The sequence below is a fragment of the Sebastes fasciatus genome, chromosome 20 (assembly GCF_043250625.1).
Source record: "Sebastes fasciatus isolate fSebFas1 chromosome 20, fSebFas1.pri, whole genome shotgun sequence".
NCBI classification, from domain to species: Eukaryota; Metazoa; Chordata; class Actinopteri; order Perciformes; family Sebastidae; genus Sebastes; species Sebastes fasciatus.
In genome coordinates, this window is record NC_133814.1 from 1947870 (window position 1) to 2060000 (window position 112131).

General features: G+C 42.5%; 4 protein-coding genes across 13 annotated transcripts; 2 read left to right on the forward strand and 2 right to left on the reverse strand.

The window, feature by feature from the left end:
* The first annotated feature begins 1277 nt into the window (after positions 1-1277).
* On the forward strand, positions 1278-22223 carry bsk146 (brain specific kinase 146). Its single transcript, XM_074619857.1, has 5 exons — positions 1278-1639; positions 14470-14729; positions 14845-15047; positions 16385-16576; positions 16663-22223. Exons 2-5 carry the CDS (start codon positions 14558-14560, stop codon positions 17443-17445), a joined length of 1350 nt encoding a protein of 449 aa, XP_074475958.1. The 5' UTR covers positions 1278-1639; positions 14470-14557; the 3' UTR covers positions 17446-22223.
* Positions 22224-23588: 1365 nt separating this feature from the next.
* LOC141758426 (uncharacterized) lies at positions 23589-35011 on the reverse strand. Of its 6 annotated transcripts, none has more exons than XM_074619840.1 (6): positions 34681-35011; positions 29954-32685; positions 28635-28728; positions 28177-28229; positions 27984-28055; positions 23589-26011 (listed from the first exon to the last, which is right to left on the reverse strand). In XM_074619840.1, exons 2-5 carry the CDS (start codon positions 32678-32680, stop codon positions 28008-28010), a joined length of 2922 nt encoding a protein of 973 aa, XP_074475941.1. In that variant the 5' UTR covers positions 32681-32685; positions 34681-35011; the 3' UTR covers positions 23589-26011; positions 27984-28007. The 6 variants fall into 6 exon arrangements, with proteins under 6 accessions (XP_074475941.1, XP_074475944.1, XP_074475943.1 ...); XM_074619843.1 differs by having other exon boundaries at positions 28177-28226; positions 34681-35006; XM_074619842.1 differs by lacking the exon at positions 34681-35011 and adding an exon at positions 34451-34671.
* A 4308-nt stretch (positions 35012-39319) lies between these two features.
* On the reverse strand, positions 39320-89934 carry LOC141758423 (myosin phosphatase Rho interacting protein). Of its 4 annotated transcripts, XM_074619829.1 has the most exons (25): positions 88901-89934; positions 82153-82230; positions 81789-81854; positions 73661-73812; positions 73495-73579; positions 73215-73386; positions 71311-71749; positions 67186-67312; positions 64676-64780; positions 61668-61724; positions 59982-60050; positions 59798-59887; positions 57738-57847; positions 55575-56142; positions 54417-54551; positions 50038-52626; positions 45572-45719; positions 45281-45398; positions 44464-44623; positions 44234-44347; positions 43935-44021; positions 43637-43799; positions 42516-42601; positions 42064-42139; positions 39320-40298 (listed from the first exon to the last, which is right to left on the reverse strand). In XM_074619829.1, exons 1-24 carry the CDS (start codon positions 89021-89023, stop codon positions 42107-42109), a joined length of 5874 nt encoding a protein of 1957 aa, XP_074475930.1. In that variant the 5' UTR covers positions 89024-89934; the 3' UTR covers positions 39320-40298; positions 42064-42106. The 4 variants fall into 4 exon arrangements, with proteins under 4 accessions (XP_074475930.1, XP_074475929.1, XP_074475931.1 ...); XM_074619828.1 differs by lacking the exon at positions 42064-42139; XM_074619830.1 differs by lacking the exon at positions 42064-42139 and having other exon boundaries at positions 52567-52626; positions 88901-89918.
* A 1771-nt stretch (positions 89935-91705) lies between these two features.
* Positions 91706-101133, forward strand: dhrs7cb (dehydrogenase/reductase (SDR family) member 7Cb). Of its 2 annotated transcripts, none has more exons than XM_074619860.1 (7): positions 91706-91983; positions 95003-95159; positions 96830-96942; positions 98871-99081; positions 99188-99280; positions 99780-99950; positions 100432-101133. In XM_074619860.1, exons 2-7 carry the CDS (start codon positions 95006-95008, stop codon positions 100638-100640), a joined length of 951 nt encoding a protein of 316 aa, XP_074475961.1. In that variant the 5' UTR covers positions 91706-91983; positions 95003-95005; the 3' UTR covers positions 100641-101133. The 2 variants fall into 2 exon arrangements, with proteins under 2 accessions (XP_074475961.1, XP_074475962.1); XM_074619861.1 differs by having other exon boundaries at positions 91706-91952.
* Positions 101134-112131: the final 10998 nt, after the last annotated feature.

A 112131-nucleotide genomic window follows, 5' to 3' on the forward strand; every position in this document is an offset into this window, starting at 1 on the left:
AGTGCAGCATCTTACGATGCATTTCATAGGACTAGTAAAACATAATGTCCTAATAGAGAATAATGAACATCATCAAGTAAGACGAGATCTCTGTTCACTTGCTGCAGTGTTGTGGAGCACAGATCTGTTAGAGCTACAGACACTGAGCCAAAGGCATGAGACAGAACAGAGATGACTACCAGCTGATATTTGTTTTTGTTTTTTTCCAAGAAACACATTTATATTAGATGTGGGACTCCTCTCCTCACACTGCATAGATGCCTCCTCTGTATTGGACTTATGAGGCATTCATGTGCGGCTTGTAGACTCCAACTTCAGAGCTCTTAAGGCAGCAGCGGGTAGAAATGGAGCAAATGTGATTAAAAAAAGTTATTTTTATAAAACGTTATATCATGTTCCTCCGGTGTCCTCCGGTGCTCCTAATGGCATCTGCAAGATTTCACAGACCGGAAGAAACAAGCAGTCAGAGCTGATCAGGAGTCTGTCGTCCAGCTGCCGTCTCTGAGAGCCGGCTGTCAATCACTCGCGAACTCCGACCAAACGGTCAAACTAGGCAGCGCTGATCAAATATGAATCAATATTCTGTTACTGTAATGTCTATTTCACTCCTCAGATGTTCTCAGAATCATCTTGTAGTGTACTGTTTAGCTGTAAAATGAGAAAGTTTGTGACCCAGCAGCCGGGCCGATCAGCGCTGCCTAGTTTGACCATTTGATCGGAGTTGATGAGTTATTGACAGCTGCTCAGAGACGGCAGACTCCAGATCAGCTCTGACAGCTTGTTTTCCTCCGGTCTGTGAAATCTTGCAGATGCCGTTTGGAGCACCAGAGGACACCGGAGGACACCAAAGAACTTGATTTTTTTTTTATTATCTATCTCATGCACTACTGTCAGGAACGTTTTATAAAAACAAAAAAATTCTCATATTTGCTCCATTTCTACCCACTGCAGCTTTTAACATAATTTTGTAGTTTTCAGTATTATGAAAACAAAAATGAGGAATTTCAAATGTTGTTTTCACTTTGTCAGCAGACATCTAGTCACAGTCACTGAAAGTTGCGTGATTGTGGTTGATAATGGAGGAAGAGAAGAACTACACCGGTTTAACGTTTAATGAACTGAACCAACCTGCCTGCCTTTGAAATTTCCGACTGCTCCTGAATGCAGCATAGTCTGTACAGAGACAGCGAGCAGCGGCGGCTCCCGGAGGAGCAGCGCTGCGATAGGCTGAGCGGAGAGGAGGGGGGCGGGCTTTTCTCCCTCCTCCTCCTCTCCTCTCCTCGCTACTGGCGCTCCTCTACTCTGCTCTCCTCCTCCCCTCCTCCCTTTCTACCCTCTCCTCCTCCTCCCCTCCTCCTCTCCTCTCCTCTCCTCTGCTGCCTCCCCTCCTCTCCTCCTCCTCTCCTCCCATCCTAGAGGACAGAGCGATGCGGAGACAATAGGACGCAGAGCCGGAGGAGTGTGCAGGATGCTCGGCGCCACATCCACCGTCAACCGGCTGCACAGAGGCTTCTCACAGCACACCGACATCAGGCGGCTCACCTGGCCGTAGTATGCCCTCAGATCCTCCACCAGCAGCAGCAGCAGTCTGGACCGACGGGGCGGAATCCACAGCCTCCCTATGGGAACCAACTGAAGGGTGAGTGGCGGAAGAAACCCGGTAATAAGCCCGGTACCGACGCTTCATCTCTCCTCACCTGCACCCAGACTAACCCGCATCTGACTCACTAGATGAGCAGCAGCTACCAGCCCATAATAACCTCTGTGCACTATACTGGGTTTCCTTCTATTCAGTTCATGGTCGATTAGGCCTTTTCTGTGCACGAACATCCACTGAAAACAATGCTGTGCTCCTCAACGGTGTGTGTGTGTGTGTGTGTGTGTGTGTGTGTGTGTGTGTGTGTGCGTGTGTGTGTGTTATCCCATTTATCTTCAGCAAACAACACAAATGCTGCATTTAGATTAGATTTAGAACATGAGTGGAATTTATGTTGTTGATCACATCACAACCCCCCCATCCGCCCTACCCCCCACCATGCATCCTGTGTTTTGGGGTCAGCCAGGTACCTGCAGTGTGTGTGTGTGTGTGTGTGTGTGTGTGTGTGTGTGTGTGTGTGTGTGTGTGTGTGTGCCTGCCTGTCACTCAGCTCTGAGCTGTGTTACACTAAAGTGATTTTCCTCAGAGTCAGAGTCAGAGCAGTCTGAGGACACACTGCAGGTGGGACGTGAACCAACATGACGTAGCCCCACAGAGAGCTGGAGCTGCATGTCTGGAGAATAATAAGAGTCCATGATGTTTACATCCTCCGTCCACATGCATGCTTTCAGTGCTTGCTGGGACCAAAGCGCAGTGGGTTTTTTGTGCCTCCTTAATGACAATTAAGGGTTGTGACAAAGTGTCTGCACCCATTATGTTGCATTATTGTTACTACAGTATAGGGCTGTGTGTTGGCAACAATCTGGCGATACGTATCACGATACAGGGGTTACAATTCAATACATTGCGATATATTGTGATTTTTTTTCCATCTAATTTTCGGAACACTCTCATAGTATAAAGAACACACCAACATATGCATACAATCTTTTTGATGCAATCAGAACAGTGGGATCTGCATTTTCATTTATCACAGTCTGTAACATCCAACATCATAGCACTACTTTCAGAGGGCACATCTCTTTGCAAATGAAGTAAAGTATAGACTAAACTGTAAACTGTTCATTCAAAATCAATACAGTGTTTTGGAGAATCGATAAAGCATCACAACATATATTGCGATACTCGATATTAATGTAGGAATTAACCACCTCGTAATTCATTCTTTCATTTTAAATTCTAATTCTAATTTAGATGAATCATCTATTGCTTATACATCTGAGTCACTGCATGTATGTGTGTGTGTGTGTGTGTGTGTGTGTGTGTGTGTGTGTGTGTGTGTGTGTGTGTGTTAAGCCCGAGACACAGCTGATCAAAGTGGGTTTAAGCTCCTTGATGGCACACAAAAGCAGACACACGTACACACACACGCCAGATCCTCTCCAGCATGATGAGTCAGAGATCACAATGTAGGCCACATATAGACGGTCCAGTGCTCAGCGGTCCTCGCCAGCGGGCGTCTTGCTGGTAGCGGTGATAACGTCAGCCGGGAGGAGGATGGGAGATGTCCTGATGTTGCTTATATGAGCAGATGATGTTTGACGTCGGAGAAGAGATGCACGTGTTCCACTTTTATAGCATTTATACATGACACCGAAGTCTTCATACGAGTAAAAGAAAACCTTCAATAATTCATTCACTGTGTTATTTGGAGCTTGCTGGAGGTCAGAAGAACTTTGTAGATGCTCAACATAATGTGGTTATATTATCATGATACATATAGGCCTGCTACTGGATGATTGAGCAGCCCTACTGGTAGAGAGTTTGATATGTTGTGACCTTTGTTTGCTTTCTTGCTGAGAGCTAGATGAGAACAGCACTCTGTCTGCAAGATATGAAGCTAGAACCCGGAGGCCATTAGCGTAGCTTAGCACAAAGACTGAAAGCAGGGTGAAACAGCTAGCCTGGCTGTGTCCAAACATGGATGACGAACTAGGAAGAGAACTGGATCCAGCTTCGGAGGCTCCCGTTCATTCCTATGAGAGTGTCTCAGTGGAGCATGAAGCCAAAATGTGCTCGACAGCCGAGTGATAAAGTACGCGGATCATCCAGTGATCTTCCTCATCCGTTGGGCCCATAGAGCAGGAGCAGTAGCGTTTCCTTTAACTTAACTTAACTTAACTTAAGCCCTCGCGCTCCAGTCTCGGTCTGGGTCTCATTCACATGGACGGAGGAAGGGAAATAACTCTGGATTCAGCTATTAGTGCATTTTACAACTTTTAGAACCTAATGATTTAAATTATGACTATTAGAGTGTTCATACTGTTCATACTTTAGTTGATTCACCTCAAAAAAAAATTACCCGCTGAGTTACAGACGTCTTTCCCAATGGAAGTCTATGGAGAAAAGTCTTTTTGGGCCCGATGGCATCACGTCACGGACACGGAAGTTGTAGTACCGCCGTTTGGCCACTACGAAAATTTGCTTCAAAGCCCGGCGCTCTTCCTGAGGGCTCGTATCTAAAGGGAAAAAATCCACCCACTAACACCTCTAAATCTCACTCATTAACAGACTGTCGGACTAGGCACGCAAAGTGCATTATTATCATACTGTCGGTGGTTTTGTTTCGGTGCTTTGCACGGAGCCGACGCCCATCTGCACGCTCTCCTCCCTGGCTCGCTGAAGCTCTGTACCTGCTGTTGCCTAGCAAAGGCAGCGGCACCGGTACAATAACCTTATATTTTGATGTTAATAAAATTTACCAGAATTCACATATATGTTGGATATTACTACTGACATTCCTGTAATATTACATCACAACGTCTGCTGTATCAGCCGTGTGTTTACTACGTGTTATTTGCATATGGGGCGGGGAAGTGAGATCGGATCACAAGTGGTCACTGGAGACGCATTCTAATGCCAGGTGTGAACAGGGCCTTTTGGGGGAGATATGCACTAGAACTATTTCTTGGCCGCACTTGGTGACTTCTTGGGGTCACTGCTGCTGGTTGCCTGGCAACCTCACGCTAAAGACAAGACTTCAAGAAGTCAAATTTAAAGATGAAGAAAAGTACAGATATGCTGTAACACTAACTCTCTTCATTCACCTACACATGCTAGAAACACTGCTAAGCGAATCTTTAAATACTGTATATAATATAATAGCTTAAAGGGCTCCGGTGATTTCGTACCACGCTTAGTTGGGGGACTGAAGAGTGTCGATCACACTGCTAACCTTGTCGTCAAATTAGCTTTGTAAATGAAACCAGATACAAACAGCTGAGCTCGATTCAACCAGTGTTCAGATTTGATTTCATTTACATGTGACCGCCAGCAATGGAGGCTTCTGTCATTTTAATCATTTGTTTGTTGTCACTTCTGTAGTTCTTATCACCAAGAAAAGAACTACAATTCAGAAACACAACTAGGAGGCTGATGCAAGAGTGTTTTTGGACTTATGGTGCCTTCAAATGAAACTCGTGAGCTCGTGTTTACAACATGGGAAGTCATGTACTCGATATGTTTGGCGTTCAAGTGGTTAAGTCGTGAAGAACACCGCTGCTAAGCAACGGCAATATTAACGTTACTGTCGGTGTCTAGAAACCACAGAGGCTAGCAGTTTAGCAAGCTAGCTAGCGGGTAACATAATGCAGGAAATGCAAAGACATAATGACAGAGGAGAAAGATGAGGCTGTCGGGAATATCAACATTTTCCACAGACATTTTATAAAATTACCAAGAAAAACAATATACGACTAAAAATACAATATATTCACTTATTATGCACCGAAAAATGAACTTCCATGAGTTACCTGTAATTCTGGTGTAAATGATAGCATGTGAATACCCTAGTATAGATTATATTAATATTGGTTATATTAGTACCCAGTAGGTCAAAACCCTCGATTGCATATTTCCCATACTGCGACTTGATATAATCTTTCGTCAGACTTTTTTGTTAGAGTTTCTCAGACTCCATCCTTCAGCTTGTAACGCACGTTTGTCCATTACAAATTTGTAGTCTCCAAGTCCAAGATGAGATAACTCTGATGACATCATCATGACATCATAAGGGGTTATTTTCCAGAGCCACAGATTACATTATGCGACTGTTGGTGGAGTGCCCCTTTAAAGCCAGAATGTGGGATTGTCGACTAGTTAATGAGAAGGGTTGGAATGTGGTTTTAGGCCATAAAAGATTTCTAATTAAAATAAGGTCAGAGGTCAGAGGTCAGGGGTCAGTTACAGAGGGAGGAAGTATGAATAATTATTTTTCTGACCTTTAGACTGAGCTGTAAATGTGGTCAAAAAATCTGCTACACTGGGTATTTCAGTTGCTATTATATCAGTAGGTGCTGTTGGCTGGTGGTATTGATATTGGCCAACACACACACACACACTTGCTGGTACTTTGCTACTCAACAGTCCTTGTCATTGTGTGTCGCTCTCCCTCTCTTTCCTCTCTCATTATTTCCTCTCCAATACACCGCTCCCTGTCAATGCACGCTCACACTCACAAACACGTTGCTTTCTGTGTGCGTGCAGCAGTCACTTACTTCTGGTCATGCCAGCTTTTTGTAAACAGAATCCTATGCGGGAATCCAATTTAATGGCCTGTGTTGCAGTTGCTCCTCACACGGGAAACAGGAATGTGTTTGTCGGCGGCTCGTGTATCAGGAAAACTGAAAGGTCATTGAAAAAAAGGATGAAGACGGCGTTGGCTCTAATTGTTCAGGGGGCAGCATTGCTGCATCGGCGGGGGTGGACGCGGTGGGTTGTGTTCATCGTCTTGGCTCGGGCGATCGGCTCTGCCCGCCGGTTGCATAAGCAGTCTGGGATTTAGTCGGCTGCGGCCCCCTGGTCGCCGCTGTGTTTCCGCAGAGTATTAAACCTGGTGGCACAGTGTTGAGAGAGGAGGAGGAGGAGGAGGAGGAAGGGAGGGCTGGATGTGTGCTCACTTGAAAGGAACATTGTGTATTTTGTGTCTGTTTCCAGTATTTAAAAAGCCTGTGTAGAAAGACTGTACAGGTGCAGTCCCGAAGAGGAAAGTAGGATTTTGTAAAAAACGGTTGGTTTAAAGCCACACACATCTTTAGACAGATTTTGTTTTATAATTACGAGGGTTTGCAACCAACAATTATTTTCACCATCAGTTAATCTATTGATTGATTTTTTGGATTAATCAGTGATATTTGTTAAAATGTCAAGGACTAGGGGGAAATCTCCGTCACAATAGACCATAGCACAAGTTAACATCTTCAAAATGCTTGTGTGTGTCCACAACCCAGAAATATTCAGTTAACAATGCCGACTAAAAGTCGTTTCTCACCAGTGCAATGTCAAAATCTGCATGCAAATTTTCCACATGATAACTATGCACAACAATTCAGGTGCAAGTTATTGTTGCTGTGACAAGATTTGTGCCTCGCATGCAGCGATGTACCAGCTGCAGTGTATGAGGACAACAGACAACGGAGTCTCCAGTTCACCCGTAAAGGGAGCGTAGCCTATGCTGCGTTCACTGTCTCCAGTTTACTGTCCGGGAGCGTTAATTTAGGAGGTAGCCACTTTCCCAGTAAAAGTGTCCACCGCACATTTAGTTTAGTTTAGCATGTTGTCAGCTCGGAGCCCGGAGTAACGATAGTGATTGCACTACAAACAGTGTGTGTGTTTGTGCTACGTTAGCAGCTGCTAGCATTGCCGGTGGCTCCGTGCTCGCTGTACTCACACATACGCTCTGTCAGCGCGGCGTAACTTCAGCGAGTTTCCGACAGTTGTCGGTGGCGTTCTAGCTGTGAACGTAGCTGTAGCAGACAGTGTGTGTACAGTTTATTTGTCGTGAATAAATGCTACGAGGCTACAATTCCTCCGCTCAAGTGAGCTATAGACGGAAGCTAACTTCCTGTATCTGTTACTCCGGTTCCGCCTCTTAAGGTGGACCAGCTTTTCTCCTTCAAGTGACCAGTTTTTCTCAGCTTTTGAATTAATTATTAACATTTCTTTTAACCGTTTTAACCGATAGCGTTATTCGGTTAAAATGCTTAATGTCGGTTAACGGTTAAACGGTTAATTAAGGACATCCCTAGTGTTGCATTTTCATCAATGAGGCCCATTGAGTTTCCTCCTAAATAGTGCCAGTGTCCACTCCACACAACTAAAACCTCTCCAGACAGAATGTTTAAGGGGCTAACGTTATAACTACACAATACATAAACTAATCAGACAAATCAGACACCAAATTTGATGCTAACATTAGCGAGTGCATTTCAGCGACATTACCATCTTTATCATATCCCAGCTTCTGGTTGATCTCAAGCCATATATTGTCCTTTATTTGGTTGTTGAGGTAGTCGTCGCGGTGATTAACTCTTCAAAATCTGATGGCTGCTCTTCTGTCTTTCAGAGGTTGTAGCGGGCTCAGTTTTTAAGCTAGAGTTTAGATACTGGTATCATATGAAACTAGAAAATCTAAGGAATCCATTGGTAACCATGCCATACTAGCTTGTCGGGAAGAGCACGAAAATAATACTCCAAAGTTACGGTAAATTTTGGCCAAGAAAAACTGGCATGGCCATTTTCAAAGGTGTCCCCTTGACCTCTGACCTCCAGATATGTGAATGAAAATGGGTTCTATGGGTACCCACGAGTCTCCCCTTTACAGACATAACGTTCTTGGATGCAGTGACACAAAATGGAGTGGTTTTTGAAACTAAAAAGTGTTTTTGGAAACAACCCTGCACCAGTAAAAGCTCCACAGCAGCATGTGGTGAGGAAATATGACCCTGAATATGTTGGGTTCATAATGTCAGGCAGTGATGGCTGAGGGTAAGCTGAATATTTATGTGGGTCATTACACCTGACAGTGGCATAACACATATTTATAGCCCAGTCTGTCATTTATTTGGGAAGGTGGGCCTCGGAAATTGTTCATAAATCAGAAGTGGGCCTCAAGTTACAAAAGGTTGAGAGCCCGTGGTAGGCTATAGGACACAACCAAACGTTACTTTTGACAACAATGTCTAGAAGAACCTGAGCAATTCTCAGCTGTCTAACATTAGCCTGACATGGTGAATCAAGTAACATCAGCCAAGTTAAAACTGCTTAGCTAACGTTAGCTAACGTTAGCTAACAACGTTAGTAGGCTGAGACACTGTCTCTCGTCCCACAGAATAAATTAACTTAATCAACTAACTGTGGCATCATTGTGGAATATTAGTTGCTCTAACTAGGGCAACCTAATGACCACAAAGTAAACATCATTCGGTCGCCATCACAAACAGAACACAAACAAAGAGTCTGCTAACAGAGCTAACTGGTGACGCTCAGCCGAATGCGTCGTGGTTGCTCGTAGCTGTGTTCTTGTAAAAGCCTTCAATTTGACTTTAATCAATTTTAAATACATACTCATCTGTGTTTATTAGCTATGACAACCAATTATGTAAGTTATGAGCAACAGGACGCTTTCAGCCTAAAGTCACCAGTTAATACTGTTAGCAGGCAGTAGCTAGCAGTTAGCAGACACTTTCCCAGTAAAAGTCTCCACCGCACATTTAGTTTAGTTTAGCAGGTTGTCAGCTGTGTGTCTGCCCGGCATAACTTTAGCGAGTGTCCAACAAACAGTGTGTGTGTTTGTGCTACGTTAGCAGCTCTAGCATTGCCGGAGGCTTCGTGTTCGCCGCCGCACACGTAGTCTACGTAACTTTAGTGAGTTTCCAACAGACCACGTGTGTGTGTTGGCGGTGAGTGTGAGGTTGTTGGTGGTGTTCTAGTTGTGAACGTAGGTGTAGCAGTGTGTGTACACCTTATTTGTCGGTGAATAAATGCTACCAAACTACAACTACAAATGCTACCAAACTACAAGCTCAGCTTTTTAATTCATTATTAATATTTCTTTTGACCGTTTTAACCGATAGTGTTAATCGGTTAAAATGCTTAATGTCGGTTAACGGTCAAACGGTTAATTATTGACACCCCTAATCTGAGTTCTTCATCCTCCACTGTATGCTACCATTAGTTTATTGAAGTATTAAAAGGGTTTTCTTTGATGTAAATGTATTTCATATTATAAATCATGCTACATAGGTTAACTTCTTACCCTTCCTTCTCTTTTGGAGAAATACCTAAAGATTGATTTTTTTTTTCCACCTGGACCTGTAAGCTCTGCCATTTTTTTCCTCTAAAAAAAGAGAGTTTTCATTTAGAAGAATATTGTTTTACATGTATTCGTGTGAAGGTGCAATATAAATAAAAATGTGATATAAAGGGTAAATGGATTGTTTACAATGAGTACATCCCAATTATTTTATCTGTCAAATTTTACACCCTGCAAAGGTCCAATCATTGGCTCTGCAGTTGTTTCTACCAAGGATGTGAAATGCTTGTGAAATACAGCTAGTTGTGCATTGAGCTACTTCTATTGTTGACACTGAGCCTATGTGACGCAGCACACACACACACACACACACAGAGAGAGAGAGTGGGATGGCAGACTTCCTCTCCACATGGAGAGCCGACATTTGTCCTGACCTGATGACTCATTCAGCTACGAGTCTAATCCTGCTTCTATATAAATACAGATGCAGATCTCTTTGTGGTAAACACACACACACACACACACACTCACTCACACAGGCTGACACACGTGGATGTTCATCTGACCGGCCAACACAGAGCTGAGAGCATAAAGACAGGTAGGAGAGAGTGTGTGTGATGTCTGTTCTAGACATTAGGTCAAGCATCTGGTCTGAATGCTAAAAAGTTAATAATGTAGCATCTCTTAAATATTAGCTTATAAATATACATTATTATACGGCTGTGTTGAATACTCGATTCTGATTGGTCAATCACGGCGTTCTGCGGTCTGTAATTTCTGTATAACAGACCGTTGCTATGTTTAACAGACCATTTGTATGTACAACAGACCGTTGCTATGTATAACAGACCGTTGCTATGTATAACAGACCGTTTCTATGTATAACAGGCCGTTTCTATGTATAACAGGCCGTTTCTATGGCGCAGCTCTGATGTCGGACTGTAAAATACCGTTTTTATGTCAAAATATTGATTTCTTCAGTAAGTAGCCATGTAATAAGTGGAATAATGTACAGTTAGCGGGTAATTGTTGTGAAAGAATCTCCTTCAGGGTGATGAGAGACCCCTCCGCGAAGTGCAGCATCAGTCAGTTACTTAGTAAGGGATAATGTACAGCGAGCCGATCATCATTGTGAAATAAACCCAGATAGAAGGGGATTCTTACACAACAATTACCCGCTAGCTGTACATTATCCCGCTTATTACACGGCTACTTACTGAAGAAATCAATATTCTGACACAAAAGCGGTCCGCCAGATTTCTGTACATTTGTGATGTCACAAATCTACAATATTTAGACAATTTCACAGTTTTAAACGTAAACATTCTAAATGTGTCCCGGTTTATTTCCTGTTGCAGTGTATGTGAATTTCCCTCGGGATTAATAAAGTTACTATTTATCTATGTGAATGACATCAGCTGGCAGGAAGTAAACATGGACCCAAGCTGTTTCCCAGCAACACAATTCATTGCAATTCCTTTGAAATGCACTAAAACGGATTGTTTCAGACTCAGCGTGAATACAGATAGACAGTATGAGAAAAATAATGTGTTGTTTGAACATTAAAGCATGTAAACATGTTCTAGTAGAAACCCAAAATACAAGTGTGAACCTGAAAATGAGCATTACATGTCCCCTTTAAAATAAGTTTTTCTTCACCTGAATTCAACGCATTTACAATCGCAACATAATATTATTACGTGATATAATTTAAGTAAGGGATAATGTACAGCAAGCCGGTCATAGTTGTGAAAGAATCCCCAACAGGGAGATGATGCTCCGACACGAAGCGGAGTGGTCTCTCATCGCCCTGAAGGGGATTCTTTCACAACAATGACCCACTAGCTGTACATAATCCCGCTTATTACACGGCTACTTACTGAAGAAATCAATATTTTGACACAAAAATGGTCCTCCAGAGTCTGACATCAGAGCTGTGCCCATAGAAACGGTCTGTTATACATAGCAACGATCCGTTATACAGAAATTACAGACCGCAGAACGCCGTGATTGACCAATCAGAATCGAGTATTCAACACAGCCGTGTAATAAACGTCAATATCGCAGTCGATCATGTTTATTTAATTGTGGGAAGCCAAAATCGTGATCGTGTTTGATATTGGATTACTTGTGCAGCCCTAGTGTGTACCTAAACATGCTGACTGAAGACGTGGTCGCAGGATATTTGTCATCCGCGCAGAGTAACATAAAAATTTAAATTCTTGTGACACGACTACCCTGAAAGCTAAGACAACAAACTTGATCATGATGTCCAACAAGATATCCAGGATTCCTCTGCAGAACCAACACACACACACACACACACACACACACACACACACACACACACACACAGTGTCACACATGTATATCCTGCAGTGCCACAGTAAGCACTTCTGATCCTGGACAGAAACAAATGGCCTTCTCTGTTTACAACTCCCCGCCCTCCCTGCTGCGCATGTGTGCGTGCACATAAGTGTGTGTGTGTTTATCGCATGTATCCTAGAGAGAGAGGTACAGTACATCCTCTCTGCGCTGCCATCTATCACCCAAACTGACTCATCCCTCCTCGCCTGCTGGTGTCAACTGCTCTTCCAGTCCGCTTCACACAAAAAATATGACACTCCCACAGAGGAACACAGAGGCCTGTGGAGGGGAGGACAAGGTACTTGCATTAGAGTGTTGGTGACTTAACGTGATGAAGCAGGTTATGACAGCCGCTCAGCCCATATAAGAATGTTATTTTCTGCATCCTTGATGGTGGAAAGACATTTAACTCTTTGAAGAATATCCGATAAATGTAATGTGTGCATAGATTGACATGGATATGTGTCAATGATAAAGAAGGTGCTGTAAATAAATACAGCGTGGACAGCAGCCCGAGTGTTACTGGTTCTCCTGTGAGTGACGGGAAGGCAGATTCACAAGTGTCTGCTCAGGGATGGAGAGAGGCTGCTTTCCAGAACTTCAGGTTATGTAATGTGTGTGTGCGTGTGTGCATGTGTGCATGTGCAAACTCCTGTATTTCATCCACATGTGCTTGGATCAACAGAGTGAGGGTCAGGACTTGCCAGGTATCGCTGCTCAGGAAGAAAAAAAAGAAAAGCAATCACTAAGAATAATCACACTGCAGCAAGGAATGGATCTGCTAGAAAGGACTGGTATTGGCTCTGTGTGTGTGTGTTTGTGTGTGTGCGTGTGTGTGTGACTCAGCTCACAGCTCAGCTCTAGCATTGCCCTTGGCGAGTAGCATTTAGAATTACTTAAGCCTTCACTGCAGATAATTATCATTTTCAGTGACGATCAGGCTGCAGATCAGAGCAGCAGATCTGTGAGTTGCATCATGGAAGGCTTGTTGTCCGTCGCCGACCTTCAAAACCAGCAGAAATCTCACAAACACACACTCCTATTTATATCCCAGCACACCTATAAGTTGTGTGTTTGATGGAGCTGCCTGCCCTCCACACTCTGGACACAATGAATGGGACTAACAAGGCCAAACAGGGCATCGTGTAAACACACCTGTAATCTCATTTTAATTAATTTTTTTTTAATTCTTGTTATTCCTCTTTTTTCAAACATAGCATAACAAACATAACACCGGTGCCATAATACAAAAAAATTATATCTTACATTTAACATTTAATAATATGTACATACATATACACATCGCTTCTCACTGCCACACAGAAACCAGTCCAGCCTTCCTCCCACCCAGAGAAAAAAATAAATGATAAAAAAATAATTATTTAATTAATTATTTAAAATTTAAGCTAATAAATACTACAATAATATAATTCATGGTAGTAAAAAAGAAACCTTAAATACATTTATTAATTAATTAAATGTATTTTTTTTAAAAACAGCACATAGAAAATAAGAATTAGTAATTAAAATACCATAAAATCATTTTAATTCTTAAAAGAAAAGACATTTTGATCCTGTTAGTGACGCCAAATATGTAGCTGAAAAATCGGACTCAGGAGAGAGAAGTTGATGGAGATGCAAAATACCCTTTATTTGCATAAAAGATCTGAGCCTTGCGTCTCTGCTGTCAACACAAGAACTGATTTGTATTTTCGAGCACATCAGTATATCAAACATAACACACACCCTTGATTGAGGTAATGATTAATCCCCTTCTGAAAGCTTTTTCCCTTAATTCCCTGATCTGGCCTGTTCTGGTCTAATACAAATAGAAACAAGATACCTCAGTATCAAAGTCTAATGTCATGCTGACTGTTCCTGCACTTTCCCGAGGTCAGGTCACTATCACCGTCAGAATGATTCGACATTAACCCTTCTATGACAACAACTGTAGTTATATATGTGTAGCTTTACAATGATTAACATAGGCCTGTAGCAGCCTTACTGCCTGTAGCAGTTTTCCACCACACATGTCAAATGTCCAGTCTATTTCACACATTTACATCACATCAATACATTTAATTATGTTCATTTATTTAGTAGCATTTTATTTATCTTTTTACATTTTGCAACCTTTATGATATAATAATAATATAATGATGATTATTTATAATTATATGTGTAATTATAATGTGATTTTTATTAGGCATATTTATTGTTTTTACAGCATTGTTGTAGGTTTATTGCATATTAATTACATGAAGGTATATATAAATATTTTAATCTATTATAAAATATTCTAATTCACTACAATTATAAAACAACAACAATAATACTAATAAATATAAGAATAAAAATGAGCTTCATACGTCAAGTTAAAAATGTGTGTCCTCCTCTCTCATTTTCTGTACAGCGACACCAGCTGTTAGCTGCTCCTGTCCCACCTGAGCGTCCGTTCCCCAGTGTTTCCTCACGGTCCGTCCCCTAAAGCAGAACCTAGCATGAGTTCCTCTCCGCTGGTGTCTCGAGCCAACATGGACATCCTGGACGAGCTGCAGCTGATCGCAGCCCAGAACCTGGAGAGGCTGGAGGTCAACAAGTACTACGAGGTGATCAGGGAGCTGGGCAAGGGCACCTACGGCAAGGTGGACCTGGTCATCCACAAGATCAGAGGTGAGGGGACACCAACACACACGTACACACAAACAATATCCTGCTGCTCTAAAATTGCAAAAAAAACAAACTCAAAAGACCATGTGGTTATTTTTTTTCCATTTCGCCCCATAAGGTACAAAAATGGCCCTGAAGTTCCTGAAGAAGAAGACGACCAAGCTGAAGTCGTTCCTGCGGGAGTACAGCATCTCCCTCTACCTGTCTCCCTGTCCTTTCATCATCAACATGTTCGGCATCGCCTTCGAGACGGACGACTACTACGTGTTTGCACAGGAGTATGCTCTGGCAGGGGACCTCTTCGATATCATTCCTCCACAGGTGCTCCATCTTAGTTTTTATTTATTCTGGTTATTGCCTCTTTGCATCATTGATTTTCATTCTTTTAGTAAAAATATCCATCTCGACAAGTTCTTCAGAAGTTCAAACACAGCTGGGTGTTAGATCATCAGATCAGTGAGGAAGTCAGCCAGTACAGTGATGCATATTTTACTGTTGTATATACCGTATGTATTAGGGGTGGGAAAAAAAAATCGATTTACCTACTATATGTATCGCAATTCTTTTTTTTTACGATTTTGAAATAGATTTTTTTAATGCCAGAATCGATATATTTGCTTCATCTGAGTCTATGTGGAGGTGGAAGGAAGTTACTGCTTTTATTGTTGTAGTCTGAGTAACGTGACCTCATATCCATTCCGTATCCGTCAACCAAAACAAACCGCAGAAAGTATAAAACGTTGGCGGGTCGTCGTGGATACGAACTGCACCCTCACATGTTAAATCCAGCGTGGTAAACACTACACATCCAGTAAAGGATGGAAACACTTTGGGTTCCACACATTGACAGAAAAAGCAGAGCTAGACAGAGCAGAGCTAAAGCTGCATGCTAACTCTGTCACGGACAGGAAACGTTATCGTATCGCGGTAACGTGCGGTCGAGCCGGCCGTCGCTCTGGTCTCCGTGGTCAAATGGGCCGATGCTACAACTGTAGAGCACCCATATACTGACATTTATGTTAAATCCATTGAAACGGCCCCGATGGAGCTGATCATGGATGGATAAAGAGAAAGGAGCTGACAGGAGAGCTAGAGACCACCTTGGAGAAGTTAGAGGAGGTAGACACGTGGGACTACGTCTGTTTTTCAAAATAAGGTGTTAACAAAGGGAACTGTATCTACAAAATACATATATGGAAATAAGATTGATTGGATTATATTCACCAGAAGTATAAAACATTACATGTCCCTTATAAATTAAAAAGAAAATACCACTAATCTGTGAGGGAAATGTCTTTATTCTTTGATTTTTGGGTTGCTGGAAAAAAATGTAATAAAAATTTCCTGGCAATGATCCTGATATATTTGACTTCAGGACATCTCTGACTACACACATGCTGAAAATCAAACATTCTTACTGGATTAATTTAGAGATTTTCCAAAATAAAAGTCCCTAGAAGTGTCTGATTCAGCTTCTTCCCCATGGTCTAGTGTTAAAAAAGTTGACAAAAATCACAATAAATCGTGATATCGAATCGCAATACTTAAAAATCGCAAAACATATACAAGTATTGTGATAGTATTGAATCAGGAGAGAGGTGAATCGTCCCAGCCCTAGTATGTATTGTGTGTTACATTCTGATTGTCCGTTCTTCCAGGTTGGTCTTCCAGAGGCGGTGGCAAAGCGCTGTGTGCACCAAGTAGCCATCGCTCTAGACTACCTGCACTGTAAGAAGCTGGTCCACCGGGACATCAAGCCTGAAAACATCCTCATTTTTGACCGAGAGTGCCGCAAGGTCAAGCTGTCTGATTTCGGCATGACCCGCCGAGCTGGCTCGCCTGTGAAAAGAGTGAGTACCATTTCAGTCTGTGACCTCTAAAGTTCTTGTCTCGTGTCGACCACGGCGTTGACCCGTTGAGTTCCCCCCCCCCGCAGGTGAGCGGGACCATACCCTACACGGCCCCGGAGCTCTGCGACGTGTCCCGCCACGAGGGTTTCTGCGTGGACTACAGCACTGACGTCTGGGCCTTCGGCGTGCTGCTCTTCTGCATGCTGACCGGCAACTTCCCCTGGGAGAAGGCGCTGCCCTCCGACTCCTTCTACCAGGAGTTCATCCGCTGGCAGAGGAGGAGGACGAACACGGTGCCGTCCCAGTGGAGGCGCTTCACCGAGCAGGCCCTCCGCATGTTCCGCCGGCTGCTCTCTGTGGAGCAGGACCGCCGCTGCTCCGTTAAAGAGGTCTTCGGGTACTTCAGCCACTCCTGGATGCTGGACGCAGAGAACAACAACAACAACGGCAACGGTAACGTTAACGGCGGAGGCGGTGGAGAGAGGGTTGGCGGCGGAGGAGGAGGAGGAGGCGGTGGAGGTGGAGGAGGAGGAGGAGGGGTGCGGGGAGAGGTGGACGGCACTATCTCGTCATCTTCATCCGGGGAAGAAGACGAGGAGCTCCTTGTGGAGAGGATGAAGCAGCAGACTTTATCTCCTCTCTCCCCGCTGTCCCCTCTCTCTCCCATGTCTCCGGTGGCGGTGGAGAGGGGGAGCGGCGGCGGCGGGGCTAAGGGCGGGATGATGGAACCGAACGGCGGACACCATTTCGTGTCCGTCTCCACCAACAGCTCCGTGTCGTCCACCAACAGTTACGATCGAATGCCGCGAGAGAACAGTTCACCCGGTGGCCGCATGCTGGTGGCCACGCCCATCGAAATCTGCGTCTGAGAGCGTCAGAACATTGTCACAGACTCGCTGGTACACACTTTTATACCTCTCATCCAACCACGTAGATGTGCATGCATGGAAAAAGAAGACAATGAGTACTAACACGTATCCTGTTCTAAACATCTTTGGAGAGGAAGAGCACACAGAAGTCTTAACAGAGAGTATTCGTAGAATGAATACATTCCTCATACGGTCTGGAGTTCAAAGACTCCGTGAGAAGCCCCCATTTACACTTTGAGTTCAATGACCTGCAAATTTCATGAAACCCAGAGGAAAAGTGAAAAATTGCTTCCGTTAGAGATTCTGTCACTAAAAACCATCCGAAAGACCAAAATGTATTTCTTAAAGCAATACTTCCAGCAAAAAAAAAGCAAATGGAGACACAGAAGTGTCGGAGTGCTGTGTGATCTCTTCAGGACGGGACCGCGGTACGCCACGGGACAGAGGATTTGTATTTTTGAAGAAGACTAAAACAGTTCATGAAATACCTTGTAAGCTAAAAACGAGCGTGCGGCGGTTTTAAATGTTTCACGTGTAACAAAAATGTGAAAGTGTGAGCGTGTGTTGTCGTGTGTATTACTGTGTGTTTGAATCCAGAAGAGGTGGATTGATTTTGCTTTGAGAATTTTATTATTTATTTGAATCTAAAAACAATTTTTTCTATTGTTTTTTTTGTAAAGCAGCTTTCTTTGTTTTTCGTTTGTTGTGTTTCGGTGTTCCATTCGGTTGGCTGCTGTACATATCCGTATGAGGTTTGGCCAAAGGTTCTCAGACAGAATATAAAACCGTGTTCATGAGTGACAGACTAGACTGAGAGAAGGGTTATGATGTCTCTGTTCTTCATGTCAAACATATCTACTTCACTGTTGGAAGACGATTTTCTACTCACTCTCCAAGTTCTGTTTGTATAGCTTCTCTTTTCTTTTGAAACGTTTCGCAAAAAAAAGTTCAGTTTGTATTGCTCATGTTTTCTCCGAAACCTTTAGCAAAAATGTTATTGTCTGAAAAGAAAAGAGAAATGTTCACTTTAGCATTTTCAATTCAATCTGATGATGGAAAAAAAAAAAAGATGTTAAAGAGTCACCTTTTATAAATTGCATGAGGAGTAGCTCAAACTTACCTTTACGAAGAATTTGAACCGGCTTTACAAAAAAAAAAAATACGGGAAAAAAAGGATAAAAAGAAATGTAAAATGTTGTGATGTGGAATTTTTCGCCGTAGCACAATTTCTTGCATTATGTCCCTGAGTGAATATTGCCGTCATGATCTCCTGAGACATCCTAGGGCTAAAAAATCTGTTGAATTAGTTTCTATTCAGTGTGTTGTATTTGTATTGCTATTAATGCCGTGTACTCATCTCACCACCATCGGGAACAGAAAAAAAAGCAAAGCATGACGACATAGAGCGAGAGGCTTGAATTTAAACCACCGGTAGGGAATTCAATAATGTCATTTTTGCGTCTAAATTGCCACCTTTAGTGGCGTAGATGGGGTTTTTTCTACCAAATTAAAATGAACAGAGAAAAATCCATTCCTTTCTTTGACTCAATATAAATAATTTGAAGGAAAAAAAATGGCTCATGCATAGGAATGGACGTTTTGTGTGTTGCTTTCCAGACATAAATCTGCATGAACTTGTATGTGCTAAAGCTCTGTTGTGAAAACCTGCTCAGTGTTTCTCCTGTCACAAGCTGTAGTACTCCGTAGATGTAGGATAGCTGTGAACAACATGTTTCTTTATCTGGTGAGGGTCAGTAGCCTCGGCTCGGATCCGCCTGACCGAGGATCAGCTAAACTCGGTTCGAGCCGTTTGGATCGTGTTCATCGAAGCTGCTCCCGGATCAGCGAGCGAGTATGCAAATTACTACATCTTGTGACAATCTCTGACCTCATTGGCAGCCTTCTGACTCAGAACAAAGGACAGTCCTGATACGGACACTGTAGCCGTGCTGTTTCCTATAGCAGGCTTCTCTCCATCGGCGAGCTGCGAGCTGCGCCGCCTCCGCAGCGTTAACTGTGTGAGCCCCAGCACAGCACATTCACTGGGGCGGGGACGGGGTGGTATCACATGACTATATGAAGACGAGATTACACACGCCTGTACATTACCTCATCATGTCATTCTTTCTCTCCCAGAATCTACAGTGGACCTACAGTGTGTCAAACGTCCATCCTAATAAATGATTTAGTCTCATTATAGAGAGGCAAAGTCCCGCCCCTTCCTGTGGACCACCATGGTACCTTATTTCAGACAAAATATGAACGGTAGTCAACGGAGAGAGATAAATATTTTTTTGATCTACTCCGTGAATCACACAGATGATGTTTGGATGACATGGTAGCTTCAGAGAGAGAGACGTCACTACCACACTTAAGGGTGTGTCGTCTTTCTAATGATGTATTTCACAGTCTGATAACGACAAACGGAGACGTTCTTGACTTACAAAATGATGTTTTGAATTGACAACAACATAGGCCCTATGTGTGATTCATGGAGAAATTCAAAAGGGATGAAAATAATATTCATCTCTCTCCGTTGACTACCGTTCATATTTTTTCTGAAATAAGGTCCCATGGTGGTCCGCCGGAAGGGGCGGGACTTAGCTTCTCTATAAGTCAAGTGAAAATGTGCCAGTGGCTGGGCTAAGGGCTGGCTGGTGAAGGCCTTTAGGGCTGACACTTTTTGAAAAAAATAAATGAGAATTAACATGGAATTTGTTCAGATTCTATGGAACACAACCCACATAGTTTAATCATAACAATACGCTGACATTGTGTTCTTTTTCTGTGCCTCCACTACTTGAGTGAGCGTCAACAACAACAACAACATTTGACTTCAGATTAGTTGTCGTGGTAATAATGCTAACACGAGCATCTGTGTTCTCGGCAGTAAACAGCTTCACCTTTATCTACCAGGTTTTCCATCTGTGGTGTCATTTCCAAAATGCTTCCACACATTACTTCTCATGGTTATCTGTTCAGCACCGCTTCTCGTTTCCTCCATGTTGTGTTAGCAAAGACAACAACGACTGTGTAGTTAACTGATACAGAGTATATCAGAGTCACAGTGTATTTTGACATTCGTGTTCATACACAGAGAATTTTGAATTCAGTCAAATCATCAAAGATTGAATATTAATTTTCTTTATCGTGTTCAAAAGGTAGTTCAAATTTCAGATAAAAAATGACAGCCCTAGTGGCCAGAATAGAGATCAAAACCTGGCCACCCCATTGGCCATCACCTTCCCTCAGATAGCTAACCAACTGCTTCACATGTTGTGCAGGAGTTACTGTATATTAAAGGTGCCCTGTGGAGTTTTCATGAAAACAAACATGATGTGGTACAGTGCTGCTTTTCTTGTTGTGTTAGTGCCACTAATTGTCAGCTTAAAAACCGATGACAGGAAGTGTGTTGTGCTACTCGCGTTTGTGCACCAATTGTGCATCCTTTACGCACTTTGCTCATAGGCTACTACCCTTACCAAAAAGAAGTTTATTCAAGTGTGCTATTAGTGTACTTCTTTAAAACTTAAAATAAGAGTATACTTATACTTTTTATGTACTTATCAGAAATATACTTAACAAAAGTATACTTAAGTATCAAACTGACAAGTATACAGAAAAGTCTAAGTATACTTGGCTTATACTTGTACTTAATCTTTTCATCAAGTTAGTTAGTAAGTGAGTTACTTAACTCGTAGTTTACTGAGTATACTTTAAAGTGTACTTTCATAAAATATAAAGTTGGCTACAAATATATACAAGTATACTTGCAGTATAAAAAGTATTAAACTAGTAGTCTAGAAGAGAGTATACTTTAAAGTGCACCTTCATGAAGTAAAAAGTGGGCCACAAGTATAAAACTAGTATACTATCGGTACAATACTTACACTTAATGTATACTTTTATAAACTAAAAAGTGGGCCAATTTAGTCCAATATTAAAGCAGTACACTTACAAGTATACTACTAGTACATTGATATTAGTATACTTACTACATTAAGTATACTTGGAAAATATATACTTGAACTTTATTTAAGTATACTTCATAAATAAACTTGAAGTGTACTGCTCTTTGGTAAAGGTAGTCCAAAAACTCCACAGGTACCTTTAACTTGACAGAGTTGCGTATGCTCTGTATTTCAGTGTGTTCTGAAATCCTTACTTACTTTTATACTTCACGCTTTTGGCTGGTTTCATCATTACTTCGGCCCACTAGAGTAGAGGGCTCATTTTAGTCCAATTTCGGTCACGAGCAAACATCTTCTACCATCAGCTAAACGGTTTAGAGCAGCCCGTTAAAACAGAAGATAAAGACAGGGATTTGTGTGTAAAAGTGATTTCATCTGTTCGGCTCCACCACTGAAATAACAATAAGACAACAGCATGTTAGAGTGGATATTTAGTGGTTTGTTAGGATCAGGTCCAGTATCCGCTGCAGCTGAGGACACCTGACCCGGGAGGAAGGATGAGTCAAACCGAACTAGACATTAAAGGGAACCACGAGTCACTTTCCCTTTTCTTCTCTGCGACAAGGCTGAATGGGTCGCTGCTGCCTCCTCAGCTCATCCATAACGTAATAATGTGTTGTTGTGACGGAGTTCCAGTGTCTTTCTGTACAGTGACTTATTTCAAAAGCATCATGATTTTGGTGGAGTTTTAGTGAGTAGACACACAGCACTAGAACTCGTATCCGGTTCTGTCTTTGCAATACAACTGTCTTCCTGTAAACTGAGATTTAGTCAATAAAATGAGAATTCTTGTTGGAGTGATCTTTGGATTTTAATTCATCTTGATTTATTAAACCAAATCACGGAATTCAATAAAAATGTCTCATATCTGATCCTCTTAATCTTCCGGTGAGCTAAATGCCGCCCCGTCACTACTGTCATCTTTATATTACAATCCCAGCCCTTCCCTACACCCCATCTTACACAGTTTAACAAAAAAGGGGCATTATTTTCTATGTCAGTTTTATGTTGTCAGCTCGTTGTTTTCTGTCATTATTGATATCCGTCCGTTTACATGTGTCCATGTCCACTCTTGAACGCTTTTTGTTGTCTACTTATACCCTATATGCTTATTTTATTTTTTTTAAGTAATATGGTTTGACTAAGATTATGATTATTATCACTTTTCTTTTCCTTCATTGGCTATTAATAAAAAAAAAAAAAATGAAAAAGTGAATTTAGACCTCCAAAAAACCCCCAGAAAAGATTAATTTTAAAGCAGCAGTAGTCAGTATATTTTTGGCATCATTGGCTAAAAATCCCATAATAACCTTTCAGCATATTGTAATTCAAGTGTTCTGAGAGAACACTAGACTTCTGCTCCTCCTCATGGCTCTGTTTACAGGCTTTAAAAAATCTATTCTGTGACGGGAGACTTTGACCAATCACAGGTCATTTCAGAGAGAGAGAGTGTTCCTATTGGCTGTGCTCCGGCTGGTGGGCGGTGCTTGGTATTTCCCCAATAGATCTCAACATGGCTGCCGGGTCACAAACTTTCTCATTTTACAGCTAAACAGTACACTATAAGATGATTCTGAGAACATGTGAGGAGAGAAATAGACATTACAGTAACAGAATATTGATTCATATTTGATCAGCGCTGCCTAGTTTGACCGTTTGGTCGGAGTTAGCGAGTGATTGACAGCTGGCTCTCATAGAAGGCACCTGGACGGCAGAATCCAGATCAGCTCTTACTGCTTGTTTTCCTCCGATCTGTGAAATCTTGCAGATACCGTTAGGAGCACCGGAGGACACTGGAGGAACATGATTTTCCAGATTACCTGTCTCATGCACTACTGTCAGGATATAGTGAACGTTTCATAAAAATAATATATTAATTATATTGCTCCATTTCTACCCACTGCAGCTAATAAAAATACTTATAGAGCCACTTTAAATATAATTACTAGTATAATAGTTTTAATAAACTGTTGAATTATTTCATAATTTATTGGTTCATATATGTATATGCATTACTATTCATATTTTAAGTTTTTCCATTTTGCCTTATTCAGTCATTTCTATTCAACATTAAACAATATTATCAGAAAATCTATTTAAAAATATTTTCATCAAATGAAGAAAATTGCCACCAGTCACCCAAAAACACAAATCTATCACAGAAAACCACAATGTTGAACAAAATATTTATTTTTGACAATTACATGACCTCTGATGCTCCGAGAGGTGGGCAAGACGGTACAAAAAGAAACCATAAAATAAAGACCATGAAAAAAGTGACATGAGTTGGCAGTCCTAGTCCCCATGTTAAACCTAAAAACACCATAGCACAGACACACACACACACATGGAGGAGGAGGAGGAGGAGGAGGAGGAGGAGGAGGAGGAGGAGGAGGAGGCGTTGGAATGTGATGAGTAGTGTGTACCAAGACAGACAAGTTTGCATCTGATATGATCACATCCTGCTACATGTATCGGTCCTCCAGTCAATGCAGGGTTAACACAACAAGCTCAAAAAACTGAAAACAAAAATCACAAAATGAAATGTAAATCATTAGAATATCTGAGATCCAGCCCTGAGATTAACAGACTTTTTATTATTAAAACCAAACATTTTGTAAGAATAAAACATATTCCAAAATCTGTATTTGGTACAATGCGAACAAGGGCCTTTAATTGATAACTATAGCAGAGAAAAATTAAATACACAAAACATAAGCATGGCACAAATGAAATAGGCCTGGTGCTCCGGGATAAGGAGTTTTGTGTGTGTGTTGTGTCCTGCTGCTGCTGCTGGTGAGACACCAAGCAGAGCCGACCCAGTGTGGACATCCGTTAACACGGAGCCGTGGAGCTCACACTCTGGTCTCAGGCAGCACAACGCTGCCCCTGATGGCGCTATGCAGAAGAACACAGAGACATTACACCAACACTGACCACATAGAGACTTCTCTCCAAAACAAACAGGCCGGCTGACAGACCAAAGCCCTGACCTCAGCACCTGATTCAACAAGTACTCATACTAATCTCATACACGGTTAACACAAGTCCCACAGAGACTCGGTATGTACCTGCGTGGTGGAAAGGATTCATTAGGAATCGGCCTACCGTGCCCCCCCAGGTATCAAGAACAATGAAGTCCGCAGCAGAAAAAGTTGCATGCAAGCTGCCTTCAGTCATCAAGATATCCAAAGAAAGGTGATGTACATCCACTGATTTGTCATAGCTAGTGAGAAAACTGTATATACCTCTTGTACATCAGATAAGGCTTTTTTCAGAAAGATTCTGATGGAAATTCACCGTTTAGGCCCAAGTCAAGAAAAGAAAAATCGCAGAAGAACACGATCAGGAATCTTTCCTGAATCATTTCTATTCAAATTGAGATTAATAATAGAAACCAAAGATTCTCAATGTCAGCATAGAAATCTGCAAACACACATCCTTTGTAAACTTGAGTGACCCAGGTGAAGCCGAGTGTTCTTTTGCTGAAGGTACACTCAAAGCAATGTGAATACTGCGCTGCAAAATTCAGAAAATGTAATCTTTTTTTTTGCAGCTCCAGGGAGAAATCCAAGTAAACAGCAGATGACTCGCATTTAAAAAGGAATCCCTTTACTTCTTCATTTATTATCTCCTTACAGGACTCCAAAGAAATCGCCTTGAAATTCCATTAAGATAGCAACTGATTTACGGGCACGTTTAAATTCTCCGAGCCTAAAGTGGGAGGCCAAAGTGCTTTAAACCAAATCAAAATCACAAGGTCTCATCCTCACGGCTGGATGACCTGTGAACCTCAGAGAGCTGCACGGGTGAATCTGAAGGAAGGAAGGTAATACTGCAGCCGGAGCAGAAGACCAGACATGTTCAGTGTCACTCCAAAGTGCTTTCTGCAAAAAACCCTCACATGGGGAGAATACATTCGAACACACACGGTTCAGTCCTCTAGATAACATCAACTGGGCCCAACAGTTAGTGCAAGCGTTGTTCGGGTGGATTAGAGACTTGCCTTTTGCGAGGTGTTCTGTTTCTTATGGAACCCTGTTGTGTTGACAGCATCCAGTCAGGTTGTTCTGGGACAGATCTCCTTGACTGGCTTCATATCTCAACATTGATTACTAATAACTTAAAAACACACAATCAAACCTCTCTGATAACTGCTAAAGAAGCCAATAAGGAAACTCCGGGAATAAATAAACCAAATATAATCTAATATTTTACAAAATCTTTAAAAAATTAAATATCTTTGATTGTTATTCATATTTAATCCAGGAACAAAACAAATCCATATAAATAACTACAGAGTGAAAACACGAATGATAAATTCAGCATATTACTTTGTGTCCCCAGTCTGAGGGTGTTGTTGGCGTCCGTTGTCTCGAGTACCGTCAGACTGGACCGAGCGAGGTTTCGGCGACCGGGCGCCTCCGGCCACACAGCGTCAGGGGCGTCGGGGGTTAACAGTGCAGTTGAAGAGCAGAGGGTGAAGTTAAGGTTTACGGGTGCTAGCTGTCAGTCAGAAGAACCCTGGTCCACAGTTGCCATGGTTACCAGCAGAAGGGGAAGGAGAGCCCCTGCAGAATGTTGCATGTGAATGTCTGGATGAATAAAAAGAAAAAAACATATTTCAAAGTGATGAATTCATCTGAACACATTTCTTCTTGTTCTGGAGGAGAAAGCGCTGCCTCGGCTCGAATACTTGCTGATTAAAAAAATAAAAAGACACTATGGCACATATTTATTTCTGTAATGACCAGCTGCAGTCACCGCAACCATCGGCAAACAGAATAAAGAGACAGAGGCTGCGGTCGAAAAGTAAAAAAATGACGTCCTAATGTCTTTTCTTAACCGCTTATCCTTGACCTTGATGGAAAACATCATGAGGTCAAGGAAAGATGAGAAGGAGGATTCAGAAGGAGTTAGGAAAAGACAACCGTGGTGTTCAGAGAATCCGACTGCTCTTTCACTAGACTCCGTAATTATGATGCGACGGCAGGTGTAAGTGATGCGGGTCTGCTGTGGTGAAACTACAATGTTCTGAAGATGGACTACAAAAGGCGCTGCTCCCCCTGTGCGTTGTTAAATAGCTTTCAGTGACAGACTGCTTCACCTGCACCCTGCTATGACAGGGCCTATAGCAATTTAGCATTGCACTTCCATAAAGTTCAAAAGCATGGTCAAACTGAAGCAGCTGAGGCTGAGAAATCCTGACTTTGAGTCTCTACTAGGGCTGGGACGATTTACCTGTCTCCCGATTCAACTCTATCACGATACTTGGGTGCCGATTCGATATGTATTGCGATTTTTAAGAATTGTGTTTGATATTACAATTTATTGCGATTTTTCTTAACACTAGACCATGGGAAAAAGTTGAATCATACACTTCTAGGGACTTTTATCTTGGAAAATATCTAAATGAATCCAGTAAAAATGGTTGATTTTCAGCATGTATGTATAATTAACCGTTTAACCGTTAACCGACATTAAGCATTTTAACCGATTAACGCCATCGGTTAAAAGAAAAGTTAATAATTAACTCAAAAGCTGAGCGGCTCAGAGGAGCGGCTCGTCACTTTAAGGAGAAAAGCTGGTCCACCTTAACAGCCCACCTTAAGAGGCGGAGCCGGAGTTACAGGATACAGGAAGTCGGCTCTGGTCTCTGGCTCGCTTGAGCGGAGGAGTTGTAGTTTTGTAGCATTTATTCACCAACAAACTGTACACACACTGCTACACCTACGTTCACAACTAGAACGCCACCAACAACCTCACACTCACCACCAACACACACACATACGGTCTGTTGGAAACTCGCTAAAGTTCCGTAGACGTAGTTACGCTAAAGTTACGTAGACTACGTGTGGCGGCGGCGAGCACGAAGCCTCCGGCAATGCTAGAGCTGCTAACGTAGCACAAATACACACACTGTTTGTTGGACACTCGTTAAAGTTACGCCGGACAGACACACAGCTGACAACCTGATAAACTAAACTAAATGTGTGGTGGAGACTTTTACTGGGAAAGTGGCTGCATCTTGACACTACACGCAGCATCGTAGCTGCTAAGTTAACGCTCCCGGACGGTGAACTGGGGACTTCCGTCAACCAATATCTGTTGTTCTCTTACAGCTGGTACGAGGCACTAATCTTGTCGGTTAACGGTTAATAATCGGTTAACGAGGGACGGTCATCGCTTAAGAATTTTTTTCAAAATGAGCATCCCTACGTCACATTATTCAGTCTATAACTATAAAAGCGGTAACTTCCTTCTACCTCCACATAGACTTGAATGAAGCAAATATACTGATTCTGGCATTTAAAAAAAACAATCTAAAAAAAAAAAATTGCGATACATAGGTGAATCGATTTTTTTCCAGCCCCTAGCTCCTAGTACGGGTTGAGCTCCAAAAATCTCCAACACTTCTCATAACACAACTCATCAGTATCTTTTATTAGACCCTCATGCCTCCAATGTCTACTTGACACTGCTTTGGAGACCGATTCATTTTCTTGAACTTAACACAACTTCCTCTGAGGCTGCCGAGGACATGGACATGAGCAGGTATTTACTAACCTTATGAGGTTTCTGCTAACTTTGTCAACTGTCATCCCATCGGTTCCCTGGAGGGGCTTTGAATGTCTTGTTCTGAGGATGGATGAGGAATCACAAAATATTTAGCTGACAATACAGTCACACGTGAGATCTTTCAAACAGCAGACAGCTAGGTGTAGAATAGCAGAAACACACTAGTGCAGTTATTTCTCACCTTGTGCCTTTTACACTTCATGGAAAAATTGTCTTCGATGAGTACACAGTCTGCTAGAACAAGGAGAGAACAGGAGTTAAAGATGCCACACGGATTCATCCGAACGGTTCAACCGCCCACACGTGCAGGTTCAGGCCTGGAGGAAGTGATAACAGCCAGACGCACTTCACAAAAGAGCCATTTACAAGCCAATACACATTAACTCACACAGTCGTGGGTGTATTCAACATACTATTCTAACAATGTTACAATACAAGAATCTAAACCTGGACAAATAAAACCAGAACCAACAGCATGGCTAGATGCCACTTGAAATACATTGGGTGAAGTGACCCTTTAAGATTAAATACATAACCAGTGAAAAATAGCACACTGTACCTGTAAACCTGCACATGGATAAGTAATGTACTTTGTTCCCGTGTGATGTGTGGAGACGGAGGGCAGAGAGCAGCACTAACCTGACTCCAGAGCACACCTGTAGTGGTACTTGTTGGGACAGACTTTGAAGAAGCAGCCCAGTGTAGCTCCCAGGTCTCTGCACGCCGAACACATCTAAACACAGCAGATAATAAAAAAGGATTGAACCCCTGATCTATGATCTATGCTGAGTTTGCTCTAGAAAAGCAGCACACTAGGGAAGCTCACTTCAAGATCTTTCTGTGAACTTCAAACCTAAAGGCTGTATCTATATAGCAATCAGGCAACTCTCTGGCCTTGAAGTTAGATAATTCAACTCATGAATGTTTAAGAATCAGAGGAGCCATGGACACCTTATTAACATATTAGCATTTCTTCAAAGTCCTTATTGATCATTATTGCATAGAAATGTCTTACATTCATCATTATGATGAAAACATGAGACAAACATGTTAGAATGGACAAAAAAAATTATATTAGATCTGACAATGTCGGCAGAAACTACAGAACTGGTACATGATGCAGAGAGCTGCTCTGGAGCAGCGGTGTCATCGCAGACCTCAGTTTTTAAAGAGCAGTGGCCTGTAATACGAAGCAGGATTTGGGGTTAGTGAGGTAACTTCAGGGTTCCTATGACAGTGGTCGCCATGGTTACGTATCTGCCCTGGAGCAGGTTATGTTTGAAATAAAAGATCAACTCTTATAAAAGCTACCGGATCAGATATCGGGCCGATACTGACTCAAATAGCTGGAACGGGTATCGGTGATTTATTCAGTTCAGTCCAGCCTGATGTTACCTTACACATAACAGAATGACCTCAGTCACTTCCACTCAGGGAGGCATACAGCTTATAAATTAAACACTGTTATCAGATCGGTACTCCGTATCGGCTGAAGCTCAGGTATCGCTATCGGTATCGGGACTGAAAAAGTCAGATCGGTGCATCTCTATCACTATTATGAGCACGTGGTAACAACAAAAATTGGCCAGTGCACACGTGTCATGAATCTGACAGTAATTTTACATGTGCACTTAATTGTGCGCAATGTAAGAACATTTCTGTGAATGAGGCCCAAATGAATGTCTCCATGTTGTCTGTCTGCATGAATAATTTCCAATATTTTTCCTAACTGACATAATTGTCAATTACATATGCTTACTCATGCTTTGATTTGATAACACATCCAAACTATTAGTATTCTAGAGGCCTACAAAACCAGTAAGTAAACAGACGGACTATTAATGCATCATCATCCTTGATGTTTTGTTCATTATCAGCTCCATCATATCACTCACATCTCCATGTGGAGTTGTGTAACAACATATTGATATTATGGGTTAAAGATGGGTGCAGTTTACCGTCTCCTGGGCCACCTTGACAGCCTCCTCCAGTCCGTAGACTTTGCCCTTCACGAGGAACACGCCGGTGGACCAGATGCCGCAGTCTTCGTGGAGCCAGTATTCACAGGGCTCCAGAGGCAGCACGGGGGGGCTGTACCAGTCCTCCACATCAGCAGAGGCGCCGTCAAACCGAGCCCGCTTAGCTGCAGGGCGGCCAGTACCGTCAGCTGTCCACCGGTGGCTCTCCAGGAGGCCCTTCTGCTTCAGCGGAGCTCCTGGCCTGAGGGGCCACGCTGCGGGTGCAACGGCACCCTTCCTCCCCCTGCCTCTGACACTGCAGGACGAAGAGTCAGAGTCGCTGTATTCCTCCCCGTTCTCTTTGAGATGCGACATGCTGGCTGGTCTTTTGGTGCTCGGCTGGTACCCTTCGGGGTAATAGGGACCGTGGAGGTCCCCCAAGTCCATGGCGTTGGCCGCCTGTCCACACAGGCAGCAGACGAGAGCTCGCTGGTGCTGGCTGTGCATGGACGCCCGGCCCAGCTGCAGACAGGAAGTGCTGGGTACAACTGCAGAATTGAAGCCACAGTGGTGAGGCTGCTGGCCCTTCTTGTGTTGCGTCCTCACCTCCTCGGGGTAGTTGACTACAGTACACAGTGATGACGAGGACTGCTGTCGTTCCATGCGGATGAACGGAGAGAAACTGTCTAACCTAATGTCCCTTTTCTCCACCTTGAAGTTGACGTACTTCAACCTGATCTCGGGCTCCTTGGGGGCGAACATGGAGGAGGACAGGCTCCATTTGTGTTTCCTTTGCCTCCTCTTGGCGGTAGCAGCCCCCTTCGTCTTGGCGGTAGCAGCCCCCTTCGTCTTGGTGGTAGCAGCTCCCTTCGTCTTGGCAGGTGTTTTGCTACCTGTAGCCTTGCCTTTTCCTCGGCTTTTCTTTGGAGATTTTGATGATGATGATGATGGTGGTGGTGGTGGTGGTGGTGGTGGTGGTGGCGGGGAACATCTTGCCATATGAATTTCCACTGAGAGGTCGGGGTGAGAAAGATGCTCTGGCTCCTTTGAGTTTTTGTTCTGAGGTCGTGACTGTGATGAGGGTTTCCTCTTTGACTTCACAGGGCTAGTCTGTGCCGAGCATGCAGGCTGTGTAACATCCTCTGGCTCCTTCTTTGACTTCTTGTGCACAGAAGACGGAGGACTTTTTGGAGGTGTGCTGCTATTAGACTTTTTAGTATTATTGATTGCAGAATCAGAGGTAGAGTCTTTGTAACGGTGAGTGTTCATGTTATTAGTTTTACCCCTTTTCATTGCTTTTTGTCTCCTTGTTTTCACTGAGAGGGGCGCTTTCGCTCTGCTTTTCCTTTTTCCTCCCGACAGGGTGGCATTCCTCTTAGGACTGGCTAACTTAGCTGTCGTCTGGGAAGCTGTTGCTTTCTTATTGGTTCGTATGCATCCCGACACTTTATACCTACTTGAATTTATGTTCATAACTATAGCCTCCAACCGCATCCCTCTGCCGGATCGCGCTGGCAGTTTCTTTCTCTGTGGTGCCTTAGCATTTCCGTTCATGTGAGGGATGATGGTTTTGGGTTTGTTTTCTGAAACATCTGACACACAAACATCATCCGTCAAGTCGATCAGAGGCTCCAGCACAGCCTTCCGTCTGTGGACAGGCTGCTTATTTTCTGCGGTTGAATCTAACCTCGTGGTGCTATCGCTGATGCCAGAGCCCGGCTGAATGGCCCCCTCTGTCGTCAGGCTGTCCCACACGACCTCATCGGTTGCCTCTAGATACGAGTTGTCGCCGCTGGGTGAGCTGGAGGCCTGAGGCAGGATGAACACATCTTCCACATTGTCCAGTGAGGTAGCGGAGGGGGAGACGGGGTCCTCCAGAGGACTGATGTACTCCCTGCTTAGTGAACACAGGTCTCTAGCAGCCGGGCTGTCCAGAACGGCCGCTGGGTCCGGTTTCTTAGACATGACAAAGAGCACCTCGGATCCGCCCCTCTCCTCATCCTCCCCCGTGACCGGGGTGAGTGACTCCGGTGAGGATTCAGCACATACTCCTGAACTACAACAGCTATCACCCTGTCCATTTTCCAAACCCCCACACTTTCCTAGAGAAAGGACGTGTTCCTCTGCGCCTTTTACATCCATATCCCCGTTGCTGGAAATGACTCCACCATTGAACTCCTGAGGCTCCTGCATTAGACATACTCCCCCATCACTCTCTGGTCCCACCTGAGCCTGAGACAATGACTGAAAGAGGTCCGTCTGATAGCCGAGGTCCATGGGCCCATCAACCTGCTCCAAGTAATGCTGGTTCAGTGCATAGGCGGTCTCCCCGAGCCCTTTATCTGAGTCACAAGGAGGGTGGAGGGACAACTTGCTAATAGGTGGCACACCATACAGAGGCCGAGACAGGGAGTCGTGAGCAGAGAAGACGTGAGACCTGCTCACGTAGGACAGGGTGACTGTAGTGTGGGAGAAGGCGTTGTCTGGTTGAACCGGATCCCCTGATTGGAGAGTGGCGTCTGAGGAGCCCGTCTCTGAGAAGGGTAATTCGGGGTCCCCGGTCCCAGAGTTTGGGTACCAGCCGGGGCTCTTGACCATCCGCAAGGCATCGAGGGACGGGCTGTTGAGGACCTCGCTTTTCCTGGTCAGGTTGATCATAGAGGGGACGCTGGAGGTGGACAGGTCTTGAGGCTGGAGATCATCTACGTTCCCAGGTGGCTGCTCCATAACAACTGCAACGGATGGAGAGGAGAACAGAAAGTGGTGCAGCTTATAAGAATGAGTTCTGTCTGAGAGGAAGCATTACATTTAAAGGGACTGTTTGTAACTTGTTACACGTATAAATCATTGCGGGTCAGTATCCCATGCGCGCTTGGCTGTGGCTACACTGTTCAGACTCAGACTCCCACATAAACTAGTATCTAGTATCTGTATCTAGTGAAGCCCGTCTGTTAAACAGTGTTGGCCGCGGTCCGAGGACGCGGGGGAGACCGTATCTTTGGTCTCCAGGGCCGGAGTCTCTGCTGTACTCTGCTCCTCTGCCGGCCTTCACTCGTTCTCACTCGCACTCTCGCTCCACCTCTCACGTGCATGCGCGCACACTCCACACTGCAGAAGAGTTAGTTTAGCTCTGAGAATATCTAGTGAATGTACAGTGGACGTTTGTGCAGAAATAACTGCTGCAGCTCCTCCAGACCAACAGAGGTTTCCCGTGTCTTGTGAAGTGACGGGGCTCCGCAGAGAGAAACGTTATCGTCTCCGACCAAAACTCCGGTGTCTCCCCTGTTCCCTCCGGCCGCGGTCGGGAGGCTGAGGCAGGAAAAGCCAACACTAGGATCAGCATTGATTCATGGAGAGACCTTCGTCTGGTCAGCTAACATTACTGCCAAGCAGCTGAAATATAGAGTGATATTGTGGTTTTAGCTGACGTGTGTCGCCTCACTGTGTTGAGTGATGCTCGTTCATGTCTATGTAGAGCGAGCACAAGCGCGAGCAACAGGACGCTGACTTTAGTTGACTTAACAGCCACAGGTGTCGCTGTTAACAAGACATTTCTGATTCTTACAAACAGTCCCTTTAACGATATTTTTAACATTAGTGAGCACTCTTTTCTAAGAACTCAAGGTCATAGTTTAACTACTTTTGACCACTAAGCTACGTCAACTTGAGTCATCACTTTGTTGCTGTGTCATTCAACTTGATTTAACTAAAGTCACAACATTAACTAGCTAACTGACGGGTTCTTGTTGGAGAACAAAGCATAACTCACAATTTACATGTTGGCTCATTTCCAACTTACAATAATGTTTGAATATTCCTGATATCAAGTTGTTCTGTTCAGTAGATAAGGTTAATGTCTCTCCAGACAGCAGGAGACCGGCTGACTCTTCTTTACCACCAACGTTGACAGCTCAGGGCTGCTAACAGAGTTAGCTTAGCCTAGCCACAGCTAACGTTAGCCAAGGCCTATAGAAGGAGGCTGGGTCACGGGTCTTGGAGACCGGGGTATGACGCATGCGCAATGTAACTGAAGCTGCGGTCGTGCGTTGTGATTGGCTCAATTTCCGCGAGTGCAGACCAGATTTTACTGCGCATGTGTCATACCCCCCAGATATGACGCGTTGATGACGCGTGACCCAGCCTCCTTCTATAGGCCTTGACGTTAGCTAGGCCCGGCTTAGCTCCGGGAACACTCCCGTACGCAGAACTCCATCAAATATCCGGCAGCTTTAAGTGATTTTCATTAAAGGCAGAAAGTCCTGCAGCCACACAACGTGACTTTACAGCTCCTGCTGGTCGATAGAGACCTCTCTTGAGTTCGGCAACGTCTACTCCTCCATGGAACTCATTATTACCACAGCAGGTCAACTTTTACAGCTCAGTGGTCCACATTGTTCTCCCGCTAGACGTTGAGACTCCCAGGAACTTTGTTGGTCAAACCAGTTTTAAAATGTTAAATGTGGTTTCAAAGGGAGTTCTTTGCTGTATCACACTCACGCCGAATTGAAGAGTGGGTCTCGGCGGTTCAAAGAAGTGTGAACTGCTTTCTTCTACATTTAAAAACTCAACGAGGAGTAAAGTATTGTTAAATTGCGGATCACTTTAGTGGAGTTTGGCGACACGCTCTCTCCGTTTCCGAGAACGGAACGCATCAGGGGCAAGGCCCGGTGGATGAGACAAAGACAGAGCGGAGTAATGCTGCTGCTGCGCTGCGGAGCACAACTTACCCGGACAGGAGAGATCGCTTTAAACACGTCCAGTTAAGAGTCGGTCCCAGCCTGCATCTCTCTGAACAACTCCTCTAACGTTACTATAACTAACCTACTAACACTACAGAGACTCACAGCTCCACATTAGATAAAGATCCTCACTCTCCAGGATCACTCTAACGTCCCTCTGAGAGCAGCTCTGTCAAGTTGTTTAGAGCCTAATCTCAAACTTCCGGATGCCCCCTTCATAATAAAACGATTAGGGATGCGTTTCGCTGTTTTTCCTTCTTTTATTTGAAATAATACGCATACAAAAGTATAATTACACCATATATCAAAGTGGTGGAAATTACTTAACTTAATTCCTCTAAATGTTAGTAGGAGGGCAGCCTGTAGTTCTGTTCCCCTTTGACCCAGCCTGTAGTTCTGGTTCCCTTTGACCCAGCCTGTAGTTCTGGTTCCCTTTGACCCAGCCTGTTGTTCTGTTCCCCTTTGACCCAGCCTGTAGTTCTGGTTCCCCTTTGACCCAGCCTGTAGTTCTGGTTCCCTTTGACCCAGCCTATTGTTCTGTTCCCCTTTGACCCAGCCTGTAGTTCTGGTTCCCTTTGACCCATCCTGTTGTTCTGTTCCCCTTTGACCCAGCCTGTAGTTCTGTTCCCCTTTGACACAGCCTGTAGTTCTGGTTCCCTTTGACCTAGCCTGTTGTTCTGGTTCCCTTTGACCCAGCCTGTAGTTCTGGTTCCCTTTGACCCAGCCTCTTGTTCTGTTCCCCTTTGACCCATCCTGTTATTCTGGTTCCCTTTGACCCAGCCTGTAGTTCTGGTTCCCTTTGACCCAGCCTGTTGTTCTGTTCCCCTTTGACCCAGCCTGTAGTTCTGGTTCCCTTTGACCCAGCCTGTTGTTCTGTTCCCCTTTGACCCAGCCTGTAGTTCTGGTTCCCTTTGACCCAGCCTGTTGCTCTGTTCTCCTTTGACCCAGCCTGTAGTTCTGGTTCCCTTTGACCCAGCCTGTTGCTCTGTTCTCCTTTGACCCAGCCTGTAGTTCTGGTTCCCTTTGACCCAGCCTGTAGTTCTGTTCCCCTTTGACCCAGCCTGTAGTTCTGGTTCCCTTTGACCCAGCCTGTTGCTCTGTTCTCCTTTGACCCAGCCTGTAGTTCTGGTTCCCTTTGACCCAGCCTGTAGTTCTGGTTCCCTTTGACCCAGCCTGTTGCTCTGTTCTCCTTTGACCCAGCCTGTAGTTCTGGTTCCCTTTGACCCAGCCTGTTGCTCTGTTCTCCTTTGACCCAGCCTGTAGTTCTGGTTCCCTTTGACCCAGCCTGTTGTTCTGTTCCCCTTTGACCCAGCCTGTAGTTCTGGTTCCCTTTAACCCAGCCTGTTGTTCTGGTTCCCTTTGACCCAGCCTGTAGTTCTGGTTCCCTTTGACCCATCCTGTAGTTCTGTTCCCCTTCGACCCAGCCTGTTGTTCTTTTTCCCTTTGACCCAGCCTGTAGTTCTGGTTCCCTTTTGACCCAGCCTGTAGTTCTGTTCCCCTTTGACCCAGCCGGTTGCATGTAGTGCATGTATAGTGTCACCAGGTCGGCCAACCCTGGATTTTTCCTTTTTTTAATAATAATTAGTAGTTAATAGTTAGTTATAATAGTTATTGGGTTACTGTTTAACTCTGGGTGACTTGATAAGTCAAACCAGGAGCAGAGAGGCATTATGTAGGATCTGTTCCACTTCAGTTTATTGACCCTAATATTTGGTGTCTAGTTTATAAATTAAAAAAATCTATATATTTGAATAATTTGCAAACATTTGCTGTTGTCGAATGTTTCACATGACCCTCTGAAGCCAAGTACTTTCATTTTTTTTTTTTTAAACTGACTTTATTTGATATTCTGGTAGTGGTGGTGCAATCCATCCATCCATCCATTCATTATCTGTAAGCGCTTATCCTATTCAGGGTCACTGGGGTGCTGGAGCCGATCCCAGCTGACATTGGGTGAAGGCGGGGGGGGGGGGGGGGGGGGGGGCGGGGGTGGGGAGGGGGGGTACACCCTGGACAGGTCTCCAGACTATCACAGGGCTGACACATAGAGACAGACAACCATTCACACTCACATTCACACCTACGGGACATTGAGAGTCAACAATGAACCTATCCTGCATGTCTTTGGACTGTGGGAGGTAACCTGAGAACCCGGAGTAAACCCACGCTAACACGGGGAGAACATGCAATATTCACACAGAAGGACCCCAAGGTTCGGGTTTGAACCTGTGACCCTCTTACTGTGAGGCACCACCGTGCAGCCCAATCAAAGATCAATGATAGTCTGATTTTACGCATGATCCATGATGATGAAGACGCAGGCAAATATAAATGCATGGCAAAAAATAGCATATTGTCAATATTTAGGAGAAAATTTCACAATCCTGTTTTCAGGGGAGCTCAAGTGTTATCAAGAGGAGCCAGTAAGCTCCCCCTGGCTCTCCTGTAGGCCGCGCCCTGACAGTAATGCCACTTTCTAGAAGAAAGTTGAATTATTGCAGAACATTTCAGAATGAAATTCACATTGTGCAGTTGAAGTTCTCATTCTAACACGAGTGTGTGTTGTTGCAGCGCGCTGAGCCGATCGCCCTGCGAGACCACGACTACTGCGGAGGAAGGAGGAGAATCTCTGCACGCCTGGCAGAGAGAGCAGGGCGTGTCCACGCTGCAAAGACGACCGGGTCGGACATTTGATTTTCATAAATGAAGCATGAAATTCTCCTTGGGAAGTTTGACAAAACAATCTCAACTCAAGGTGAACTTACAAGCTTTTCCCAATGCTATACGACCTGGTCCTCATCAGCTGAACTTTGCTCAGTTGTCATGTAGATGGATCTGTTGAGACATAAGCTCAGTAACCGTCAGAAGACCATGTATGGTTAAAAGCTCTGGAAAAAGCAAGGCCTTGCATCAAGATTGTTTTATCAAACTACAATTTCCAAAGAGGTTGAGAATGAACCTGTCAGCCGACGTAGACGGGCAGTCCTGACAGCTCTATGGATGAAACCTGACAGCTACTGCGAGATATCATGTACGTGCGCAGTATGTGACCTCTTTCATTTAAATGTGACTCTCTATCAAAGGTTTAGAGCACAACCAACGCTAGTAACTGTCATTTCACATAAATGGTAAGAGACACTAACAGTTCTGTACAGGATGATGATTCATCTTTCAACTGTTATTTGAAACACTCCCTTGTAAATACACGTGTGGTTGATTGCAACACTGTGTGCAGGCAGAGACAGGAAAGTGTGCCAGAAACACCAGTGCGTTAATAAATCATTAAAGCTGAGTGCTGTTCTACTCATCATTTCTGTTATCTGTTCTGTGTAGCAGTTTAATGAAAAACTGAATTGTCATGATTTTACTTCTTACGCTTTTTATTTTGTTTGTACGAATCTTCAACCTGACCAAATACATTTTTTATTTTGTTTGTACGAATCTTCAACCTTTTTTTGTCCTTTAAACTTTCAGTTGAAACACGATCAAAATCTGAACTGAGAGAAGAAAACGTTGTTTATACGTCTGTCATTTCTACGCAGGATCATGGGCGATCCAGACCGATTTTACCGTCTTTCAGAGGCTCGAGCAGGTTCAGTTTTAGAGCTAGAGAGAAGATCATCATACGAAACTAGAAAACCTAAAGAATCCACTGGTACCATGCCATGTCCTGGTAGCTTGTCGGGAAGGAGGCTAAATAACGCTCCAAAGTTAGGCTACATTTTGACGAGGAGAAATTAGCATGGTCATTTTCAAAGGGGTCCCTTGACCTCTGACCTCAAGACATGTGAACGAAAATGGGTTCTATGGGTACCCACGAGTCTCAAATTTACAGAAATGCCCACTTTATGATAATCACATGATGTTTTTTTCATTCAGTATAAATGTGTTATTTCCACCTATTCAAAAATGGTGTATTTGAATATTTCTGCATACTGGGGTCCCTAAACAGTCTTGAATACCATAAATTGGGTATCACTGTAAAGCTGAGACTCTTGTGAATCCAATGAGCCCAACTGTATTCATGTGTGATGATGTTAGTCCCCATAGGAGACATTTCATTGACCTCACTGTATAAAATGACCTGTGGTGACCTCTAGGATAATCACAGCCACAAACTAAAAATTAAATTCTTGCACAAATCTAAAAATTTAAAAAGGTTTTGATCCCAAATCACAGCATGGCTTTTTTATTTTGGAGGAACTATTGATATTTTTTATTAATTCTTCAGTTGTAAAAAAATGGTTAAATTTAGCACGAAATCTGTGTAACAAATGGTATCAACCCAAAAATTGCTGCAACAACTTATGAGACATAATAGAGCATGGGGATGGCCATTATATACTTCTATCATAATGTTATAAACCCTTATACACTTTCACTATTAGTTTTAATTAATTCATGTTTATTTCTGACTAGAAGTTGACACAGTGCTGAGCTGCATCTCAGACTAATCTCCAGGTTCCAGCTTTCAGATGATGTACACCACTTCTATGTGACATCTACTGTTGACCTGCTATCTCCCCCTAAACACCCCCTGGGACTCCCTAAAGAAGACTAAAACGGGTCTACTGTTGGTCTCAGAGGGTTAAAACAAAAAAAAATGTCAAAACAATCACACAACAAAAAGGGTGCAAAAATATTTATTGCTAATAAACCTGTAGTCAGTTGGTGTATATTTGCCTTATATTTACAATAATAGAGTACAGAGGGATGGGAATGTGAAAGAAAAATCCCAACCATTTAAATAAATACAAAGGGACTGCCACTGAACAAGACTACAAACATAACCAACTCCAACAACTCCTCTACAGCTGGACCAATGATTGTAGTGAGAAAAAAAAAAAACTCTATATAAATTTTCATATATATATATTTAAATTATAGTCAGTGAATCCCATCCATATGCATTCAGCTGTCACCTTTCCAAAGGGTATATCTCAGACTGATCCAGAGAACATCCACAATGTTAATTTAGAAGTCGGGCGATGAAGCAACATGGTGGGTGTTTTGTTTCCTAATGCAGACGTTGATCCGTAGCTTGTTTACTGAGCAACACTTCCATCTGTGCTGGAATGATGATGGAGCGGTGGAGCGTTAACGTGCAGACCTGAACGCCACACTCATTCCTATTGGTTTTATGCAAGTATTACTCATCAATACGTAGTTGTGTTTAGCCTTCGAACATCACATTTATGCCTTTGGCTAGCAACAGTCTAGGGAGTTAAAACAGTAGCTTACACAGTCATAGTTTTAGTGTACGTATACATGACAGATGCTCAATTAAAAACAGTATTTACAGTAAGACATGGCAGCAAAAAAAAAATACAAAAAAATGTCACAGTTAACTGAAGTGCATGGAATGCAAAATCTAGACATGAAATTCAAACTTCATACCATGTTTTTTTTTTTTAATAATATATGATCTGTGTTTTGTGACCAGTGTGTAGTGTAACTAAATAAGTAATCACAGAGCTAAAATATAGTGGGCTTTCTAAACATGCAGCAAGGTAGGCAGACACGATGCGTCGCTGTCAGAACTCCTTAGTGTCTTTATTGTCAAACAGGTGGAGTCTCTGCTCAGCCGTCAGCCCTTCCTTTAGACTCTGGAGGGACGAAGAGAGAAGAAACACACGTTAATAATGACTGAGATACAACTTGTTCTGGTCACATGTTCCTGAGCAGGCAGTGTTTCCCTTGTCAGTGTAAACCTTCCGTCACCCAGTGATTACACCTCACACAAACACCACCATTACAGTTGCTTGCAAACCCTTCTGTGATATGGAGCCCCGAAAACTCTTGCAACAGTGGCCAAGTACGGGATGATGTACAGCAAGCCGGTCATTGCTGTGAACTAAACCCTGACAGGATGATGCCACACGGTGGACCCCGATGCGTTTATTTCACAACAATGAGCTGCTAGCTGTACATTATCCCGGTTATTACACGGCTACTTTGAAACAAAAACGGTCCGACAGAGTCCGACATCAGAACTGCGCCCATAGCAATGGTTTGTTGCCCATAGCAACGGTCTGTTATACATAGCAACGGTCAGTTATAAAGAAATAACAGACCGTAGAACGCCGCGATTGACCAATCAGAATCAAGCATTCAACAAAGCTGTGTATTGAGTAAGGGATAATGTACCCCTTCAGGGTGATGCAAGACCCCTCTGCTCCGTGTCAGGGTGTTGCATCACCCTGTCGGGATTTATTTCACAACAATGACCCGCTAGCTGTACATTATCCCGCTTATTACACAGCTACTTACTTAAAAAATCAATAATTTGACACAAAAACGGTCCTCCAGAGTCCGACATCAGAACCGCGCCCATAGCAACAGTCTGCTATACATAGCAATGGTCTGTTATACATAGCAACGATCTGTTATAAAGAAATAACAGACCATAGAATGCCTTGATTGAACAATCAGAATTGAGTATTCAACAAAGCTGTGTAATAAGCGGGATAATGTACAGCGAGCCGGTCATTGTTGTGAAATAAACCCCGACAGGGCGATGCCGCACCGACCCTGAAGGGGTTTATTTCACAACAATGACCCGCTAGCTGTACATTATCCTGCTTATTACTTACTGATATCAATAATTTGACACAAAAACGGTTCTCCAGAGTCCGACATCAGAAGTGCGCCCATAGCAACGGCCTGTTATACATAGCAACGGTCTGTTATAAAGAAATAACAGACCACAGAGCGCTGTGGTTGACCAATCAGAATCGAGTATTCAACAAAGCTGTGTAATAAATCATTTTAGCCGCCAAGCTAATACTAACAAGGCTAGTTAGCTAACACTAAATAGTATAATGTATAATGACTAAAACATGATTGTCTTTTTAAGTGCATGTCTTTGGCTTCCTTGTGTCATCACTGACATTTCTCATAATGTCAAACTAAACTAAAACTAGCAGATAGCTTTGTTAGTGTTAGCTTGCTGGCTAAAACATTTTAGCTACTGTTCCAAGAGTGATGCTACAGCGGTACAGAGTATCTGAATGACTAGCATCACCTGCACTCTAGTTATAAGACAAAGGTTAGCTGTAGCTGGTGCTCTGTGTTTTACCTACCAGTGTTTGTTTTGCTGATTGTTGTTGGTTTTGGAGCTCCATAGTAATCAACTCATTCACAAAATACATGAGCACTAATGTCAAAGGACACACGGATTAGTAATTACTGTGTTAAAAACCCAGTGATCTCTCAGACACAGTGTTTGTTCTTCACCATCACGTGTCTGTGAGGTGGAATATTTGTGCGTATTAATGTCAAGTGATGATTTGGGATCTACTGAGTGCTTCAGAGGTGGAGGACAAGAGGATGTGCTTGAAACCATCCATTTGTGCGTCTGCTTTGGTTTACCTAAAAGGAGAAGGGGAGGGAGCCTACACGTCCTCAGCAGTCCCTAACTGTCCCAGGGCATGTCTCGACTCACAGACTGAGGACAGAAGGGGGGAAAACACACCGGCAAGTGTGTGTTAGACTACTGTAGTATTTCATTTGTATCACCGCATTTTTGATGGAGTCACAGAACAGATGAAACAAACGCAGCCCCAGCAGGAACACCACCAATTCTGACACAACAGTGGGGATGCAATGCTGCATGCAACGCTGCAGGCGACCAGTAGATGGCAGTAAGTCATCTGAAACTGCTTCAAAAGCCTCTGATTGGAGACCTCTAAAGTCAAAACAGCAGCTCTGAATCTATTGCTTGCTTAAGGAATATGACACAATGGATGATACAGATCCACGGCCCACAGTGGGATGAAGGATTGGTTTCACTCGTCATTTGGCTACTTAACAGGAAAACCCACCTTTGACCTCAAGGTGCGCTCGGAGCGTTTGGCTGCAGCAGCTGCCATCTTGAGGATGTCAGGGTTGCTTTTGGACTTCATGATATCTAGGAGGGAAGACGTGTCAGAGTTTAAATAAAGGGAAATGACAGAAAGGGGTCGAGTCCTCAGGTGAACTGAATGCTGAGTTAGTTGATCCACAACGGGCCTCATGCAGGAAGCACTACGTTCATTCTTAACTGGCACATATGAGTGAATTTAGAGAGCTGGTCAAATTCACCAGTTATCTCTCAGGCCGTGTTGTCACCCCATCATGCCAGGACGCATTAACTGTCAAATCTGTACGCTCCGAGATCAGATCTTGCTCGCATTGGGATCTGATCAGCCAGACCACATGCCGAGGTGGCATCGAGTTCTGCTATCAGTGAGGTTGTACAGCATGTGGACACAATCCAGATCATTTATCAAACGTAGGTCTTGCATCATAATAATCGAATCTTGTAAAGTTATGAATTTATTCTCGTAATATTACGACTTTTTTCTTGTTAAGTTATGACTTTATTCTCGAAATCTCAGATGTTTTTTCTCTCAATGTGGCCCTAATACTCTGTAGTACATTTGCTCTTTGGCCCTCACTGCATTAAACTTATATACTATATACTTAGACTATAAACTGTTTTTTTTTCTTTTGATAGTAAAGGTTGCTGACCACTGGTCTAGGAGAACCACACCTTCCAGCACCCTATAGAGCTTAAGAGGTTAAAGGAAACTGTGTTTATCACCAAATTAGCGGAGCTTTGTTAGCGGCTATTCTTCAATAAAACAAGTCTCCTAATATTGCAGGGAGGAAGAGTATGCAGCAAAAATAACAGGGGACTTTTATTGTAAAGAATATATAAGAAATGAAATGTGTTAATCCACCGTTTTACAGCCGCTCCTTTGACTACGAAATATAACCGATCACTGTCCGATCAGGCAGGTTGTGGAGTTCTGTGTAACCACAGCCTTAAGACACAAACTTAGACGCATTCTGAATTCTTTCTGTACACACCGGTCAAACCAGGTGTTTACAGAAAGTCTGCCTTTCAAAAAGTTCAAAGCTGTTCTTGCACGAGGCCCGCTGTGTTTCTATTTGTTCGTACCGTATCCTCCTCGCTCCACTTCCTCCAGCGACGGCTCCCCGAGTGCCTCGTGAGCCAGCTGCAGCTGGTCTCTGAGCCGGCCCAGATCCCGCTCCGCTTTGGCCTTGACGATGCTCAGCTCTGTGTAGATGTCCTTGTACTTATCCGTGGAATACTTCTTGTCCTGAAAACACATTGTTTGGCATTTCAGATGAAAGGAATTCACGTTGTCTCTCAGCTAGGAATTCATAGATGCCCCCTGTTAAAAGGGCTTTCCATGTTGCTATCTTAACAGAAATAAAAAACAAAACCACTGTACTCTTTGGGCAGATTGGAGTTCGTCTTTCAGGGAGTTGATTTCCTGCTTCAGGTACTGGACCTCGGACTCCTTCACCCTCAGCATCACCTGGAAAAAAAGAGGAGATAAAAAGATGATTAGTGAAGAAGGCTACACGACTTTGCGAGAAGCTGCCTCAGGAGCATCAGCTGCTATTTAAAAGCTCGCTAGTACAGACTTGATATTACAACATATACGTATATATATATATATATATATACAGGATTTTATGCACATTTTATTGCTTTGTTTGAAGTGATTTTTTTTGGCTTGAACCTTACTTCTAACTCATAGAGCTCTTTTCCCAGTATTGTGTGGTTTGAGTCTCCCGCTCCGTCCTCAGACGTCATGGAGCGCATCTTGGTGATCTCTGCTGCCAGACGGTTGTTCAGCTCCTAAAAAAGCCACAGCAGTTGAGCAGAAATGCTTTCATGCACCCTTAAAAGAGTGTCCCCTGAGGACATCCTTGTACACAGGTGTGTTGTGTGTACTACAGTGTGTGTGTCTGCACCTGGTTGTGTGCGTTGAGCTCCTGGTTCTCTCTCTGACATTGCCTGAGGGCCTGCCTCTCGGCCTCCAGCGCCTGTGCCAGGTGGGCGTTTTCCAGGCACTTCTGGGAATACTGCTCCGACAACACCTCGATCTCCCGCGTGAACGAACACAGCTCCTCCCTAAAACATAACACAACACCACACTGAGAGGATATCTAATGGCACCGGTTTGGGTTGAGGAGTTAAAGAGTGTAAATGCAGCTAGATGTTCAGGCTCTGGTTCAGTTACCCAGTCGGTCTTTACTGTCCTGACAGAACAGAGTTTGTCATGGTGGGATGAGGGTCATAAAAACACTGGAGGTGTGTAATTCCATGTTCAGCAGCTTTGGGATCAGTCACTGAGCCAGTACACAGACCATAAAAACAGCTTAATGAACTTCTGTTTGATTTACTGTCACCCCCCCTCCCCCTCCGTCATATACCACATACCCCAGTGAAATGTCCGGAAGGTATGGAGGTATGAACAAACAGAAGCCTAACCCACGTGTCACCAAAGTTCAATGTTACAGCAGGTGAGCTTGAACACAGAGTACCTCGACACGTCCCAGCAAGTCATTAGCAGCTGCAATATCTGACACTTTATCAGTACTCACATCATATGAAACCTTCTTTAATCAAGCACAGTCCAAACGGTATTAAAAAGCACATAAAGAACATTTGCAATGTCAGCTGGGATCGGCTCCGGCTGGATGGATGGATATATATGATCAGAGGTCTTTGATCAACATCAGCCTGGTTCTAAAGATCATATATGCATATATACTATGGACAACTTACTCATGCTGTCTGCGAATCTCCTCTATGTCTGCGTTTTCTGTGTTGCTGTTGGCCTTGCGAGCCTTGTCCAGCTCCTTCTCCAGCTCTGTCCGGTGGGCGTTTTTCATCGCTTCAATTGCTAAAATAACAGACAAAAAAGCTTTAATAAGTACGTACAACATTCATAATTTGTTCTATAACTATATTATTACTAAGGTAGGGTAGGCAAATATAAAAAATAAATGACCACAACAGCAGCTCTGTGCTTTCTTCTGTGAGGTCAAAGGTTATTTGATTCAGGATGTTATTTACCAGAGATGGTGGCTGCCGTCTCCTCTGCCAGCAGTCGCTCCTTCTCCTCATGCAGGTTCTCCAGCTCTCTCTGGTGTTTCCTCTGCAGCTCGTCTATCACCCTCTGATGGGAGTCTTCCATGGCAGCGAAGCCCCTCTCACAGGTGGCCTATGAGACAGGAGAACATGGTGCAACAGTGAGTTCACGGGCCATCTGGGCATGGACCTAAAAGGTTCTCTTGACCATGTAACAGGGTAAAAAAAACCTGGACCCTACAATATATAAACCAGTGCACATCATCGTCATTCATTTCCAGCAAATAACTTGCAAGCTACAGCCTGTTAGCCACGAGCATGTTGAGCCTGTGTGAGTACAAAAAAGGGTTAAGAGGAATGACAGGATACACAATACACTGAAGGAATGAATAGACAATGAGAGAAGAGGGTGGAACAAAATAGACGCTGCCATTTCCTCCCCACAGGAAAACATCCACCGATCATGCTTATAAAATCTTTATTCCAAACTGAGCTTGTGTTGTTGAATAGTGGCTGTAGTCTGCAGCTAATCCTAATCTGCCTATGGGCCAAATCTCTGATGGAATGCAGGGTTAAGCTGAATCTAATACAATCATGAATAGCTGGGCATCTGAGACATTGCAGTTAGCATCGGGTATTTTTGCGGCCAGCTTGCCAAACTAGCCCCGTCGGGTGGAATGGAGAAAAAGGAGAGAGGAGAGTAATCCTCATTAACACACTTTTAGAAAAAAAGCCATTACACTGCTATTATAACTAGAGTGAACGTTTCCACAAGAAGGGATTTCAATGGCCTTTCCCACTAGCCCGACTAAAAGCCTCATCCTGCTTCCGGCCTCTATTCACTGCCACTAATCTGAGGGCTCAGTTGATGGCCGTGCCCTGGCCCGCGACCCTGTTTCTGCCTCACTCTAGCTCCGGCCAAACCGGAGAAATGGAGGTCCGGTGTGTTTTCACAGGGATGATAAAACCCCCAGAGAGAGCTCAGAGCCAGGAACCTGCTGGGAGAGGCTGAACCGTCTCCCCCACAGAGCAAATGTAAACTTCCTGCTCTGACATCAGACCACGCACAAGCTTTATTTAGAAGCATGTCAGGCTATGTATCTTGTGTGTAAATATATCCTGGGTCATGGCGGGGGCATGGACTCGCTACTCAGACACTGCAGGGTATTTAGTTACAGTAGACACAAGATGACTATCTGATCACATTATTAACACTCCAGCACAAGTAAAACTCACTAAGTCAAACCTTTTAAGGTGTCACAAAGTTACCACTTAGTTACCACCAAATTGACAACTGAAAATTAGCCTCCACTGCTCCGAGTCAATAATCACCGCGTCTAAACTTTTTAACTTTGTTATTTCTTGGATTGGATTCGTAGATACCTTCCAACCAGGATTCAGATATTTTCACTATTCCACTACAATCCCATCAGCATCTATGAGATTAACAACACTGAGTTGCCGTAGACAGATCACACGCGTTTGCGCACTGTGACGCTCGGAAAAACAACACAGAACCGTGGCCGCTAGTGGACGAGGAGTAGTTTGGACCGAAGAAGAAACTACTAAACTTCTCCAGATATGGAACAAAGAACACGTCAACAGCAACTGTCTACAACGCACAGAAACGCTGAGGTGTTCCTCCAATATTCAGTTCATATGAAAGCGAGGGGCTTCGTTAGGACCGCACCGCCGCGTCAAAGTAAAAACACTACGTCAAAAGTACTTTATCACACGCTTTTACAGATTCATGTCTTTGGTATGAACCAATGGGATTGGGGCAGAGAGCCACAGGGTGAGGAAGTGAGAAAGTAGTGAGACTAACACACTGGAGGACTAAGGCCGTGGTTACACTCGTCTTTTCAATGCGATTTTTGTGATCAGATGTGCCGAGGTCGGAACTCAGCTGTGTGCGCATTCATGTGTTCACACTGGACGCTTCAATGCAACCTGCCTGGTCAGTTATATTCCGTGGACAAAGGAGCGGTGACAGTGACATTTTCCCCCGTTATTTCATTATTTAAAAGCTTTTATTTTGAAGAAGCAAAATCAGGAAATGTTGGGTTTTCATCAGCAGTAACTAGTAAGGACTCAGAGAGCGGGTCTCAGCTGTGCTCCCGTCCGTGTGGGGGGGGAGATGATGCAAGACCTACCTACGTTTGATAAATTATCCCTCACTGAGATCAGAACTCAATGCGAGCCAGGCCACCTGCATGTGGCATGATCGGATGGCAAAAGTCACATTGAAATGTAACCACGGCCTAACACATTATTTCTTTTGGTCTTTTTCATGGGATTTGTTGACAGTAATAAAAATATAGAATAACACCGGCCTTATCCTTTAAATGCACAAAATAAGCTAATAATAAACTATTTTATACTTAAGTCGAATCTGACCACATCTTAAAGGGTTGGTTCACACAAATCCTAAAACACATTACTTATATATCCCTTGCAGTGTCTAGCCAAGCAGATGCAGTTTTAGTTGGATTTGCTGGGGTTTTGAGACACAATCAAAGCATTAAGATACTACATTTACAAAACCTCAACAGCAACAAGCTATTCCAGAGACAATGTTACTATGAATAGTATTAATAAGGAATAATGTTTTACCAAAGATAAGAGTGCTGTAAAGTGTCCATAGCCATGTCTGTGGATTATCATGTGCAGGGTCTGAAATTAACTTTTTTCACTTCCTGTCACTGTAGCAGGCAAGTATGTTTTTTGTCTGCCACTCAGAAATGTTATCTGTCACTTCTGAAATCTCTACACTAAATGAAGGAATAACATTTTAGAGCTGAAGTCATTCAATGTTCGATATATTTTACTTTATTTACATTGGGGTTATAATTTACCTTCGCCCAATACTAATTTTTACTGAAGAGAGCTTGAATGCATCATAATGTAACACAATGGAACCTCTGTTAACGTGAACCTTGAAGCTTGATCTCTGTTATTTAGCCAATCATCAGGTAACGCTACTAACTGTCCTCCTGCTGATTTCAACACGGATTTGTAGTTCACAGTGTCGCATTACCAGGGAAAAAATAGGGTGTGTCCCCTCAGGTTTACTAGCGCCATGGTTTTGTGCGTTTTTTTTCTCTCCACCGTGGTTCCGGTCCCAAACAAACTGAAACATGGCGTATGCCATTGCGTAATTATGCACGTGTAACTGTTGGAAAGTATCAATACAGAGGAATCGATAGTCACAGAGGCATGAGGAACCAAAGAATCAGACAACTAGGAACCGGTTCTCAACAGGAACCAATTCTCATCCATTGCTTTTTCCCCTTCTACCCTGCATTTGGCGGGTGCTAATTTCAGACCCTGATCATGTGTAACACTGACACGGTTTATAGAGAAAGATATTTCTGTTGAGCTTTTATTAAACGTATTTTTGGGCTGCTTTGACAACAGATTTCCTTTCACCTCCATTGTGTTGGGGAAACCCCCCACAGATAAAACCCAAACTAGCTGCTTGGCCAGATACCATTAGGGGTAAGAGAGAAAATATGTATTTCAGTCAGTTGGGTGAACTGACCATTTATCACGACAAGAAGTACGAAAGCCTACACTTGAAGGTTTATTCATGTCCTTCATGTGACTAGTGGTTTTACAAAATAGAGTCATGGTCTGCTTACTAGCTTTTTCCAGAGCTTTCAACCACATTTCAATGTCTCCACCAGCAGTTGTTGGCTCAGTTATCACGGAGATGTCCCGTATAAGTTGCATACTTGGGTCACGTAATCACAACTGAGCCAACAACTCAATTTGCTGCTGAAGACCATGAGATGCAGTTGAGAGCTATAGAAAAAGCTAGTAAGTAGACCTTGAATTAAAACTACATAGTCAAATCATTTAAATGTTATGTCATCAACTGTTATTCAGAGAAAGTATGGAGTAAGATTAAACTGTTAGTAGAGACGGCCAAAGGAAAAGAGATCCAAACCGTACAAATGAAGCTCGTAGGCAAAATAACTTGAAATGATAATTCTAAATATTCAAAAGTTCAGAAATATTTGCCCTTCAAAATGTAAATAGCAAGGTCAAACGGTTAGATTAATAAGCACATTGAACTACAACCAGAGGAACTCATTTCAGAGGATGATATGATGGGGTAGTGTAAAACAATCTGATGGCTTCTGTTGATTCTTTTTTTTTCTCTAATCAAATGTTCCAGTTACTCAAAGTTCTACAAGTGATGAGACTTCAACAAAATGGGTTCCTCAGTACACGACTACTGCGGCGTCAATGATCACATAAACCTAGAGAAGGGTTAGTTTTCATGCAACACAGAAGAAAAGTGGTTTACAGAACAAAGATGCGAGAGTAGGGTGAGCAGGGTTAGGAAGGGGAGCGGGGGATGGGGAAGGAAGGGAGGATCTGGGAATGCCACAAAGGAACACAAGGAATCACAGATGGAGGACAGCAAGGACAAGGAGCGCTTCCACCTTCAGGTTTTCCAGGTCTTTCTCGTATTTCTTCCGTAGAGTCGTAATGTCTCCCTTCTCTTCGCGCCGTCTCATCTCTTGGGTCATGACCGACACCTGGGTGACCAGCTCTTGAATGCGCTCCTTCAGGGTGGATGTTTGGTCCGAGGCGTGGTGCGGCGGTCTGTCCTCATCTGTCCAGTTCTTTTCTGGGTTTGCCGGACTCATCATGCTTCTCAGCTCTTCCATTTCCCAGTCAAACCTCTCCGTGAGGTTTGTCCTCTCCGTCTCGTGCTTCTTCCGCAGGTTCTCCATGCAGTCTGTCAGCGAGTCGATCTCTTTCACATTTTCTTCCGAACGGACGCGGAGTGTCTCGCCGGCCATAGCGATTTCCTGCCTCAACTTTTCTGCTTCCTGCTCGTAGCTGTCTTTGACCTCTCGTAGTTCCTTCTTATGCCTGGCTATCATGTCATGAAGCTCAATGTAGTTGTCCGATGAGTCTATGGGCTCTCCTTCGATCTGGATCAAAGTCGGTGGCCCTGCGGTGGTTTTAAAAGAAGCCTCAGATAGTTGACTCTGAAGATCTGCCAGTTTGGACTCGAGATCTCTGATGACTTCTCTCAATTTAGGACAATTTGGACAATCCGAGCAACCAATCTGAACATTTGTCTGCTTTAATTCTTTCTCATGTTGGACTTTCAGCCTAGCGATCACATAAGACATGTGGGCTTCTTTAAGGGCGTCAAACAGATGTTCAGATGACTGTTTCGGTTCTCGACCAAAATCAAAGCTTGTTAGAGACAAAGACACGAGCTGGTCGTCTTTGGCTAATTTCACACCGGATGCAATCTGCTTCAAAACACTTGACTTTGCCTCCAAGGTCTCTGTTAACTCTTTAAGAACCAGGGCATGTGTTTCATTATCAAGCCATCTGTACATGGCTGCAAAATCTAGCTCCGCCACTACCTCGCTCTCAACTTCTGCTTGTGGACAAATCCTCCTAATTAAGAGCATCAAGCGCCTCTGTGCCATCATCTGTTGTGCCACGCCTCTTTCACAGCTGTCAGTGTTTTCCTCTGGTTTGATTTCAAATGAACCCAACAGCTGGCTCCAGAACTCTCCCTCTATGACCAACCTCATGTCTTTCTGACTCACACACAGTGGCTCTTCTTTCGAAAAACCGAATAAAGTGCTTTTTAAATCACTGAGCATTTTCTCTACATTAACATCTACCTTTGCTAACATCTCTAAAACCATATTAATCGCCTCAGACTTCTTCTCAATCTCTCCTACTACTTGCTTTATAAGTCCTTTATCATCGACCTGCTTCTCTCCTGCCTCAACACACTCGCCGAGTGTCTTTTCAACTCTACCGGTCTTCTCTCGTAGCGTTCTTATTTTGTTTTCTGCCTCTCTTAGCTTCTCTCTACTGACTTTCTCAGATTCCTGTTTTAGTGTGATTAGTTCACTGTTCCTGGCTTCAAGCTCCAAACAGCGCTGCTCTGTAGACTGAAGGTTTGCCTCCATCTCAAACAACTTTGCTTGTGAGGCTTCGAGGAGCTCTTTGAGTTGCTCTTCCTCTGGGTGTAACTCCTCGTCCTCACAATCTGTGTGAAAGCCTAGACCTTTCAGCCTGGCGTCTTTCAACTGCAGCTTCTTCTCAGTGTCTTTTAGGGTGCTGCCGAGCTCCTCCAAGGTAATCAGAGCTTCATGGAGCCTCAAGGATTTCTCATTCAACTCCCTCTCGTAAAACTCCCTGTCTATAGCGTTTGCCTGGTTTTCAGCCAGTTCGGCCTTCAGTCTTTTCAGCTCTTCCGTGACCAGATGATGCTGTTTGCCGCCCTGCTGGCCGATCAGCTCGACTTTCAGTCTGTCTATTTCCCTGTCAGCCTCGGTCAGTTGGTTCACTATCTCCTGACACCGTTGTTTCAATGCCCCGTTTTCACTAGTCAAAAGTTCAACCCTCTGAGAGAGCATCCCATTCGTCATCTCATTTGTCTTCGAATGGTTTTCAAGTTCTGAGAGGGGGCCATAGGGGCTTTTTAGGCTTTCAAAACTTTGCTTCTGAACCTTACCCACTAAATCCTCCATGGTTAGAAGGCGGGCTTCGTATTCACGGATGCTTTCTCCTGCCCTGGCCAAACTCATTTTTAATGTTTCATTTTCTATCTCCTGCTGGTACTTCCAGGTCTCCAAGAGCTTCTGAAGTTCATATTTCTCTGCTGTCTCTTGATTGCAACTATGGAATCTCAACACTTTTGCCAGCTCCTTTAAGGACAGAGGTTTACCAGCTATCAAGTCCTCTAGTTCTTGAATTGCCTCTGTACTGTCCTGGAACAAGAAGCTAACTGTTTTTTGGACAAGTTCAGGGGGAGGGTCTTCCAGAGTGGCTAGTTTTGGGGGTTCAGAAAAGCAAGGTTCCTTGATGGGGAGGTGAGAAAGCGAGAGGCCAAGCTGTGCCTGCATATTGCGCTTTTTCAGCTCTTGCAGCTTCAGGAGCTCTTTCGTCTCCTGGTACTTCTTTGTTAAACTCTGTGCTTGAGAACTAACCAGTTCGGGCCTCTTCGTCTGGGGCGTCACATCAGCCTCCAGACCCAAAGGGTGCTCCGGCTTGGAAAAGGGGACCAGACAGTTGGTTAACACACAGCAGGGGAGACACAAAGCTTGCTAAAAAAAAATCAGCGTTAACTACCAATTATTTCCCTCATTCAAAAAGTGACATTACAAAAAAAAAAGATTTCCCACATAATCCCAAATGATGTAAATTAACAGTGATTCAAAACAAAATCAAAACTGCGTTAGATTTTAATGGTGTAAATTCAAAGCAAAGGAAAGAGATTAAATGGCCAGGGTTAGTTCTTCTCAACAGAGCATGCACATTAAAAGGTTAAAAGTTACTTAATGTGTTAAGTAATGCAATATTAGTTTCAGCTTAGAAGGTTTACTCAAGGATGGAAGGCATACCAGCTCCTACAAACACATTTCTGAGGTTCTCAGGTCCAAGCTCATGTCTCGCACCAAAGCAATTCTTTTCTGAGAGGAGATGAATAGTATTATCTGACTAAAATCTAATGTTCCAATATATTTTCAAACTTTCTTCAACTTTCACTGCAAGTTACTTAAGTGTTCTATTTCTCAAACAAAAAGCAAGACAACAATAGCATACATTATAATCTAAAAAAATCAATCAACTGAATCATCTATAAAAGTAATCCTTCAGCCTCGAAACCATCCATACGTCGACACATAAGCACAGCAATTCCTCAAACATCACACATTTATGCCATCACATAGCTTCGGTATGTACAATAATATGTGTTAACAGATCAACAAATGGCGGGTCTGTATAGCAGTTAATAGAAGATGAGAATCTGACGTCCATGCAAATAATTAAAAAACAAGCCGAGAGGTTATTATTCATACACGTCGAGCCAAATATTCTAGCAAGTAAAGCTACTGTACCAGTGACCATGGAGGTTAGCATCACTCTAAATCCACATTTAAAAAAATTAAGTGATCAACTATTTTTAGCCAAGTACAAAGAATAAGGCTATAATTAAATATTAACAAGAATATCTGAAATTGAGATGATCCATCAGTAGTTTAAAAATATATAAAATAAGAACCTAAAATAGAAAAACATTAAAATTTCAATGGATAATAAAAAAAAGATGAAATTTTAAATGGAAATACACAATACTAGTTTTTTTTTCTCTTCATCATGGCTTTCCCTCCATACCCCATTTGCACTTTTCCATTTTAATTTCCGTAATTTGAACTGAATGCACAGAAGCGGGCATGGTTGTCACATGACAATATGTGTGTTTCTATCCACCAGTTTTAAGCACATTTTGATTTTGAATTGAAAAACAGGGTGGAAAAAAAGTTTTTTTAGGCTTGGCTGGGGTGCAAAAGTTGGTCTATAAATAAAACCAAAAAACAGTGCAATGGAAACATTATTCCTAACAGTTGAGTTAAAAAATATCTCTTTCTCGTTTAGAGTGAAATAATCCTCAGAAAGTCACATCATCCACCACAAAACTTGAGTTCTGTGTTCCAAAATCAACGCAATACTGAAGTAAACGCTAGCATGAGTTCAGATACAGTAGAGACCTATAACACAGAGATAGATGAACTAGTAGAAGCCAATGTAGTAATAAGATCTCAATGTTTTTTCCAACATGCAATGAACTCATGCAGAGGCACATGTCTGGAGCCATGTTGTTGCTTTGATGTCAGTTTGTTTGATGGTTTTCTTACAATAAAATACAACATGCAAAGAATGTTACACAAAATGGAAGAGAAAAACACTGCTCAACTGAGAAAATACACATGACATGTACAACAGGATCTCCCATCATACAGTGCAATGCAGTTGCACACAGAGACTGATGACTCACCGGAGAGATGTACCCTGTCCGGATGTCCTGCTCTTCCAGAGCTGTCCTCAGCTGGAGCTCCAGCTCCTGCTTGTGCTTGTTTGAGTCGAGGAGCTGCTGGTGACAGCTCTCCAGCTGGGCCTTCAGGACCTCTATCTGCAGGAGCAGCAGGGGGGTGGGGGGGGGTTAGCAATGGCCTGAACAATTCATAGTTTTCATATAAAAAACAACTCACCATAAACCTGCAGTAGGCAGAATATTTTTGGCATCATTGTGCAAAAATCCCATAATAAACTTTCAGCATATTGTAATTCAAGTGTTCTGAGAGAAAACTAGACTTCTGCTCCTCCTCATGGCTCTGTTTTCAGGCTTCAAAACATCTAGCCCGTGACGGGAGACTTTGACCAATCACAGGTCATTTCAGAGAGAGAGAGAGCGTTCCTATTGGCTGTGCTCCGGCTGGTGGACGGTGCTTGGTATTTCCTCAACTGATCTCAACATGGCTACCGGGTCACAACCTTTCTCATTTTAAAGCTAAACATTACACTACAAGATGATTCTGAGAACATCTGAGGAGAGAAATAGTCATTACAGTAACAGAATATTGATTCATATTTGATCAGCGCTGCCTAGATTGACCGTTTGGTCGGAGTTCGCGAGTGATTGACAGCCGGCTCTCATAGACGGCAGCTGGACGGCAGACTCCAGATCGGCTCTGATTGGTTGTCCTCCGGAGGACACAGAGGAACATGATTTTTTTCAGATTACCTGTCTCATGCACTACTGTCAGGATATAGTGACCGTTTTATAAAAATAACTTGTTTTAATCACATTTGCTCCATTTCTACCCGCTGCTGCTTTAATTGGTGTTCATTCTGTGAGTTGGTGAAACAATAAAAGTGAAACTCTTGGCTGTTTCCTGGTTAATATGCTCTCTGCATGATAATGTTTTTGTATTTCGCTAAAGATAGACAGCTGACGGACAGTATGAAGCTACATGACCCAATTTAAAAACTGGAACCAACCTAATGTGCCACCGTGATAAAGGAAATGTAGCCAAATGTTATATGGGAGAATAATGAGAATCAATTTCATTTTTGTTTTTCATATTTTGCTACCCTGGTTTGCAACTTGTGTGAATTCAGTTAAGTTGATATTCACTGAACAGACTAAACATACCCCTTGCTTGTAATTGTCCAGCAGCTGGTCCAGCTCAACCGTCTCTCTGGATTTCCCTGTGGTGGGCAGAGGCACCCTCCTCTCCTCCCGTATGGGTGTCTTCTCCACTTGTTGCCAGTGTTGTTCGATCACCTCCTCCACCCTCTGCTGCTTCTCCAAAGACGGGGGACCTAATGAATCCGTCTGTCCGACTCCATCTCCACTCTCATAGTCTGTCCTCCCTCCTTCTTTCGTGGATGTTTGCTCCGCCGATGAGCTGGTCGCAGACTCGTATCTCTTCCGCCTCTCCTCTCTCCTCCGACTGCGCTCCAGCTCTCCCAGGTCCGCCTGGAGGCTCTCGGCCTCTTGAGCCCGCTGCTGAGCCAGAGCCTGAGCGATGGGTCTGAACTCTGCCCAGTCGAAGGTCTTAGAGCGGCCTTCTCTTCTGCGTTCACGTGCCCGGCTTTTTACGACACCCTGAGTGGATTCTCTATCCACGGACGAGGTCTCGGAGGAGGGAGAGTCCTGGGTGACATCTGGCCGAACCAGACCCTCCAAAGCAGAGAAGGAGCCATGGTCCTCAGTTGAGCTGAAAGACAGTAAAAAAGACAAGCAAGTAAGTTTTAGCTTCAAAATGCTCATTGTCCATGTCCCAAAAGATGCTCTCGACATCTCAGACTCCCAAAGTCCACTGGATGCGGCTGTGTTGCAGTCGCCGGAGACAATCTGCTGCCATTCTGTCCTTTGGTTAATGTCCACTGTTGGCATTTTTCCACTCCACTATCGTCACCGTGTCTATTTTTGCGAGAGCAACTTGTGTCTCTAAAGCATGAAATTTACTTTTGAATGCATACAACGCCTATAAATGATAATCGTTTGACGACTGAACATTTTAGTATTCAATGATACCTTCATTAGTTATTGATTTTATCTTTACGTACACATATTAAAAAAGGTTTTTAGTGGCCGGGCAGCTAAGCTGCTGGTCCCTCTTGTTTTTGTCAATATTCTTCTTCTTCTTCCTCCTAGAAAATCTGCCTTCCCATGCATGAAAATAAACCAAACTTTGCACATAGCTCCAGTCCTATGCTAAACTTCCTCAGCTGGCTTTGTGGGCCAATAGTCCTGATGGTGGCGCTACAGCAAACGCCTAAAGGTCAAAACTTTGAAAATTCATAACAAATCAGTTGTACGTGCTACCACCAAAATGTAGCCCAAGTGTGCAGGAATGTTCAGATGCTTCAACCTGGCAGGAATTATGAATCCATCACTCACTGTAAAACTTATTAAACCTATCTCCTCCTACATTTTTTGCTCAATCGACACCAAACTTGCTGCATCTTCAGACTGTCCTCCACAAATGATCCAGACAGAATTTTGAATTATCACAAATTGAGCTCAAAGTTCATCAAAACATTTTAGTGTAAACAGTACTGCTACTGCAAATTCTAGCTAAATAAAGCTCCAATATTCAAGAAAATAAATAAAAAAATGTTTAGGTGATGGTAGATGTAGGGCAATACATTTCAGAATTTTATCGCAAAAACTGTATTTTTGACTGCATTTTGAATTCTCTCCTCATGTGAACCATTGCAGTGAATGGAAATCAAGCAATTTCAAACATCAGTTTGTCACTTATGGAGCAATCAATCTTAATTAAAATAAATGACTGACTAATATCTCTATGTTGTCTACATGAAGGGCGCAAATTCTCAGAATTTTATCTCAAAAACAGAATTTTTGACACTAGTTTGAAATCTGCCTTTACATGCAACCCTGGCGACTGCCTCAGTCATAGTGTGATGTCATAGTGTGAAGTGGTAGTTTCCTCCGGGCAGTAAGCTCACCAAGATAGTGACATGTTCTTGGTGTCTGAGGTTGTGAGTTTGAGACCCGATCGAGGCAGAATGAACATGCTAACGCCTTAAAGGATTAATGATGATGGACTGTCCTGGTACTTGAAAAAAAACTAAAAATGTTGGAAAAACTATACAATACTGAGTACAGACTGCTTGAAGATGTAACGGAGCTGCGATACCGGATGCGGAGCCATAACGCAACATGACTCTACAGCATCCCGTGGCCTCCCCGGGGGGGTTAATCATCTTTCCAACTTAAATCAGAGGCTGAATTATCAATATGGTTGAAAAATGTGTGCAGTAGAGCTGACACAGTTGTACTCACCTTGCCACATCAGGGGCAGTGGAGGGTCTGACGTTCTTCATGACTGCCTGGATCCAGTTCCTGCGTATACCTGCCGTCATGGCCGACAGAGTGTGCACTCCCTCCTGGGTCTAAACATTTAGAAGCACCATGAAATATACACTGTGACTGTTGATTACACAGTGGTACTATACAGTACGTAATGTGATACAACTAACCTGCATTCAATAATTATTCATTTGAAAAGTTCTGTTTTTGTTTAGACTAAGGGTTGGGTGGTCATATGACAGTGTATGAGATTATATACATTTGTCTGCCATCAGAGATTTATACTGTGGTAGCTATCCGTTCACCGTTATATTTTTGGATGTATTAAACTAAAAAAAACACGCATGAAATTTGACCTCTGCATTTAACCCATCCTAAGCAGTTTAGGAGCAGCGGGCTTTATGTGGGGCTCAGTGTCTCGCTCAAGGACACTTTGACATGCGGACAGGAGGAGACGGGGATTGAACCGCCAACCTTATGATTAAATGATGACCCGTTCTCCCCCCTAAGCCATAGCCACCCCATTTATTTTGCAATTGTGGAACGGCTTTATTCGATTTTTGGATTAATATGGTGATATACTGTCCGGTGTTTCATTCCTATCTGGTTATTTTATCCATATATGGTTTATACACAGAACTTCCTGAACATTTACTACATTATGACATATGTCTGGCCCTGGAAGTCGGTAGATTTACAAACATCCAGGAAGACAACAGGTTGTGCGAAGTATGCGAGTTAGGAGAAGTTGAAAATCAATCACATTTCCTTTTGTATTGTCCATACTATGATGAGTTACAAACTTCTATTTTAGATGAAATGTCTGCTTAGAGTGTTTGTGTTTTGGTGCTCGGATGATGACAAAATGGAACGGCTATTTCATTTTTAATGTTTATAAGTTGGCTACTTTTGTTTCTCAAGCTTGGAAAAAAAGTCAGGGTGTTTTATTTGTCTGGTATTATTTGTAATTTATACTGCTACTATGACGTAATAATAATAAAATCAACTCTAAAATCAAATCAATGATACAAAATGACATATGCAGATATGAGATATGTCCACCCCTTTCTTAGACATTTTGACTCAGAGTAGGAAAAGCAGGCGAAATTGATAAAGTCAACGATGGCTTGGTTCCATTATGTGTCCCAGTAAGCTATTTCAGTGAGCTAGCATGCACAATATTACACATTAATGTTATTAAATACACTTGGGCTTTTCCTACCGTGACATGTCAAAATGTCTGCTGTGAAAAGGCTCTATTGAGTCACAGTACAACGTGTAAACGATATTCTAAAAAGGTCAGGGCTATGTGGGAGGAAGACTAAACATTTTTCCTGTGCTGATATAAATGACTGAAAAGGTGAACATTCATTAAGGGGGCTCCGATCAATCGGTCACCGATCGTCATCAGCCGTTCTAAATAGTTTGATCGGTGGTCTCTATAAAGGCCGACCAAAAGAGCCAATCAGATGACGCATCGTTTGTAATTGAAACATTTTCAATACTCATTTGCCTGCTTTCACGTCTGCTCTTTACTTCGCTCTGAGATCAACACAGCTGGACACAAAAACATTCACAAACACACATGGACGGCACTGCGAAGTTCCCTGGCTGGCTCGCTATCTCTCGCCGTCTATCAGATCTATTTTTTCCGCAAGCGAATTTAGAAAGAAAACACACTGATAATCTATAAAAAAACTAAAAGATATAGGCCAAAAAGACATGTTATATATGATATAATTTAGCCTATCTGAATCTGATAAATTATGCAATATGCGTCCCATCCTTGCAAACCCTTCTGATTTTCCTGCCCCACGAGAGCGAGAGAGACGAGCAGACACACACACTGGTCATGATGTCCGGTGAAAAGAATTCCCTCTAAGCACAATTTGAATTGTAGTCTATTAAAATAGACCCGTGACCGGTATCGGAGATCAGAACGGCCGATTCTGCTTCCCAAAACTCCTGATGGGAACACCCTTAACATTCATAGCAAAAACATTTGTCCTTTATGAGAAGGCGAAGCCTCTTACATGTATTTGGAAACCATAGTTGCGTTGAGCCTGGTATTCAGTTACATTGTAGCAAGTAGACAGGTCAATCTCCCCATCCAGGTCAGAGGCCTGAGGGAACACAAATATGAGACAAACATGAAATAGAACAAAGAACTATCCAATATATAAAAATACACAATAACATCAAAAATAATAAGCTCACCTCCTCTGCAATGGAATCCTTGTAGTATTTCAGGCTGTGATCCGTCAAGACAAACCAGTATTTCTTCCACTACAACATGGACAGGAGAAATAGACTTCTTTAAAGCAGCCACATACATCCACAGAGCATGTTACGGTAATAATAGAAGTAATCACATATTAAACGTCCCGTCAGTCAATAACACCTGTGCTACGACGGCACAGAGGTTGCCTCTCTTTATATCATATAAAGATGGATTTTGGAATCCTTCAGGCTCCACCCTGGTCTTTTAAGTCCATTGAAGATACAACATCAAAGTGTGACCACACTTCTGTAAAGGCCATAGAAGGCTGAGTGCTGTATGTGCACAGTTCAGATGCTGTTTGAAGGGGCATGTGACTCCTTTTCTGATGATCATTGTCAAAAAGAAACTTCATCAAAATGCCAACGTTATACCTTTATCTAATGCACTGTGTCAATATGTCTGGATGATTTGTAGCTAGATACGTTCTTTCAATTTAGGTTTTACTTATGATGTGTTTTTTTTACTCAAACAGCTTTTACTTAAGAGACCCACATAGTTTTAGTCTTTTTTAGGGGGTTACAGGGGGTGTTTAGGGGGAGATAGCAGGTCAACAGTAGATGTCACATAGAAGGGGTGTACATCATCTGAAAGCTGGAACCTAAAGATTAATTTGAGACGCAGCTCAGCACTGTGTGTCAAGTTGTTCTAGTCATAAATCAGAAATAAACATGAATTAATTAAAATAAATTGCGAAAGTGTATAAGGGCTAAGAACATTATGATAGAAGTATATGATGGCCATCCCCATGCTCTATTATGTCTCATAAGTTTTGTTGGTTGATAACATTTGTTAAACAGATTTGGTGCTAAATTTAACCACTTTTATCACTGGAGAATTGATAAAAAATGATCAATAATCCCTCCAAAATACCACATTAAGACATCAAGACCTTGAGGAACACCATAGAAAAAGACATGCTGTGATTTGGGATCAAAAACTTTTGAAAATTGGAGATTTCTGCAAGAATTGCATTTTTCAGCGATTGGATGGCAAGCACTTCTATTGTGTAAACTGCTCAGAAACCCCCTTATTGTCAATGTAGCTAGGAAAGCCATCCATCCTCTGAATGCTCTAGGTCTCTAGTTTGGTCCATCCATCCTCTGAATGCTCTAGGTCTCTAGTTTGGTCCATCCATCCTCTGAATGCTCTAGGTCTCTAGTTTGATCATCCATCCTCTGAATGCTCTAGGTCTCTAGTTTGATCCATCCATCCTCTGAATGCTCTAGGTCTCTAGTTTGTGGCTGTAAAGTTTCATGAGGCTGTGATTATCCTAGAGGTCACCACAGGTCATTTTTCCTCACCAAAATCTAGTCCAACTTTGGAGTGTTATTTATCCTCCTTCCTGACAAGCTACCATGACCTGGTTGGTACTGATGCATTTCTCAGGTTTTCTAGTTTCATGCGATACCTTAACTCCAGCTCTAAAACTGAGCCCAATACAGCCTCTGAAAGGCAGCAAAGTCGGTCCGGATTGCCGATGATTCTGCGGGTCTCGGAGGGTTAATCATCAACAATCAAAAATAATGATTTATTTTACTGTATCTGGCATTTTGTTTCTTTATTTTTTCTATTTTATTATTACTTTTTTACAGACAAAGGCAGATTAACAGTTCATTAAGTACCTGGCCTTGCTCATCCAGCTTCACCATCCAACCTTTCTTGAAGTTCAGTAAATCCGGCTAGAAAAAGAAAAGAAAAGATGTTAAAAACCTGAAAACATCTGTCTGTAATAGTGCAGAAAAAAACTGTTGCAACATGCAAAATGTAATTTTGCCATGTCATCTTTCTTTTAGAAAGTGTTGCAGTAGATTACCACCACTTGTAAAATATAGCAAGATAAAGCAGACTACAAATTCATCCAGAAAGTAGCCTCAAACAATTCCTAAATTACACTGGCAATATGTCAAATTCAAGTACAAAAATACATCTTTAAGAGCAGCAAAAACACATGCTCACTCAGTCAGTCAGCTGAGGGTAGAAGTTGACCCTACCAATGGATCAAGGACAAATTTAGAAGATGTGACATTGTCTAAATGTGGTCCACTGGCCAGGGGCAACTTCTGCCAGATTTGCCGGTCTGTGCTACTCCAGCTGAGGATGCAGATGCTCAATACTGTTGTGGTCTGCTGTGATTCCACACAGTGGAAGAAACACACACATGTGAGTGGTGACCTCAGGAAGCAGTGGTAAGTTGTGATATACACTGTCACACACAGACACAGACACAGACACAGACACAGACACAGACACAGACACAGACACAGACACACACACACACACACCTGTCTCGCTTCGGAGGTGGCTGACAGAAATATAATAACACACATGACACAGAATGGGTGCAATGAATACACGCAGCGGGCAAAATCTGCACACAGAGGGAGCGAAATGAGGAATATAACCTGGAGAGAAGAGGGGGAGGAAGGGGCTGCACTGCCCCCTGCAGCATGGAGGTTTGGCCTACAACATCCACACCCTCACACCCCGGCCAAAGAAATGTTAGGAAGATCTCACAATGCTGCATTACATATAGCTGTGTGTATCATAAATGCTCCACTTCCCTCTTTAGCAATGTCCCCAGTAAAACTGGGAAAAATAAATCCTTTCCTGAGCAAAGCTCGGCTGCAAAGCTGTGGGGACGACCACAAAGATCTTTCTCAATTTTTAATTCCCCTAACTCTGTTACCTAACCGAATCAGCCCCAATAACAACCCAGTGACCTCTCTCTCCACACAGCTGAAGACCTGGCACTGATGCTGACCCTGGATCCTACAGCTTAGAACAGGAGAGGCTTTGTCTGCGAGACCAGAGACACACTGAAACACCGTGGCCTTCAGGAGGAATTCCAATAATCAAGTGTTGCTTCATATCAAAACAATCAGAACAAATTTGAACCCAACCGTTATCATCAGCTGTATCAGCTACATCTCTCTGTACCTAACAATCTCCTCAGCAAGTGCACTCGTTTGTTTTTTAGCTCATATGCAGGCTCTCTAGATTTCGAGAATAAAGTCATAATATTACGAGAATAAAGTCATAATATTACGAGAATAAAGTCCTAGTATAACGAGAATAAAGTCCTAATATTACGAGAATAAAGTCATAGGTTTACGAGAAAAAAGTCGTAATATGAGAATAAAGTCATAGGTTTACGAGAAAAAAAGTCGTAATATTGCGAGAATAAAGTCATAGGTTTACGAGAAAAAAGTTGTAATATTATGAGAATAAAGTCAGAAGTTTAGAAGAAACAAATTTGTAGTATTATGAGAATAAAGTCAGAAGTTTACGAGAAAAAAAGTTAGTAAAGTAACATAAAGTTATGAATTTATTCTCGTAATATTACAACTTTTTTTTCTCGTAAAGTTCTGACTTTATTCTCGTATTATGACTTTTTCCCCATAATATTATGACTTTATTCTCAAAATCTCAGATTGTTTTTCCCCATCAATGTGGCCCTATTACCCCGTCGTACAGTCAATTTACTGTTTGAAAAAAAAAAAAAGATCTTCAATTTTAATAACCAATTCACCTTAAAAATGCCAAACATTACCTAATTACCTAGCGGCCCATAACATGCTTAATGAAGTGTTTACATTCAAGGTGGGAGAGCCTGACCACATACAGTACATACAAAAACCCTTGGGTAGGCATCAACGTCTGATTCTGGTTTTATTGGATTGATTGTGTGTAACACAAGTGTAACTTGCCCAAGGCAGCTTCCACGAGTCCTGCCATTTATAAACAACCATAACACAATCTACTGGTTCAGTCAAGCCCACTGTGGTTACCATGAGAAGTCATTTCCTTTATAAAAATATTTGGATGACTCGTGTTTATGCATTGATGTTGCGTCTCTGACGCACCCTGTTATTCCCTGATAATCAGAGGCACTGGATTCATTTCAGAAGTGGGGGTCTGGGGGCAAAAGTGTTTGTTTGTTTGTTTGTTTGTTTGTTTGTTTGTTTGTTTGTTTGTTTGTTTGTTTGTGTGTGTGTGTGTGTGTGTGTGAGGGTTGAAAATGACCTTTTTTGTCCACTTGCATCTGTGGCTGGTGGATTTCAAAATCCACAAGCCACTCAATAGACTACCATTGTTTTTGTTGGCTGGTGAGTGAAGCAAATCTAGCAGCCAATTGCATGTGACACTGTACGTTTAATAACAAGAGACAATTTTACCGCTAGTTTCTTCTCTGCTTCGATCGCCAACAGCTGTCTGCTCTGAGCACATCCACCGTCACTCTCTCTCCCTGTCGCTCAACCACACACTCCCTACACATACATTGTGCAAACTTACCCTTAAACCAACGACGTAATATGGAAACATGTGGATTGCACTCAGACCCTTCACACAATAGCAGGCCTACTGCCAGCATCAAAGCTTGGCGTGGTATTTTTACAAGTTGTTTTCTTCAGCTACTCTCGTTCGCAATGCGGAACAGGGATGTAAATTGGGGGCGGGGGGTCCAGTGTCCTGTGTGTGGGACCCACTCAAATGACCACATTGAAAACCTGTCAACATCACTGTATGCATAATAACCTTTGGCAGTCAGAAGATGCTGTAGAGACGGACTCCTGGACCTCTTGATGAGGTTGTTTTAGAAAAGCGAGAGAGAGAAAGCTAAAACACTCACCGTCATGACCGACTCAGTGGTCCTTCTGTCCAGGGACTTGGCTCTCCTCAGAGGCGGCAGGGCGGAGGGGAAATCCAGACCCTGACCCACGTCATGCCTCTGCTCCTAAACAACACACACATGCACGTTTTTTTCTGCATTGTTTTTATACCTGTGTTTGGTTAATTAACTCAAACTTGAATAGACAAAAAGAAGTCTGTTTGGGTGGCCGTTAGGGCTGTGTATTGGCAAGAATCTGGTGATATGATACGTATCATGATACAGGAGTTACGATTCTATATATTGCGATACTGTAAGCTAGGCGATATATTGCGATTTAAAAAAAAATAACATCCAACATCATAGCAATACTTTGGGAGGACACATACACCGAGAGGGAGCATATATCTTTGCAAATGAAATAAAGTATTGACGGAGTTAATCTTTGCATTTAAACTATTAATAAAAAATCTATAGTATTTTTGAGAATTGATACAGTATCACAAAACATAATATCGCAATATTCTATATTTTCTTACACCCCTAGTTGGCATTAATCAATCACTGTGGACAATTGTCATGACAACCATTCCTTCTTTATCAAACCCACATTTTGTGAGAATCTGCACCGAACCAAAGAGAATGAAAACAAAAAGCACACTGATAGCATGAGGCTAAACATACCAACCCTAAATCTGTGTGCTTGAAAGCAACAGTAAGATTAACTGATGTGTGTGCACCCGAGTGTTTCACAGTGTGCGACTGTGACTCTGTGGAGCAGTGTGTCGGAGCTCCTAAAGCTTGGTTTTGAAGTGGTTCTAGCCGAGCACAGAGGGCCGGGGTGGGAAAGGGAAGCGTAATCACCAGGGGAATCCCACCACAGAATGGAAACTGGAAATGAATACAGCACACGCTGCTGACCTCTGACCTACAACCAAAACAAAGACCGGACAGGGAAGAGGGAGAGATGGAGGGAAGAGGGCGAGGGTGAAGGGAAAAGATAGAGCAGGAGGGGGGGATGCTGGGACATTGAAGAAAAAAAAACTAAAAAACTAAAAAAACACACTGCTAGGTCCGATGCTGAGCCCACATCTGTTCTGCCATGTGATGTTGTTTAAAAACACTGTTTACAAGTCTTACCGTATCTCTTATAAACTGCTGCACAATGTTGGCTAGGGCTGGGACAATTCACCTATATCCTGATTCAATACCATCCCGACACTCGGGTGCCGGATTCAATATGTATTGCAATTTTTAAGTATTGCGATTTAATGTTACGATTTATTGCGATTTATGTTAACTATTTTAATACTAGATCATGGGGAAAAGTTTAATCAGACACTTCTAGGGACTTTTACTTTGGAAAATCTCTAAATTAATCCAGTAAAAATGATTTTCAGCATGTATGTAGTCAGAGATGTCCTGAAGTCAAATATATCAGTCATTGTCAGGAATTATTTATAATAAATATTATATAATTTCCCTCACAAAAAAGTGGTATTGTCTTTTTAATTCATAAGGGACATGTAATGTTTTATACTTCTGATGAATATAATCCAATCAATCTTATTTCCATAGATGTATTTTGTATCTGCATTTCCCTTTGTTAACACCTTATTTTGAAAAGCGGACGTAGTCCCTCGTGTTTACTTCCTCTAACTTCTCCAAGGTGGTCTCTAGCTCTCCCGTCAGCTCCATTCTCTTTATCCATCCATGGTCAGCTCCATCGGGGCCGTTTGAATGCAGAGAACAGAAATGTCAGTATATGGGTGCTCTACAGTTGTAGCGTCGGCCCATTTGACCACGGAGATGAGAGCGACGGCCGGCTCGACCGCACGTTACCGCGATACGATAACATTTCCTGTCCGTGACAGAGTTAGCATGCAGCTTTAGCCGTGATGTCTAGCTTTGGGTTTAACATGTGAGGGTGCAGGCCGTATCCAAGCCGACCCTCCGCCGTTTTCTACTTCGTCGTTTCGGCTCGCTGCGGTTTGTTTTGGTTTGACAGACACGGAACGGATATGACGTCACGTTGCTCAGACTACAAAAATAAAAGCGGTAACTTCCTTCTACCTCCGTATAGACTCAAATGAAGCAAACATATCGATTCTTGCATTAAAAAATCAATTTCAAAATCGTAATAGAAAAAATCGCGATACATAGGTGACTTGATTTTTTTTCTCCCATCCCTAACATTGGCGCTAGGTAGAAGAAGAACCAAAACTTTGGTTCCAAGTCTATCCCAAAATTCTGAGAACTAGTAATAACGTTAGCTGTTAGCAGCCGGTAAGCAGCACAGTCCTGCTTGGCTAAATAACAGAGCTAACAGCTAGCATACGGAGGTTGCACTGAGTTCAATTATAATGAGTATTAAGCGAAGGTAAATTATAATATAATCATGATGTCTCAAATGTAATCTTGTAAAATGTTGTTTTTTGGAGAGAAACTGGCAGATCATCAGAATGCAAATGGTAATAAAAGAGTGTATGTTGAAGTAGATGAGATTTATTGTTTTACTGAGCGGTGTTTACCTCTCTGTGGAAGCGTCGGTGCTCACTTCGGCCCTGTCTGGCTCCACTCCTGCCCGACTCTTCCACCTCCATTTTCTCTGGATTCTCCAGCTCCAAGGCCTCCAACTTCTCAATAACACCAGAGCGACTGCAAATCAACCCACAGACACACACACACAGCTGAGTTAAATGAATAACAACCCATGTAGTATTTCCTATATATTATCTATTTATTATTCTTCATTTTTTTCCAAGCACTGAAGGTACTGAAAGGCACTAAGATATGCCGTCAGACAAAATATCTTCAGCCCCTTTTTTAACCAAACAGTCCCAGGAACAAACCAGAAACTAAAAGTCCCCTTTCCTGTTTATGCTTCCACTGCATCTGAAGAACTGCTAAGATTAGGCAAATCAGACTGATGATGGATGGAAGCATTTGAGATGAAATGTTCCCACTTGAGGGAGCAACAACACAGTCATCGTGTTGCTCTTTGTATTTTCTGTGACTGATGTTTGAGTGGATTTATTTAGATCCAAAAAAACAGCCTACGCTCACTGGTGTCCATCTGTGACCTGATACGGTACAATGCCGACTCTACACGTTCCCACACAGGCCTTTTGTTAAATGACAGAGGAATCTGCATTACAGAGAGGAAGAGGGTGAGAGGCAGTGGGAAATATTATATTACACTTTAGCCTAAATGTTGCCCTTATTTGGGGACTCTTGTGCCAAAGCCGCAGTCCTTAAAAGGGAATGAAGGAGAGGAGAGGAGGACATGGACAGTGTGAAGACAAACCCCCGCTGTATGATTTTTGTCTAAAGCACTGGTTCCCAACCTGGGGGTCCTGACCCCAACAAGGGGGTCACCAAAGCCTAACAGGGGGTCGCGAGGCCTTCTTTATTTTAAGGGTTTTAAAGCTTCAGTAGGCAGAATAGTTTTGGCATCATTGGGCAAAAATCCCATAATAACCTTTCAGCATATTGTAATTCAAGTGTTCTGAGAGAAAACTAGACTTCTGCTCCTCCTCATGGCTCTGTTTTCAGACTTTAGAACATCTAGCCCGTGACGGCAGACTTTCACCAATCACAGGTCATTTCAGAGAGAGAGCGCTCCTATTGGCTGTGCTCCGGCTGGTGGGCGGTGCTTGGTATTTCCTAAACAGATCTCAACATGGCTGCCGGGTCACAAACTTTCTCATTTTACAGCTAAACAGTACACTACAAGATGATTCTGAAAACATCTGAGGAGAGAAATAGACATTACAGTAACAGAATATTGATTCATATTTGATCAGCGCTGTCTAGTTTGACCGTTTGATTTGAGTTCACGAGTGATTGACAGCTGTCTCTCATAGACGGCAGCTGGACGACAGACTCCAGATCAGCTCTTACTGCTTGTTTTCCTCCGGTCTGTGAAATCTTGCAGATGCCATTAGGACACCGGAGGACACGGAGGAACATGTTTTTTTTCACATTACCTGTCTCATGCATTACTGTCAGGATATAGTGACCGTTTTATAAAAATATTTTTTTTGTATTTCATATTTGCTGCATTTCTACCCACTGCTGCTTTAGGTGTGAGTTTTTTTTTTAAATATATACTATATATATATATATAATATTGGCCTATCAGCATGTCATTCATTTCTGTGAATAAAACTAAATGAAATGGAATTTTTTAAAGTTTGGATTGTTATTAAAGATATAAACTCTATAAAATCTCACAGGATCAGGACACAGTGAAGACCTGAACACAAGCTATAATCACAGAGCCTTCCCTCTCTGCTCAACAGCCTCATCCTGCATTCAAAAAATACACAATCAAAAACAAGAGCTAATAAGTATCAGGGAGAAAAAAACAGTGAAATTGACGTAAAAGAAGCCTATAGTAAGTTTGTATGTATGATTGGTAAAATTGAATATAATTAGGGCTGTCAAAGTTAACGCAATAACGTGATAATAACTAAAAAAAAATTTTAACGCCACTAATTTCTTTAACGCATCGATATTTTGGAAGTTATAGCGGGTTCAACTTTAAAGCTAGAGTGAAGATCCTGGCTTCATATGAAACCTAATGCGGCTAAATAACGCTCCAAACCTGCACTACATTTTTGGCGAAGAAAAACTGTCATGGCCATTTTCAAAGGGGTCCCTTGACCTCTGACCTCCAGATATGTGAATGTAAATGGGTTCTATGGGTACCCACGAGTCTCCCCTTTGCAGACATGCCCACTTTATGATAATCACATGCAGTTTGGGGCAAGTCATAGTCAAGTCAGCACACTGACACACTGACAGCTGTTGTTGCCTGTTGGGCTGCAGTTTGACATGTTATGATTTGAGCATATTTAATATGCTAAATGCAGTACCTGTGAGGGATTCTGGACAATATCTGTCATTTTTTTGTGTTGTTAATTGATTTACAATAATAAATATATAAATACATTTGTATAAAGCAGCATATTTGTCCACTCCCATGTTGATAAGAGTTTTAAAAACTTGACAAATCTCCCTTTAAGGTACATTTTGAACAGATAAAACATGTGCAATTCATTTGCGATTAATCGACTGACAGCCCTAGCTTTTATAAATAAGTATTTATAAAAACTAGGGCTGTCAGTCGATTAATCGATAAAATTAAATAATATTTTGGTGAAATAATCATGTGACCTGTTTTGACCAAACCTTGGTTTGTCTGAAATGTTGCCGTCTCTGGCGGGTGTCAGACCTGTGACCTCTTCGCGAACACCACCAGTGGCTGAGAGGCAGATTACTGAATGGAAAGTTCAGAGGCTGTGTGTTTATACAGTCTAAGCTTACAATTAGAACAGTTAGTGCTGATAAAAAAAGACAAAAAAACTGACAGGGAGGGAGGATTATTAAGTAACAGCTTTTCTCAGAAACACACAGAAGAGGGGGATTCAAAAGGCATCACAAATCTCAGTATGTCCTGCCTTTTCTCCTCCCTCACACTAAAACCACCGCAGTTGTGAGAGTGGCTGTAGTATGTGTGTGTGTGTGTGCGTCTGTGCCTTTAACAGGATAAACAAGAGGCTCAAGTATTAGACTAGACGATGTGTCTGAAGTATGGAGCTGAGATTCTAAGAAAGGAATCCACTAACCTGGTTCATCAGGTTAATTTAGAGGCTGATTAAATACTTCACCTATCAACAAGGACAACAAGGTGTTATCAGGCTAAGTAGAACAGTACCTCTACAGTTGGACCTGTGTGTTAATGTGTCGTTCTGGTTCCACTCAAAGCCCACGATCAGGCATGGGTGGGTCTATGACACACAGCAGAGCTTCATCTCAAGTGTTTTCACTTATTCACTGTAGTTTTGGTGAACCAGACATCAACTGGACGGACACAACAGACAGAAGCAACTTGTACGAGAGCCCGACCGATGCAGGCTTTTTGGGATTCTTGGCATCTGCAAGATTTCACAGACCGGAGGAAAACAACCAATCAGAGCTGATCTGGAGTCTGCCGTCCAGCTGCGGTCTATGAGAGCCGAACTCCGATGAAACGGTCAAACTAGGCAGAGCTGATCAAATATGAATCAATATTCTGTTACTGTAATGTCTATTTCTCTCCTCACATGTTCTCAGAATCATCTTGTAGTGCACTGTTTAGCTGTAAAATTAGAAAGTTTGTGACCCGGCAGCCATGTTGGGAACAGTTGAGGAAATACCAAGCACCGCCCACCAGCCGGAGAACAGCCAATAGGAACGCTCTCTCTCTCTGAAATGACCTGTGATTGGTCAAAGTCTCCCATCACAGGCTAAATGTTCTAAATTCTGAAAACAGAGCCATGAGGAGGAGCAGAAGTCTAGTTTTCTCTCAGAACACTTGAATTACAATATGCTGAAAGGTTATTATGGACGTTTTGCCCAATGATGCCAAAAAATACTGCCTACTGAAGCTTTAACTTTTACTTTTGACATTTGATAAGCTTAGTTCAATAATGACCCGCAGAACATTTGGTAGCAATCGGACCTATGCTTGAGGAGGAGATGTCTTTGTTTCTTTTAAGTCAGAAAGTTGGGAACCACTGAGATAAAGAAAGACGAGTTAAGATAAGGCTGTAAAAGGGACATTTAAGGGCTCTGTTATGGATGAACACTGTTCAGAAGCTGACACTCACCTCCTCTCGGGGCTGAGGACAGCGTCCCTCTCCTGCCTGTCGGGGCTCCTAAACCGGCTCCTCTTCTCAGCCTTCCTGGCCTCTGCCTCCAGCTTTCGGGACCGCGGCGTGTCGTGGTGGCTGTAGGGGTGGCCGCCCCTCTGGTTGGCCGGGTGGCTATCGGTGCTGGTCACGGTGCTGCCGCTGGCGTCCGAGTCCAGAGAGCTGACCGAACCGCTGATGTGGGAGCCGTTAGAGAGCAGGGAGCTGCCGGAGGGGAAGGGGTCGCTGGGGGCCGGGGAGAGGCATCGCGGGACGCCTCCCAGGCTGGAGCATGAGCCTGTCGGGGAGAGCAGGTCGCCGGGGGGCTGGGGAGCAGAGCCGTGCAGCGCCAGGCTGCCTCGGTCCACCTCGTCGCCATTCACTGAGCCGGCGTCAGAGCCCTGTGGTGCACAGTCACCTAGACAAGAGAAACAGAAGATGTCACAGAACCTCTTAACCCTCTGAGACCCTCTGAGACTCTGAGACGACTGTCATGCCACCATGTCGGGAACGAGGCTAAATAACACTCCAAAGGTGGGCTAAATTTTGGCGAGGAAAGGGGTTTCAAAGGGGTCCCTTGACCTCTGACCTCCACATATGTGAATGTAAATGGGTTCTATGGGTACCCACTTTATGATAATCACATGACGTTTTTTTCTTGCAGTATAAATGTGTTATTCTCTCCTATTCTAAAATTGTGTATTTGAATATTTCTGCATACTGGGGTCCCTAAACAGTCCTGAGTTCCATAAATTGGGTATCACTGTAAAGCTGAGACTCTTGTGGATCCAATGAGCCCAACTGTATTCATGATGATGTTAGTCCCCATAGGAGACATTTCATTGTAGTGAAACCATTATTTTGAAACTTGACCTCACTGTATAAAATGACCTGTGGTGACCTCTAGGATAATCACAGCCTCATGAAACTTTACAGCCACAAACTAGAGACCTAGAGCATTCAGAGGATGGATGGATCAAACTAGAAACCTAGAGCATTCAGAGGATGGATGGATCAAACTAGAGACCTAGAGCATTCAGAGGATGGATGGATCAAACTAGAGACCTAGAGCATTCAGAGGATGGATGGATCAAACTAGAGACCTAGAGCATTCAGAGGATGGATGGATCAAACTAGAGACCTAGAGCATTCAGAGGATGGATGACTTCCCTAGCTAGATTGACAATAAGGGGGTTTCTGAGCAGTTTCCAGTGCTCGCCAACCAATCGCCGAGAAATCTCCAAATGTCAAAAGTTTTTGATCCCAAATCACAGCATTGCTTTTCCTATGGTGTTCCTCAAGGTCTTGGTGTCTTAATGTGGTATTCTGGAGGGATTATTGATCATTTTTATCAATTCTCCAGTGGTAAAAAATGGTTCAACTTAGCACCAAATCTGTGTAACAATTTATGAGACATAATAGAGCATGGGATGATCATCATATACTTCTATCATAATGTTCAAAGCCCTTATACACTTTTACAATTCATTTCAAATAATGAATTGATTAGTTCATGTTTATTTCTGATTTATGTCTAGAACAACCTGACACACAGTGTCATCTCAGATTAACCTTCAGGTTCAGATGATGTACACCACTTCTATGTGACATCTACTGTTGACCTGCTATCTCCCCCTAAACACCCCCTGTACCTCCCTAAAAAAGACAAACGGGTCTATTGTGGGTCTCAGAGGGTTAACACTTTCAGAACTAAAAATCTTGAACTTTACTTTATGTTTACATTCTCTTCACTGTAATAACTTTTTTTTACCCCTAACACCTCAAGAACATTCACAACATTTGTTCCACTTTTTTATTAATTTCATGTGTATGAAGTATAAAGTGCTTTATAAACACTATACAAAGATGTTATTCCTCCTTACCTGCGGGGGGCAGCGGTGATCCTGGAGGCAGGTCAGCGGGGGCCCAGACAGCAGCCCCCTCAGCCTCTCTCTGGTTCAGCTCCTCCTGCCAGATAATGGAGCTGGAGTCTGGAACCTTCTCCGCCTCTGGGATACCAGTGCCGGTCACTGCTACCTTGGCTGGACCTGGCTCCTGAACGTGATGAACACATGAAACAGTTAAAAACAATGAGACAACTAAAGTGGAATAAGACATCAAGCTGTGGCGAGTACCCTTTGTGTACTGTGTAAGCAGCATTACCTGGGAGGTCGTAGGCTCCACCTTGCGCTTCTTCTTCTGGTTCTGTTTGTTGGTTCGGGGATATATCACCAGCTGTTCACTCCACCTGGACACAGAGGAGAGTGACATTTGTGTGTGCACATCCTATCCTACCCAACACATCAGCAGACACGTCAAGACGACTAACCCGTTGATGATCTCTTTATTTTCTCCTCTGATGAAGTACTCCTGGTCTGGAGTGATGATGCACAGGGAGTTCTTCTGACCCGTCTTGGGCTCGGCGTCTATGACATCCGTACAGAGGTTCATGTTCACTGTGCCTTGAGGCAGCGTGCTTGGCTAGAGGAGACACAACATGACACATTAGCCAGTGTATTAGCTTATGCTATTTAACCTTTGCATTAAATGAAAACTGGACTGCTGGAGCAGACGACTGAATATAGCAAAGTGCTTGAGTGACTAGTGGTTTGTTTCCATCTATGTCCATCCCCTGGTTTGTTTCCATAAGGCTGACTGCCCGACTAAACACTGATATCACTGGTGTCACATTTCAAATAGTTCAAAACTCAAACAGAGAAGATCTGAAGGAAAATATGCCTCAGTGCTGCAGTGTTTCACAGCCGTGGCTCAGCAGGTTCATACTAAGGGCCCTATTTAAACCATCTATAGCGCATGGTCTAAAGTTAGGGCGAGTCCAACTCCACTTTTAGAATAATAATTTGTGCGCAAGTAAAGCGGAAGGATCAAAGGGGTTGTGTTTAGTCTCTTAATTATTAAAAGGTGTGTTTTGGGTGTAACATGAATTAAACCAATCAGAGTGTCATCTCCCATTCCCTTTAAAAGCCAGGTGCGCCTGCACATCGGCACATTGCTGTTTAAATGGCGGATTCAGCAAATTGGAGAAGCAAGCAGTTTTCTGCTGAGGAAACAGATCTGCTCGTGCGCCAAGTGAAAGCATGTGGTCCTTGGCCGGTGGACCTTCTGCCTCTGACGTTTCCCATCCACAACTCCATTTGACTGCATATGAGCAAATGCACCAGTAGCTAGTGGTGCGCGGTATACCGATACTTGAAAGGTATCGCAATACATCTGCCTCAAACCGCCACCGTTTAGCGGGAGAAGGCCCGCAAACTTTGAAGTAACCTACAACTACGCGCAGCGCGGACAGAGGCATGTGTGCACCGTCCACACAAGGCGTAAAAACAGCACTAGTGGACTCATCATGACACATTTGTTTTTTCACAGAAAAAACGTTTGGGGGAAGGCTCCGAGTGTGTGACAGAGGAAATGTGCTGCTTATAATCTAAGCCGCGGGGCGTCTCTGTCACTGGCGGTGATCTCTCTGGTCACGCTAGTGACTGGAGGAGCGCTGACTGCGCTCTGCCGATTGAGATAGGGTTGTAAGATAGGGCCTTATGTCTCTTTCAGTCCCTCATTCCTCATCTGCCTCTTGTTTTAAGAGGCAGGTTTCTGGGCACATCGGGCCTGTACTGTATGGACATTCCGTTGTTATCACCAGATCGCCATGGTAACTAGGCAAATCCTTTCAGTTGAAGGACACACCGGGTGAAAAGGGGAGATGACAGCAATGGGATGGCGGACTAAAGCTGCTTTGTCCGTGTGATCAGTGAAGACCGTAGAGCTGTGTCTGCTCTGTAAACCAGCTACTGCACCACGACACGGAAACATTTCAATACCTTGGTAGTAAAAAATCTATTCAACAATACACTGATGTAAGTTTCCTGTATGTTCTGTCTGACAGGATAATAAATGTATGGTCATTTGAAGCCGATAATGTATTGTCTCGTTAACATCAGAGCGAAGAAATCCCCTAAACTTCCTCTCCAGCCTTCTCTCGTCTGCTCTGAATCCTGCAGGCTCTGTTATCAGGCTTTTGCTGCTACAGATGTAAAACAGGTGCTGGGTCCTTTTCCAGCTCCTTTTAAGGCCACTGAGCAGAACACAGATCCAGCTTTATTAAGATCTGCCTGTAAACCCCCGAGGGCTGCCAAATATGGCAATAACATTGCGTCGCACTTTAGAACTCCGATGCCGTGGAAGAATTTCTTCCACTATAAAGAAACAACATCATGTTTGAGAATAAGTAGCAGTGTGGTCCAACATGGTAACATCAGTACTGGAGTGACATTTTCTTAGATGAGAATGGTGTAACATGCAGAACTTTAAGGGTGGAGAAAAGATGAGACTATAAAGAGAATATTATGCGCCTTTCGAAATTGTAACCATTTAACCAATAGCATTTATCGGTCAAAATTCTTATTGTCGGTTAATGGTTAAATGGTTTATTATTAACATCCCTAATCGTTTAACTGAGAAAATGATCTGCAGATAACGACAATAATCATTAGTTGCAGCCCTAACTGAAACAGCTAGCAGCTAACCTAGCTCTTCAATCCATCGGTGACACTTATATCGTCGTATGAACCCGAAGTGCCTACCTCAACCAAACCGTTCTCAGGCCACCTGTGACTAGTGGTTACCGGTAATCCTGAACTTTATCCAGCCATATCGCTGAAGATCTTGCCGTTCTGTGGGTTTAATGGTTTGTCATTGGTTGTCATTCTACCATGAAGGCAAGAGGGTGAAGTTTGACCCTGAAGTGACCATGCTCCTTTTGTTTGTTTTTAGGTAATAAAAAAAACATGTCTGTGATTGTCTGACATCTGATCTAATCAGCTTGAACACACCTTGGAAATCTTCAAGACTCATGAAATCAGATTTCTGCAAAATTTTGGGATGTTTAGCACTAGGGATGTCAATAATTAACCGTTTAACCGTTAACCGACATTAAGCATTTTAACCGATTAACGCTATCGGTTAAAACGGTTAAAAGAAATGTTAATAATTAACTCAAAAGCTGAGCGGCTCAGAGGAGCAGCTCGTCTCTTTAAGGAGAAAGCTGGTCCACCTTAACAGCCCACCTTAAGCGGCGGAGCCGGAGTTGCAGGATACAGGAAGTCGGCTCAGGTCTCTCCATGGATGTATTAAAAGAACAGCTCCGGCTCTCTTGAGCGGAGTGGAGGAGTTGTAGTTTCGTAGCATTTATTCACCGACAAATAAACTGTACACACACTGCTACACCTACGTTCACAGCTAGAACGCCACCAACAACCTCACACTCACCACCAACACACACACACAGTCTGTTGGAAACTCACTAAAGTTACTCAGACTACGTGTGGCGGCGGCGAGCACGAAAACTCCGGTAATGCTAGAGCTGCTAACGTAGCACAAATACACACACTGTTTGTTGACACTCGCTAAAGTTACGCCGGGTAGACACACAGCTGACAACCTGCTAAACTAAACTAAATGTGTGGTGGAGACTTTTTCCGCGACACCGCTGCATGTGAAGCACAAATCTTGTCGGTTAACGGTTAATAATAATAATAATGAGCCGCTCAGCTTTTGAGTTAATTATTAACATTTCTTTTAACCGTTTTAACCGATAGCGTTAGTCGGTTAACGAGGGTCGGTTAAGAACATTTTTCAAAGTTAGCATCCTTATTTAGCGCCCATATAGCCCCCCCGAGGGCCGAATTTGAAGCGCCCCGATATCTATATCTTTCCATTACAAATATAAACCTACCTCTCTGCTAAATGTGTTGCTTTTATCGCAAAATGCACAATTGTTATGAATATTTCATCTTAGCTGCCCCACTCCCAACCAGGAGCCTAGCTGTTATAAAGGCTTTATTGACCGGAGACCTCAACAACATAATATCTTTATTGTCTGCAGCTAGAGCAGCTATTCTCAACTACACTGGTGAGCCTCAGAGCACCACCTAGTGGGCCGCGGAGGTACTGACAAATGGTTAGATTAACCTCTTCAAAATCCGACGGCCGCTATTCTGTTTTTCAGAATTTGTAGTGGGCGGGTTTTAAAGCTAGAGGACGGATGCTGGAATGATATAAAACTAAAAAATCCTAAGGAATCTATTGGTCCCAACCATGCCATGCTAGCTTTTCGGGAAGGACGCTAAATAACGTTCCAAATTTACGCTAAATTTTGGCGAGGAAAAACTGTCATGGCCATTTTCAAAGGGGTCCTTTGACCTCTGACCTCAAGATATGTGAATGTAAATGGGTTCTATGGGTACCCACGAGTCTCCCCTTTACAGACATATATGTCTCAGATGCAGTGACACATCATTTTTTAAACGAAAAGTAATGTTGGAGACGACCCTGCACCAGTTAAAGCTCCAAAGCGTGTGGTGAGGAAATATGAACCTAAATAGTTTGGATTCATAATGGCAGGGAGTGATGGCTGAGGGTAAGCTGAATATTTGTGTGGGTCATTACACCTGACAGTGGCATAACACATATGTATAGCCCAGTTTGTCATTTATTTGGGAAGGTGGGCCTCAATTACAAAAGGTTGAGAACCCCTGAGCTAGAGGACCTAACAGTCTAGTTTGATCCAACAACTACTTAATACTGGAAACTTCCCGCTGTCCATGCACACAGTCAGTGTATGAGACCGAGCAAAGATGTAGTGACGCTCACAGTGGCTGAAGGTGAGTTTTCTGTGCTATGTGTTGCTGTTAGGTGGAGCCTGGATCTCCAACTGATCCTGGGTCCTCAGAGTATAAAAGCAACTTGTTGCTTAGAAACTGCCCAGTGCTACTGGCACCAAAACAAAGGAGGCGTATCTGCCAAGGCTACCATTCTAACGGAAATGAATTGTCATGGGTTTTATTTTCACACAACTGGGCCAATTCCATATCCTCCAATTGTTTCTTGCCTTCCATGGGGCATGACTATTTTTAGCTTTTCAATGGGATATTATTAAAATCAATAACTTTCTCATAAAGTCCTCTTGAGATTTCAGCCACTCTGGCTGGCATGACACACTAAGCCATAAAACACACTGAGCTAAACAGAAACAATACAACCCACAGGAGACTGACAAGTCAAATCTGTCTATAAGGTAATTACCACATGCTAAAATCTTTTTTTTTTTATTGCAGCCCATGTCCAAAAGTAAACTTTCCAAAAAATAACTGTAAAAACGGCATGAAAAAAACAACAGAGCTAGCTTTAGAATTAAGTGGAGTAAAGCCACTCCATAAATAATAAATCCTCCAGGAGATTTTTACAGGCCGACCCAAAGGCAAGTCCCCCACAGCAGGCTCTGGAGTTTTATATGGTACATGTGCCTCGACACAGCACCCTCCATCAAAACTCTTTAACAGGCAGGAACTGCCAGTCTAGCTTCTCCTAACATTGTCATGATGGAAATACGTTCAGAAAATCCACAACAGTGGATACAAAACAGAGAATACAGTGGGTTATTCTGACTGAAACGTGAGTGACAGAACTGCTTTTCATTTTCTAAAACCTGATGTAGGACAGAAGCAGCTCTGGAGCAAAGGGGTCCCCTCCTGACCCCCTCCTCCAGCATGTTCTCATGGTCATTGACCTTTTAATCTTAAAGCTTTCAGGGTGGTCTTACTGTATGTCCATCCTTCTGGACAAATCTGTTTCTCCATGACAATCCATCTCACTATCTATCTATTAACAGTCTGCATCTCAATTTGAGTAGCCTTATAAGCAACAGTGATGTACTTGCTAAACCGTTCCTCTAACTGTTCAACTATCTGATGCATTACCAGCATCAGCAGGGCTGGGTGCTTGCTGTGGCAGGCCGTGTGTGGAATGTCTGGGTCTGGGGCATATCTGACGTTTCCTCTGTGGTTTTTTAGGGGCTACGGCTCCCTTTCACTTGCTCTCTGTGGTCCCGGGGCTGCGAGCTCACTGCAGTTCACCAAATAAGGGCATTGGAGGAGGAATGCTGCTTTAGATGGGAGAGCATCTTTCCCTCTGCTCCGTGGTGAAAATAGTTTTAAGAGGCCACGGCGTCAGATAGCACTCTGCTGTCTACTGGGCGAAAAAATAGCAGACGATGTCATCCGCCGCTGGACGTTGTTCTTCAAGAGGATTCAGATGTCTGAAGCATCAATATTGGAAAAACTGGTTCATAAAACCGGCGTAACAACTCATCTACTACATCAATGTATCGATTTATATTCCTACGATCCAACTACATCGATAGGTACTCGGCAAGTTGTCCTTCACGTATATCGATCTAAAATAATAATCTATTGTATCGATACTAACTACCATTTAAGCACAACAAACGTTATATAGATGTATTTTTTAGCACTTTTATTAGTAAAGAAATGTTAAACGTTACTCCGGTTCACTCTCCCTGTGTATAAGGTCATCGACACGCACCAGCTTGCCATCTTGGCCGGCTCTGCAGCACGAGCGTTCATACAGAACGGCGCCCCTTTGCCGGGACTCCTCGCTCTCTCGCCCGATAGCGGCGTGGAGGGAGACGGGCGCCGGTCTGCATGAGCTGCAGGCGCTGCGAAGTAGAGGAGCCGGTCGGCAGAGTTTCACTTTGAGGGCGTTACGCGACGAGGTGTTATTGATCCACTTGACGAGGGCGGCTTCAACCACAGGTGCTTCCCCCGTGCTCATTCGTTTTTGATCCAGAGTAAAATGGCTTTTTTGCCGTTATAATATCAATGTGCACGCAGCATCAGCTGTACCCAAATGTAAGTGCTTGTACTCGTACTCAGTCTGAAAAAAAGTGGTACCGGTGCATCCCTATTGATCACTATATTATTGCTCTACCGTTTATATTGAAAATGAAGACAGGAGCAGCAGGTTAACCCACTGATCATTCGACCTGAAGAGAAGTTCACGGTGGTAAGCTTGAACCCTGCTGAAGTGTCTTGATAAGACCACTATTAAATATGGAGATGAAAACAACTACAATAACAATACGTTTTTCTGCTTGAACTGTATAGCATGAATCTCTCCGCTGTATAAAAGCCACATGAGAGGAGTGGGTTAATGGATGAAAACCTCAACCCTGACCTCAAACAAATCACATCTACCCTCCACTGGTGGCTCGAGCCATTGGGTAAACAACGATGAGCTCGATGAGATCGGGACCATTAATGTGTTCTTATCAGCTCAGAGGTTCTGGAGAGTTCCTCTCCTCAGGGTTCAGAGCACAAAGCAGCCATTTCCTAGACCCACTTTTCCTGCCTTGTGGAGCACATGAAAAGACCAAAGGACAATGAGGCAGACGGTTTTGGAATCGCTGTTACAATGAGAGGAAAACACAACTGCACACCAGCCTGGGTGTCACTGGAAACACATTACACAATGGAAACACACACACACACACAAATGCAACGCAAAGTTTCCTCCCATTGTCATCACTGCCAACACAAAGAGATTCACCAAATGGGACTTCAAACGGCTGGCTTATACACAGAGGCGTAGTCGGGCTATTACAAAGTCAGCTCATCTCATCTCCTTTCCCTCACTGTCCTGCTAGCTTTACAGGGAAACACCTGCTGAAAAAAAGCTGGTAAAGACAGTCCAAAACCTTTGCCATCCTGGAGTGTGGCTCATTGTGAAGAACCCAACCACCAGACATTTAAACATCCTGTGTTTCACCTTCACCAACACATGTAAAAGTAAAATGTGAGTGTGTTTCTGGCAGGCTGGCTGGTAGTGTGTGGCCCCCAGTGTTGTTTATATACACAAGCAGTCTAATCTCCAGCCAGATCAGCCGGTATGGGTTTGGTCACCCATGTCACGTTGCCCTAGCGACACACCACCACCACAAACACAGGCTTACAGTGGGCACCAAGAGGTGACTTCCCAGCCTTTACCTCTGAGGTTCTCAAACCCTTTTCACTGCACTATGCCTTTCCAGGAGTCTCTTTAAAACATATAGCTATGATGGTTTCAAACTGGTATCAGTTTCAAAATGTGTTTTACTGACATGGTGGTTCTACAATAGTCTGAGTGCTTCACTCTTAGAAAAACCCTGCTCAAAATCTTTGTTTTTGTACATTACCGTTAGTTGAAATACATACATTTATAATTTTATTCAAAACATTGTTGTTTATTTTAAAAAGTAATTTTATTGGTTTGTTATTTAATTTCCATGTTTGTTTTGATTTTGAAGTTAATGCAGCTAAATTAAATTTAACTATTATCTTTTTTACGTGTAAAAAGTAGCCTAATTACCCAAAGGGAACAAAAAAAGGAATAAGTAAGTAAATAAGTAGTTAATATTAGTAAGCAGGAGTTTTGACTCCTCATTAACGTAACGTTATCGTCAGCTCACTCACTGTGAATGCAAACGTCGGCTGCTGACTCGCTTGCGATTAAGGTAATGCTGTAATAACGCGTTAGTGCCCAACACTGGTGGCTACTATGGAAGGAGGAGGAAGTCTGAAAAATGGACAAGATGCATTACTTACCGATTCGTCCAGGGCAAAGCGCAGGCAACCATGTTCGTACAGCACAAAGAATCTCCTTTGCCATTTCTGTCAGGAGAAATACATGCTGTGAGAATAGCCTGATTTTGACCAAAGTAATGAGTCACAAAAGCACAGACACATTGCTCTTTCTCGATAGACCAAAACAATTAAGCGGTAGTGTTTAGCCTCCCTTGTCATTATTTCAGAAGGGGCTGTAGGGACAGTGACAGCGCCTCAGTCTACTATTGGTATTCCTAGCACAGTAAATTTCCGTTAATTAAGGGGAGGTATCTGCATACGTGTGTAAATCGTGTGTACATCCATTTAGTGAAAGACCACACAGGCTTATAATGCATGCTCTTACCCGGGATCTCTGCATAGGATTGTCAAAGTCAGTTCCCTCAGGGGCCAAGCACAGCCATCCACCATAAATGGGTTTAGCCTGTAAAAGAGAGAGGGGTAATCATTAAAACTGGAGAGTGTGAGCTAAGGGGGATGGGAGGGAGAGAGATGATGTAAATATGGGAGGGAGAGAGATGATGTAAATATGAGACAGAGAGAGAGAGAGAGAGAGAGAGAGAGAGAAAGAGAGAGAAGAGAGAGAGAGAGAGAGAGAGAGAGAGAGAGAGAGAGAGAGAGAGAGAGAGAGAGAGAGAGAGAGAGAGAGAGATTGCTTCCATTCTCACACACAATAAGTTAGTAAGCCTTTTGGTGTAATCAACTTGGTTTGATGATGACATGCTGAAGTGCCTCTCTTTCCTGTTGACCCACAACAAGACGAGATGAGTACGACAAACACTGATTGACTGACTGGTTGCATACTCAAACAAAATACATCTACACCCATGATTCACCTTCTGGCCTTGTTCGACCCACAAACCTCCTCAGTCCAACAGAGTGCAGGAAAGTTCAGATTCAGACGTGGAAAAATGAACATAAGAGCCTACTTCCATTGGGCAGCAGGTAGGCTCCTTCAAACTGCTGCTCTCTGCTCTCCATTAATGATGGCAGCCTCTCTACTATAAAGTGTTAACCATTAGCAAGCAGCTCCCATATCAGCACTCCCCCACCTCTACCACAATCCTTCCTGCCGGAAGCTAGAAGGATGGGAATATTAGTCTGCTATTCTAATACTGGCCCTGTTACTACTCCATGTCACTGCCATAAAGCTATATGTGCCTTGTTTGAACTTGTATGGACATGCCTATGAAGGCAGTTTTTAAGGATGCACCGATACCAGTATCGGGTATCGGGATCCGATGCTGTGTTCATGTACTCGTACTCGCAAAACGGCTCCGATACAACGGCACCGATACCAATTAACGGCAGCGTGACGTTAACCTCTCATCACCATCTTTCGGGTCCTATCGCACACGCTCACACTCCAACTCACCGACGTTGTGGGCGAGACGGTGGTGCGCCCGACCTCGCAGGGTCGGGGTCCCACCTCAGCCGGCGCGCGCCGGCCCTCACTTTCATTGCACCACGGGGTTTTGCTTGCACCCTCTGACTCATGCGTGCGTTAGACTCCTTGGTCCGTGTTTCAAGATGGGTCGAGTGGGTTGCAGAAATCACCGCAGACCCCTGGCGCCTTTTACGGTGCTTTTTTAAGTCTTGTACTCGTACTCGGTCGTATCGGTGCGTCCCTAGCAGTTTTGATGAGCTGCAACCATTAAAAAGACTACTTGAGTTGCATGTTGTGATCCACATACATCTAATTACTCTGTTAATTTGGCAGAAGATGACCAACGATTTCGCTCATGTTCTGATGTCCTGCAACGAGACAGACAGCTTGTGAAAGGTACAGACTAGAGGGACGACCGCTATGGGAGAGGGAGAAAACAAGGAGCAGCTGTTTCAGACAAAACAGGAGCAAGAACACATCCCTGCATATGCTCACTGGTGATGCATCAGTTAAAACCGCGCGTTATAATGTGGTTAATCCACAGATCGGACAGGCCGGGTCATAAAAATGTACATTTCTGAAAGCGGATGGGTTGCGGGTGAGTGAAATAATACATCATTAATGAGGAAAAGCAGTAAAACAAATGGCTTACAAGATCTCTTAAAAACAATCACTGTGGGCTCTGGAATGAACCTCGTGTGCGTAATGTCACTAGAAGCCTGTCAGTCCGACGAGGGGTGAGCGGAGAGCAGCAGCTATGCAGCGTTCAATAGCTAGACAGGATATTCATTAGAGATATCTGCAACGACATTTTGTCAAAACTGTATTTCAAGATATCCCTAATTCTATTTGACCAGGCAGAACTCTAATTTTAGATATTCATAATTACATTTTGACTGGTACGATTCAAAATACTTTTGCCATTCATGTTAATGGGGCTCCTTCCGAGCCACTTGTTTGTTTCCCATTTACAGAGTCGTGGCTGTTTATGAACACCATTGCGATAAAAATTGACCTTTCGCTAAGTCCCGCCCCTGGAACTCAGACTGGCCAATCACAGTGTAGCATTGGCCAGCTTCGACCAGGGCCTGACAACTATACGGCTCTGCTCCGTAGACTCTCATGCAATCGTTTCAGATTTGTTTCAGGCTGGTTTTGTGGATTTCAAGCTAGTCGTGGTTAAACATTGTATAACAGTGATACTCGGAAGGAGATATACCTTTCTAAAACATTACATCTCACTTGGGATGTCACGAGAACGGATACTTCGGTACCAAGTCAATGCCAAAATTCAAAAAATGTGACGGTGCTCATTTTCTACAGTATCGAAGGTACCGTACGATGCCTCTAATCAGGGTTCAAAATTAACACCCGGCCCACCAAGCACCAAATGTAGATTTAGATTTAGGTAGATTTTCCGTTTGGCGAGTAACTCTCTGAAGGCTTCTGTCCTCTGCTCTCTGTGTATCGGAGCCCGACACACACACACAACATCGCCATCGAGATGTTGGGTTTGTTTACTTTTTCAGAGATCCTTTATTAATTTGTTCGAGAAGATGACTCACTCGTGTGGAAATAACTAAACTGAAAAACTGATCAGAGATCCTTCATTGATTCGCCTGAGAAGAGGACCCACTCGTGGGGGAAAAACTGAACTGAACAAACTGAATCTCTATCTTATCTTGTCCACTGCTAAATCTCTGAAAAGTGGTGCTTTTTTATTGTCATCAAAATATAACATTAGCATTTTAAATAAATATTTAATGGTCTAATGGTCTGTCACCATGTCAGTGAATTTAAACTACTGCTTGCCATCTGAGGATATATATAGAGAGTGCGTGTGTGCGTGTACAGCCTCTGCTGTTTTCTTACAGTCATTGAGCTATACCTGAGGAATAAGTTGGTTGTTTTTTTTACCATGGTATCGAATTAAGTATCGAGAATTGTGGAAATACACTGGTATTGGTATCGACTACTAGATTTCTGGTATCGTGACATCCCTACATCTCACCGTAAAAACCTGTGGAGCGAACATTAGCAGAGTACATGAGCACGTCATTAACTAGCGTTAACTACTGAAGGTATACTGAATGTATATTATACATGCAGCTTTTGCTTTGTAATGATTGTCACAGTGAATAAAGACAGACCCGGCTTTACAGGAACAGTGTTCCTTAATTTAATTATTAATTTAATTTCGTCCCAATCACTAGGTGGTGGTGGTTCACTTTTACACTGTGATGTGTAGGCTTTAGCTTCTATCTTTATCTTTTTAACCTGTTTTCACTACTGAATCAGTTTCACATCCTGATATATCCTCCAAACGCACATTTTAGATCCTTCTGTCTGCTTTTTTCTGAAATCGTTTTTCAAAAAAAATTAGCTAAATATTCATGCAGGGAGTGCAGTCAGTGACAGTGTGGGATCCATGCAGCTCTGACAGCTTGACAGAGTAGCAGCAGCTTAGCGGAGGGTCAATTGAGTCGGATATGTAAGGCTGTTATTGTTTTGCATATCTAAAAAACAAAAAAAACAAAGGTTAACCTTAACAACTATAGAATGTCACTACCAAAGCTTCAGATGTTGAGGCTAGCACATTCCTAATTGAGTCAGGATGTTTTTTTATGTTGAAGCTCTCGTCTACAACTCTCAGGGACAATTTATCTACTGTGTCATTACAGCCAAACACACTATACAGGTGTTCTCACCTACATATTTGTGTTACTGCTGAACGATCACAGCTCATAGCTGTCTATCAAAGGCTAAAAGTACTTCCTGGGCAGAGCTTCAGTCAGCGCTATAATTGTGCCAGCACTTGAAAGCAAACCATAAATATAATTATATCATGACTACACAGTATAGTATAGCATAGTATAGGGAAGGGTTATAGTGACGGTCACATGAAAATGAGCGATCACGGAGACAGATGACAGAAAGTTGACTTCTTAACTTTGTTGCTACACGGAAGAACTCAACCACTAGCAATAAGATGTCTTGAAAAGCTATGCTTCCCCAGTAACATGGCATTAGGAGCACTGGAGGACACTGAAGGACTGATTTTTTTCAGATTACCTGTCAAGATATAGTGACCGTTTTATAAAAACAACTTTTTTTTACTTTACTACGGTTTTGGAAAGAGAGGAGTGATCAGAGGGGTACTCAGTTGGTTGCAATCTGTAACCACACCACTAGATGCCACTGAATCCTACACACTGTACCTTTAAAGCTTTAGGCTTTGTAACTTTTGACTCCACTGTGTATCCTTATAACCTCACATGGTGGGATTTTGAGCAGCAGCCGCTGGGAAGCTCTACTCTGATTTCCTAACCCCACACTTCCTTTCTCTCCTTGTGTCTTCTGCTCCCACTCCTTAAATTCCATCACATCCCTGCCTGTATTTCTCCGTCTCTCCCACGTACATGTAAACCTTAGCCTGCCTGCATCCTTCATTACTGCCCTGCCTCCCACCTCCTCTCCCAGATAGCATGATCACTTTCCTTAATTCATGTGACCGAGTGAAAAACCGTGACAACAGACTTGAGGGGAAATAAAAACTCCCTTTGGAGCACATTGACTGATATTAAATAATACACTGGGGCTCCAGCAGCGGCCCCTCCCCCCCGGCCCACCTTTTGTTCTAGCCCTGTTGAACAAAGAGATTGTTTTTAGACGATACTGTCCTTCCGACATTTAGCTCTCTTCTCTTTGCATAACTTCTCCACGTGGGCTATCTGTTTCAAAGCTGCATTTTCAAGCTCCAGTTCCCTTTAAATTCTGAATAAATTGCATTTAATCTAGGGCTCAAATTCACTTAGCCAAATCACCTGTTCATGGTGTTTTAACAGCATTACAGGAGGTTTCTTTTCACTGGGTTATTGAGTTTATCTCCTCTAAGTCAACCTGTATCAGTTTCTGAACACTGGGGACATTTGACAAAGCCTAACCCTTGGGCCTGTTGAACAAGGATCAGAAGTTTAACACTGTTTATGTGGTGTTATATAATACAGCTTTAGGCCAGTAATGGCCTGGTGTGTAGCCCTAACTGGTTCGCGGACAGTCCAGACCGAATCCTTACAAAACCTGCTTGTGCGACTGAGCTCCCCACTAACTGTTTGGATAGCCGACACACTGGAGACATTTTCAAAAGACTATAGTTGACAACACTGACGAGCAAGGACTGGTGGCATATCAGTCTCCAAGGGCAGTAAGCACCCTGGTTCCGGGTGTCATCATACGGGCTGCGGAAGAGAGTGTGGGCCAGGTCGCAGGGAGATTAAAGGAAGTGATGTAACCATAAGCCGTCTATCCTGACTCAGGAGTCTTACATATTAAGGGTTAACCCTGCAATAAACTCAGTGCAGCTACACTTTTGAAAAAGAAAGCCAGTTTGTGCCCCCATACACTCAGAGAGGAGAAGAGGATGCTGACGTTGCCGTTTGGCTCAAGCCGTGTTCAAGGGCCCATCTGGGCCTCATGTCTGGGATCAATTACAGGATACAACAGAGACTAAACTAATGATCTGAGAGAGAGAAACAGGGACTCCGAAAACATGCTTAGAATATGATCTCCACAGCTGAATGGAGCTTCACTCTATCTTTGCTCCACTTATCTTTGTTGTTCTTCAATCGGGTCCCCATTAGCTTCCACATAGTGGTCACTTGTCTGCCTGGGGTACACACTAAAAACAAACAACTGTGGCTAAACAACAGCTGAGGGTTACACAATCAATCACAGAGACCAAACTGGCAGGCAAACACAGCCATTGTAGTTCGAAGGAATCCGCAGGAATTCACTTTCACCACTCTTAGTCAGTCAAAAGGAAAGAAAGACGTGAAGAAGACCATACATGTCTTGTGTTTTCAGCCTAAATAAACACCCATCTTTCTCTACACAATAGCTGCTATGGCACTGTTGCCTATCGAGATATCGCGATATTATGTATCGTGATAATGTATTGATTATCAAAAACACTGTATCAATTTTTACCTTGGTCACTGGTGTGAAAGGGGTATCAGTGTATGTGAAAGTAGTGCTATGATGTTGAATGTTACAGAGACTGTGATAAATGCAAATGCAGATCCAATTGCTCTGATTGCATAAACATTTCAACTTTTTTTTACTCAGATTTTATACACATGGTGGTGTGTTCTTCATACTGTGACACTTTTCCTAAAATTAGATTTATTTTTTTTTAAATCGCAATATATCACAGTATCGCAATATATTGAATCGTAACCCCCGTATCATGATATGTATTGTACTCTTGCCAATACACAGCCCTACTATCAAGTACTTTAAGATGGATAGTACCACATGTCAGTATGTGGTACAATCTTTAATGGACACCCTGCTGGTCATTACAACTCAACCTTCATATGTAACTCGATAGGAGGGCTGCTTTAAATTTAACATTTTTAAATGTAAAACAGGAGATATTACAGAGAGCAAGGCGTTCTCAGAGGTCAGCCTACATCCTCATGAGCTTCACAAGCTGCTTAAACTGTTAGCAGCCAATAATCATGTTTCACTTTCCAAAGTTTGGCAGCAACAGCAGTTCTTGAAAATCTTTATCTTAGTTGACTTTAAATGATCAAAGGCACTGGGGAATATACATGTTATTAATGTGTATAATATTGGTAGTAACATACATTGCATTAAATACATGTTATTAATGTGAATAGTATTTGTAGTAACATGCATTGCTCACCTGGGTCAAGTCCTGGTCCGTCAACAGATGCAACTCTCGTGGTTTGAAGCAGTTCTGACATTTACTTTTGTTGAAGAAGTTCGCCTGGAACTTCCTACAAGGGGTTTCTTTAGCGGCAGACATTATATTTATATATATTTATATATATATTTATATATAGCTCTCTGGAGTAGTTTGTCTGGATGTGGAGTAAATCCCGCTGTGTTCTCGTGTGTCTCTTCTATCCCAACTTCGACAAAAAGCTCCAGCAGCTCAGATGTGTTTCTGAGTAACGTTACAAACAGAGCCAACAGGAGTTTTTAGTGTTCAAGGTTCAAATCAAACGCTTCTTTAGTCCGTTTAGGTGGATCCAACTGCTGCTTCCACATAAATAATGAGCTGCCATTAAAGCCAGCCTTCCCTTCCCATCACTCAGTCACTGATGAATGCTCTTCAGTCCATGGCCTCCTGCACAAAGCGGAGTGTGGAGAGGAGAGAGGTGGCTAATATCCTGTTAGCTCGCCAGTTGGCTTCTCCAGATCAATAACGTGATCGCGTACATCAGCCCACAAAAGCAACATTTGCACGCAGTGATCGCCTTCAAGCTCCGAAGCGATAGAGTCCATTAAGTACCAATAGACTCCCATGAGAAGGACCCAACCCAGAAACAAAGCTTGCAGTCAGACAGACTCTCCCAGTCAGTCGCAGCAGTCGGTCCATGCGAACTTCATCCAGAGCTCTTTGCTAGGCTACGGCTAGCCCCGTTAGCTCAGTTAGCTAGCTCCTGAAAGCCTCTACAGGCTGGCGGCGGCTTTAACAGGACTTTTAAAAAGAGACGGTCCGAAAATCCAAACGGTCCCGGTGCTTTTGTCCCCGGTAGAGCCGCTGCATGCAGGAGAAGCAGCTCTCGGTCGGTCACAGAGGGCAGAAGGGGTATTTAGGGGTTGCTTCCATAACTAGCCTGGTTAGCAGCCATAGGTTGAGTCTCTTCTCTCCCAGCGGAGTGAGGGGGAGCAGGGAGAGAGGAATTCTGTGGAGTCTCGCGATGACTGCTCAGTCTCGCCGCTCAACAACGAGAACACAGTTACTGAGCTTTCCCAGGTCGTGTCTGGAAGGTAACCCACAAACTGGGAAATCTTGCAAAAACTCTCGCGAGACTCGCTCCAGGACGACCTATCCTAACCTTACCTAAACTTAACCATCTCGTGAGAGATTCCCAATTCGCGGGTTACCTTCTAGACACGACCAGCTTTTTCAATACATTTCCATTGTGACTGTGACCCCTTGATTAGATAACCTTATAAATTTAATAATTAACGCAAGTCAAATAAACAAAACAATAATGCAGCTAAAATACTTAACAAGTCCGCTTTTCAAAATGTTCATTATAGTATAGAGGTAGGCCAACAGAGGTGAAAGAAGTAAAACACAACAAGGTCAAATTTATAGCTATTCCATTACAAGAAATGGTGAATTCAAAATGTTTATTGAGTAGAAGTATTTTTACAAGTTAATGTAGCCTACGCATTAATTATGCATAACAACATTATTATGTAGGTTGTGTCAAGCGTGTGTCATTGTATAGCTTGTCAAGGAGGAGTTAATGCAAACAATTTACAGTTTTAATCTAGGCTATGACAATCCAAAAATAATCATATTTTGTATGTAAAATCTTAATCTGCCTAACTGAACCTAACAGATCAATGTAGTGGAGTAAAAGTACAATATACCAGCCGCGACAGTGATGCTGGTTTCACCTTGTGTGTCTGTGTGTGTGTGTGAGTCATCATGGCCAAGTGTGGTCCTGCAGACACCTACTGTAGCAGGAACTACCACGGAGGAGGTTTAGAGTATCTTTGCCAGGCGTTTATATTTCTGTCTGTTTGTGAACGGATTTTGTCTCTGCAATAGTGTCACAACCGTGAAAGATGCAGTCATGAAACTTTACAGGTGTGTAGTTGGCATCATTGGGCACAAATTCCATAATAACCTTTCAGCTTATTGTAATTCAAGTGTTCTGATAGATAACTACACTTCTGCATCTCGTCATGGCTCTGTTTTCAGGCTTTACAAAATCTAGCTTGTGATGGGAGATTTTGGCCAATCACAGGTCATTTCAGAGAGAGAGAGAGAGAGTTTCCTATTGGCTGTACTCAGGCTGATGGGCGGTGCTTGGTATTTCCTCAACTTGATCTCAACATGGCTGCCGGGTCACAAACTTTCTCATTTTACAGCTAAACAGTACACTACAAGATGTTTCTGAAAACATTTGAGGAGAGAAATAGGCATTAACGTAACATAATGTTGATTCATATTTGATCAGCGCTGCCTAGTTTGACTGTTTGGTCGGAGTTTGCGAGTGATTGACAGCCGGCTCTTATAGACTTATGGACTGCAGACTCCAGATCAGCTCTGACTGCTTGTTTTCCTCCGGTCTGTGAAATCTTGCATGTTAGGAGCAAAAAAATCATGTTCCTCTGTGTCCTCACACAGAGGAACATGATTTTTTTTCAGATAGCCTGTCTCATGCACTACTGTCAGGATACAGTTTTATAGAAATAACTTTTTTTAATCATATTTGCTCCATTTCTACCCACTGCAGCTTTAAGTAGGCTACAGTATTTAGTTATTCTATAATTAGCTTACTTAATCATTTGGAATGAATCTAGTGAGTCACCCAAATGAAAGTCTAAGTTGTGCAGTCTTGAAGCTGTAACCTAACTTAGGAAAGTGACTTAATCGAGTTACTTCTGCATTTGCGTCATTTATCAGTTGGAAAATATTACTAACTAAAACAGCAGTTCAATGAAAACACTCTCCCCTTAACACAACTCATTTTTGGCCCATGCTGGCTACAAGGGTACGTGCCTCAGATACCACATATGTGTGTATTAATGGCCGTCCGAAGCAGAGGCTATTATAAGCAGCAGGTTGCAGTGGACAGCAGCGGGACAGACAGACAGAGGGACAGAGCTGTGTGAATGGACGAGGGACATAGAGGGAGAAGTTACCTCACTAAATCCGGAAAAAACAAAAGCCAGTCCTGCTGAAGGATTAGCTCCCTGTCCGTGCTGTAAGTGAACCAAGAATAACACAGATTACAGGTGTGTATGTGTGTGTGTGTGTGTCGTTGCTATATATGTGCACTCACAAACTGACTAACTCACTGGGATCCAATATTGTGTAAGTCCAAATATGAGGCTGCGCTGGGAAGTGGGTTTCTGCAGTCATCATAAATATTATAGTTTTAATGTGGATTAGGGCTTATCTTAATGTATTTTCCCAACTAAAGCAGGGCAAGTAAGGTCATCCATTGCTTATAAATGTGAGCCTCTTCGGTTGCCCACCCTTGGGGTATCCTATGACAATATCCTGGAAGTGATATAGTGCAAGGCATTCTGTGGTGGCTGAACGGCCAGAATATATTTAGCTGTTCTCCTCAAACTCGCTTTAGATGGTAAGTGTGTTAGCATTAGCAAGTCCACAAAATACAAATTCTTCTCTCAAGGGGGTTAACACATTTAGAGCAGAAAACGGGTAGAACTACACATATACTATAGATCTCCCTTACCAAATAATATACTTATTTTAAACTTAAAATAAGAGAGTATACTTTCAGTTGACTTTTTATGTACTTATCAGAGATATACTGAAGTATACTTAGCTTATGCAGACAAGTATACAGAAAAGTCTACTTGGCTTATGCTTGTACTTAATCTTTTGATCGAGATATGAAAAGTATAATTAAGTATTCTTGCCTTATAGGCCCACAGAAAGGTATCCTTGGCTTGTAGTTGTGCTTACTTTTTCATAGAGTAGCCTATTAAAGTGTGTGAGAGTTTGTAAACAAATGTTTTGATATGAATTTAGTTCAATTCATCAAGAATTTTTAAAGTTTTTGGATTCTCCATTCACCGTGGAGGGATGTGAGAATTTTTTAAAAATTTTTTATCATCACAAAACATCAAGTCAAATAGCAAAATGAGCAAGTCTCTTTATGTAATACATAAATCATTAGCTAAGTACTATATGTTAAAGTATATAAAGTGTACTTTCATAAATAAACTAAAAAGTGGGCTACAAGTATATACAAATATACTTGCAGTATAAAAACTATTAAACTGAGAGTTCTTTAAAGTGTACTTTCATAAACTAAAGAGTGGGCTACAAGTATACTAACAGTATACTTCACTTGTAGTATAGTTCATAGTATAATTAGCAATAGCTATAAACTCTCTGTGCAGCACATCAGTTTCATGCCCTGTATTGGAACTATGTTAAATTACATCGTCCTTATCAAATAAAAATAAAAAATCTAAATCAAATATAGTTGCAGTACAAAATACAACTTAAATGTAAACTAGTTGTGTACTCAAAGTTTACTGTTCTTACTCTTAAAGTACACTTAAAAGTATCAGCTAAATCAACTAACTTATCAACTAAAAAGTGGGCCAATTTAGTCCCAAGAAGTATTGAATTTGTACACTTACAAGTATACTTCTAGTACAAAGATATTAGTATACTTACTACATAAAGTATACTTCAGGGAAATATAATTGAACTTCACTTAAAGTGACTGTTTTTAACTTCGGGTCGGTGTCCCATGCGCGTTCGCGTGTGGTTACGCTGTTCAGACAAGACTCCAACACAAACTACATGGAAGCACCAAAACCTCTTGGTTGTATCTAGTGAAGCCCGTCTGTTAAACAGTGTTGGCCGCGGTCGGAGGACGTGGGGGAGACCGTAGCTTTGGTCTCCAAGGCCAGAGTCTCTGCTGTACTCTGCTCCTCTGCTACTCTGCCTGCTTGCCTTCACTCACACACCGCACTCGTTCTCGCTATTTCGCTCCACTCTCGTGTGCATGCGCGCACACTCCACACTGCAGAAGAGTTAGTTTAGCTCTGAGAATATCTAGTGAATGTACAGTGGACGTTTGTTCAGAAATAACTGCTGCAGCTCCTCCAGACCAACAGAGGTTTCCCGTGTCTTGTGGAGTGACGGGGCTCCGCAGAGAGAAACGTTATCGTCTCCGACCAAAACTCCGGTGTCTCCCCTGTTCCCTCCAGCCGCGGTCGAGAGGCTGAGGCAGGAAAAGCCAACACTAGGATCAGCATTGATTCATGGAGAGACCTTCGTCTGGTCAGCTAACATTACTGCCAAGCAGCTGAAATATAGAGTGATATTGTGCTTTTAGCTGACGTGTGTCGCCTCACTGTTTTGAGCGATGCTCGTTCATGTCTATGTAGAGCGAGCACAAGCGCGAGCAACAGGACGCTGACTTTCGTTGATTTAACGGCCACAGGTGTCGCTGTTAACAGGCATTTCTGATTCTTACAAACAGTCCCTTTAAGTATACTTCATAAAATAACCTTGAAGTGTGCAATTTTTTTGTAAGGGCTGATATACTGGTCTGCAAGTATCTTTAGATAGATGGACAGTTGGCTACAAATGACTCAGGACTAGGGAGTCATTTACATTTCGGCTATCTGGCTTTTGCATGTTACATGTTGTCCACTTTAGAGTAATAGTGTGTCATACGCTTACTCACTTTCTTGCCAAGAGTAACTGTAGAAGAGAAGATCAATACCACTCTCGATCTTCTCATCTAACTCTCGGCAAGAAAGCAAAGAAGCATATTTCCCAAAAATGTCAAACTACTGCTTTAAATACAAATGCAGTAGTTCCATAGGTTGAACATTGACCTCTATTTTACCCTGATTATACTCAAACAGATGACACATGATACAAAGATTTCAGAATCAGATTTAGGAAGGTTACTGTGTTACTATGTTCCTGAAGTACACTGATAAGGTGAATCCTGATAAAAACCCATCATCCATTATTGGTTTCCATGATCGCATCAATACCAACCACAAAAGGGGAGTTACAGATACAGAAAATAATTTAGAGAATGGGTTTTCGGCTTTCACATAACATGAGATGTGTTCTGCATGTGTTATTGACACTGTATTAGTTTACACCACTAATGAGCCACACCTCAGGAGGCCTAAAACCTGATCTCAGCTATCCTGCAGCACAGCACACAGACTGCTGGCTCTTCTAATGCAGGTCAGTAGGTCTGTAGCTGTTCCCCGCTCTCATCCTGTGCCCTCTCCTCTACAGGACATGGCCCTACCCTCTGTGACGGTGTTGCCCCTGCTGATTGTCGTGGCGGCGGGGGTGTACTACATCTACAATGAGGTCATGCAGTTCATGTCCAAATCCTTAGTGCGAAACAAAGTGGTGGTGATTACTGATGCTGTGTCCGGGGTGGGAACTGGTAAATGATCCCACTTGTGTTTTTAATATTTAACTTGATTTATTGCCATGGAGGTTTTGTTTGTCAGCAGGATGTCTCAAAGGCAGATTCCATGAAATCTCACTAGACTTGTAATCCTTGGGGGCTAAGGCACAATTGACTTGTGGTGATTCAGATCTTGGATTTGTGTCATTTGATGATTATTGTGTAGTAGCCATGACTAAAATGAATGGAGACTCATCCAATTCAAGGTATGTTGCTTTGAACGGCATGTTTATAATAGTTTGATATATTAAGAAATACACTTATTTGCTTTCTTGCTGAGAGTTAGACAAGAACATTACCACTCTAATATCCATCCATCCATTATCTGTAACCGCTTATCGGGGTCGCGGTGGGGTTGGAACCGAAGGCGGGGTACACCCTTTACAGGTCGCCAGATGATCACAGTGCTGACACATAGAGACAGACAACCATTCACACTCACATTCACACCTACAATGAACCTAACCTGCATGTTTTTGGACTGTGGCAGGAAACCGGAGAACCCGGAGTAAACCCACACTAACACGGGGAGAACATGATAACTCCACACAGAATTTCCACACTCCACACTTGTTGTGAGGCGACAGTGCTAACCACCGTGCTGCCCACCGCTCACATCATGCAACAGCAAGGAGGCTGTGAGCTTAGCGTAAAGACAGAAAGCATGGACCAAACAGCTAGTCTGGCTCTGTCCAAATGTAAAAAAAGTTTTTACACTTTTGTCTTTTTACGAAACAAATGACACATAACGTGTTATTAATTAGTGAGCTTTTTTTTCTTCTTTTTTGCTTCGGACAGATCTAGGCCAGCTGTTTCCATCCTGCTACAGAGATCGGAAGCCTCAGCCATCTGTCTAAATATTTTTTTGTGGTAACAATCTTCTTATCTAACTCTAATCTATTTATAATTTGCGTTTTTTACAGGGCGTTAATTTCTTGGCTGGTTGCCTAGCAATGCCTAACAATTTGTGGTTTTGCGGGGGTTATGTGTCAGACTACTTCCTGGTCGGAAAGAGTCACTGTGAAAACAAGACTCCAGGAAGTCACTGCTGCTGCCAAAGAAGTAGCAATAAAACTACAACTGCTTTAGGTTTAGGCAACAAAACTACAACTTCTTTAGGTTTAGACAAAAAACACTTAGTTAAGTTTAGGGAAAAACATCTGACGTATCATGACTACGAACACAAAGAGAACTACACATTGATGGTTTCACACGGGATGCGAACTCCAGTCTCCTGGGTGAAAACCCTCATGCTGTCTATACTACAGCGCCTGACTTCCACTCCTGTTATAATTACTACGGTCACTAGAGGTCGCTCTCGCGTTCTTTTATTACAACTGCTTTTGGTGATCTACCATGTGAATAGATGATAAAACCTATATTGGGTGTAGTAGGCCCCTATTGACCCACATCTATGGGGCTTATAGCGACTGATAACGACTATTCAATAGCCTGACAACAGACTAATCGGCTGGCTAATCAGCAGCTGGCTGTAGCTTCATATTTAGCATACGGACATGACAGTGGTATCAATCTTCGTATCTAACTCTTAACAAGAAAGCGAATAAATGTATATCACAAAATGTCAAACTATTTCTTTAAATGAAGTGCTAAAGTTATTTACAAGTTTTTTTCTTTCTGTTCAGAGTGTGCCCAACTCTTCCATAAGGGCGGTGCCAGACTGATCCTGTGTGGGACTAGCTGGGATAAGCTGGAGTCTCTGTATGACTATCTAACTAATGACACTGACCCCAGCGAGGTGAGGAAATGAATAACATGCTGGCATTCATTTCAGTTTGAAACATCATCATACACATGCCAGACTCTGAGTAAACCCTTCCAAACTAAAACCATTACTCTTTTTTGTCGTGCTGAGTCACCTTTTTGGCACCCAAATCTTTCAGCATGGCTGCTCCAGTAAACACTACTATCTCATGTCTATTATATCCCTTCACACCAATGACCAGGGTCGGACCAGGGTTATCTGACCCTGGTTCGACCCCCCTTTTGTCAATTCAAACCAAGCCAGTCAACCCGGGTTAATCCCTGATCAGGACAATTCAGATACGACCTGGGTCAGTATTAGTATAGTATATTATAGTATTAGTATATTAGTATGCACTGAAAACTTTGTCAGTACAGTGACAATTCTTATCAGTGAGCAAAATCTTTTCCATACCACAAAAATCCCTCAAATAACCATGAAGAATGAATGAACACAGGGCACTGACATGACATGGTGGCTTTACAGTTTTAAGCAAGAGAATAGCAGGTTCTGTCTTTGTTTTTATCATAATCCTCTGCTCTGTCGCCACCTCCCACATCACCGCTTCCTCCTTTTGTCAACACAATAGCAGGATATCCTGACTGACAGCATACTGTCCCACATGTATCTTCTATACACAGGACAGAGCAGATGTGTCTATATGGAAAAAGCACATCAATAGATAAAAACATCATCTAGTTATCAGCAAACATATCAACTCGTCCAATCGTTACTGTTGAGATTGTTTTCCTTTGGCTCATCATTGACTGGAGGTCATAGCTCACTAGCCTGTGTTGTTCCCACTGTAACATCTATAGTAAATGTGCTTCACTCCAGTGTATTGCTAAAATCAACAATATGCACTGTATCTGTGAGATCTTTTTTTTTTTAAGCATATAAAGACATTTTGATGTTATAATAGCACATTTGTCTTGTTATTACTAGAATACCCATGTGATTCAGTTCACAACACCTCACTTTATCTTGCTGTATGAAGAAACTTTGGCGTTATTACACAATGTGCCTTGTTAAGACAAGAAACATAAAAATATATATTGTTATGAGGCATTTTAAGCCTTTATTAGAAAGTAGACAGTAGAAAGATGACAGGAAATGAGGGGAGAGAGATAGAAATAATATGCAACAAAGCACATAGATTCTACAAAGGTTTTAGTAAAGATAGGACCAGGCGGACTCTCCATTTGGCTACTTAGATACACAAAGTGTGTCAAATGGGTTTTCTACCTCTTGAAAGGGAATCTGGCTCTAAAATACTCCTGATATTCACTACAGGAGGCTATGTGCACACAGTGGAGCCTTTGGCCATGACATTTACCCTGTGCATCATCACATTCTACCATTGTGCACAGTATGAAATCAATAAAAAAAAACTACATTGTATAATTTTGGCTCCAAATGGAGCAGTTTTATTATAATAATGAAATATGATCAAGTAAAACTTAGATAATAACAAATAAGATCAATAAAAATGTAAATAAGACAACAAAAAATAATCCAAAGTCAAGTACGTACATTCAATATAAAAATATTATAAAGTAAAAATACAATTTCTTGTGCGTTGATTTTGTAAATAAATATTAAAATCATTGCCAAACAAACATTGTTTGGACAAAATTCACTTGAGTGTTGTTTTAGTCGCGTTAAGGCCTCGTCTTTTAGAAATTCCTATTCGGAAAAAAGACCATCACAGCATTTAGTGGAGTTTTTAAAGGCGTTTTAACACACAGCTCAGTACCGGTACCAGGTTCGTCGGGTAAAAGAGGTTAAAATGCTCTCATTCTTATAAGAAACTAAGCAAATATTTTTTTGTCATGGTGGCAGCAACACACCAGTCAGATTGATGCTTGATGAACAGAACACATTAGCGTATAGCAAAGTAATCCAGTCCTGTGTCTTCATAGACATTTGCCCCAAAGCTGGTGATCGTGGACTTCAGTGATATGGACAGCATGGAGGACGTGGTGTCGGAGGTGGTGGAGTGTTATGGCTGTGTGGACGTGTTGATCTGTAACAGCAGCATGAAGCTGAAGGCCCCGGTGCAAAGTGTCTCCCTGGAAGTGGACAGAAATATTATGGACATTAACTACTTCGGCCCCAGCACTCTGGCCAAAGGTGGGCTGGACATTCCTGAGAAAATCATCACCAAATAGAATACCACTACTATTTTTTTAAATCTTTTTTTTAATCTAAATGCTAACATGTTCAAATAATGTGGCAGGTGTTCTTCCAACAATGATCTCAAGAAGATCGGGGCACATTGTGCTGGTCAACAGCATCCAGGGAAGACTGGCTGTCCCATTCAGAAGTTCATGTGAGTTGTCAACAAAACTTCATCAGGAAATTGATATTTGCACACCGTCCTCTAGCCGTTAGACTTGGGTAGTAGCCAAAAACTATACTCAAGTAGAACTACTGTTATAATTTTTGATGAAACTGTTTCAGAGAGTTGTTGACTCAACTGGATGTAGTTTGTAGTGCTGTTGAACTGTATTGCATTTTACAGGTGTTTCTATTATTTTGTCCACCCAATGTATATCAATGAGGGTGGACTAAATAACAGAAACAATTCTCTGAACTCAACATTATAGCACAGACATATAAATGAAATAGTACCAACCTACTGAGGTTCAAACGTGTGTTCTCACAGTGTGATGCAACACAAGTCTTCATGTGACAGGACAGAAGACGATTAAAGTACTGTATGCCCTCTGCAATGTGTGGAATGAGACATCTTGATAACTGTGTCACACCTCTTTTGTGTGTGTATGTGTACAAGAGTTAATATAATTGTGTGTGTCGGCACCTGTCAGATGCGGCATCTAAGCATGCGGCGCAGGCCTTCTTTGACTGCCTGCGGGCTGAAGTGGAGGATTACGGGATAGTCGTCAGCACCATCAGTCATACCTTTATCAACGCCACCGAGGCGCCACCGCCGCCGCCTGAGGAGGAGCCTGCCCCTAAACCAAACGCCCTGGCTGCATGTGAGTAACAGAACCGGTATGGAGGTGAAAGGGGTAATGATGATCATTCCAAAGTTGTTTCAGTGCATGGGAAATAGATAGGAATGTTTGGAATATCCATTTTTTTAAGTACATAGACAAATCTTAAAGCGGCAGTGGGTAGAATTGGAGCAAATATGATTACAAAAAAATATTTTTATAAAACATCACTATATCCTGTCAGTAGTGCATGAGACAGGTAATTTGAAAATAACCGCCAACCAGCCGGAGCACAGCCAATAGGAACGCTCTCTCTCTGAAATGACCTGTGATTGGCCAAAGTCTGCCGTCACGGGCTAGATATTTTAAAGCCTAAAAACAGAGCCATGATGGGGTGCAGAGGTCTAGTTTTCACTCAGAACACTTGAATTACAATATGCTGAAAGGTTATTATGGAATTTCTGCCCAATGATGCCAAAAATCTACTAGCTACTGCAGCTTTAATGTATCTGTTCTTCCACAGTTATCGCCAGCCAGTTGACCCATGGCGTGCGCCCGTCAGTCCTGGCCAATGAGATTATGCAAACGGTGAACAGGAAGAGGAAGGAGGTCGTGCTGGCCCACCCCATCCCCAGGGTGGCCCTGTACCTTCGCTCCCTCTTCCCCTACTTCCTCTTTGCTGTGCTGGCTGCTGGAGTGAAGGACTCGGCCCTGGCTGAGCAGATGCAGTAGGAGGGAATCTGAAATGGAATCATAAAGAGATGTGAAACAAAGCAAGGATTGTTTGGAAATGGTAGATAGTATGTGCTTGGCACAAGGCTGGATCACCAACTGGGCGAAGCGGGCAACTGCCCCAGAGGCCCAGTCCCAGGGCTCCAGTCCCAGGGCCCCAGTCCTCTGCCCTTCCGGTTTATCATATGGCAATTAGCTTGTGCTAATATAATTTAGTTACAATCCTTCAGATTTTCATGAAATCAAACCTTGTTTTTTGCACTATTTGTGGTCTGACACATTTACATTGTGTAATGACCTCTCTATATAGTTTTCATTGTTAATGGTGGAGTCTGCCATTGTGAAACAATGCATGCGTGCATGTGATCCAGCACTACTGCTTGTACTTGTATCTCTTTTATCTGATATAAATTTTAACTATTAGCTTCTCCGACCACTGTATCAGATCAAAGAGCAGATCAAATAAATGTAACGAATACTCATCTTGCATTTTGCCTTGTCTGCACTGTAAGTGTTTCACTTGACCAGAATTATAGATTGATGTAATGTACTGTATGCACAGAAATACAGGACACGTTCACTGTGAGTTTACAGATGGAAACGGCTGCAAAGATGCATATTAAAGCAGAGATATGAACCTCTAACCCTGTGATTGGGGTGAGTAAAAGATGCAGTGGTGCAATGCAACTTTCATTCATTTACTCAAGTACTAGTCTGTACTTCAAGCTGAAGTAGGCGAGATTGGACCAAATATGATTCAAAAAAGTTATTTTTATAAAACGGTCGCTATATCCTGACAGTAGTACATGAGACAGGTAACCTGAAAAAAATCATGTTCCTCTGTGTCCTCCGGTGCTCCCAACGGCATCTGCAAGATTTCACAGACCGGAGGAAAACAACCAATCAGAGCTGATCTGGAGTCTGCTGTCCAGCTGCTGTCTATGAGAGCCGGCTGTCAATCACTCGTGAACTCCGACCAAACGGTCAAACTAGGCAGCGCTGATCAAATATGAATCAATATTCTGTTACTGTAATGTCTATTTCTCTCCTCAGATGTTCTCAGAATCATCTGGTAGTGCACTGTTTAGCTGTAAAATGAGAAAGTTTGTGATGCCGCCGCTGGTGAAGGAACATGACTGGAACACAGCAAATAGGAACGCTCTCTCTAAGGTCATACGGATTTGATTTTTTTTCATTCATTCATTCATTCAACCTTTATTTAAATCTTGAGGAATCATTGAGGGCATGCCCCCCTTTTCAATGATGTCGAGAGTACAGTAAAAATATAAATACACACAGAACATAATTAATGAATCACAAGAAGCAATCAGCCAGACGACAATAGAACAATGTTAAAAACAGTTACGTTCAAGAGTGGAGTAGTTTCTAATCACGGATTTAAAATCTCCTTGAGGTACAAATGCGTGTAACTTTAATGTGTTTTGTAAACTGTTCCAAGTTTTTGCAGCACAAACGACAAAAGCAGTTTCCCCAAGTTCAGTGTTTAGTGCACGTGGGACTTCAAGCTTTAGCCGATCACTTGAACGAGTTGAGTATTGACTATAGGACCAATTTAATAAGGATGTGATGTATGAAGGCAAGTTGCCATTAAGGGCTTTATAAATAAATAAAAACCAATGCCTATCACATCTTACTGCTAGAGATGCCCACTCAACCTTTTCAAACAAGATGCTGCAATCTTGGAAGCAACTGAGTTACTAATTGTGGAATGTATCTGAGTTGATGTGGTCTGAATTACCGTCTTAAAGAAAAAGATGATCTAAATTCAAAACTCATTCAAAAATTTCAAAATTGAAACCCTCTTGAAATCATTTAGATGCTTTTCAAAGTACAATATTGTAATTTATTTGTATTCACATTTCAACATTGTAGTTGAATTTCTTATTCTAATTCTACTATAGTGTATATATTCTGTGTAATTCACACTCGAGTGAAGCCATAGAATGATTTTAATTTGTGAATGTGTTTCTCGGTACGTCCTCTAGGTGGTAGCAACACGTAGTTTATGATCCCGTCTGGCTTGTGATGCTGAGGAGATCAGTCCCTGCAGACCTCCCCTCACTATCAGTTGTTAATGTGGGGCGAAGGGTCTTCTGTTTTGAAATATTAATCAACTCTTAATTTGTCAAAAATGAAATAACTGAACATTTGTGAATACTATACATTGGATCCTCGAATGTTCCGATAATTGCTCAATTATCGCAATGACAAATAATAAAAACAAAAAAAGTGAAATAATATAAAAGACCATCAGGCAGCTATGACGTTCACACAGATGCAATACGTCCAATGACATGATGTCACTCAGATTTATTGCTCTCATCACTTCAGGGCTGCAGGACAGGAGCTGCTGCCTGCTGGTATTATCCTGTAGGGATTACATTAGTGGGATCAATGCTGCTCCACATGCTCGGACTATTTGGTGATGTATAAAATAAACATTTTTGGGTTGATTCATGTCACATTATATCAGAACAAAAAAAATGTCACTGTTCTGTGATGTAAATGGGGGAGTAAATTCAAAGGGGCCGAGCCAAGCAGGGGGTTGGGGGGGTGCATCAAGTCCAGCTGGTATGCGTGAGTGTGTCCTCCAGGTCACTCTCCTCTGGGGAGTTCAGCATCTTTTGTCTCCATGGGACCGGCGGACAGGAATATGTCTGTAACGTTCACATGAATAAATGCACCTCTGTGACATTTCCACCTGTCAAACAGGAAGGATTTCATCGGAGCACTCAGCTGGACTCTGCAAATTGGCGTTTTGATCCAACACATTTACATGTGTCACACTAGCTCTGCCTGATCATGTATGTTTCATCGCATGCAATAGAGGTCAGCAGCCCCCACATATGAATAATTGTTAAACAAGAGTTTGTGGAGCGATGGAGAGCATGTTGTATCATATCAGCCATGAAATTGTCATCTCTGCTTTAAGGTAAATCAAAACAGAAATGCATCGAGGTGTGCAGTAATGATCTAATAGTTCCTCTCAATCATCTATCTGGGCTCTCTGGTGAGCATTATGTTGATAAGGGCCCTAATACAGCAGAGACGACTGTCCTGAAGCCATATCCAAGAGTGATGCATCCTGAATGCGAGGCATGACTTATAAATGAGAATCACCTCACAGGGACGTCCTCTGCTCAGAAATGGTCTTTCCATGAGCGAGGTGATCACCCTTATCAATTTTTAAAGCTCAGGTTATTGACACTAACCTGACTTATGGAGGTTATGCAGAGGCCACGGTAATGATTCCCTAAGCTTTCATATACAACACCAGAGGGGCTGGCTCTTATACGTTCAAATATTGGTTGATAGCGGACATTATTGCTCCAATGAGTATTAAGGTAATGTCCAAACACAGTGGGGTTCTCTTTGTCCATCTGTTGTTGCTGCATATATTTGTATTCTGCCATGTGGTGTAACTGTAAAGAGAGACATATAAACATACAGTAAGTGTGTCCAAAAACGACTAAAAGCAATAATGGAGGTTCCTTCATTACCACAACTATACTAAAAATAACTTCAACAATTACATCAAATTCTGTCTCTATTTTTGTAATTGTTCACAATGATTGTCTTGCAAATAAATAGTTCTTGTAAACACAACTGGCCTGAGGCATAAATGAAATATGATTTAGCCCCTACAGGCAAGCATGAAGAAGAATAAAAAAGGAATTACTTGTGCATATCTATGTATATGATTCTCAATTAATCCTTCATTTCATTAATAATAAATATAAACATATATAATTAAGCTTTGTATTAACTCATTCCACACAATAATGCTAGTAAAAATGTGAATTATTTTCTTTTTGTTGTGTATTTTTCTGTCATAATTATTTATTAACCTCTTTTACCGGCCGAAGCTGGTACCCGGTCCGTCTGATCTGCCTTTAAAAACTTCATAAAATGCTGTGGTGGTCTATTTTTCTGAATAGTTTCTAAAAGGCGAGGCCTTAACACAACTAAAACAACACTCCAAGTTTTTAATTATTTTATTCAAACAATGTTTGTTTGATAATGATTTCAATATTTTAGTTACAAAATCAACGCACGAGAATTCTGTTTTTACTTTATAATATTTTTGACTGTTTTTATATTGAATACTTGACTTTGGATTATTTTTTGTTATCTTATTTATATTGTTATTAATCTTATTTGTTATTATTAATTATTAAGTTTTACTTGATCATATTTAATTGTCATTTATATTTAATTTAGACAGAAAAAGGTTGCGTGTGTGAGCGTGTGCTCATTTGTAAATAATAGTAATAATCCAAAATGAAAACCCCGTACTTTATTCATTCATGGAGCTCTGCAAGTCACTGCATGTTCTACAACACTGTCCTGCACATATTTCAGAATTAAAGCCCCGTGTTAACAAATGAAGGAATTCTGTCCACAGGAAAAAAACAACAAAAAAACACTTGTTTTGAAACAGAAGTAGGAAGTGTTGAGTTAAAAATGAATCTTTACTTTTTTTCATGTTTGTGACGTATTCTACAGATGTCTAGACATTAAAACTGTAGTAATGTTGTTGGTATGATGTCAATATACGGTCAAAAGATCACTTTAACTGTCTGTTGTTGCGGTGAACCGCTTGGCTCGGGGTAAAAATAGGCGAGATCTTGAATCTAGAGGAGACGCAGCCGAGCTGCTCACGCGCGGTTGTGTGGCTGCTCTAACCTGTTAACATGGCCGCTGAAATAAAAAAACAACAGGTTCCTGCTGCTGACGTTCCCTGTGTGGCCCGGGCTTAAAGCAGCTGAAAAGTTGGATATTTCCCTTAGGAGTTGGTGGAGACCAAAACAGAGTTAAAAGCAAAGTGAATATTGGCCTTACGTTCATCAAGTGGCCAGAAAAACAAATCCAAATGAATGATGCTCTGGTCATACCGGACGTGTGCATAGGCAACTGTTTGCTAACACATTTTCAGCAACAACTTTATACATAACAATACGTCACTGTTGTGTTTATGGATTGCTCTGCTGCCCTCAAGTGAAGTCAAGAAACAAATGTAGTGATTTAATAAAGAAGACTAAAGAGGACAGTCTGCAATGTCCTCCAACTTTGGCGTTTGTCTTTTGGATCACGTCCAGTATGCGCATGCATCGTTTCCTGTCATTTCCTGGAAATGTGGTCTCCTCCAGTGACAAAGAAAACTACAACATGAGAGGCAATTACAGAATGCAAATACATTGAATAGGTGTTTCTGAAAAAAAACGTCAGAAATTAGGTGGATGGGACATGCTGCTTTTCAGAGAAACCTCAAACGATTAGGATTTCAGTTAACAATACAGGTCTTCAAACCAACACTAGAACTGATCAACTGGGTTCAAGCACATCTAAGATACTATTTGCACTATATGTAGAAAATAGATTCGTAAATACAATTTATAATGACACCAAATTGTTACCTGTTTCATGATGGTCTACCATTGATCCCTTTATGGATATTTAATTTGACAATATCTGCTGATTCGATTGCTGTGTTAACAGTCAGGCATTTTTAGGAAGAAAGAGACATACATTATATCATATATCATATTCACCCACTATGTTATTTTCAAATATTGGATTCTGAAGAAGCTTTTTTCCACACTCAAGTAGACGAATTTGGACAGACACCACCTTTCAACCAGAACACACTATACAGGATTAAAGTACTCTTTCAAAGTCTAATCTTAGCATCACGTCATCTTGAGAAGGGGATTTCTTTAGTCATAGAAGTCTTGCTAATCCCTCAGTCTTGTTTGGTTTTAAGATTACACATATTTAATCTTAAAGGGAAAGTTTGCCTTAATCTCTTATAAATCCCAGCAGGCATTGCTTCTCACATATCCTTCACTTTCTCACAGACCGTCTCCAAAAGAATAGGACCGCACGGCCAGTTACAGATTAGAGACTTTTAACGTCGGTTTTCATAATCCTTCAATTTCCTTGCTTTTGGACAGAACGGTATTATAATGTTTCTCATGACCCTCAAATCAAGAGGGACCACAGATATAATTATGTTGCCGGCGGATGTCGGAGAGAGATTTAAGTTAGTGGAAATTTGAGGGAATAAGCGTTACAGTTGGCGAGGCCAAATCCTTTATGTGCAAATGTAATAAAAGCCAAATTGAAGCATGAATCCTCGTACTGAAAAAAAGAAGTGGGTTAATTTGACAGAGTGCGGAGTTTAGTGTTTCTTTTTGGCGTTTGATTTTGACCAGCAGGAACAGCTCTTTGTTAGAATGTCAGGATGTCAGTGTGTCAGACCCCTTTTATTGATCCGACTGGGTCTAACTGGAGATGTTAATAAAGTTCTCTCTATTGATCGTCTGCCTATTATCAGTCAGTGTATTGGGTGGTAACTCAATGTTCAATGTCAGGCGCTGTTGGCTTTATTGACACCCTTATAAATAACCAAATCTTACGTTAGATTACACACACAAATAACTTTAAGCTTATATGTTATTTTATTATCCATTGACAAAGAAGTATGCAATCTTGGCCTGTTACTATGAACAAGGAGTCAACGGAGAGAGATGAATATTTGAATATTTTATTTTATCCCGTTTGAATTGCTCCATGAATCACACATATGATGTTTGTACATTTAAAACATAATCTTGTAATTCCAGAAAGTGTCAGTTTGTTGTAAAACTGTTGAAGTATCAGACTGTGAGAATACGTCATTAGAAAGACGACACATCCTACAGTGTGGTAGTGACGTCTCTCTCTCTGAAGCTACGATGTCTGTGTGTTTCCTACTGGGATGAACTCACACCAGCAACACGTCTGATCCTTCTTTCTCTTCCCGGCTGATAAAAAGACCAGGAGTCACTGGATGCCCCAATAAATACATTTAATTTGACACACACATCTATTCCAACCAAATTGCAGAATAACACAGACGGTGACTGCAACATGATATCAGTGTTTATGGACACACTTTGCTAAACTCCGGTGTGTATTGAGTTCTGATGAGCCATCCCTCTTTGTGCATATTATATGAGAGCTATGGGAATCCAAATGCAACAATATTGACACTGTGCAATTAGAGCGGGGTCATTAGGTCTGCTGCTATTTTAGAGGAAGAAAAGAAGGAGTTGCATAACTGGAATCCTGCCTGGCTGGATTACACACACAAACACACACATACACACACACACACACACAAGCAAATAAACTTGAAAACACACACACACAAACAGTCCCAACCCTACCCACCCCCACCCCCACCCTCACGCCCTCTCCCCGCGCCTCATCTAAATTAGAGGGGGGTGATAAAGGGAGGAGGGGGTGGCTAATGAAACAGAAGGGGCACCGGGCGAGCTGGGATTTCAAAGCCTGTCATCGCTGGATGCCTTGACCCCAGCTCAGCTCCTCACCTTCTTGGCCTCCTTAGGCCACCGTACTCTGACCCAGCAAGGCTTGAGGAGAGGTAGAGGCCTTTCAAAGGACTTAATTGGATTTTTTTCCAGTAAAAGGAACGACGTGGAGAACCGTGCCTCTCAGCGCCTCGCCTCACAATGACAAAGAAGCTTGCGTGTGTGCACGCGGTAGCTATCAACTTCTAGAGGATCATATCTGAGTGACCCCCCCCGGATGGGTTAGAGGAGGCTACCCTTACATAACCTGCGCTCAAAGACTACACACACATGCTCACTGATATTCAGAAAGGTTATGTTCAGTCACAAATTACTGATCTGATTTAAACCCCCTTGAGTCCCCGTTTTTATATTTGAAAAATGTTTCCACAATGAAAACGATGGAAAAACGCTCTCTGTTGACAACCGGTTCTGATCATGTTGAACATTAGTCTCGTCCTCAATGAACACTTGTTGGCACCAACACACACAAATGTTTGATACACAAATGTAAAATAAAATTGATCGGTGCAATAATATAATAATAATGGGTGGGAACAAAAAAATTGTTTCTAATATCACTTCAATTCCAGCAGCTGCACGAGCACTCTTGAGCTCACTACTGTATCGGTTTGAGCCAGCTGGGTTGCCGGTGTTGTTACGTGTTGCCTAGAACCATCAGTGGCCTCAGCCCGCCGTGAGTCGTGGTTACAGGACCACCCTCTTTTCTATAATGCCAGTCAAAGTCAACTCTGTCCAAGAGCTTGCTAAAGGCACTCAGAAGATGTTGAAATGACCTCTGAGACCTACAATAGACCTGTTTTTGTCTTTTTTAGGGTGGTACAGGGGGTGTTTAAGGGGAGATAGCAGGTCAACAGTAGATGTCACATAAAAGTAGTGTACATCATCTGAAAGCTGGAAACCTGGAGATTAATCTGAGATGCAGTTCAGCACTGTGGGTCAAGTTGTTCTAGTCATAAATCATAAATTAAAAAAATATTGATTAATCTATTAATTAAATTGTAAGAGTGTATAAGGGATTAGAACATAATGATAGAAGTATAGGATGGTGATCCCCATGCTCTATTATGTCTCATAAGTTGTTGCAGCAATTTTTGGGTTGATACCATTTGTTACACAGATTTGGTGCTAAATTTAACCAATTTTTTATCACTGGAGAATTGATAAAAACGATCAATAATCCCTCCAAAATACCACATTAGGACACCAAGACCTTGAGGAACACCAAAGAAAAAGCCATGCTGTGATTTGGGATCAAAAACTTTTGACATTTGGAGATTTCTGCAAGAATTTCATTTTTCGGCGATTGGATGGCGAGCACTTCTATTGTGTAAACTGCTCAGAAACCCCCTTATTGTCAATCTAGCTAGGAAAGCCATCCATCCTCTGAATGCTCTAGGTCTCTAGTTTGATCCATCCATCCTCTGAATGCTCTAGGTCTCTAGTTTGATCCATCCATCCTCTGAATGCTCTAGGTCTCTAGTTTGATCCATCCATCCTCTGAATGCTCTAGGTCTCTAGTTTGATCCATCCATCCTCTGAATGCTCTAGGTCTCTAGTTTGTGGCTGTAAAGTTTCATGAGGCTGTGATTATCCTAGAGGTCACCACAGGTCATTTTATACAGTGAGGTCAATGAAATGTCTCCTATGGGAAGTAACATCATCACAGATGAATTCAGTTGGGCTCATTGGATCCACAAGAGTATCGATTTATAGTGATACCCAATTTATGGAATTCAAGACTGTTTAGGGACCCCAGTACGCAGAAATATTCAAATACACCATTTTTAGAATAGGTGGAAATAACACATTTATACTGCATGAAAAGCTGCATGTGATTATCATAAAGTGGGCATGTCTGTAAAGGGGAGACTCGTGGGTACCCATAGAACCCATTTACATTCACATGTCTTGAGGTCAGAGGTCAAGGGACCCCTGTGATAATGACCACACCAGTTTTTTGTTGCCAAAATTGATTTTGTTAATTTTTTAATTTTTAAATTTATATAAAAATATTAATAGGAAAAAACTATACTTATGTGTCAAAATATATTTTATTTTAATTGTCTAAACATTTTTATTAACTATATTTAATTTGATAATCCTATTTATCAGTATATGCTCATCTCTTGTGCGTGGTTTCTTTACTTTATTTCTCTCTTCCGTAATCTGCTTTTGTATTTTGTGTTGCTTAATAAAAGTTGGGGAAAAGTTAACTGCGTATCCCCTATCAGTGTGGCTGTTCCTCCTTTCCTTTCCATCCTCCTTTGAAAAATGAAAAAAAAGAAGAAAAATATGCATATTACCTATAGTATCATTATACAATATATATATATATATATAATGTATGTTTTCTTCCTCAAAAAGTGATGAGAATTCAAATTACAGTTTGACTTTTAAGTATGTATCAAAATGATGAAAATTAGAGCCTGTCAGAACAACTCCTTCTGTGGAGTGAAACATGAAATCAGTGCACCGGGTCGTCGCCTCCACACATCATCCTAACAGAAGGTTACAGGGGCCAGAAACTGTCATACTGAATTTACACACTGTAGGCTTCTTTACCTGCAGATGTTAGGCAGATGTTTTTTAGCCTTTGCAAAGCCTTTAGTGTTGCTTTCAGTCACATCACTTCACATTCCCCCACTGGTTCTTGTGTAAGGTGTCCTGTGTCTTTCGGACTCTTTTGCTTTGGTCCTAGTCGGAGCTGACAGTTCTCATAAACCTGAAGGAGGTTCAGTTTGGGGGGGTGCAGAGGGGGACATGGATGGACGAGGGGGATCAGAGTGGGAACAGGGAGAATATTGGAGAAAGAGGGAAGGCATGCATGCAGACAAGGACGGAGGTAGGAGTCCTAATTGTCTGGTAAGAAGACTTTTGTTCTCTTGCACAGGGCTGACAGCATGTTTCTTTATGTAAAAGGTCCAGTGTGTGTGTGTGTGTGTGTGTGTGTGTGTGTGTGTGTGCGTGTCTTTTACATGGCCACTAACAGGTCTCGGATCACTGGTTATGAAAAGAGCGGCTGGTAACCGTTGTGTTTCTGCTGGTGGAACCGTGCCCTCTGATTGGCTGGCTGGAGTTGTGCTGCCACTGCAGGCAGGAAGGGTGATTTAGGATTTGTGAATGGAGGCCATGTTGGCTGTTGGGTAATCTTTGTGACCTGTTACTGGGACCCAACTGTACAATGGAGCAAAGAAGGTGGCTTCTATTGAGTACGTGTGCCTCTGTTCACCAAGCTGTTATTATTAAGCAGGTTTCTGTGGCATGTTTAAAGATGTTTAAAGGGACATTTCAACATGTTTTTGAACAATTATAAATCTAAGGAAAAAAAATATGGATTAGTTGGTGATATATTGACATAATAATGTATTTTTAATAAAAAATGACCGACCACTACTGTTAACCTGCGGTACAATTTTGCAAGTTTTTCTGATTACAATTGAGAGAAAAGGGTTTAAAGTTTTCAGGCTGGCTGGAAAACTGTGTAACAGGTACAAAGGTTGGAATGCTTTCATTTGATGTCTTTTAGGCTGACTATATTACCCTAAAAACATCATAACCATTGAACCTAGAGAGAGAGAGAAATGTTATCGTCTCCGACCAAAACTCCAGTGTCTCCCCTGTTCCCTCCGGCCGCGGTCATGAGGCTGAGGCAGGAAAAGCCAACACTAGGATCAGCATTGATTCATGGAGAGACCTTCGTCTGGTCAGCTAACATTACTGCTAAGCAGCTGAAATATAGAGTGATATTGTGGTTTTAGCTTTTAGAGTTAGCTTTTAGAGTGATGCTCCTTCATGTCTATGTAGAGCGAGCACAAGCGCAAGCAACAGGACGCTGACTTTCATTGACTTAACGGCCACAGGTGTCGCTGTTAACAAGACACTTCTGATTTTTACAAACAGTCCCTTTAAGTCAGCAGTGGTAAACATACTCAAAGAAAGTTCCTCAATAACCTGTCATTGACAATGGTTCTTCATAAGGACAATAGAACATGCACATGCTGAGTGTGTGTGTGTTTGTGTGTTCACTGTGTACAAGTGAGCAGGGTGTTTATGGGTGTGTCTTTTAGGTGAGCGCAGCATATGTCACAGCT

Bases quoted from the DNA above. Each gene is read 5' to 3' on its own strand.
- dhrs7cb (XM_074619860.1), top strand. From the start codon at position 95,006: ATGGCCCTACCCTCTGTGACGGTGTTGCCCCTGCTGATTGTCGTGGCG. The intron at 96,943-98,870 runs GTGAGGAAATGA...GTGTCTTCATAG, and splicing joins ATGACACTGACCCCAGCGAG to ACATTTGCCCCAAAGCTGGT. The intron at 99,082-99,187 runs GTGGGCTGGACA...ATAATGTGGCAG, and splicing joins CCCCAGCACTCTGGCCAAAG to GTGTTCTTCCAACAATGATC.
- LOC141758426 (XM_074619838.1), bottom strand. The intron at 28,230-28,634 runs GTTAGTGCTGCT...TCCTTGTTCTAG, and splicing joins CAGGTGTGCTCTGGAGTCAG to CAGACTGTGTACTCATCGAA. The intron at 28,056-28,176 runs GTGAGAAATAAC...ATCCATCCTCAG, and splicing joins TGAAGTGTAAAAGGCACAAG to AACAAGACATTCAAAGCCCC.
- LOC141758423 (XM_074619828.1), bottom strand. From the start codon at position 89,023: ATGTCTGCCGCTAAAGAAACCCCTTGTAGGAAGTTCCAGGCGAACTTC. The intron at 60,051-61,667 runs GTACTTAATGAA...TCCATGTTGTAG, and splicing joins AGCTGGATGAGCAAGGCCAG to TGGAAGAAATACTGGTTTGT. The intron at 44,624-45,280 runs GTAAGTTGTCCA...GTTATGTTTTAG, and splicing joins GAGATTCGCAGACAGCATGA to GGAGGAGCTGTGTTCGTTCA.
- bsk146 (XM_074619857.1), top strand. From the start codon at position 14,558: ATGAGTTCCTCTCCGCTGGTGTCTCGAGCCAACATGGACATCCTGGAC. The intron at 14,730-14,844 runs GTGAGGGGACAC...TCGCCCCATAAG, and splicing joins GGTCATCCACAAGATCAGAG to GTACAAAAATGGCCCTGAAG. The intron at 16,577-16,662 runs GTGAGTACCATT...CCCCCCCCGCAG, and splicing joins CTGGCTCGCCTGTGAAAAGA to GTGAGCGGGACCATACCCTA.